General features: G+C 51.7%; 1 protein-coding gene across 1 annotated transcript; it reads right to left on the bottom strand.

The window, feature by feature from the left end:
• Window positions 1-33,525: 33,525 nt before the first annotated feature.
• On the bottom strand, window positions 33,526-82,010 carry LOC147096489 (uncharacterized). The gene is made up of 8 exons (XM_085974131.1): window positions 81,942-82,010; window positions 68,701-68,773; window positions 61,190-61,313; window positions 59,490-59,611; window positions 54,579-54,736; window positions 43,112-43,297; window positions 38,487-38,672; window positions 33,526-34,652 (listed from the first exon to the last, which is right to left on the bottom strand). Exons 1-8 carry the CDS (start codon window positions 82,001-82,003, stop codon window positions 34,601-34,603), a joined length of 963 nt encoding a protein of 320 aa, XP_085830257.1. The 5' UTR covers window positions 82,004-82,010; the 3' UTR covers window positions 33,526-34,600.
• Window positions 82,011-144,179: the final 62,169 nt, after the last annotated feature.

Raw genomic sequence — 144,179 nt, forward strand, 5'->3', positions numbered from 1 at the left:
TCCTCCTTTCCTGCCTCTCTCGGCCTCTTTTATTTCCAACTCATTGTTTTACTTCCCTGCCAGAACAGAACTTACATCCTCTTAGGCCTCTTAAGGTTTCCACATCCGACTATTTTATCAACTTAGAAAAAGCTTACAACTGAGATTATTGTCTTTATTACACCATTCAGTGAAACTGCCAGTGATGTCCGTTTAACTCTTTCCCCACTGCAGGGGTCTTGATAGAATAGCTGGAGAGAAACTGTTCCCATTGGCGGAAAGGTCAAGAACCAGAGTGCACAGATTTAAGGTGATTGGAAAAACGTTTCTACGCAGCGAGTGGTTAGGATCTGGAATGCACTGCCTGAAAGGGTGGTGGAGGGAGATTCAATTGTGGCTTTTAAAAGGGAGTTGGATAAATACTTGAAGGAAAAAAATTGCACGGCTACAGGGAAAGGGTGGGAGAGTGGGACTAGCTGAAGTGCTCTTGCAGAGAGACAGCACGGGCTCGACGGGCCGAATGGCCTCCTTCTGTGCTGTAACCATTCTATGATTCTATGATAAGGAGCATCTTAAAGGAGGGGAGAGCGGCGGAGAGGTTTAGTGAGGAAATTCCAGAGCTTAGAGCCCAGGCAGCTGAAGGCACGGCTGCCAATGGTGCAGCGACGAAGATCAGGAATGTGCAAGAGGAGTGCAGAGATCTCGGAGGGCTGGAGGAGGTTAGAGATAGGGAGGGGCGAGGCCGCGGAAGGATTTTTACACAAGGATGAAGATTTAAAAATCGAGGTGTTGCTGCACTGGGAGCAGCGGTAGGTCAGTGAGCACAGGGGTGATGTGTTAACAGAACTTGGTGCGATTTATGATACGGGCTGCCCTCCTGCCATCTGGGAGACGCTACAGATGCATTCGCACCCGAACGACCAGATTTAGGAACAGCTTCTTTCCCAGGGCTGTCATCCTACTGAACTCCACAAATAAACTCTAAAGCCTGCACATCTGCCAATGCACTTTATTATGTTTATGTTTATGTTAATGTATTACAAGCCAAATGTATGTTGAATGTATAAATGTCTTAATCTAAATGTACACTCTTGGGAGCCGCAAGCCTACATTTCGTTGTACTGCACTTGTGCACTAACAATGACAATAAAAGTTGATTTGATTTGATTTGATTTGATGGAGGGTGGAAGATTGGAGGCTGGCCAGGAGGTAGGGGCACCGAGATCTTGGAGGGTTTTAGGGCAGGAGGAGGCCACAGAGGTGGGGAGGGGCGAGGCCATGGGATTTGAAAACAAGGGTGAGAATTTTTAAATGGGTAAAGGAGAATTGTTGGGCACACATCTGTATGGCAACTTGGATAGATTCCCATTGTATCTTACAATTAATTCCTTCCACTCACCGTATCCCCTTGGTTAGCCCATTGTTCCAGGCATAGAGTGCACTAAATCCCCGGACATGCCCTCCAAAAACGCATAATCTGTAAAAAGGAAGTCAATGATTGTAATAAATCTGAGTGACCATAATTAAGAGAAGCTCCACGTGAGTGCTTCTGATGATTTCAATGAGATAATGGCCCAGAAATTCGGGTCGGGAGCTTCCCGCGGGTGTAAGCCTCCGACCTGCACTTACCTAGCGCGCCAGCCATTGAGCTGTGGGCCCGCGTGTGATTCCAATCCTGGGCCTCCTCCAACTGCCGGCGCGCAGTGCTTGCGTATCCCAGGGGCGCAGTTAGTTCGATGCGTCCCCTGGGATCATGTGGGCCATGGGGAGCCAATCGGAGCAGAGAATGCTTCATTCATAAGTATGACAGGAAGGGCTGTCAAACTTATAAATACTATGAGCCCCAAAACATCACTAAATCTTCAAATAAATTTTAAAAAAACATCACATTTTTAAAATAAACTATATATTACATGAAATAACTATTTTAAACAATAATTTAAATTTTTGACTTTTTTTTTCTAACAGGGCTAAAAATAAGCTTACCTTTCTTTAAAGTATTTAAAAATAATAAACCTGTGGAAAAAATGTTTTAATTTTAATTAATTCACCACTTACCTTGTGAAAAGCAGGCCTTGCGACTGCTTTTTACATGTCTAACTTCTGGAGACTTACCCTCCCGGGAAAACCTGCAAAAAAAACGTAAGTTCGATGCGTACGCACTGCCTCTCCGGCGCACGCGTTCGACCTCTTAACCCCTCCTTTCAGGGGAACGGAAGTGCCGGTTTCCCGCGCATGCGCAGTGCATGCAGGAAACCGGCAGGGGGATGGGATACAGAGGGGAGCTGAAATAGGGGGTGATGTGCTGCCAATTATAGAGAAAAAAACAAGTCAGCTTGGTAGACAGGGCAAATATACAAGGGCAAGGCTGGATGGCATCTATTTTAATGCAAGGAGTCTTGCAAATAAGGTGGATGAACTGAAGGTGTTGATAAACACATGGGAGTATGATATTGTTGCTATCACGGAGACGTGGTTGAGGGAGGGGCAAGACCGGCAGCTCAATATTCCAGGGTACAGAATCTTCAGGCGAGACAGAGGGGGAGGTATAAGAGGAGGGGGTGTCGCAATATTAATTAAGGAGTCAATTACTGCAGTAAGGAGGGATGACATATTAGCAGGTTCCTCTAATGAGGCCATATGGGTGGAGCTTAAAAACAAAAAGGGGGCAAGCACTTTGCTGGGAGTGTACTATAGGCCTCCAAACAGCCAGGGGGAGATAGAGGAACAGATATGTAGGCAAATCTCAGAGAAATGTGCAAATAATAGGGTAATAATAATGGGGGATTTCAACTTCCCCAATATTAACTGGGATAGTCAGAGTGTGAAAGGCACAGAGGGTGTAGAATTCTTAAAGTGCATCCAGGAGAGCTTTTTGAGCCAGCATGTAGAAGGTCCTACAAGAGAGGGGGCGGTACTGGACCTAATTCTAGGGAATGTGGCCGGCCAAGTGGAAGAAGTGCTAGTAGGTGAGCACTTTGGTGACAGTGACCATAATATGGTGAGATTTAAGGTGGTCATGGAAAAGGACAGGGATGGGCCGGAAATAAAGGTTCTAAATTGGGGGAAGGCCGATTTTAATAGGATAAGGCAGGATCTGGCCAAAATGGACTGGGATCAGCTACTTGTAGGAAAATCCGCATCGGAGCAATGGGAGGCTTTCAGAAGGGAGATTGAGATCATACAATGGCAACATGTTCCCGTGAAGGTCAAGGGTGGTTCCAAAAACCACAGGGAACCTTGGATGTCAGGGGATATACGAGAATGGATTAGAAAAAAAAGGAGGGCTTTTGGCAGATACAAAAGGCTAAAGACGGAGGAAGCCCTAGAGGAGTACAAAAAGTGCAGGGGGATACTTAAAAAAGAAATTAGGAGATCAAGGAGGGGCCATGAAATAACACTGGCAAGCAAAATAAAGGAAAATCCTAAGATGTTTTATAAGTATATTAAGGGTAAGAGGATAACTAGGGAAAAAATAGGGCCCATTAGGGACAAAAGTGGCAATCTGTGTGTGGAGCCAGAAGATGTAGGAGGGGTTCTAAATGAATTTTTTGCATCTGTTTTCACTATGGAGAGGGACGATGTAGACATAGAAATAGGGCGGGGGGACTGTGATATGCTCGAACATATTAACATCGAGAGGGAGGAGGTATTGGCGGTTTTAGCAGGCCTAAAAATGGATAAATCCCCAGGCCCGGACGAAATGTATCCCAGGCTGCTGTGTGGGGCAAAGGAAGAGATTGCGGGGGCTCTAACACATATATTCAGAACCTCTCTGGCCACAGGGGATGTGCCAGAGGACTGGAGAACCGCTAATGTAGTACCATTATTCAAGAAGGGGAGTAGGGAAAAACCGGGGAACTACAGGCCAGTGAGCCTAACATCAGTGGTAGGAAAATTATTGGAAAAAATTCTGAGGGACAAAATTAGTCTCCACTTGGAGAGGCAAGGATTGATCAGGGATAGTCAACATGGCTTTGTCAAGGGAAGATCATGTCTGACTAATTTGATTGAATTTTTTGAGGGGGTGACTAGGTGTGTGGATGAGGGTAACGCAGTGGATGTGGTATACATGGATTTCAGTAAGGCCTTCGATTAAGTCCCGCACAGGAGACTGGTCAAGAAGGTAAGAGCCCATGGAATCCAGGGTGCCTTGGCACATTGGATACAAAACTGGCTTAGTGGCAGAAGGCAGAGGGTGATGGTCGAAGGTTGTTTTTGTGACTGGAAGCCTGTGGCCAGTGGGGTACCACAGGGATCGGTGCTGGGTCCCTTGCTGTTTGTGGTCTACATTAATGACTTGGATATGAATGTAAAAGGTATGATCAGTAAGTTCGCGGATGATACAAAAATTGGTAGGGTGGTAAATAGCGAGGAGGGTAGTCTCAGTCTGCAGGACGATATAGATGGGTTGGTCAGATGGGCGGAACAGTGGCAAATGGAATTTAACCCGGAAAAGTGCGAGGTGATGCACTTTGGGGGGACTAACAAGGCAAGGGAATACACAATGAATGGTAAGACCCTAGGCAAGACAGAGGGTCAGAGGGATCTGGGTGTGCAAGTACACAGATCCCTGAAGGCGGCGGAACAGGTGGATAAGGTGGTAAAAAAGGCATATGGGATACTTGCCTTCATTAGCTGAGGCATAGAATATAAGAGCAAGGAGGTTATGATGGAGCTGTATAAAACACTGGTTAGGCCACAGCTGGAATACTGTGTGCAGTTCTGGTCGCCACACTACAGGAAGGATGTGATCGCGTTGGAGAGGGTGCAGAGGAGGTTCACCAGGATGTTACCAGGGCTGGAGCGCTTCAGCTATGAAGAGAGACTGGGCAGATTGGGTTTGTTTTCCTTGGAGCAGAGGAGGCTGAGGGGGGACATAATTGAGGTGTACAAAATTATGAGGGGCATAGATAGGATGGATACTAAGGAGCTTTTTCCCTTAGTAGAAGGGTCAATAACTAGGGGGCATAGATTCAAGGTAAAGGGCGGGAGGTTTAGAGGGGATTTGAGGAAAAACTTTTTCACCCAGAGGGTGGTTGGAATCTGGATCTCACTGCCTGAAAGGGTGGTAGAGGCAGGAACCCTCACAACATTCAAGAAGCATTTGGATGAGCACTTGAAATGCCATAGCATACAAGGCTACGGACCAAATGCTGGAATATGGGATTAGATTAGACAGGGCTTGATGGCCGGCACGGACACGATGGGCCAAAGGGCCTCTATCCGTGCTGTATAACTCTATGACTCTATGACCACCCCTTAACTCCTGCTAGGTTGCCTTGTTGAGGAGCCAGAAACTCTGCTCACATGTGGTCCAGCGAAGTGAGAGAGAGAGAGACTCACCTGTGGTCCCAGGAAGTAAAGAGAGAGATAGCTTCTCAGCCGCTATCTTATATATCTGGTGAGCCCCCCCCCCTCCCCCCTGCTGTTCTGCCTGTCTGGGAAATTCACGCCCAAAAAGTTCCAATTCACAAGGGAAAAGCTGTGATTGGCTAACTCAAAGTGGTTGGACTGGGTTAGAGTCTGCACTGAGGGGCCGAAATGTTCCCGCCCACTTCCGGAGTTCACCTGGGCTAAAACAAAAGAGAAATGCAACAGCCCTATAGTCCAATACCGGTATCGGGAGCAGCAATAGCAGTGAATAGAATCTAACAGTAATTAAGAACCAATATCGTTTATCGTCATCTATTTTTATTTTTATTTTAATAGCTTTGGCTGAAAGTGGCCCACACCAAGGTCCACCTGAAAAAATGTGTTACACGCTCCCTGAATTTCACTGATCTCAGTGTTACACGGTCCGTGAATCTCACTGATCTCAGCGTTACCCGGTCCATGAATCTCACTGATCTCAGTGTTACACGGTGCGTGGATCTCACTGATCTCAGTGTTACCCAGTCCCTGAATCTCACTGATCTCAGTGTTAGCCGGTCCATGAATCTCACTGATCTCAGTGTTACCCAGTCCCTGAATCTCACTGATCTCAGTGTTACACGGTGCGTGGATCTCACTGATCTCAGTGTTACCCAGTCCCTGAATCTCACTGATCTCAGTGTTACCTAGTCCATGAATCTCACTGATATCAGTGTTACCCAATCCCTGAATCTCACTGATCTCAGTGTTACCCAGTCCATGAATCTCACTGATCTCAGTGTTACCCACTGCCTGAATCTCACTGATCTCAGTGTTACCCAGTCCCTGAATCTCACTGATCTCAGTGTTACCCTGTCCCTGAATCTCACTGATCTCAGTGTTACACAGTCTCCGAATCTCACTGATCTCAGTGTTACCCAGTCCCTGAATCTCACTGATCTCAGTGTTACCCACTCCCTGAATCTCACTGATCTCAGTGTTAAGCACTCCTTGAATCTCACTGATCTCAGTGTTACCCACCTTGAATCTCACTGATCTCAGTGCTACCCAGTCCTTGAATCTCACTGATCTCAGTGTTACCCACCTTGAATCTCACTGATCTCAGTGTTACCCAGTCCCTGAATCTCACTGATCTCAGTGTTACCCAGTCCCTGAATCTCACTGATCTCAGTGTTACCCAGTGCCTGAATCTCTCTGATCTCAGTGTTACCCTGTCCCTGAATCTCACTGATCTCAGTGTTACCCTGTCCCTGAATCTCACTGATCTCAGTGTTACCCACCTTGAATCTCACTGATCTCAGTGTTACCCAGTCCCTGAATCTCACTGATCTCAGTGTTACCCTGTCCCTGAATCTCACTGATCTCAGTGTTACCCACTCCCTGAATCTCACTGATCTCAGTGTTAAGCACTCCTTGAATCTCACTGATCTCAGTGTTACCCACCTTGAATCTCACTGATCTCAGTGTTAACCACTCCTTGAATCTCACTGATCTCAGTGTTACACAGTCTCTGAATCTCAGTGTTACCCACTCCCTGAATCTCACTGATCTCAGTGTTACCCACCTTGAATCTCACTGATCTCAGTGTTACCCAGTCCTTGAATCTCACTGATCTCAGTGTTACCCAGTCCCTGAATCTCACTGATCTCAGTGTTACCCTGTCCCTGAATCTCACTGATCTCAATGTTACGCAGTCCCTGAATCTCACTGATCTCAGTGTTACCCACCTTGAATCTCACTGATCTCAGTGTTACCCAGTCCCTGAATCTCACTGATCTCAGTGTTACCCAGTGCCTGAATCTCTCTGATCTCAGTGTTACCCTGTCCCTGAATCTCACTGATCTCAGTGTTACCCTGTCCCTGAGTCTCACTGATCTCAGTGTTACCCTGTCCCTGAATCTCACTGATCTCAGTGTTACCCGGTCCCTGAATCTCACTGATCTCAGTGTTACCCGGTCCCTGAATCTCACTGATCTCAGTGTTACCCTGTCCCTGAATCTCACTGATCTCAGTGTTACCTGGTCCCTGAATCTCACTGATCTCAGTGTTACCCGGTCCCTGAATCTCACTGATCTCAGTGTTACCCTGTCCCTGAATCTCACTGATCTCAGTGTTACCCGGTCCCTGAATCTCACTGATCTCAGTGTTACACAGTCTCTGAATCTCACTGATCTCAGTGTTACCCACTCCCTGAATCTCACTGATCTCAGTGCTAACCACTCCTTGAATCTCACTGATCTCAGTGATACCCACCTTGAATCTCACTGATCTCAGTGCTACCCAGTCCTTGAATCTCACTGATCTCAGTGTTACCCAGTCCCTGAATCTCACTGATCTCAGTGTTACCCAGTGCCTGAATCTCTCTGATCTCAGTGTTACCCTGTCCCTGAATCTCACTGATCTCAGTGTTACCCTGTCCCTGAATCTCACTGATCTCAGTGTTACGTGGTCCCTGAATCTCACTGATCTCAGTGTTATCCGCTCCCTGAATCTCACTGATCTCAGTGTTACCCAGTCCCTGAATCTCACTGATCACAGTGTTACCCTGTCCCTGAATCTCACTGATGTCAGTGTTACCCAGCCTCTGAATCTCACTGATCTCAGTGTTACCCTGTCCCTGAATCTCACTGATCTCAGTGTTACCCGGTCCCTGAATCTCACTGATCTCATTGTTACCCAGTCCCTGAATCTCACTGATCTCAGTGTTACCCAGTGCCTGAATCGCTCTGATCTCAGTGTTACCCTGTCCCTGAATCTCACTGATCTCAGTGTTACCCGGTCCCTGAATCTCACTGATCTCAGTGTTACCAGGTCCCTGAATCTCACTGATCTCAGTGTTACCCAGTCCCTGAATCTCACTGATCACAGCGTTACCCTGTCCCTGAATCTCACTGATGTCAATGTTACCCAGTCTCTGAATCTCACTGATCTCAGTGTTACCCAGTGCCTGAATCTCACTGATCTCAGTGTTACCCACTGCCTGAATCTCACTGATCTCAGTGTTACCCAGTCTCTGAATCTCACTGATCTCAGTGTTACCCAGTCCCTGAATCTCACTGATCTCAGTGTTACCCACTCCCTGAATCTCACTGATCTCAGTGTTAACCACTCCTTGAATCTCACTGATCTCAGTGTTACCCACCTTGAATATCACTGATCTCAGTGCTACCCAGTCCTTGAATCTCACTGATCTCAGTGTTACCCAGTCCCTGAATCTCACTGATCTCAGTGTTACCCTGTCCCTGAATCTCACTGATCTCAGTGTTACCCGGTCCCTGAATCTCACTGATCTCAGTGTTACCCTGTCCCTGAATCTCACTGATCTCAGTGTTACCCGGTCCCTGAATCTCACTGATCTCAGTGTTACCCACGCCCTGAATCTCACTGATCTCAGTGTTAACCACTCCTTGAATCTCACTGATCTCAGTGTTACCCACCTTGAATCTCACTGATCTCAGTGCTACCCAGTCCTTGAATCTCACTGATCTCAGTGTTACCCAGTCCCTGAATCTCACTGATCTCAGTGTTACCCTGTCCCTGAATCTCACTGATCTCAGTGTTACCCGGTCCCTGAATCTCACTGATCTCAGTGTTACCCTGTCCCTGAATCTCACTGATCTCAGTGTTACCCGGTCCCTGAATCTCACTGATCTCAGTGTTACCCACTCCCTGAATCTCACTGATCTCAGTGTTAACCACTCCTTGAATCTCACTGATCTCAGTGTTACCCACCTTGAATCTCACTGATCTCAGTGCTACCGAGTCCTTGAATCTCACTGATCTCAGTGTTACCCAGTCCCTGAATGTCACTGATCTCAGTGTTACCCAGTGCCTGAATCTCTCTGATCTCAGTGTTACCCTGTCCCTGAATGTCACTGATCTCAGTGTTACCCTGTCCCTGAATCTCACTGATCTCAGTGTTACCCGGTCCCTGAATCTCACTGATCTCAGTGTTACCCTGTCCCTGAATCTCACTGATCTCAGTGTTACCCGGTCCCTGAATCTCACTGATCTCAGTGTTACCCACTCCCTGAATCTCACTGATCTCAGTGTTACCCTGTCCCTGAATCTCACTGATCTCCGTGTTACCCGGTCCCTGAATCTGACTGATCTCAGTGTTACCTGGTCCCTGAATCTCACTGATCTCCGTGTTATCCACTCCCTTAATCTCACTGATGTCAGTGTTACCCAGCCTCTGAATCTCACTGATGTCAGTGTTACCCAGTCTCTGAATCGCACTGATGTCAGTGTTACCCTGTCCCTGAATCTCACTGATCTCAGTGTTACCCGGTCCCTGAATATCACTGATCTCAGTGTTACCCAGTCACTGAATCTCACTGATCTCAGTGTTACCCAGTGCCTGAATCGCTCTGATCTCAGTGTTACCCTGCCCCTGAATCTCAGTGATCTCAGTGTTACCCGGTCCCTGAATCTCAGTGATCTCAGTGTTACCCGGTCCCTGAATCTCACTGATCTCAGTGTTATCCAATCCCTCAATCTCACTGATCGCAGTGTTACCCAGTCACTGAATTTCACTGATCTCAGTGTTACCCAGTCCCTGAATCTCACTGATCTCAGTGTTACCCAGTCCCTGAATCTCACTGATCTCAGTGTTACCCAGTCCCTGAATCTCACTGATCTCAGTGTTACCCAGTCCCTGAATCTCACTGATCTCAGTGTTACCCAGTCCCTGAATCTCACTGATCTCAGTGTTACCCAGTCACTGCATCTCACTGATCTCACTGATCTCAGTGTTACACACTCCCTGAATCTCACTGATCTCAGTGTTAACCATTCCTTGAATCTCACTGATCTCAGTGTTACCCAGTCATTGAATCTCACTGATCTCAGTGTTACCCAGTCCTTGAATCTCACTGATCTCAGTGTTACCCAGTCCCTGAATCTCACCGATCTCAGTGTTACCCAGTGCCTGAATCTCTCTGATCTCAGTGTTACCCAGTCCTTGAATCTCACTGATCTCAGTGTTACACAGTCTCTGAATCTCACTGATCTCAGTGTTACCCAGTCCCTGAATCTCACTGATCACAGCGTTACCCTGTCCCTGAATCTCACTGATGTCAATGTTACCCAGTCTCTGAATCTCACTGATCTCAGTGTTACCCAGTGCCTGAATCTCACTGATCTCCGTGTTACCCACTGCCTGAATCTCACTGATCTCAGTGTTACCCAGTGCCTGAATCTCACTGATCTCAGTATTACAAAGTCTCTGAATCTCACTGATCTCAGTGTTACCCAGTCCCTGAATCTCACTGATCACAGCGTTACCCTGTCCCTGAATTTCACTGATGTCAGTGTTACCCAGTCTCTGAATCTCACTGATCTCAGTGTTACCCACTCCCTGAATCTCACTGATCTCAGTGTTACCCACTCCCTGAATCTCACTGATCTCAGTGTTAACCACTCCTTGAATCTCACTGATCTCAGTGTTACCCAGTCCCTGAATCTCACTGATCTCCGTGTTACCCAGTGCCTGAATCGCTCTGATCTCAGTGTTACCCTGTCCCTGAATCTCACTGATCTCAGTGTTACCCGGTCCCTGAATCTCACTGATCTCAGTGTTACCCGGTCCCTGAATCTCACTGATCTCAGTGTTAACCGGTCCCTGAATCTCACTGATCTCAGTGTTACCCGATCCCTGAATCTCACTGATCTCAGTGTTACCCGGTCCCTGAATCTCACTGATCTCAGTGTTACCCAATCCCTCAATCTCACTGATCGCAGTGTTACCCAGTCGCTGAATTTCACTGATCTCAGTGTTACCCAGTCCCTGAATCTCACTTATCTCAGTGTTACCTAGTCACTGCATCTCACTGATCTCAGCGTTACCCAGTCCCTGAATTTCACTGATCTCAGTGTTACCCAGTCCCTGAATCTCACTGATCTCAGTGTTACCCAGTCCCTGAATCTCACTGATCTCAGTGTTACCCAGTCACTGCATCTCACTGATCTCAGTGTTACGCACTCCCTGAATCTCACTGATCTCAGTGTTAACCATTCCTTGAATCTCACTGATCTCAGTGTTACCCAGTCATTGAATCTCACTGATCTCAGTGTTACCCGGTCCCTGATTTTCACTGATCTCAGTGTTATCCGGTCCCTGAATCTCACTGATCTCAGTGTTACACAGTCTCTGAATCTCACTGATCTCAGTGTTACCCAGTCCCTGAATCTCACTTATCTCAGTTTTACCTAGTCACTGCATCTCACTGATCTCAGCGATACCCAGTCCCTGAATTTCACTGATCTCAGTGTTACCCAGTCCCTGAATCTCACTGATCTCAGTGTTACCCAGTCCCTGAATCTCACTGATCTCAGTGTTACCCAGTCACTGCATCTCACTGATCTCAGTGTTACGCACTCCCTGAATCTCACTGATCTCAGTGTTAACCATTCCTTGAATCTCACTGATCTCAGTGTTACCCAGTCATTGAATCTCACTGATCTCAGTGTTACCCGGTCCCTGATTTTCACTGATCTCAGTGTTATCCGGTCCCTGAATCTCACTGATCTCAGTGTTACACAGTCTCTGAATCTCACTGATCTCAGTGTTACCCAGTCCCTGAATCTCACTGATCTCAGTGTTACCCAGTCACTGCATCTCAATGATCTCAGTGTTACCCACTCCCTGAATCTCACTGATCTCAGTGTTAACCATTTCTTGAATCTCACTGATCTCAGTGTTACCCAGTCCTTGAATCTCACTGATCTCAGTGTTACCCAGTCCTTGAATCTCACTGATCTCAGTGTTACCCAGTCACTGCATCTCACTGATCTCAGTGTTACCCAGTCCCTGAATCTCACTGATCTCAGTGTTACCCAGTCACTGCATCTCAATGATCTCAGTGTTACCCACTCCCTGAATCTCACTGATCTCAGTGTTAACCATTTCTTGAATCTCACTGATCTCAGTGTTACCCAGTCCTTGAATCTCACTGATCTCAGTGTTACCCAGTCCTTGAATCTCACTGATCTCAGTGTTACCCAGTCCCTGAATCTCACTGATCTCAGTGTTACCCAGTGCCTGAATCTCTCTGATCTCAGTGTTACCCGGTCCCTGATTTTCACTGATCTCATTGTTACAGTCTCTGAATCTCACTGATCTAAGTGTTACCCAGTCCCTGAATCTCACTGATCTCAGTGTTACCCAGTCACTGTGATGTGCCTTCAATAACCACAAAACTAGAAGTTATAGACTTTAACAAGTTGGCTTTTAATCACTAAGATCAGAGCTAACATCTCAACACACTGACTGGCTCACAGGAATGAGTCATACAGATCCTGGGATCTTTAAGTAACAGAAGTCAGGGGCGGAGCCAAGAGCCAAGACCTGGAACCTTCCAGGTTAGTCAGGGAAGAGGAAGTGAAACTATACACTGTGTGGGGGAGGGTAATTTACATGAGTGCAAAACAAATACAGGCAAGACAAATAGATTTCATTACATTCACCCCTTCTTTAGATTTAGTCCATCGGGGTGATGTTTCTTAAAAGTTGGTATAAGTGAGTCTGTCAGGAGGTTTTGCGGTTTTCAGTGATCGGCGCAAAGCCGGTTGGGGTGCCTCTAGCGGAGTGGATTCTGGTTCCTCCGCTGTCCGGGCCTCCGCAGTGTCTTCCAGGTTATCTGCAGTGTCCTCCAGGTTAAAGTTGGGTATTGATACCTCTGGGCGTCCTGTCTCTTTTTGGTGTAGGTCTTCCTCGGGTAGTCTCTCATCGTTCTCTCCGCTCCCCGAGGGAGCGAGGTCTTTTATGGAAACAGTGTCCTCTCGCCCGTCAGAGTATTCGATATAGGCGTACTGAGGGTTTGCATGGAGGAGCTGTACCTTTTCCACAAGGGGGTCCGTTTTATGGCCTCTCACGTGCTTCCGCAATAGTACTGTCCCCGGAGACGTCAGCCACGCGGGTAGAGATATGCCCGAGGTGGATTTCCAGGGGAAAACAAACATCTTTTCGTGAGGGGTAGCGTTAGTGGCAGTACATAACAGAGACCTTCTGGAGTGGAGCACGTCTGGGAGGACTTCCTGCCAGCGGGAGGTCGGAAGGCCTTTTGACTTTAAGGCTAACGTGACAGCCTTCCAAACAGCAGCATTCTCCCTTTCCACTTGCCCATTACCCCGGGGGTTGTAGCTAGTGGTTCTGCTAGTGGCTATCCCCTTCGAGAGCAAGAACTGGCGCAGCTCGTCACTCATGAATGACGTCCCCCTATCGCTGTGTATGTAGTTCGGCATGCCAAACATGCAGAATAGATTACAGAGACACTTGATGACCGTGGCACTGGTCATGTCTGGGCAGGGAATGGCGAAGGGGAAGCGGGAATATTCATCAATGATATTGAGGAAGTATACGTTACGGTCGGCAGAGGGAAGGGGTCCCTTGAAGTCCAGACTTAGGCGCTCGAATGGCCGTGTGGCTTTGATAAGGTGTGCACGGTCAGGCCTGTAGAAACGAGGCTTGCATTCCGTACAGGTGCGGCAGGCTCTGGTCATTGTCCTGACCTCCTCGATGGAGTGGGGCAGATTGCGGGACTTTATAAAATGGTATAGTCGGGTGACCCCTGGGTGACAGAGGTCGTTGTGGAGACCCTGTAATTTGTCCGTATGAATGCTGGCACACATTCCCCGCGATAGGGCGTCTGGGGGTTCATTAAGGGCTCCCGGCCTGTACATAATATCATAGTCGAACGTGGATAGTTCAATCCTCCACCTGAGTATTTTGTCATTCTTGATTTTCCCATTTGTTTGTTATTAAACATGAAAGCCACCGACCGCTGGTCGGTGAGCAGGGTGAAACGTTTGCCGGCTAGGTAGTGTCTCCAGTGCCGCACTGCCTCCACTATAGTCTGTGCCTCCTTCTCGACAGAAGAGTGCCTGATTTCAGGTCCCTGAAGGGTTCGGGAGAAGAAGGCCACAGGTCTCCCAGCCTGATTGAGGGTCGCAGCTAAGGCAAAGTCTGACGCATCGCTTTCAACTTGAAAGGGAATGCTTTCGTCCACTGCACACAGTGCAGCCCTTTCAATGTCCTGTTTGATACTGGTGAAAGCCTCCCGAGCTTCAGCTGATAGTGGGAAGGACGTCGATTTAATGAGGGGTCGGGCCTTATCAGAGTAATTGGGCACCCATTGGGCATAATACGAAAAAAATCCCAGGCACCTTTTTAAAGCTTTGGGATTGTGTGGCAGGGGCAGTTCCTTTAGGGGGCGTAATCGGTCAGGGTCCGGTCCAATTACCCCATCTTCCATCACACAGCCGAGGATACAGAGACGGGTTGTGTTGAAGACACATTTGTCTTCGTTGTAGGTTAGATTCAGTTTTAGGGCAGTTTTTAAAAATCTCGCAAGATTTAGATCGTGGTCTTGCTGGTTGTGCCCGCAGATAGTGACATTGTCCAGATAGGGGTAGGTAGCTTGTAGTTTATTCTCGTCAACCATGCGGTCCATCTCATGTTGGAAGACCGAGACCCCATTTGTTACCCTGAAGGGCACTCTGAGAAAATGGTAGAGGTGTGGCGACACGCCACCACTGGACATAATCCGCTCACGGCGGCACGGACAGTTTAAGCAGACGCCCCCAGCCGGGGGCCCTTTCCTCCAGCAACTTGTTTCCCACAGGGACAGGCTGCCGGGAGCACTTCCAGTCTGGGAAGTATTTAAGTGGATGCGCGGGCTTTTCCAGTTCCTCTTTGCCATGAGGTAGAATAAAAGCAGTTGTGTTTTACTAGCTCTGGTCTTGACTCCCACGTTTGCCGCGGTATCTCAACACTGGTGACCCCGACGCTGAGGACGAATCCTAAGCTAGCATGGCCGATACAAACGCAGTGACGGTTAAATTACCGGACTTTTGGGAGAACCTGGCCGAAGCCTGGTTCGTTCAAGCTGAGTCCAGATTCCGGCTGAAAAACATTACAGTCGACGCCATAAAGTACGACTACCTCATCTCCTCGCTCACCTACGCTACAGTCCCCAAGGTTTGGGCAGCGCTGCAGGATCCACCACCGGATGGCAAGTACGAACATCTGAAGGCTGCGCTCCTTAAAAAAATTCAAACGTCCTCTTACCAGCGCCACTGCCAACCCCTGGACCTCCCCGGCCTTGGTGACGCTTCACCATCAGACCTGCTTTCCCACATGCTGTCCCTCTTGGACGACAAAAACCCCGGCGCCCTCTTTCGCACGCTTTTCATTCGGCAGCTCCCCGCCAGCATCCGCCCGCTCATTGTGGAGTCTGGCTCCACGGACCTGAATGATATAGCCGAAAAGGCCGACTGGCTGCTCTCTGCACAGTCCGCTCGCGACGTCGCGCCCGACCTCATGGCAACGACCACGCGGTCTTCCCGGCCCACTAGGCCCAACCGCCCTACCACTCCGGGTCACTGCTACTACCACACCCATTTTGGCACTAGGGCCCAACGCTGCACGCCACCGTGTACCTTCAAACCCCCCCCCCGCACCAGCCCCCGCGATGGCCATGGGGCAAAAGGGGCCTCTACTGTACGTCACTGACGACAGAACTAACCGCCGATTTCTGTGCGACACAGGGGCCCAGCACAGCATCACCCCCGCCTCCGCCCTCGAAATCCAACGCGGCACACGGGGTATCACGCTGGCCGCAGCCAATGGCTCTGACATCAACACTATGGCCCCCATCCCCGGCGCCTTTACCCCGGCCCGTTCGGCCGGCCTGACGACCTACTGCCTCGCCAGAGCCACGGACGACTACTCGGCACTCCTAGCCGAGTTTCCTGCCCTCACTAACCCGACCTTTTCGGCCAAAGCCGCCAAACACGGTGTGGAGCACTATACCCCCACCACCGGCCCCCCAGTTTCTGCCCACGCCCGCAGACTCAACCCGGCCAAGCTGGAAATCGCGCGGGCCGAGTTCACCACCATGGAACAACTCGGCATCATCCGCCGCTCCAGCAGCCCTTGGGCCTCGCCCCTCCACATCGCCCCCAAGCCCGGCGGAGGCTGGCGCCCTTGCGGGGACTACCGCCGCCTTAACGACGCCACCACCCCCGACCGATACCCGGTGCCACACATCCAGGGCTTCTCGGCCCGACTGGCCGGACGAACCGTCTTTTCCAAAGTCGACCTGGTGCGCGGTTACCACCAAGTCCCCGTACACCCCGCGGACATCCCCAAAACGGCTGTCAGCACCCCATTCGGCCTGTTCGAGTTCCTGAGGATGCCCTTCGGCCTCAAGAATGCAGCCCAGGCTTTCCAGCGCCTGATGGACTCAGTCCTCCGGGACCTGAACTTCCTATTCGTCTATCTAGACGACATTCTCGTGGCCAGCTCCTCCAAACAGGAACACCTCGAACACCTTCGCATCCTGTTCGGGCGCCTAGCCCAACACGGGCTCATCCTCAGCCCGGCGAAGTGCCAATTCAGCCTAACCGAGATCAATTTTCTCGGTCACCACATCACCCCTGCTGGGGCCGTCCCCCTGCCCAACAAGGTGCAGGCCGTCCAGCAATTCCCCCGCCCCACAACCATCAAGGGCCTCCAGGAGTTCCTCGGGATGGTGAACTTCTACAACAGGTTCATTCCCAGAGCTGCAGCCCTCATGAAGCCCCTATACGACTCCCTCCGAGGTAAATCCGGCAAGATGGACGTAGCCTGGACCACTGACACGTCAGCCGCCTTCAACGCCACCAAAAACGCGCTCGCCGGCGCCACTCTGCTCGCGCACCCGAGGGCCGATGCCCGGGTCGCGCTCACCACCGACGCCTCCGACCACGCAGTCGGGGCCGTGTTCGAGCAGCCTTCTACAGCCGCCAACTGCGCCCCCCGGAGGTCAAATACTCCACTTTCGACCGTGAGCTTCTCGCGCTCCATCTGTCGGTCCGCCATTTCAGGTTCCTCCTGGAAGGCCGCCCCTTCACCGCGTACGTGGACCACAGGCCGCTCACATACGTGATGGCCAAGCACACCGAACCCTGGTCCGCTCGGCAGCAACGCCAGCTCGCGGCCGTGTCCGAGTTTACTACGGACATCCAGCACGTCTCCGGTAGAGACAACGTTGTCGCCGACTGCCTTTCCCGTCCCACCATCTGCGCGAATCACCTCGCGGTCGAATACGCGCAACTAGCAGCGGCCCAGCTCACGGACCCAGACCTCCTCTCGGCGGCTACCAGCCTGCCAGGGCTACGCCTAGTCAAGGTCGCGCACGGGCCCGAAGCCACGGCAGTCACTTGCGACGTCTCACTCGGCCAACCCAGGCCGGTCATCCCTGAAACCTGGCGCCGCCGCATCTTCGACGCGCTCCACGGGCTCTCCGACCCGAGTTCCCGCGCATCCGTCAAACTCCTCTCCCAGCGCTTTGTCTGGCGCGGCCTCAGCAGAGATGTTCGGACTTGGGCCACCTCCTGCCTCGCCTGCCAACGGGCTAAGGTACAGCTGCACACAAAAGCACCCCTGGGAGACTTCGAGGTACCCAGCCGCCGCTTCGACCACGTACACGTCGACATCGTCGGTCCCCTGCCGCCATCGCAAGGCCAAACATACCTCCTCACGATGGTCGACCGCTACACACGCTGGCCTGAGGCAGTGCCGCTGACCTCCACCACCACAGCTGACATCGCCAGGGCGTTCATTAACACCTGGGTTGCGAGGTTCGGCGTACCGGCCGACATAACCTCCGACAGAGGCGCCCAGTTCACCTCCGAACTCTGGACAGCCACAGCACGCAACCTCGGGGTGACGCTCCACCGAACCACGGCGTACCACCCGCAGGCCAACGGGCTTTGTGAACGCTTCCACAGGTCACTCAAGGCCTCACTCCGCGCCGGCCTGCAGGACAGTACCTGGACTGACCGCCTGCCGTGGGTGCTACTAGGCCTACGCACCGCGGTCAAGGAAGACCTCCAGTCCTCGGCAGCGGAGTTAGTCTGCGGACAACCGCTGCGCGTCCCAGGCGAATTCCTTCTGGAGGCTACCACGCCTTGGTCGGCCGAACAGCAGCGGCTCAACTCTTTCTCTTCCGCTCAGCAGTTCGCCCCACTTCCGGTCAACCGACACGGCGAACTCGCACCTCACGTCCCGCCAAATTTACAGCAGGCGCGCTTCGTCTTCGTGCGACACGACGCGCACCGCGGGCCCCTGCGACCCCCGTACGACAGACCGTACGAGGTACTACAAACCGGGGACAAGGTCTTCAAGCTACGACTCGGCGACAGGGTCGACACAGTCTCCATCGACCGGCTCAAACCAGCACACACAGAACCAGGGGAACAGGTCCCCGTGGCCCGGCCTCCAACTAGAGGCCGTCCCGCCAGCAAGCCAGCACAGCCGGTGGCGAACCGCCCGGCCCCACCAACTAGACCGGCGACCACTCAGAGCCGCTGCGGCAGAACCATCAGACCACCGTCATGACTCGTCCACTCCTCCTAAGCGGATTCTGGGGGGAGCTCTGTGGCGACACGCCACCACTGGACATAATCCGCTCACGGCGGCACGGACAGTTTAAGCAGACGCCCCCAGCCGGGGGCCCTTTCCTCCAGCAACTTGTTTCCCGCAGGGACAGGCTGCCGGGAGCACTTCCTGTCTGGGAAGTATTTAAGTGGATGCGCGGGCTTTTCCAGTTCCTCTTTGCCATGAGGTAGAATAAAAGCAGTTGTGTTTTACTAGCTCTGGTCTCGACTCCCACGTTTGCCGCGGTATCTCAACAGAGGCATCCGTTCGCCTCAAAGGCGGTGTATGGGCGGTCCTCCGTTCTAATGGGGAGCTGGTGATACGCGGATTTGAGGTCGATAGTCGAGAAGACTCGGTATTGCGCAATCTGGTTGACCATTTCTGATATGCGGGGTAAAGGGTAGGCGTCCAGCTGGGTATAAATATTAACAGTCTGGCTGTAGTCAATTACCATCCATTTCTTTTCGTTATTTTTAACTATGACTACTTGGGCACGCCACGGACTGGTACTGCATTCAATAATGCCTTCCCGCAGGAGTCTGTCCACTTCCGCCTTGATAAAGTGTCCGTCTTCCAGACTGTACCATCTACTTTTGGTCGCTATGGGCCTACAGTTCAGAGCGAGATTAGCGAATAAAGAGGGCGGGCTGATTTTTAAGGTTGATAGGCCACAGACTGTGAGTGGCGACTGGGACCCGCCATATGCTAGCGTGACACTTTCGTGGTGGCACTGGAAGTCCAGGCCCAAGATTACATTAACACAGAGTTCTGGCATCACAAGGAGTTTAAAATCCTTGTAGTCCGTGCCTTTTACAGTCAGTGTTACCACACAGTAGCCCAAAATGTCCGAAGTGTGGGGCTTAGCAGCCATAGCAATTCTGCTCCGTGTAGGGGTTACCGTTAATGAGTGCCGCCGTACCAGGCTAGGGTGGATAAAACTCTCGGTACTCCCACAGTCAATTAAACATTTCGTTAAATTCTCGTTTACCTGTATGTCCATCATAGATTTTGTCAACAGGTGTGGCCTGGATTGATCCACCGTAAAATTGATGTGCCTTCAATAACCACAAAACTAGAAGTTATAGACTTTAACAAGTTGGCTTTTAATCACTAAGATCAGAGCTAACATCTCAACACACTGACTGGCTCACAGGAATGAGTCATACAGATCCTGGGATCTTTAAGTAAGAGAAGTCAGGGGCGGAGCCAAGAGCCAAGAGCCAAGTGCGAAGAGCGAATACAGGCAAGACAAACAGGTTTCATTACACACTGCATCTCACTGATCTCAGTGTTACCCACTCCCTGAATCTCACTGATCTCAGTGTTAACCATTCCTTGAATCTCACTGATCTCAGTGTTACCCAGTCCTTGAATCTCACTGATCTCAGTGTTACCCAGTCCTTGAATCTCACTGATCTCAGTGTTACCCAGTCCCTGAATCTCACTGATCTCAGTGTTACCCAGTGCCTGAATCTCTCTGATCTCAGTGTTACCCAGTCCTTGAATCTCACTGATCTCAGTGTTACCCTGCCCCTGAATCTCACTGATCTCAGTGTTACCCTGTCCCTGAATCTCACTGATCTCAGTGTTACCCGGTCCCTGATTTTCACTGATCTCAGTGTTATCCGGTCCCTGAATCTCACTGATCTCAGTGTTACACAGTCTCTGAATCTCACTAATCTCAGTGTTACCCAGTCCCTGAATCTCACTGATCTCAGTGTTACCCAGTCCCTGATTCTCACTGATCTCAGTGTTACCCAGTCCCTGAATCTCACTGATCTCAGTGTTACCCAGTCCTTGAATCTCACTGATCTCAGTGTTACCCAGTCCTTGAATCTCACTGATCTCAGTGTTACCCAGTCCCTGAATCTCACTGATCTCAGTGTTACCCAGTGCCTGAATCTCTCTGATCTCAGTGTTACCCAGTCCTTGAATCTCACTGATCTCAGTGTTACCCTGCCCCTGAATCTCACTGATCTCAGTGTTACCCTGTCCCTGAATCTCACTGATCTCAGTGTTACCCGGTCCCTGATTTTCACTGATCTCAGTGTTATCCGGTCCCTGAATCTCACTGATCTCAGTGTTACACAGTCTCTGAATCTCACTAATCTCAGTGTTACCCAGTCCCTGAATCTCACTGATCTCAGTGTTACCCAGTCCCTGATTCTCACTGATCTCAGTGTTACCCAGTCCCTGAATCTCACTGATCTCAGTGTTACCCGGTTCCTGAATCTCACTGATCTCGGTGTTACCCAATCCCTCAATCTCACTGATCTCAGTGTTACCCAGTCCCTGAATCTCACTGATCACAGTGTTACCCTGTCCCTGAATCTCACTGATGTCAGTGTTACCCAGTCTCTGAATCTCACTGATCTCAGTGTTACCTACTCCCTGAATCTCACTGATCTCAGTGTTACACTGTCCCTGATTCTCACTGATCTCAGTGTTACCCAGTCCCTGAATCTCACTGATCTCAGTGTTACCCAGTCCCTGAATCTCACTGATCTCAGTGTTACCCAATCCCTCAATCTCACTGATCGCAGTGTTACCCAGTCCCTGAATTTCACTGATCTCTGTGTTATGCAGTCCCTGAATTTCACTGATCTCAGTGTTACCCAGTCCCTGAATCTCACTGGTCTCAGTGTTACCCAGTCCCTGAATTCTACTGATCTCAGTGTTACCCAGTCCCTGAATCTCACTGATCTCAGTGTTACCCAATCCCTCAATCTCACTGATCGCAGTGTTACCCAGTCCCTGAATTTCACTGATCTCTGTGTTATGCAGTCCCTGAATTTCACTGATCTCAGTGTTACCCAGTCCCTGAATCTCACTGATCTCAGTGTTACCCAGTCCCTGAATTCTACTGATCTCAGTGTTACCCAGTCCCTGAATCTCACTGATCTCAGTTTTACCGAGCCCCTGAATCTCACTGATCTCAGTATTACCCAGTCCCTGAATCTCACTGATCTCAGTATTACCCAGTCCCTGAATCTCACTGATCTCAGTGTTACCCAGTTCCTGAATTTCACTGATCTCAGTGTTACCCAGTCCCTGCATCTCACTGAGTAGCGCTGCGCCACCGCCGATGACGTCATCAGCGTGCGCAGTGCCCCGCTACTGCCCCGATACCAGCCCGACCGCCATATTGAGTAGCGGCCGCCTCTTCCGTAGCGGCCGCAAACAACCTTCAGAGACCGGGGCCGTACTGCAGCCTTAGTGGGGCGAGTTAAGGTGGAGGTGCGGCCGGCCGCTTTTTCGGCGGCCGCCTGCCCGCACATCCTTCCCCGGCCTCCTCCACCCCCCCCCCCCGCGGCATTGCCGGCTGTTTTCCGGGAGCCCGGCACTTCTCCGTGGTGCCGGGCTCATTTGCCGGCACTAGCGAGCGGCGATCTCGCTGTTGCAGGCACCTCCCCCTTAAGAGAGGGAGGAAGGCCTGCAGTACCGCAGCCTGCCGCTCCGCAGCGGGTGGCGCTGCGGCAACTAGCGCGCCGAAATTCAGTTTCAGCGCCCCAAGCGGGGGCGGCCACACCCTTGAACAGCGGCCGTCTTTGACTTGGGGTGCTGAAACTGAATATCCGACGGGTGCGACTGGCTCCGCGCCCAGCGGTAACTTCTGGGCGCAAGCGAGCTGGCGGGGCCTAACTGATTTTCCAGCCCATAGAGTTATACAGCACAGAAAGAGGCCCTTCGGCCCATCGCGTCCGCGCCGGCCATCAGGCCCTGTCTAATCTAATCCCATTTTCCAGCATTTGGTCCGTAGCCTTGTATGCTATGGCATTTCAAGTGCTCATCCAAATGCTTCTTGAATGTTGTGAGGGTTCCTGCCTCTACCACCCTTTCAGGCGGTGAGTTCCAGATTCCAACCACCCTCTGGGTGAAAAAGTTTTTCCTCAAATCCCCTCTAAACCTCCTGCCCCTTACCTTGAAACTATGCCCCCTTGTAATTGACCCCTCTACTAAGGGGAAAAGTTCCTTTCTATCCACCCTATCTATGCCCCTCATAATTTTGTATACCTCAATCAAGTCCCCCCTCCGCCTTCTCTGCTCCAAGGAAAACAACCCCAGCCTGTCCAGTTTTTCTTCATAGCTGAAGCGCTCCAGCCCAGGTAACATCCTGGTAAATCTCCTCTGCACCCTCTCCAAAGCAATCACATCCTTCCTATAGTGTGGCGACCAGAACTGCACACAGTACTCCAGCTGTGGCCTTACCAGCGTTTTGTACAGCTCCATCATAACCTCCCTGCTCTTATATTCTATGCCTCGGCTAATGAAGGTAAGTATCCCATATGCCTTTTTAACCACCTTATCCACCTGTTCTGCTGCCTTCAGGGATCTATGTACATGCACACCAAGGTCCCTCTGATCCTCTGTCTTTCCTAGGGTCTTACCATTCATTGTGTATTCCCTTGCCTTGTTAGTCCGTCCAAAATGCATCCTTTACTTATACTGATTTCTTTAAGTTCCTCATTCTCTCTAGACCCTTGGTCCCCCATTATTTCCGAAATGTTTTTTGTGCCTTCTGCTGTGAAGACAGATACAAAGTATTTGTTTACTGTCTCTGTCATTTCCTTATTGCCCATTATAATTTCTCCTGTCTCTGCCTCTAATAAATGGTTAGTTCTCAGACTGGCAATCAGTAACTAGTGGTGTTCCGCAGGGGTCAGTGCTGGGTCCCCAACTCTTTACAATCTATATTAACGATTTGGAGGAGGGGACCGAGTGTAACATATCAAAGTTTGCAGATGATACAAAGATGGGACGGAAAGTAGTGAGTGAGGAGGACATAAAAAACCTGCAAAGGGACATAGACAGGCTAAGTAAGTGGGCAGAGATTTGGCAGATGGAATACAATACTGGAAAGTGTGAGGTTATGCACTTTGGCAGGAAAAACCATAGAGCAAGTTATTATCTTAATGGCAAGAAACTGGAAAGTTCTGTAGTACAAAGGGATCTGGGGGTCCTGGTGCACGAAACTCAAAAAGTTAGTATGCAGGTGCAGCAAGTGATCAAGAAGGCCAATGGAATGTTGGCTTTTATTGCTAGGGGGATAGAATATAAAAACAGGGAGGTATTGCTGCAGTTGTACAAGGTATTGGTGAGACCGCACCTGGAATACTGCATACAGTTTTGGTGTCCATACTTAAGAAAAGACATACTTGCTCTCGAGTCAGTACAAAGAAGGTTCACTCGGTTAATCCCGGGGATGAGGGGGTGGTCATATGAGGAGAGGTTGAGTAGATTGGGACTCTACTCATTGGAGTTCAGAAGAATGAGAGGCGATCTTATTGAAACATATAAGATTGTGAAGGGGCTTGATCGGGTGGATGCGGTGAGGATGTTCCCAATGATGGGTGAAACTAGAACTAGGGGGCATAATCTTAGAATAAGGGGCTGCTCTTTCAAAACTGAGATGAGGAGAAACTTCTTCACTCAGAGGGTGGTAGGTTTGTGGAATTTGCTGCCCCAGAAAGCTGTGGAAGCTACATCATTAAATAAATTTAAAACAGAAATAGATAGTTTCCTAGAAGCAAAGGGAATTAAGGGTTACGGGGAGCGGGCAGGAAATTGAACATGAGTCTAGGTTCGGAATGGTCATGGCCCTGTGGGTAGTGGAGCGGGCCCAGGGGCCGTGTAGCCTGGTTCTGCTCCTACTTCTTGTGTTAGATTTCAGGAGATGGTTTTATTCCTGTTCCTGGCTGGGGTGGAGATCGCCTTTACAGAAGGTAAGTACTGTAGAAAATATAGGGACAGAGTGATCTCCTGGACGAGTTTCGATCGCCTAGATGGGTCGGAGAGGAATTTCCCAGATTTTTTTCTCCCAAATTGGCCATTGGGTTTTTTATCTGGTTTTTCGCCTCTCCCGGGAGATCACATGGGTTCGGGTGGGATGGAGAGTGATAGAAGATTTAAGGTTAGGATCAGATCAGCCATGATCTTATTGAGTGGTGGAGGAGGCTCGAGGGGCCGATTGGCCGACTCCTGCTCCTATTTCTTATGTTCTTATGTAATAGGCCCACATTTACCTTCACTAATCTCTTCCTATTTACATACCTATAGAAACGTTTACAATATGTTTTTAATTTCTCTTGCTAATTTACTCTAATATTCTTTTTTCTCTTATCATGCCAATTTCTTGGTCCTCCTTAGTTGAATTCTAAAATCCTCCCAATCCTTAGGCATACTACTCTTTTTTGCAACACTATAAGCCTCTGCCTTTGATCTAATACTATCTTTAACTTCTCTTTTTACCCACGGTTGGACCATTTTTCCTGTGGGATTTTTGTGCCTTAAAGGATTGTACATTTGTTGTAAATGATGTATTAATTCTTTAAATGCTAGCCAATGCTTGTCTAATGCTGTGATGAAATATGTCATTCATCAGACTCTGTATTTAACTACATATATTGTATTGCCTGCTCCTGTGTTTTCACCTTGTATTGTATATAGTGCACCGCCCCCTTTCTCCCCATTGGGTGTGTCGGCTCCGCCCATACCTGGCCCTACTTAAGACAAGCCCAGGCTTGTCTTGCAGCAGAACACCAGAATGCTAGGTGAAGCTAGGTGAAGACACAGGCATCTTTCTTTGCTAATAAAAGCCTTGTTTTATCCAGTTAACTTTGAGCCTCGAAGTTATTGAGGCGCATCAATTTTATTAGCAAACTTTCAACGATGGATCAACTTTTGAAACCGGAACGCTTGGATTTGGACCCGCATGCTCCGGATGCATCGGCACGGTTTGGACACTGGTTCCAGTGCTTGGAATTTTTTATGGCCAACTCCGAAGCCGTCACAGCCTCTAAAGCCACCGGAGATGTGAAACTCGGGATCCTGCAGAACCGGGTAAGCCACCGGGTTTTTCCACTCATCCAAGATGCCGCCACCTACCTGGATGCCTGCAACATTCTAAAGGCCCACTATCAGCGGCCTACCAACGAGGTGTACGCCAGGCATCTGCTTGCTACCTGCACACAGCGACCCGGAGAGTCGCTAGAGGACTTTCTAGTCACCCTAAAAGTGCTTGGCAAAGACTGCAAATGCAAAGACGTGAAAGCCACGGTATACACAGACGAGCTTATTCGGGATGCCTTTATCGCAGGCCTTAGCTCTAATTACATCCGGCAGAGACTGCTAGAGAAAATGGGCCTAGATCTGACACAGGCTGTGGACACAGCGCGATCGCTGGATGTGGCTCAGTAGAACTCTGACTCCTACTCTTCAGGCCGCGCGGCCCACGCCGCCTCGTACGCACCAAGGGCACCGCCATGTTGGAAGACATCTTCCCCGCCCGGTAGCCCAACACCGTCGGGGCCCTGCTCTCCCCCCAGAAGCCCTACGACCGCCGCGATGCATCGGGGCCCCAAATGCTACTTCTGCGGGCAGCCGAAGCACACCAGGAACCTATGCCCGGCGAAAGGCACCACCTGCTATAAGTGCGGTAAGAAGGGGCACTTTGGGAAGGTGTGCAGAGGGAACCCCACAGGCAAACCCGCCACCGCCGCGTGCGCGCCGTGGGAGCGGCTATCTTGGACGCCATCTTGTCCGACCTCGTGGGGTCCGCCATCTCACGAGCAGACATCGTGGACGCCATCTTACCCGGCCTCGTGTGGCCCACCATCTTGTCCCAATCAGGGCCCTACAGTGGCGTCGATCACAGTGGACCAGTCCAGACCGCACCCACTATCCAAATCGATGGTGGACATCGAGGTAAACGGGTGCAAGGTTAAATGTTTAATTGACAGCGGGAGCACGGAGAGCTTCATTCACCCTGACCTGGTACAACGACTCTCTCTAACTATAGTCCCTACTCAGGGCACGATCTCTATGGCCGACAAAACCCAGATATCGACTATTGCGGGTTACTGCGCGGTACGATTGTCCGTTAAAGGCACTGTATATAATCATTTTAAACTGTTAATTATGAAGGATTTATGTGTGAGCGTGATCTTGGGCCTGGATTTTCAGTGCCACCACCAAAGCATCACGCTCAATTTTGGTGGGACCCAGCCGCCCTTCACGGTGTGCGGTCTGCCTACCCTGAAGGTAAAGCCGCCTTCGCTATTCGCGAACCTCACCCCTAACTGCCGGCCAATAGCGACCAAAAGCAGGAGGTACAGCTGGGAGGACAGGCGGTTTATCGCGACCGAGGTAGACAGGCTCCTGAGGGAGCGCATTATTGAACGCAGCAACAGCCCGTGGCGCGCCCAAGTGGTGGTGGTGAGGGGTAGCGAGAAGAAGTGGATGGTGATTGACTATAGTCAAACAGTCAACATCTATACCCAACTAGACGCCTACCCGCTACCCCGCATATCCGAGATGGTGAACCAAATCGCCCAATACCAGGTGTTCTCCACTATCGACCTCAAGTCAGCGTACCACCAGCTCCCTATCAGACCAGAGGACCATTCGTACACCGCCTTCGAGGCAAACGGACGCCTCTACCAGTTCCTCAGAGTCCCCTTTGGGGTGACGAATGGGGTCTCGGTCTTTCAGAGGGAGATGGACCGCATGGTCGATGACCACCACTTGCAGGCAACCTTCCCCTATCTCGACAATGTCACCATCTGCGGCCACAACCAACAGGACCACGACTCAAACCTCGCGAGGTTTCTGAAAACCGCACAAAAACTCAACCTCACTTACAACGAGGACAAGTGCGTTTTCAACATTGCATACTAGGCAGCGTGGTGGAGAATGGGGAAATCGGACCAGACCCCGACCGATTGTGCCCCCTACGGGAGCTGCCCCTGCCCAACACACCCAAAGCCCTGAAAAGGTGCCTGGGGTTATTCTCGTATTATGCCCAATGGGTCCCTAACTACTCCGATAAAGCCCGCCCCCTCTTGAAAGCATCCTCTTTTCCGCTCTCTGCTGAGGCCCATGCCGCCTTCAAAAGCATTAAGCAGGATATTGAGCGGGCCACGCTACAGGCAGTGGACGAGAACACTCCCTTTCAAGTGGAAAGTGATGCGTCTGACTTTGCCTTGGCGGCCACCCTCAACCAGGCGGGGCGGCCCGTAGCTTTCTTCTCGAGGACCCTCCAGGGGCCCGAGATCAGACACTCCTCCGTGGAAAAGGAGGCCCAAGCCATCGTGGAGGCAGTGCGCCACTGGCGGCACTACCTAGCCGGCAAACGCTTCACCCTACTTACCGACCAGCGGTCGGTAGCGTTTATGTTCAATAATAAACAGAGGGGGAAGATTAAAAATGATAAGATTCTTAGGTGGCGGATCGAGCTCTCCACCTTCGAGTACGACATCATATACCGGCCGGGGGCCCTTAACGAATCCCCCGACGCCCTCTCACGAGGGATGTGTGCCAACGCCACCGGGGATCGGCTACAGACCCTCCACAACGACCTCTGCCACCCAGGGGTCACACGGCTGTTCCATTTCATAAAGTCCCGCAACTTACCCTACTCGGTTGAGGAAGTCCGGTCTCTGACCAGGAACTGCCGCACTTGCGCCGAGTGCAAGCCTCGGTTCTACCGCCCTGATAGAGCCCACCTAATCAAAGCTACACGGCCCTTTGAGCGGCTTAGCTTAGATTTCAAGGGCCCCCTCCCGTCCGTCGACCGCAATGTTTACTTCCTGAACATTGTGGACTAATACTCCCGTTTCCCATTCGCCTTCCCCTGCCCAGACATGACCAGCGCCATGGTCATTAAATGCCTCAACAGCCTGTTCTGCCTGTTCGGTATGCCAAGCTATATCCACACGGATAGGGGGGCGTCCTTCATGAGTGAAGAGCTACGCCAGTACATGCTGTCCAAGGGGATTGCCACGAGCCGTACCACCAGCTACAACCCCCAGGGTAACGGTCAGGTGGAGCGAGAGAACGGGACAGTATGGAGGGCAGTCACTCTAACTCTAAGGACCAAGGGCCTCCCTATCTCCCGCTGGCAGGAAGTCCTCCCAGATGTGCTCCACTCAATATGGTCGCTATTGTGTACCGCCACTAATGCCACACCTCATGAGCTAATGTTTGTGTTTCCCCGGAAATCCACCTCAGGCGTATCCATACCGTCATGGCTCTCCACCCCAGGTCCGGTACTTTTGCGGAAGCATGTGAGGGGCCACAAGACGGACCCTCTCATGGAGCCAGTGCACCTGCTCCACGCCAACCCACAATATGCGTATGTCCGGCACGCCGACGGACGGGAGGACACTGTGTCCATAAAAGACCTCGCCCCAGCCGGTAACAACAGCAACAACGACAACGACTACAACAACAACGGCAACAACGACAACAACCACAACAACTATTACCCGCCCACTCCACCCACTATTCTTTTATCACCCCCGGAAGAACACCAGCCAACGGTACCCCCACCACCTATTCCTTCAACAACCCCGGTGGCGCCCCCGGCAGAGACCCAGGAGGTCACCTGGGACACCCAGCCGGCACCCGCGGCACCGCAACCATTACGTCGGTCACAGAGGACTATCACACCCCCGGACAGACTAAATCTGTAGAAGGGGTGAATGTGATGAAATATGTCATTCATCAGACTCTGTATTTAACTACACATATTGTATTGCCTGCTCCTGTGTTTGTATTGCCTGCTCCTGTGTTTTCACCTTGTATTGTATATAGTGCACCGCCCCCTTTCTCCCCATTGGGTGTGTCGGCTCCGCCCATACCTGGCCCTACTTAAGACAAGCCCAGGCTTGTCTTGCAGCAGAACGCTAGGTGAAGCTAGGTGAAGACACAGGCATCTTTCTTTGCTAATAAAAGCCTTGTTTTATCCAGTTAACTTTGAGCCTTGAAGTTATTGAGGCGCATCAAATGTCATACCTTTTAATGTAGTTTCCCAATATACCTTAGCCAACTCGACCCTCATACCTACATAGTTTGCTTTGTTTAGATTTAAATCCCTAGTTTCGGACTTAACTAAATCACTTTCAAACTCAATGTAAAATTTTATCATATTATGGTCACTCTTCCTTAAGGGCCCCTTTACTACAAGGTTATTAATTAACCCTTTCTCATTGCACAATATTAGATCTAAAATAGCCTGTTCCCTAGTTGGTTCCTCAACATACTGATCTAGAAAATTATCTTGTATACATTCCATGAATTCGTCCTCCACACTATTACTGCAAATTTGGTTTGCCCAGTCTATATGTAGACTAAAGTCCTCCATAATGACTGTATTTACCCTTGTTATATGCACCTCTAATTTCCTGATTTATACTCTGCCCTACAGTACAACTAATGTTTGGGGGCCTATAAACAACTCCCACCAATGTTTTCTGCCCCTTGCTGTTTCTTAGCTCCACCCAAACTGATTCTACTTCTTGATTTTCGGAACTAAGATCCTTTCTCTCTGCAGTATTCTCTGACTATATATGCTGTGTCTATATGCATCTCTCCACTTCACCTGACGAAGGAGCAGCGCTCCGAAAGCTTGTGATTTCAATAAAGCTGTTGGACTATAACCTGGTGTTGTGTGACTTCTTACATTTCTAAAAGTTAAGTATCCTGGAATATTTAGTTCCCAACCTTGGTCACTTTACAACTACATCTCCGTAATGGCTATTAGATCAAACCTGCTAATTTCTATCTGCGCTATTAATTAATCTATCTTGTTGTGAATGCTTCGCGCATTCAGATATAGTGCCTTTAGCTTTGACTTTTTTTCTATTTTTCCCTGATGTCACCTGTCACTGATGCCCTTTGTTACGCTCTCTGTCCCTTCCTGACCCACTCTGCTTATTTTTACTGAAACCTCTACTCTTCTCTAGAGCCTTGACATTTCTCTCGCTGCTTTTAAATTTACTCTTTCCTGAATCCTCCCACCCCCCTCACCCCTTCATTATTTTAAAGCCCTGTCTACTGCCCTAGTTATTCGATTTGTCAGGACACTGGTCCCAGCCTGGTTTAAGTGGAGCCCATCCCAATGGAACAGCTCCCTTTTTCCTCAGTACTGGTGCCAGTGCCCCATGAACTGAAACCCCTTCCTCCCACACCACTCTTTGAGCCACGCTTTTAAACCTCGAATCTGATTGTCCCTATGCCAATTTGCGCATGGCTCAGGTAACAATCCAGAGATTATTACCTTTGAGGTTCTGCTTTTTAATTTGAATCCTAGCTCCTCAAACTCCCTCAGCAGAACCTCATTCCTGGTTCTACCTATGTCGTTGGTTCCTACGTGAACCAGGACAACTGGATCCTCCCCCTCCCACTCCAAGCTCTTCTCCAGCTGCGAGGAGATATCCTTAACCCTGGCACCGGGCAGGCAACACAGCCTTCGGTACTCCCTGTCGTGGCTGCAGAGAACAGTATCTATCCCCTGTTGTGTATGTACCTTTAAGAGAGAACTGCTTTTATACTGTAGTACCGGCAGTGACCACACCTGTATATAAAGCCGTAGCAGGCTTCTGTACTTTCAGTTCCAGCATACCCTCTGTTCAGTAAACACCTCTTATTACCGTTCTCCTGCAGTCCATGTGTTATTGATACGCGGACACTACATCCCCCTAACTATACTGTTCACTAACACTACCACATTCCTTTTTTCTTCCCCCCAACTTGAATGGCCTACTGTATCATGGCGCCATGGTCAGTTTGCTTATCCTCCATGCAGTCCTTGTTTTCATCCATACAGGTAGCAAGTACCTGGTACCTGTTGGGCAAGGTCCAGGGCTAAGGCTCCTCCATCACTGCATCCTGGGTCCCCATACCTTCCTGACTTGCGGTCACACCCTCCTGTCCCTGACCATTGATGAACTCTAAAGTACTACTTAACCTAAGGGGTGTGACTGCCTCCTGGAACAAAGTGTCCAGGTAACTCTGCCCCTCCCTGATGCATTGCAATGTCTGCACCTCATACTCCAGCTCAACATCTCTGAGCTGAAGTTACTTGAGCTGCAGGCACTTACCACAGATGTGGTTGCTCAGGATCTCGTTGGTCTCTACTCGGAGAAGCAAGCGCTCTACTTGGAGCTCTGACACGGCAAGAGAGTCCCAGATGGGCAGAGAAATCGCTTCAAGGACACCCTCAAAGCCTCCTTGAAAAAGTGTATCATCCCCACCGACACCTGGGAATCCCTGACCCAAGACTGCACAAAGTGGAGGAGAAGCATCCGGGAAGGCGCCAAACATCGAGTCTCTTCGCCGAGAGCAAGCGCAAGCAGCGCAAGGACCGCACGTCAACCCAAGCACCCCACCCACCCGCCCCTTTAACCACCGTCTGCCCCACCAGTGACAGAGACTGTAGGTCCTGCATTGGACTCATCAGTCACCTGAGAACTCATTTTTAATGTGGAAGCAAGTCATCCTCGGTTCCGAGGGACTGCCTAAGAAGAAGACTTCCTGCTCTCCGTGACTTACCTTTATCGGATTCTCCCTTTCGTTAGTTTCACTGCCTGCTCTTCTTAAACTCTTTTTTATATTAGTTAGCAAGTATTCTGAATTATGTATTAGTAGATTAAATACTTAAAAAAAAGTGCTCCCACTCTTTTTAAACCGCCGCTCACTGCTTCTTTCCAGTTCCTCGGCTTTACATCTCGCAGCGACACAGCCAGCACTGCAGAGAATGTCCTCTGCTCCGAACAACTCCACTTCTCAAAGTGCTGCTAGTTAACTATAAATATCAAATCGCGAGGTTATATAAAAACAAGGTCAGAATGTATGATGTTAAAATGTAAGGCTGACCTCTGCCTGCGAGCACTGATCTAATGATCCCCCCGCGCTCGAACATTGTTTCACCTGAACGCTACTCTTGGCTGTAATGATCAATAACATGTCATTCTGGAGTGGTACACTAGATGGAGCCGTAGAGCTGTATATTTAGTTGTATGTGTTTAAGACTACGCTACCCACGATGCACTAGGCTACCCAGAAGGCAGTAGTCAAGATGGAAGCCTGCACACAGAAGCACACATGCTGAATCTCTGCAGATGCTGTACCTAGAGAACGTGTACTGAATAAATGTCTAGCTAGAAGCTAGCTGTTCATGATAAGAATGTCTAGTTATTAATGAACATAAATGGTACCAGGATTGGTGAAGATCTGCTGAAAATTGTGAAAAGCGACATGGAGAATTTGAGGCCACCGGAGTTTTTGAATCTCACGGAAAATGTCGACTACAATTGGCGGACTTTCAAACAACAATTCGAACTCTACATTGCTGCCATCGGATTCGGTACGAAGCCAGACACAAAAAAAAACTATATTGAAAATGTATTGACTGTTGTGAAAATGTTTATGTTTATAGAGCACTAACAAAAGTGTTACTGATATCGTCTTTATCGTTTCTCTTGAAAGTTGATTGATATTGATTTTGTTAACCTCAAAGAAAGGGGGATGTAATGATCAATAACATGTCATTCTGGAGTGGTACACTAGATGGAGCCGTAGAGCTGTATAGAGCTGTATATTTAGTTGTATGTGTTTAAGACTACACTACCCACGATGCACTAGGCTACCCAGAAGGCAGTAGTCAAGATGGAAGCCTGCACACAGAAGCACACATGCGGAATCTCTACAGATGCTGTACCTAGAGAACGTGTACTGAATAAATGTCTAGCTAGAAGCTAGCTGTTCATAATAAGAATGTCTAGTTATTAATGAACATAACATTGGCCTTGTCTCGTTGTGTGGATCACCGTGGGACATCGACCTGTGCAGTTGTAAAGGAACCTGCTACGTTTGCAAAGTTGGGTTATATATTTCAGTTTGAACTGCCAATACCAAAGGCAGTGGATATTTAACAAGACACAGAGATCACAGTTTCAAATGCTGTAAATTTTATTGCAGAATTGCGGATTGGAACGTTACAGAATTGAAGCGCAGTTGCTGCAGTTTGTGCGGTGCATGTACTGGATCTTGTGAAAGGGCCTCACTGTGAAATCAGTCCGAATGTGTCCGTCCCATCAACAACAAAGCCCAGAATGGAATGGGAACACTCCTGACTCTGAGTGCCTTGTACGGCAACAACAGTGCTTACAATACAAGAGCCCTTCTACATCAATACAGATACAAGGAATATATGTTAGGATGATGGGATCCAATAGCACTGACCTACTTAAAGATTGTTTGGCAACATCAAAATATCTGATGACTATTCTGTCAAATATTAGTCCATGAATTGAAAACTTGTTGGATTACTCTTCAAACTGGGCTATGGACTCTTAATAGCTGAGACGAGGTGGTGCCATGTGAAACAAGACCTTAAACGAGATGACTAAAGCAGGAGCCAAATATTCCAAGAGAATGGCAGGCATCAAAGAGTTGAATTATTGTGTGAAGTTGTATATCGAGCTTCTGATCACAGTACATGGGACGAGGGATGAAGCCAGCCCATCACAAGAACATCGCTCTTTGACGTACGTTTTGCTCCTTGAAATCCCGAGCAGCCAGGAAGATCGTCAGTGAGGAGATTGGTCTTCCCGGTGACGCACAATTCCACAAGCAACAGGGGCCTTGAATTCTGGGTACACTGGGATCCATCTGGTACCATTATCCACGGCCTCCAGTGTCAGCTGGAGAATCGCTATCGGGTTTGGTGTGGGAAGCGGGTTTCTGGTTCATGGGTTCACTGGCGGTCCTGTCACTGTGACGCTCTGGGATTAGTTGATTACAACGAGCCGATCTCAGACAAGCTGGCAGACCCCGTCAGCAGAATAGTCCAGTGATTAATTGACATTAATCATTGGAATGACTGCGGTTAAAGGGACATTCCGCTTGGCTCTGTGTAAGTAGTGCCAGTGTTGAGAGCGTGTGTCAGTAGCAGAGGCAGAGAGAGCGGCGTGTAAAATTAACCAAAGCTGAAGCTTCTTCCGAATGGCCTCGGTGCACCATTCGTCTTCCCTTCCTCCCGCCTCACGAGATGGGATAGTTTGGACTTCCAGTAGCAATGAACCAGATCTCGGCCCTGAAATTTAAATCAAAGAAGTATCAGGCAAAAGAACCAGAGAGGAAATGAAGAGAGATGTTGTTTACGCAGCGAGTTGTTGTGATCTGGAACACACTGTCTGAAAGGACGGTGGAAGCAGATTCAATAGTAACTTTCTAAAGGCAATTGGATAAATACATAAAGGGGAAATATTTGCAGGGCCATGGGGAAAGGACAGGGGAGTAGGACTAATTGGAGAGCTCTTTCAAAGAAATTTAACACAGAAAAGTGTGAAGTGATTTTGGTAGAAAGAGTGAGGAGAGGCAATATAAACTGAAGTGTACAATCCTAAAGGGTGTGTAAGAACAGAGAGACCTGGGGGTATATGTGCATAAATCGTTGAAGGTGGCAGGGCAGGTTGAGAAAATGGTTAAAAAAGCTTACGGGATCCTGGGCTTCATAAATAGAGGAATAGAGTCCAAAAGCAAGGGAGTTATGATGAACCTGTATAAAACACTGGTTCGGCCTCAACTGGAGTATTGTGTCCAATTCTGGGCACCGCACTTTAGGAAGGATGTGAAGGTCTTAGAGAGGGTGCAGAAAAGATTTACAAGAATGATTCCAGGGATGAGGGACTTCAGTTACGTGGATAGACTGGAGAAGCTGGGGTTGTTCTCCTTGGAGCAGAGAAGTTTGAGAGGAGATTTGATAGAGGTGTTCAAAATCATGAGGGGTCTGGACAGAGTAGATAGAGAGAAACTGTTCCCATTGGCGGAAGGGTCGAGAACCAGAGGACACAGATTTAAGGTGATTGGCAGAGGAACCAAAGGCGACATGAGGAAAAACTTTTTTACGCAGCGAGTGGTTAGGATCTGGAATGCGCTGCCTGAAAGGGTGGTGGAGGCAGACTCAATCGCGGCTTTCAAAAGGGAGTTGGATAAGTACCTGGAAGAAATTTTTTTGCAGTGTGGGGTGAGTGAGCTGTGGTGCTCTTGTGAGGAGCCGGCACGGGCTCGATGGGCCGAATGGCCTTCTTCCGTGCTGTAACCATTTTATGATTCTATTCTATGATTTTATGGTAAGGGCCAGCACAAGCACGATGGGCTGAATGACCTCCTTCAGTGTTGTCTCATGCCAAGATATGAACTGTTTGCCCATCTCTCCAGCATTGTACTCATTTCGCTCGCTATACGTCTATAGCTATCTCAGTGAGCACTCTTGCCTGGAATCCATGTATTGATGTAGACTGATGGAGAAACCGAGTCTCATCGTCCTGTCCAGGTGGACAATGAGCTACATTTCATTTTAGAGCCCTGCTGATCTTCTCTTATCTGACCAGTCTCTGGGTCTCCACTCTCAAATCTCTCCATGAACCTTCACATTTCAGAATTGAAACTGACTCGGAAATTCCCCCAAAATAATCTGCCCAACTCTCCCTAATTGGAGAGTAATCAAGATTCGGGTCTCTTTTAGTGAACCCCAATTACTATGCTGCTAATTGTGTGAACATGTACCTTTAATTGTGTGCATCTCAGTGTGTTAATGTGTGCGTTAGTGCACGTATGCTTGTGTTGGGAGGCTAGGGAATAAGCGTTGGTGGAGCCATCATAGTCCACCTCAATTCTGCCTTCAGTCTACATCCACAGACAACCCCCTGCAGCAACTTGCTGGGCAGCAACTAGGGACTGCGTTTATTTGCACCCACAAGTGGGTTGGACCAGATTTCTGATTGGTCCCCTTGGGGGACAAGACGCACCCAACAGTTTGTCTGGAACGTGTAATTTGATCCAGTCATTGTCACAGGCAGGCTGCTCCAGTGCAGCCATGACAGTGGCATCTACCAGTTAATGTGGTCAGCTAGAAAAGCAAGATAACTCTCACAGGGCCACGTACGGCCTGCCCTGTCGACCTCCTCCCAATCATCAGTTGAGTTATATGTCACTAAATGGTGGGAATGCTCAGATATGAATGTAGGAGGTATGATCAGTAAGTTCGCAGATGACACGAAAATTGGAGTGGTAAATAGCGAGGAGGGAAGCCTCAGGCTACAGGACGATATAGATGGGTTGGTTAGATGGGCAGAACAGTGGCAAATGGAATTTATCCCTGAAAAGTGTGAGGTGATGCATTTTGGGAGGACTAACAAGGCAAGGGAATACACAATGAATGGTAGGACCCTAGGAAGGACAGAGGATCAGAGGGACATTGGTGTGCATGTACATAGATTCCTGAAGGCAGCAGGACAGGTAGATAAGGTAGTTAAAAAGGCATATGGGATTCTTGCCTTCATTAGCCAAGGCATAGAATATAAGAGCAGGGAGGTTCGGATGGAGCACGTGGCACTGGGAGTAATCCTGAGATTACTACTTTTGAGGTCCTGCTTTTTAATTTATTTCCTAGCTCCCTATATTCTGCTTGCAGGACCTCGTCCCTCTTTCTACCTATGTCGTTGGTACCGATATGGACTACGACCTCTGGCTGTTCGCCCTCCCCCTTCAGAATGTCCTGCAGCCACTCAGTGACATTCTTGAACCTGGCACCAGGGAGGCAACATACCATCCTGGAGTCACATCTGCGGCCACAGAAACATCTATCTGTTCCCCTTACGATAGAATCCCCCATCACTATTGCTCTCCCCCTCTTTTTCTGCCCCTCCTGTGCAGCTGAGCCACTCGTAGTGCCACGGACTTGGCTCTTGCTGCTCTCCCCTGAGAAACTATCTCCCCCAGCAGTATCCAAAACAGAATATCTGTTGGAGAGGGAGATGGACCCAGGGGACTCCTGCACTACTTTCCTAGTTCTTTTACTCTGTCTGGCGGCCACCCACTCCCTTTCTGCCTGTGCACTCTTTACCTGCGGTGTGACCACCTTGTTAAACGTGCTATCCACAAAGATCTCAGCCTCACAGATGCTCCACAGTGACTCCAGCTGCAGCTCCAGCTCTGAAACACGGATTTCGAGTAGCTGCAGCTAGAGACACTTCCTGCACACGTGCCCAGAACAGAGAGAAACAAAGCTGGAAGTGCAAGTTAGAAAAGTAGTCAGCAAAACTAATAGGGAGCAGAAACAAAGGCCAACTGTAAAGAGGGTCAAAGTGCAGAAAAATATTAAACAGGCAAAGTTGAAGGCACTTTATCGAAATGCAAGTAGCATTCGCGACAAGATCCCCTCTCCTCTCCCCCTCCGATCACCTCTCCTCTCCCCCTCCGATCACCTCTCCTCTCCCCCTCCGATCCCCTCTCCTCTCCCCCCTCCGATCCCTCTCCTCTCCCCCTCCGATCACCTCTCCTCTCCCCCTCCGATCCCCTCATCCTCTCCCCCCTCTGATCCCCTCTCGCCCCCTCCCCCTCCGATCACCTCTCCTCTCCCCCTCCGATCCCCTCTCCTCTCCCCGTCCGATCCCCTCTCCTCTCGCCCTCCGATCCCCTCTCCTCACCCCCCTCCGATCCCCTCTCCTCACCCCCCTCCGATCCCCTCTCCTCTCCTACCTCTGATCCCCTCTCCTCACCCCCCCTCCGATCTACTCTCCACCTACCCCACACCCCGATCAATTCTCCCCAACCACCACCGCCCCCCCTGCCCATCACCAGCACCCTTGTTCACTTCATGGACACTGAGGCTGTATGCACCGCCTGCACCATCACCCCAGCTGCGATTGGCACAGCCAGGGATCCAAGCTGGGATCTGGGTGGCTCCGTCCTGCACCAGGTGGCGCATTGACTGATGGAGCCAGTGGGGCCTCTTCATGCTCTCCTTTGCTCTTGGAGCAGCGCTGTGGGGCGGAGAAGCTTTTCTCTCTCACCATCACCCCGTTACCTCCAGTCCCTCAGGATGGTGAACCACCCATTATTGCAGAGCCCTTATTTCACTTACCGCTCCTTGTCGCTGTTCCTGATATTTTCTAATTGCAGAGACATGATCTTTGGTACATCTACACCAAAAGGATCGTCATCTTTCCCGTCATCATCACCTTTTTTTTTCTCGCCTGATTTCGAGTCTGATTCTTTGCTCTCAGACCGTCTGGCCCTGTTCCCAACTGCAGATCCGAGCCTTGCGTTCCTGTTCCGTATTGTGAAGACAGATAAAGAATTAGGAGCCTCTCCTGGGGAGGAGAAGGATGCGCAGAAACGGGGCACAAAGCGCCGCACGTGGAATCCATCTGCCTATCGGAGTCCAGATCTGATCTAGATTCTGTGGACTGGCGGGGCCTGACACACAGCTGGCGGGGCGGGGAAACGGCGGGCGTAGTTCCAGCAATTCCCCATTCATTTCACCATCCCCCCGCCAACTGTGTGTGAGTCTCCCACTGCCAGCGTCTGGCTCTCACACGATCAAAGCCGTCGCCTTCACAAACCTCATACAGTTTGGCTAATTACAACATTCCCAGTGTCCTGGCCTGTAGCCCAATGTCCTGGATGCGTATCTGGCACACATCCCCCGTCATCTCCCCCTTCCGATCCCCTCTCCCCACTCCGATCCCCTCTCCTCACCCCTCTGATCCCCTCTCCTCTCCCCCCTCCGATCCCCCTCCTCTCCCCCCTCTGATCCCGTTTCCTCTCCCCCCTCCGAACCCCTCTCCTCTCCCCCCCGATCCCCTCTCCTCTCGCCCTCCGATCCCCTCTCCTCTCCCCCCTCCGATCCCCTCTCCTCTCCCCCCTCCGATCCCCTCTCCTCTCACCCTCCGATCCACTCGCCTCTCCCCCCTCCGATCCCCTCTCCTCTCCCCCTCCGATCCCCTCTCCTCTCCCCCTCCGATCCCCTCTCCTCTCCCCCTCCGATCCCCTCTCCTCTCCCCCCTCCGATCCCCTCTCCTCTCCCCCTCCGATCCCCTCTCCTCTCGCCCTCCGATCCCCTCTCCTCTCCCCCTCCGATCCCCTCTCCTCTTCCCCCTCCGGTCCCCTCTCCTCTCCCCACTCCGATCCCCTCTCCCCTCCCCCCTTCGCTCCCCTCTCCCCTCCACCCTCCGATCCCCTCCACCCTCCGATCCCCTCTCCTCTCGCCCCCTCCGAACCCCTCTCCTCTCGCCCTCCGATACCCTCTCCCATCCCCCCTCCGATCCCCTCTCCACTCGCCCTCCGATCCCCTCTCCTCTCCCCCCTCCAATCCCCTGTCCTCTCCCCCCTCCGATCCCCTCTCCTCTCTCCCTCCAATCCCTTCTCCTCTCCCCCCTCCGATCCCCTCTCCTCTCCCCCCTCCGATCCCCTCTCCTCTCTCCCTCCGATCCCCTGTCCTCTCCCCCTCCGATCCCCTCTCCTCTCCCTCCTCCGATCCCCTCTCCTCTCGCCCTCCGATCCCCTCTCCTCTCCCTCCTCCGATCCCCTCTCCTCTCGCCCTCCGATCCCCTCTCCTCTCGCCCTCCGAGCCCCTCTCCTCTCGCCCTCCGATCTCCTCTCCTCTCCCCCTTCCGACCCCCTCTCCCTCCTCCGATCCCCTCTCCTCTCGCCCTCCGATCCCCTCTCCTCTCCCTCCTCCGATCCCCTCTCCTCTCGCCCTCCGATCCCCTCTCCTCTCCCTCCTCCGATCCCCTCTCCTCTCGCCCTCCGATCCCCTCTCCTCTCGCCCTCCGAGCCCCTCTCCTCTCGCCCTCCGATCTCCTCTCCTCTCCCCCTTCCGACCCCCTCTCCCCCCTCCGATCCCCTCTCATCTCCCCCTCCGATCCCCTCTCCTCTCCCCCCTCCGATCCCCTCTCCTCTCGCCCTCCGATCCCCTCTCCTCTCGCCCTCCGATCTCCTCTCCTCTCCCCCTTCCGACCCTCTCTCCCCCCTCTGATCCCCTCTCATCTCGCCCTCCGATCTCCTCTCCTCTCCCCCCTCCGATCCCCTCTCCTCTCCCCCTCCGATCCCCTCTCCTCTCCCCCTCCGATCCCCTCTCCTCTCCCCCCTCCGATCCCCTCTCCTCTCGCCCTCCGATCCCCTCTCCTCTCCCCCTCCGATCCCCTCTCCTCTCCCCCTCCGATCCCCTCTCCTCTCGCCTTCCGGCCCTCCGATCTCCTCTCCTCTCCCCCTTCCGACCCCCTCTCCCCCCTCCGATCCCCTCTCATCTCCCCCTCCGATCCCCTCTCCTCTCCCCCCTCCGATCCCCTCTCCTCTCGCCCTCCGATCCCCTCTCCTCTCTCCCTCTGATCCCCTCTCCTCTCGCCCTCCGATCCCCTCTCCTCTCGCCCTCCGATCCCCTCTCCTCTCTCCCTCCGATCCCCTCTACTCTCGCCCTCCGATCCCCTCTCCTCTCCCCCTTCGATCCCCTCTCCTCTCCCCCCTCCGATCCCCTCTCCTCTCGCCCTCCGATCCCCTCTCCTCTCTCCCTCCGATCCCCTCTCCTCTCGCCCTCCGATCCCCTCTCCTCTCGCCCTCTGATCCCCTCTCCTCTCGCCCTCCGATCCCCTCTCCTCTCGCCCTCCGATCCCCTCTACTCTCCCCCCTCCGATCCCCTCTCCTCTCCCCCTCCGATCACCTCTCCTCTCGCCCTCCGATCCCCTCTCCTCTCCCCCCTCCGATCCCCTCTCCTCTCGCCCTCCGATCCCCTCTCCTCTTCCCCCTCCGATCCCCTCTCCTCTCCCCCCTCCGATCCCCTCTCCTCTCCCCCCTCCGATCCCCTCTCCTCTTCCCCTCCGATCCCCTCTCCTCTTCCCCTCCGATCCCCTCTCCTCTCGCCCTCCGATCCCCTCTCCTCTTCCCCTCTGATCCCCTCTCCTCTTCCCCCTCCGATCCCCTCTCCTCTTCCCCCTCCGATCCCATCTCCTTCCTCCCTCCGATCCCCTCTCCTCTCGCCCTCCGATCCCCTCTCCTCTCCACCCTCCAATCCCCTCTCCTCTCGCCCTCCGATCCCCTCTCCTCTCGCCCTCCGATCCCCTCTCCTCTTCCCCCTCCGATCCCCTCTCCTCTTCCCCCTCCAATCCCCTCTCCCCTCCACCCTCCGATCCCCTCTCCTCTCTCCCTCCAATCCCCTCTCCTCTCGCCCTCCGATCCCCTCTCCTCTCTCCCTCCGATCCCCTCTCCTCTCCCCACTCCAATCCCCTCCCCCCTCCCCCCTCTGCTCCCCTCTCCACCCTCCGATCCCCTCTCCTCTCTCCCTCCGATCCCCTCTCCCCTCCACCCTCCGATCCCCTCTCCCCTCCACCCTCCGATCCCCTCTCCTCTCGCCCTCCGATCCCCTCTCCTCTCCCCACTCCAATCCCCTCACCCCTCCCCCCTCCGCTCCCCTCTCCCCTCCACCCTCCGATCCCCTCTCCTCTCTCCCTCCGATCCCCTCTCCCCTCCACCCTCCGATCCCCTCTCCTCTCTCCCTCCGATCCCCTCTCCTCTCCCCCTCCGATCCCCTCTCATCTCCCCCTCCGATCCCCTCTCCTCTCGCCCTCCGATCCCCTCTCCTCTCCCCCCTCCGATCCCCTCTCCTCTCGCCCTCCGATCCCCTCTCCTCTCTCCTTCCGATCCCCTCTCCTCTCCCCCCTCCGATCCCCTCTCCTCTCCCCCCTCCGAACCCCTCTCCTCTAGCCCTCCGATCCCCTCTCCTCTCCCCCCTCCGATCCCCTCTCCTCTCGCCCTCCGATCCCCTCTCCTCTCTCCTTCCGATCCCCTCTCCTCTCCCCCCTCCGATCCCCTCTCCTCTCGCCCTCCGATCTCCTCTCCTCTCGCCCTCCGATCCCCTCTCCTCTCCCCCCTCCGATCCCCTCTCCTCTCGCCCTCCGATCCCCTCTCCTCTCTCCCCTCCGATCCCCTCTCCTCTCGCCCTCCGATCCCCTCTCCTCTCGCCCTCCGATCCCCTCTCCTCTCGCCCTCCGATCCCCTCTCCTCTCGCCCTCCGATCCCCTCTCCTCTCGCCCTCCGATCCCCTCTCCTCTCGCCCTCCGATCCCCTCTCCTCTCCCCACTCCGATCCCCTCTCCCCTCCACCCTCCAATCCCCTCTCCCCTCCACCCTCCGATCCCCTCTCCTCTCGCCCTCCGATCCCCTCTCCTCTCCCCCTCCGATCTCCTCTCCTCTTCCCCCTCCGATCCCCTCTCCTCTCCCCACTCCGATCCCCTCTCCCCTCCCCCCTTCACTCCCCTCTCCCCTCCACCCTCCGATCCCCTCTCCCCTCCACCCTCCGATCCCCTCTCCTCTCACCCTCCGATCCCCTCTCCTCTCCTACCTCTGATCCCCTCTCCTCACCCCCCTCCGATCTACTCTCCCCCCGATCAATTCTCCCCAACCACCACCCCCCCCCCTGCCCATCACCAGCACCCTTGTTCACTCATGGACACTGAGGCTGTATGCACCGCCTGCACCATCACCCCAGCTGCGATTGGCACAGCCCAGGGATCCAAGCTGGGATCTGGGTGGCTCCGTCCTGCACCAGGTGGCGCATTGACTGATGGAGCCAGTGGGGCCTCTTCATGCTCTCCTTTGCTCTTGGAGCAGCGCTGTGGGGCGGAGAAGCTTTTCTCTCTCACCATCACCCCGTTACCTCCAGTCCCTCAGGATGGTGAACCACCCATTATTGCAGAGCCCTTATTTCACTTACCGCTCCTTGTCGCTGTTCCTGATATTTTCTAATTGCAGAGACATGATCTTTGGTACATCTACACCAAAAGGATCGTCATCTTTCCCGTCATCATCACCTTTTTTTTTCTCGCCTGATTTCGAGTCTGATTCTTTGCTCTCAGACCGTCTGGCCCTGTTCCCAACTGCAGATCCGAGCCTTGCGTTCCTGTTCCGTATTGTGAAGACAGATAAAGAATTAGGAGCCTCTCCTGGGTAGGAGAAGGATGCTCAGAAACGGGGCACAAAGCGCCGCACGTGGAATCCATCTGCCTATCGGAGTCCAGATCTGATCTAGATTCTGTGGACTGGCGGGGCCTGACACACAGCTGGCGGGGCGGGGAAACGGCGGGCGTAGTTCCAGCAATTCCCCATTCATTTCACCATCCCCCCGCCAACTGTGTGTGAGTCTCCCACTGCCAGCGTCCGGCTCTCACACGATCAAAGCCGTCGCCTTCACAAACCTCATACAGTTTGGCTAATTACAACATTCCCAGTGTCCCGGCCTGTAGCCCAATGTCCTGGATGCGTATCTGGCACACATCCCCCGTCATCTCCCCCTTCCGATCCCCTCTCCCCACTCCGATCCCCTCTCCGCACCCCTCTGATCCCCTCTCCTCTCCCCCCTCCGATCCCCCTCCTCTCCCCCCTCTGATCCCGTTTCCTCTCCCCCCTCCGAACCCCTCTCCTCTCCCCCCCCGATCCCCTCTCCTCTCGCCCTCCGATCCCCTCTCCTCTCCCCCCTCCGATCCCCTCTCCTCTCCCCCCTCCGATCCCCTCTCCTCTCACCCTCCGATCCACTCGCCTCTCCCCCCTCCGATCCCCTCTCCTCTCCCCCTCCGATCCCCTCTCCTCTCCCCCCTCCGATCCCCTCTCCTCTCCCCCTCCGATCCCCTCTCCTTTCGCCCTCCGATCCCCTCTCCTCTCTCCCTCCGATCCCCTCTCCTCTCCCCCTCCGATCCCCTCTCCCCTCCCCCCTCCGATCCCCTCTCCTCTCCCCCCTCCGATCCCCTCTCCTCTCGCCCTCCGATCCCCTCTCCTCTCCCCCTCCGATCCCCTCTCCTTTCGCCCTCCGATCCCCTCTCCCCTCCCCCCTCCGATCCCCTCTCCTCTCCCCCCTCCGATCCCCTCTCCTCTCCCCTCTCCGAGCCCCTCTCCTCTCCCTCTCCGATCCCCTCTCCTCTCCCCCCTCCGATCCCCTCTCCTCTCCCCCCTCCGATCCCCTCTCCTCTCCCACCCTCAATCCCCTCTCCTCTCCCCCTCCGATCCCCTCTTCTTCCCCCTCCGATCCCCTCTCCTCTCCCCCTCCGATCCCCTCTCCTCTCCCCCTTCCGATCCCCTCTCCTCTCCCCCCTCCCCCCTCCGATCCCCTCTCCTCTCCCCCCTCCGATCCCCTCTCCTCTCCCCCCTCCGATACCCTCTCCTCTCCCCCCTCCGATCCCCTCTCCTCTCCCCCCTCCGATCCCCTCTCCTCTCCCCCTCCGATCCCCTCTCCTCTCCCCCCTCCGATCCCCTCTCCTCTCCCCCTCCTCTCCCCCTCCGATCCCCTCTCCGATCCCCTCTCCTCTCCCCCCTCCGATCCCCTCTCCTCTCCCCCTCCGATCCCCTCTCCGATCCCCTCTCCTCTCCCTCTCTTCCACCTCCAATCCTCTCCTCTCCCCGCTCCGATCCCCTCTCGTATCCCCTCTCCTCTCCCCCCTCCGATCCCCTCTCCTCTTCCCCTCCGATCCCCTCTCCGATCCCCTCTCCTCTCCCTCTCTTCCACCTCCAATCCTCTCCTCTCCCCGCTCCGATCCCCTCTCGTATCCCCTCTCCTCTCCCCTCTCCGATCCCCTCTCCTCTCCCCCCTCCGATCCCCTCTCCTCTCCCCCCTCCGATCCCCTCTCCTCTCCCCTCTCCGATCCCCTCTCCTCTCCCCCCTCCGATCCCCTCTCCTCTCCCCCTCCGATCCCCTCTCCTCTCGCCCTCCGATCCCCTCTCCTCTCCCCCTCCGATCCCCTCTCCTCTCCCCCTCCTCTCCCCTCTCCTCTCCCCCCTCCGATCCCCTCTCCTCTCCCCCCCCGATCCCCTCTCCTCTCCCCCCCCGATCCCCTCTCCTCTCCCCCCTCCGATCCCCTCTCCTCTCGCCCTCCGATCCCCTCTCCTCTCGCCCTCCGATCCCCTCTCCTCTCCCCCTCCGATCCCCTCTCCTCTCCCCCCTCCGATCCCCTCTCCTCTCCCCCCTCCGATCCCCTCTCCTCTCCCCCCTCCGATCCCCTCTCCTCTCCCCCCTCCGATCCCCTCTCCTCTCCCCTCTCCTCTCCCCTCTCCTCTCCCCCCTCCGATTCCCTCTCCTCTCTCTCTCTTCCACCTCCAATCCTCTCCTCTCCCCTCTCCGATCCCCTCTCCTCTCCCCCTCCGATCCCCTCTCCGATCCCCTCTCCTCTCCCCCCTCCGATCCCCTCTCCTCTCCCCCCTCCGATCCCCTCTCCTCTCCCCTCTCCCCCTCCGATCCCCTCTCCTCTCCCCCCTCCCCCTCCGTTCCCCTCTCCTCTCCCCCCTCCGCCTCCGTTCCCCTCTCCTCTCCCCCCTCTGATCACCTCTCCAATCCCCTCTCCTCTCCCCCCTCCGATCCCCTCTCCTCTCCCCCCTCCGATCCCCTCTCCTCTCCCCTCTCCTCTCCCCTCTCCTCTCCCCCTCCGATCCCCTCTCCTCTCCCACTCCCCTCTCCCCCCTCCGATCCCCTCTCCTCTCCCCCCTCCGATCCCCTCTCCAAGCCCCTCTCCGATCCCCTCTCCTCTCCCCTCTCCGATCCCCTCTTCTTCCCCCTCCGATCCCCTCTCCTCTCCCCCTCCGATCCCCTCTTCTCTCGCCCTCCGATCCCCTCTCCTCTCCCCTCTCCGATCCCCTCTCCTCTCCCCCTCCGATCCCCTCTCCTCTCCCTCTCCGATCCCCTCTCCTCTCCCCCCTCCGATCCCCTCTCCTCTCCGATCCCCTCTCCTCTCCCCCCCCCCTCCGATCCCCTCTCCTCTCCCCCTCCGATCCCCTCTCCTCTCCCCCTCCGATCCCCTCTCCTCTCCCCCTCCGATCCCCTCTCCTCTCCCCCTCCGATCCCCTCTCCTCTCCCCCCTCCGATCCCCTCTCCTCTCCCCCCTCCGATCCCCTCTCCTCTCCCCCCTCCGATCCCCTCTCCTCTCCCCCCTCCGATCCCCTCTCCTCTCCCCCTCCGATCCCCTCTCCTCTCCCCTCTCCGATCCCCTCTCCAAGCCCCTCTCCTCTCCCACCCTCAATCCCCTCTCCTCTCCCCCCCTCAATCCCCTCTCCCACCCTCAATCCCCTCTCCCACCCTCAATCCCCTCTCCTCTCCCCCCCTCAATCCCCTCTCCTCTCCCCCTCCGATCCCCTCTTCTTCCCCCTCCGATCCCCTCTCCTCTCCCCCTCCGATCCCCTCTCCTCTCCCCTCTCCGATCCCCTCTCCTCTCCCCCTCCGATCCCCTCTCCTCTCCCTTCTCCGATCCCCTCTCCGATCCCCCCTCAATCCCCTCTCCTCTCCCTGCTCCCCTCTCCGATCCCCCCTCAATCCCCTCTCCTCTCCCTGCTCCGATCCCCTCTCCTCCTCCACCTCCGATCCCCTCTCCTCTCCCCGCTCCAATCCCTTCTCCTTCCCTCCTCCGATCCCTTCTCATAGAGTCATAGATTCATAGAGTCATAACAGCACAAAAGGAGGCCATTCGGCCCATCGAGTCCGTGCCAGCTCTCTGTAGAGCAATCCAGTCAGTCCCACTCCCTCGCTCTATCTCCGTAGCCCTGCAAGTTTATTTCCCTCAAGTGCCTATCCAGTCTCCCCTTGAAAACATTGAGTGTCTCCGCTTCCACCACTTCCGTCAGCAGCGAGTTCCAGGTCCTCACCACTCGCTGCGTAAAAAAGTATTTCCTCACATCGCCCCCTGTATCTCTTGCCCAAAACCTTAAATCTGTGCCCCCTAGTCCTTGTACCATCAACTAGTGGGAACAGTCTTTCCCCGTCTAGCCTATCCAAACCCGTCATAATCTTGTACACCTCTATCACATCACCCCTCAACCTCCTTTGCTCTAATGAAAACAAATCCAGTTTCTCCAACCTGTCCTTGTAGCTAAGATCCCCCATCCCCGGAACCATTCTGGTAAATCTCCTCTGCACCCTCTCAAGGGCCTTCACATCCTTCCTAAAGTGTGGTGACCAGAACTGGACACAATGTTCCAGTTGTGGCCTAACCAGCACTTTATAAAGGTTCAGCATAACTTCTCAACTTTTGTACTCAATACCTCTATTTATGAAGCCCAAGATCCCATATGCTTTGCTAACCACTCTCTCAATATGTCCCACCACCTTCAGGAACCTATGCACATTAACTCCCAGGTCCCTCTGTCCCTGCACACTCTTTAAAACTGTGCCATTAAGTGTATATTGCCTCTCCCTGTTCCTTCTGCCAAAATGCATCACCTTACACTTCTCTATATTAAATTCCATCTGCCACTTGTCTGCCCATTCTGCTAGCCTTTCTATGTCCTGTTGCAGCTGATTGATATCATCATCACTGTTTGCCACACCCCCAAGTTTGTGGCAAATTTAGAAATTCTACTCTGTTTTCCAATATCCAGGTCATTTATATATATCAAAACAAGCAGTGGCCCCAGCACTGACCCTTGGGGAACACCACTGGCTACCATCCTCCAGCCTGAAAAACAGCCATTTACCACAACTCGCTGTTTTCTGTCCTTAAGCCAATTCCTTATCCAAACTGCCACTGACCCACCTATTCCATGAGCCTCAATTTTGTTAACCAGCCTTCTATGTGGTACTTTGTCAAATGCCTTCTGAAAATCCATGTAAACAACATCCATTGCATTCCCTTCATCAATCCTTCCTGTTACTTCATCAAAAAATTCAATTAGATTAGTCAAACATGATCTGCCCTTTACAAATCCATGTTGGCTCTCCTTAATTAGCTTAAACCACTCCAAATGCTCGTTAATGTTTTCCTTGATTATTGTTTCTAAAACTTTACCCATCACTGATGTTAAACTGACCGGCCTGTAGTTACTAGGATTGTCCTTACACCCTTTCTTGAACAATGGTGCCACATTTGCCACTTTTCAATCCTCAGGCACCTCTCCCGCATCTAGGGAAGATTGGAAAATTATGGCAAGCCCTTCCGCTATCTCCTCCCCCAATTCCCTTAGCAACCTGGGATGCAAGCCATCTGGACCAGGCGACTTGTCCACTCTAAGCATACCCAGCTTTACTAATACATCATGTCCATCAATTTTCACCCCTTCCATTGCTTCTATATTTTCCACTTCTACCGATATTTTGTCAACATCCACCTCCTTAGTAAACACCGATACAAAGTACTCATTGAGTATTCTAGCTTTGCCCTGCGCCACCAAGCATATCTCACCTTCTTTGTCTCTAATAGGCCCCATCCCGCCTCTTACTACGCGCTTACTGTTTACATGCCAGTCGAAGATTTTTGGGTTCCCTTTTATCTTAAACGCCATTCTACTCTCATATACTCTGCCAATCTTATTTTCATCTTCACATCCCCGCTCAACTTATTGTATTTGGTCTGGTTCTCCCTTGAAGAATTCACCTGACATGCATCATACACCCTCTTTTTTTGTTTCATCATCTTCTCTAGCTCCCTCGTCATCGAAGGAGCCCTTGCTTTGGTTCCCCTTACCCTTCCCCCTTGAACATTAAGTGCCCAGTCCTCACCGTTTTTAAGCCACGTTTCCATTATTGCCACAACATTGTATTGCCACACAGCTAATTGTGCTTTATTCACCACACTTTGTGCATTTATATACATGCATTCTAAACCCATTTTTGAATTTTTCATAGTCCTTCTTAGTCAGCTCCTATCTAATATGTTACTACTACTGCCTCTAGTACTATCTTCTCCAGTACCATCCAACACACTCACTCTTATATGCACCGTATTCCACTTATCTACTCCTACATGCTGGTGCCCAAGTTAGTTTAAACTCTCCCCAACAGCACTAACAAACCACCCCACGAGAATATTGGTCCCGGTTCTGTTGAAATGTAACCCGTCCGGCTTGCAGAGGTCCCACCTTCCCCAGAAATGGTCCCAATGCCTCAGGAATCTAAAGCCCTCCCTCATGCACCATCTCCCCAGCCATGCATTCATCTGCTCTATCCTCCTATTCCTGTGCTCACTAGCACGTGGCACCAGGAGTAATCCAGAGATTACTACCTTTGAGGTCCTGCTTTTTAACCTCTCTCCTAGCTCCCTGAATTCTGCCTGCAGGACCTCATCCCGCTTTCTGCCATATCGTCGGTACCGCTATGGACAACGACCTCTGGCTGTTCACCCTCCCCCCTCAGAGTGTCCTGCAGTCGCTCAGTGACAACCTTGACCGAGGCACTAGGGAGGCAACATACCATCCTGGAGTCACGTCTACAGCCGCAGAAATGCCTGTCTGCTCCCCAGCTATCGAACCCCCTACCACTTTTACTCTTCCACTCTTTTTCCTCCCCCCCCTGTGTAGCTGAGCCACCCATGGTGCCGTAGACTTTACATAGAAACATAGAAGACAGGAGCAGGAGTAGGCCATTCGGCCCCTCGAGCCTGCTCCGCCATTTAATGAGATCATGGCTGATCATCCAAATGCAGTACCCTGTCCCTGCTTTCTCCCCATAAACCTTTATCCCTTTAGCCTTAAGAAATATATCCAACTCCTTCTTGAATATATTTAATGAATTGGCCTCAACTGCCTTTTGTGGTAGAGAATTCCACAGGTTCACCATTCTCTGGGTGAAGAAATTCCTCCTCATCTCTGTCCTAAATGTCCTACCCCTTATCTTTAGACTGTGACCCCTGGTTCTGGACTCCCCGGCCATCAGGAACATCCTTCCTGCATCTAGTCTGTCTAGTCCTGTTAGAATTTTCTAAGTTTCAATGAGATCCCCTCTCATTCTTCTAAACTCCAGTGAATATAAGCCCAATCGACCCAATCTCTCCTCATACGTCATTCCTGCCATCCCAGGTATCAGTCTGGTGAATCTTCGCTGCACTCTCTCCATGGCAAGAACATCCTTCCTCAGATAAGGCGACCAAAACTGCACACAATACTCAAGGTGTGGTCTCACCAAGGCCCTGTACAACTGCAGCAAGACATCCTTGCTCCTGTACTCGAACCCTCTCGCTATGAAGACCAACATACCATTTGCCTTCTTAACCGCCTGCTGCACCTGCATGCTTACCTTCAGCGACTGGTGCACAAGGACACCCAGGTCTCGTTGCACTTCCCCTTCTCCCAATCTATTGCCGTTCAGATAATAATCTGCCTTCCTGTTTTTGACACCAAAGCGGATAACCTCGCATTTATCCACATTATACTGCATCTGCCATGCTTCTGCCCAATCACCCAACCTGTCCAAATCATACTGGAGTTTCTCGGCATCCTCCTCACAGCACACACGCCCACCCAGCTTTGTGTCGTCTGCAAACTTGGAGATATTGGCCCAGGAATTCGGGTCCCAACGCGTGAGTACGGACGGAGTACCCACGCGTGGACCTGATGGAAGTGCCGGTTTCTTGCATGCACTACGCCTGCGCGGGAAACCGGCATTTCCGATCCTCTGAACGAAGGGGTTCAGAGGTCGAATGCGTGCACGCAGGAGTCTGCGCGTGTGCGTTGAACTTCCGTTTTTTTTACAGTTTTGCCCGTGCATGAAGGCCTCCACTTTTTACACTTTAAAAAAGCAGACGTAAGGACTTCATTTTAAAAGGTAAGTGGTCAATTAATTAAAATTAGAACATTTTTTCCACAGGTTTATTATTTTTAAATACTTTACAGTATGGTAAGTGTATTTTTAGCTCTGATTTTTTATAAAATTATTTTTTTCAAAAATTTAAATTATTGTTTAAAATGGTTATTTAATGTTATTTATAGTTGATTTAAATAGTGTGATTTTTTTGGAAATTTCTTTTAAGGTTATGTACTGTTTTGGGCACCCGGAGTTTTCATGAGTTTGACAGGTCTTATGTCTAACTCATGAATGGACTTTTGCATCCTCCGATTGGTTGCCCAGTGCTCACGTGATCCCAGCCGACGCATCGAACTAACTATGCCGCTGGATCACGCAAGCACAGCGCGCCGGGAGCTGGAGCGGGCCACAGACCGGAAATCCACGCAGGCCCAGGCCTCAACTGTCGGCGCGCAGGTCGGGGGGTAGGTCGGGGGCTTGCACCCGCGGGAAGCCCCCGACCCGAATTTCTGGGCCATTACATCTAGTTCCCCCGTCTAGATCATTAATATATATTGTGAAAATAGCTGGGGTCCTAGCACCGATCCCTGTGGTACCCCACTAGTCGCTGCCTGCCACTCAGAAAAAGACCCGTTTATTCCAACTCTTTGCTTCCTATCTGCCAACCAGTTCTCTATCCAAATCATTACCTTACTCCCAATCCCATGTGCTTTAACTTTACATGCTAATCTCTTAGGTGGGACCTTATCGAAATCCTTCTGAAAATCCAAATACACCACATCCACTGGTTCTCCCTTATCTATTCTACCAGTTACATCCTCAAAAAATTCCAGTAGATTAGTCAAGCACGATTTACCTTTTGTAAATCCATGTTGACTTTGTCCGATCCTGTCACTGTTTTCCAAGTGCTCAGCTATTACATCTTTTATAATGGACTCTAGCATTTTCCCCACTACCGATGTCAGGCTTACCGGTCTATAATTCCCCGTTTTCTCTCTACCACCTTTTTTATATACTGGGGTTACATTAGCTACCCTCCAATCTGCCCCTTGGTATTTCTCAGCTCTACCTATACAGATTCCACATCATCAGAGCTAATATCCTTCCTTACTATTGTGTTAATCTCCTCTTTAACCAGCAATGCTACCCCACCTCCTTTTCCTTTCTGCCTGTCCTTCCTGAATATTGAATACCCCTGGATGTTGAATTCCCAGCCTTGGTCACCCTGGAGCCATGTCTCCGTAATCCCAATTATATCATATCCATTTACATCTATTTGCGCAGCTAATTCATCCACCTTATTACGAATGCTCCTCACATTAAGACACAAAGCCTTCAGGCTTGTTTTTTTAACATTCTTAGTCCTTTTAGAATTATTATTTACTGTGGCCATGTTTGATTTACACACTTGATTTCTCTGCCTTCTACTTTTGCTTTTCTCCTTCCTGCCTTTTGCTTCTATCCTTGCTTCCCTTTCCTCTGTCTCCCTGCACAGGTTCCCAATCCCCTGCCATTTTAGTTTAAACCCTCCCCAACAGCACTAGCAAACACTCCCCCTAGAACATCGGACCCGGTCCTGCCCAGGTGCAAACCGTCCAGTTTGTACTCGTCCCACCTCCCCCAGAACTGGTTCCAATGTCCCAGGAATTTGAATCCCTCCCCCTTGCACCATTCCTCTAGCCACGTATTTATCTGAAATATCCTTTTATTTCTACTCTGACTAGCACGTGGCACTGGTAGCAATCCTGAGATTACTACCTTTGAGGTCCTATATTTTAATTTACCTCCTAACTCCCTATATTCAGCTTTTAGGACCTTATCTAATTTTTTACCTATATCGTTGATACCTATATGCACCATGACAGCTGGCTGTTCACCCTCCCCCTCCAGAATGCCCTGCAGCCGCTCCGAGACATCCTTGACTCTTGCACCAGGGAGGCAACATACCATCCTGGAGTCTCGTTTGCGGCTGCAGAAATGCCTATCTATTCCGCTTACAATAGAATCCCCTATCACTATAGCTCTCTCACTCTTTTTCCTCCCGTCCTGTGCAGCAGAAACTCCCACTGCACTCTGGCTGCACTCCCCAGAGGAACCATCGCTGTCACCAATACTCAGAACAGAATACTGGTTGGAGAGCATGGTGCACTCTGGGGACTCCTGCACTACCTGCCTGGTCCTCCTCTTCTGTCGGGCGGTCACCCATTCCCTCCCTGCCTGCACACTCTTAAGCAGCGGGGTGACCACTTCTAGAAACGTGCTATCCACGTAACTCTCAGCCTCATGGATGCACCACAGTGACTCCAGCCGCCGCTCAAGCTCCGAAACCCGGAGCTCGAGTTGCTGTAGCTGGCGACACTTCCTGCACATGTGGTCATCTAGGCTACGTGAAGCATCCAAGACATCCCAAATGGCACAGGATGTGCGCTCCACGGGACTGAGCTGCCCTGCCATGCCTCTATTTAATAGACTAAGAACTAACCCAGCAGAAATAAACTTAAAACTCAACAAAAAGCACTCCCCAGCTACTCACCAATCAGCTCTTTCCTTCTATTTAATTGGCTATTAACTAACTTAGCAGAAATAAACTTATAAACTTAAAAAAATACACTCACCAGCTACTCACCAATCAGCTCCTTCCCTTGTGCCGATGTCACTTTTTTTACACTGACGTCACTTTTTCAAAAACTGCCTTTGTTGAGTTGCTGCCGCTCCTTTTAATTGCTCCGCTGTCGCTGTGCTCCCTCCAGGTCCGCTCCTTCTGGTCTCAGGCTCCTGCCGCTCGGGACTGCTCCTTTTAACTGCTCTGCTCTCGCTGTGCTGCCTCCAGGTCCACTCCTTCCAGTCTCAGGCCTCCCTCTCCATTCCCCCTCTGATCCCCTCTCCTTCCCCCCTCCAATCCCCTCTCCTTCCCCCCTCCGATCTCCTCTCGTTCCCCTCTCCGATCCCCTTTCTGCCAGGTATCTGGGACACCACACCTGCACATCTCCTCAGCCGGAGCATATCGTGCTTGTCGGTGTGGGGCTAAGAGAAACGTAGGACTCTGTGTGATGCAGTGAATTAGCAATGGCCTCTGACCATTGGCACCGGAGACTACTGGCACCAATGTCTGCTCTGTGCGCTGGCTGTAAGGGGCCAAAGTGAACTTAATTGATCCAGTTTCTAGGGTGCTGGGGCCAACAGTGCAACCCAGCCTCTAACGCAGCACGAACAGACACTAAACCTACCCAGAGAAGCCACAGGATGGCTCATGGGAGAATTGGGGAGAGTGCTAAACTGAGGCCATTGGGGCACAGGCGGAGAGAGCTTCCTGCACTGTCTAACCATGTCCTGCCTGCCCTGTCAGTGCTCAATGCTGTCACTAAGTGCCCAGATTGAAAAGACTCTCAGTCCCCAGCGCTAACACCCCTCACCTTGTAACCGGCACAAACTCCATCAAAAAAGTTATTTCAAAAAAATTGTATTAAGAAGTCCCGGTCAGAGAATCTGAATTTATTCCATCTAAGGGATGGTTTTGTGAGACCGTCTCCAATGCGCAGCCTCGCTCGATGCAAGTGGGGGTTGAATATTGGACCGTTTCGTCCCTACTGCCAGCGCTGGCATTGAGCTGGCAGAGAGCCTCACGATATCCGCCAAACACCCAGTGTGCAATTTATCTGCGCTTCCGCTAAATACCTGCCGGACTGTGTCCTACCTCTTGCAGAAAGCTACATAGTAGATGTTGTCATTGTACTTGACATTGTCCCGTGTCAGGCTGTCACTCAAGGCCTTTGATTCCTTGCTACACCTCCTGGGGTTCCCCACGAAAGGCCTGACATACACATCCATCTGAGGGAAACGGGTTGTAAACACCTGTAGGAGATGGAAAAAGAGGGAAAATTGTGCCCTTTAGAAATAATTGTAATCACAAAATTAGATGTGGTGTGGAGATGCCGGAGTTGGACTGGGGTGGACAAATGTAAGAAGTCACACAACACCAGGTTATAGTCCAACAGCTTTATTTGAAGCCACAAGCTTTCGGAGCGCTGCTCCTTCGTCAGGTGAAGTGGAGAGATGCATAAAGACACAGCTTATATAGTCAGAGAATAATGTCAGATGTTTACAGGTAATCTTTCTAACTGCCATTTATCACACCTCGGCAGAGAGATAATCACAGCAATCAATGGTGTGAATGGTGTCCAAACAGGTCAGTCAGGAAAACATTACATCAAAGAACAATGAGGTGGGGTCACAAGGGGTCAAATGTTGCAGATGCTGGGGTCTGTGTGAAAAACAAAAAAAACCAGACAAAAACATTTTTTTTTTTTTTTGCTGGGAATCACAGCATGTCCGGCCGCATCTGTGTAGAGAGAACAAGGCAACGACGACTCGAGTCTGGATGACCCTACGTCAGGTGGGGTTACATGTAGCGTGACATGAACCCAAGATCCCGGTTCAGGCCATCCTCATGGGTGCGGAACTTGGCTATCAGTTTCTGCTCGACGATTTTACGTTGTTGTGTGTCCCGAAGGCCGCCTTGGAGAATGCTTACCCGAAGATCGGAGGCTGAATGTCCTTGACTGCTGAAGTGTTCCCCGACTGGGAGGGAACACTCGTGCCTGGCGATTGTTGACATTTGACCCCTTGTGACCCCACCTCATTGTTCTTTGATGTAATGTTTTCCTGACTGACCTGTTTGGACACCATTCACACCTTTGATTGTTGTGATTATCTCTCTGCCGAGGTGTGATAAATGGCAGTTAGAAAGATTACCTGTAAACATCTGACATTATTCTCTGACTATATAAGCTGTGTCTTTATGCATCTCTCCACTTCACCTGACGAAGGAGCAGCGCTCCGAAAGCTTGTGACTTCAAATAAAGCTGTTGGACTATAACCTGGTGTTGTGTGACTTCTTACAAAATTAGATGTGTCTGAGCCCATTGGGAGAGACATGCCAATATTTCAGCAACTCTCTTCCCCAGTTTTACCTGTATCGTAATAACATCGATATTCTACAATGTCAGTCAAATAAATTGTTCAACCATAATTTCAAATGAGCCCATGTTGATTTAAGGAAAGAATTTTCAGGGCTATGGGGAAAGAGCTGGGGGGAGTGGGATTAATCGGATAGTTCTACCAAAGCCCCGGCACAGGCACGATGGGCCGAATAGCCTCCTTCTGCGCTGTATCATTCTATGAAGGTGGCAGGGCAAGTTAAGAAGGCTGTTAAAAAAGCATACAAGATCCTTGGCTTTTTGAATAGAGGCATCGAGTACATAAAACAAAGGAATTTATGCTGAACCTTTTCAAATTACTGGTTAGGCCTCAGCTACAGTTTAAGTGTTCAATTCTAGGCCCCGCACTTTAGGAAGGATGTCAAGGCCTTGGAGAGGGTGCCGAGGAGATTTAGTAAAATGGTACCAGGGATGAGGGGCTTCAGTTATGTGGAGAGATTAGAGAAGCCACGATTGTTCTCCTTAGAGCAGAGAAGGCTAAGGGGAGATTTAATAGAGGTGTTCAAAATTTTGAGGGGTTTAGCTAGAGTAGATCGGGGGAAACAGTTTCCAGTGACAGGAGGGTCAGTAACCAGAGGACACAGATTTAAGGTAATTGGCAAAAGAACCAGAGGGGAGATGAGGAGAATTTTTCCTATTCAGCGAGTTGTTGTGATTTGGAAGGCGCTGCCTGAAAGGGTGGCGGAAGCAGATTCAATAATCAAAAGGGAATTTTATCAATACCTGAAGGGAAAAGTGGAAAAGTGCAGGGCTATAGGGAAAGAGCAGGGGAGTGGGACTAATTGGAGAGGTCTTCCGGCCGGCACAGGCACAATGGGCTGAATGGCCTCCTTCTGCGCTGTAAGATTCTATGATTCTAACTATAAATAAATCCTCAGTAATTCGGTGAGATACTGCGCTTCATGCAATGCGCCAGTTATATTTGCACATTGGGTGTCGGGCTGGCGTGATCTTTAACCCCACACCACCAGCCCCAAGTCAACAGACCACTTTGAGGCCTTGACGTTACTGCTTCAGAGAGACACCCTGACGTCCCACTGAATCGGCGACAGGAATGGGCCCCCTCACTTTCTAGTCAGCTGTCCTCACTGGTTAGCTGGAGCCCAGTCAGCACGGGTTCTGTGCACCAGTTTAAACACACCTGTGTACAGCCCAGCCTTCCCAATTGGAGAGAGGTGTGAGCGGGCGCTATAGCTACACTGCCCGCTCGTACCAGCCTCAGGAATGTCCCCACCGCTGTGCTGCCTGCTGCAGTATAACTGGGAGTCTCGGGCCCCACCCGGCGCTCGCACTTTGGATTCCCTGAGGCTCTGGGTTTGCTGCTCACGGACACCTTTCCACTGGCACACAGGAGCAGCATTGCTCATAGCAAACAACTTGTATTTATATAGCACCGTTAACGTAGTAAAATGTCTCAAGGCGTTTCACAGGAGCGATTATACAACCAATATTTGACACTGAGCCACATAAGGAGCTATTATGGCAGGCGACCAAAAGCTTGTTCAAAGAGGTAGGTTTTAAGGAGCGTGGTAAAGGCGGAGAGAGAGGTAGGGAGGTTTCGGGAGGGAACTCCAGAGCTTAGGGCCTAGGCAGCTGATGGCACAGCCACCAATGGTGGAGCGATTAAAATCAGGGATGCGCAAAAGGCCAGAATTAGAGGAGCGCAGAGCTCTCAGAGGGTTGTAGGACTGGAGGAGATTACAGAGATAGGGAGGGGCGAGGCCGTGGAGGGATTTGAAAACAAGGTTGAGAATTTTAAAATCTAGGTGTTGCTTAACCAGGAGCCAATGTAGGTCAGCGAACACAGGGGTGATGTACACCAGGCTGTGCACTGGTGGGCTGACGGTCCCACAGAGTGCTGAACTCATCCCTGAAGCAGCACAGACTGTCCTGCAGCCAACAGAGGGTTGGCTCTGCAGTGGGGAAAGAGTTAAACTGACATCGCTGGCAGTTTCACTGAATGGTGTAATAAAGACCATCTTTTTCCAAGTTGCTGAATTGGCAGTGGAGATAACATAGCCGGACATGGAACCATAAGAGGCCCAAGAGGATGTAAGTTCAGTTCTGGCAGGAAAGTAAAACAATGAGTTGGAAGTAAAAGAGATTAGCGTGTAAAGTTAAGGCACATGGGATTGGGGGCAAGGTATTGACTTGGATAGAGAACTGGTTGGCAGACAGAAAGCAAAGAGTTGGAATAAACGGGTCGTTTTCCGAGTGGCAGGCAGTGACTTGTGGGGTACCGCAGGGATCGGTCCTAGGACCCCAGCTATTCACAATATATATTAATGATCTAGACAAGGGAACTAGATGTAATATCTCCAAGTTTGCAGACAACACAAAGCTGGGTGGGCGTGTGTGCTGTGAGGAGGATGCCGAGAAACTCCAGGATGATTTGGACAGGTTGGGTGATTGGGCAAAAGTATGGCAGATGCAATATAACGTGGATAAATTTGAGGTTATCCACTTTGGTGGCAAAAACAGGAAGGCAGATTATTATCTGAATGGCAATAGATTGGGAGAAGGGGAAGTGCAACGAGACCTGGGTGTCCTTGTGCACCAGTCGCTGAAGGTAACCTCGCATTTATCCACATTATACTGCATCTGCCCAATCATCCAACCTGTCCGAATCATACTGGAGTTTCTCTGCATCCTCCTCACAGCACACACGCCCACCCAGCTTTGCGTCATCTGCAAACTTGGAGATATTACATCTAGTTTCCTCGTCTAGATCATTTATATATATTGTGAATAGCTGGGGTCCTAGCACCAATCCCTGCGGTACCCCACTAGTCACTGCCTGCCACTCGGAAAAAGACCCGTTTATTCCAACTCTTTGCTTCCAGTCTGCCAACCAGTTCTCTATCCAAGACAGTACCTTACCCCCAATCCCATGTGCTTTAACTTTGCACACTAATCTCTTATGCGGGTTTTATCGAAAGCCTTCTGAAAGTCCAAATACACCACATCCACTGGTTCTCCCTTATCTATTCTACCAGTTACATCCTCAAAAAATTCCAGTAGATTAGTCAAGCATGTAAATCCATGTTGACTTTGTCCGATCCTGTCACTCTTTTCCAAGTGCTCTGCTATTACATCTTTTATAATGGACTCTAGCATTTTCCCCACTACCGATGTCAGGCTTACCGGTCTATAATTCCCCGTTTTCTCTCTACCACCTTTTTTAAATAGTGGGGTAACATTAGCTATCCTTCAATTCATGGGAACTGTTCCAGAGTCTATAGAATTTTGGAAGATGACCAGCAATGCATCTACTATTTCTAGGGCCACTTCCTTAAGTACCCTAGGATGTAGATTATCAGGCCCTGGGGATTTATCGGCCTTCAATCCCGTCAGTTTCCCTAACACCATTTTCCTGCAAATACTGATTTCATTCAATTCCTCCCTCTCAGGAGTGAAGTAACCGCTCTCGCTCTGGGTACTGTGCTGGTAGATGACTTGACAATGAGTCAAGCAGCACCTCTGAACTGATGTGTACCAAAAACCAACAGCAGTGATTATTTGACTAATGCTCTCTGGGCCGTAGCCTCAATAGTTTGGGCGATAGATACAGGCCAACGTCACATGATAGGAATGGGACTGGTACTTACCCTCATGTCATTGGGTGTTGGAGGGTTTGCCTGGTATTCTGACGGAAGCAGCAAGTATACATTAACCATCCTTTCCTTAGTGTTCGAGGTGAGAAATTGTGCAGTCGGCTTAAACACTACACCTGAAGGAAAGGAAATCAGAGCTGGATCAACAGGAAGATTCAGTGTGTCGCTATTGCATCGTGTCACTGAAGGCAGCATGTGGGAATCCAATGCACAGCAATCCTTAGGCAGCTATATGGGAGCACTTTAACGCTATCAGTCTGTGGTGTCACATGGTGCGGTCAACCTGTCCTGCATGTCACATGGTGCGATCAATCTGTCCTGTATGTCACATGTTGGGATATCACCTTCCTGTATGTCACATGGTGGGATATCACCCTCCTGTATGTCACATGGTGGGATATCACCCTCCTGTACATCACATGGTGCGATCAATCTGTCCTATATGTCACATAGTGTGATATCACCCTCCTGTATGTTAAATGGTGTGATATCACCCTCCTGTATATCACATGGCGTCTCAAGGTAGAACACAGATTATCACCCCCAAAAGGCTGGAGTGTTGGTTTCTTCCTGTGCTCTACCCATGAAGAATAATTCGCAAACAAATCCACGCCAGACACGAGAGGGGGAATTTTAACCCGCGCAGCCCAGTGGGAATGGGGAGAGGGCACAGTTGAAATAGCCGTGCAGAGTCTTGCTGCCCCTTTCTCGCTGGATTCCCACCCCTCGCCCTCTTCACTGGGCCCCTTTCTCTCAGGATTCTCTCAGCTGTCGGAAAATTCATGGACCCTTGATGCTCGGTTGATTATAATTTGCAAGCCCAGAGCCCAGGTATTTGGGGGGCTAGATAAACACAGGAGGGTGAAAGGAATAGAAGGAGGTGTTGATGGGGTGGGCGGAGGCTGATGTGGAGCACAAACACTGACATGGGCTGGTTGGGCCAAATGGCCTGTTTCTGTGCTGTAACCTCTATGAAATTCTATATCATTTTCTGATGCACTCACCCAGCAGAGGAGCCGCCTCACTGGGAGCTCAGTTTTAAGATTTTACCCTAAAATACCGTGAAGAAAATATGGCACGAGTGCCCCCTCAGGGGACCAGTGGGTGGGTGCATTGTTATTGTGCTGCTGGAGCCACTCGGACCAGGACAGCCCAGGTCCTTTCCCTTGACGATGCTGTGGTAGCTATTCTCAGGCAGGGTCGTGCTTACAGATCCTAAAATCATTGGGATAGGAAGAGGGAAACCCAGCCAGGGTTCCTGCTCCTGACCGCTGTCCAGTGCCTCCCGCTGAAAGATGAGATCATGTTGGTTTGTGCTGGATTGGTGTAGCAAAGCGCCAGCACAGCCACAGATGGGCCGAATGGCCTCCTACCGGGCTGTAAAGTTCTACTGCTCTTCTATGGTTCGGCTGCGATGGCCCTGATAGTTGAATAGCTTTCAGTAACACCCTCGCGGCTAGGCTCATGTCTGACTAATGAGAGCTGTAGAGAGCCTCTGATATCCATGGAGCTGTAGCCCAATATTGTGATGCAGATATTTTCAAAGCGTCGATATGAATCTTGCAACGAATATTAATAACAGTAATGAAGAGTGCTCCCCTGATGTGCCATGAGGTAATGCCACTGCCTGTTACAACAGCGCTCAATAGCCTGCAGGAGAGGATGGGAGGTATCTCTGCACCCCTCTCGCCTACCTGCTGAGTTCGCTCCTTGGGTGTACTGAAAGAGGCGCTTTATTCCCGGCCTCAATTTGACATTTCCAAGATCATTTTGTGTGAGGCGAGTTCCAATCCAGACCAATTCGTTGTAACGACGGACCTGTTCATAGGGCGAGGGGAGGGAACGCAAATTAGCAAGCAGTGAGATTAGAATGGTAGGGAACCTGTCTGAGCAGTTATAGTCTCCCACACCTGCAAATGGTCTAGGATGCAGGGTCAGCTCAATAAAAGCTGTCTCACAGGTATCAAGAGTGAGGAAGGAAAGAGTCCGGAATATTAAAGCATGGATGTAGCACTGCAGTTCCACAGAGCAGCGGTTAAACTGTGTTGGGAATATTGGCCCAGAAATTCGGGTCGGGGGCTTCCCGCGGGTGTAAGCCCCCGACCTGCACTTACCTAGCGCGCCGGCCGTTGAGCTGTGGGCCCGCGTGGAATTGCGATCCTGGGCCTCCTCCAACTGCCGGCGCGCAGTGCTTGCGTATCCCAGGGGCGCAGTTAGTTCGATGCGTCCCCTGGGATCACCTGGGCCATGGAGAACTAATGGTAGCAGGGAATGCTTCATTCATAAGTTTGACAGGAAGACCTGTCAAACCTATAAATACAATAAGCCCCAAAACATCACTAAATCTTCAAATAAATTTTTAAAAAATCACATTTTTAAAATAAACTATAAATTACATGAAATAACTATTTTAAACAATAATTTAAATTTTTGAAAACAATAATTTTAATTTCTAACGGGGCTAAAAATAAACTTACCTTTCTTTAAAGTATTTAAAAATAATAAACCTGTGGAAAATATGTTTTAATTTTAATTAATTCACCACTTACCTTATAAAAAGCAGGCCTTGCGACTGCTTTTTAAATGTCTAACTTCTGGAGACTTACCTTCCCGGGAAAACCTGCAAAAAAAACCTAAGTTCGACGCGCACGCGCTGCCTCTCCCGCGCACGCGTTCGACCTCTGAACCCCTTCTTTCAGGGGAACGGAAGTTCCGGTTTCCCGCGCATGCGCAGTGCATGCAGGAAACCGGCACTTCCATTGGGCTTACGGGTGAGTACCCCGTGCGTACTCACCCGTGGAGACCCGAATTTCTGGGCCATTGTGTTCCACTCAGTCTGCTCCAAGTTAGCTTGGGAAAAGTTCATGGATAATTCACCAGTCGGATGAAAGTGCGGAGCTGTGATGAGAGTCGGTGTAAACCTGGGGTATATTCCCTGGAGATGAGGAGGGTAAAGGGGGAGATCTGATTGAGGCCTTTGAATAATGAGGGAATTAACAGGGTAGATAGGGAAGGATCCTCCCGTCTAGGAGGGGAGCCCAGAACAAGGGAAGAGAATCTATGGCCCCGATTTTAACCCGACTCACCCGGTGGTAATGGGGCGGGTTCGGGTCGGACACCAGGGGCAGGATTTTCATTGGACCGTGGAGGCGGGATTGGAGGCGTGTGGGGGGTTAAAATCTCGAAATCGGGGGCACAAACCCATCCTGCCCCCAACCCGCCTCCATGCCAGTTTCAAAGGAGGCGGATACCCGACCTGTGCTGGGAGCCGCCTCCCTGAGGCGGGAAGGGGATTAGTGCCAATTAACTGCCTGTTAACAGGTAGTTAACAGGCAGTTTTTAGCCTAATCCCTATTTTTACTGCTGAAGTGTGGGATTCCCGACGGCTCCAAACCACGCCAAGTTAGCGAGGCGGACCGTCGGGCTGACGGGCTTGGAGGGGTCGAGATGTCCGGTGTTCAGGTGAGTGATGGGTGCATGAGTGCAGAGGTAAGTGTGTTTGGTGTGTGTAAAGTGTTTAAAGAAGTTTTACTTACCTTTACTTACCTTTACAGCCTTCCTTCCTTCAGGTCTCGGAGCCCCTCATCTCACCGGCACAGAAAGCAGAATGGCCGCGAGCTGTCAAAAATTGCAGCATTCAGCTTTCTGTTCTGGAGAGATCTCTAAATCAGCCTGAGAGGAAGGAATTAACTTAGTGTACAGATTGTCAGTGTTTGACAGCTTCAAAGAGCTGTGAAACGCTGATACTTCATCTGTCAAAAGCTCTCGACAGATGAAATGTCAATCTGTGACGTCACCTGTTGCCGGGTGGCCCTTAATTGGCCTGCTGAGCCCACTGGGCGGGTTCAACAAGGTCAATCAAGTGAAAGTCACGTGGATTGGCCACAAATCGATGGAGGCGGGACTACAGCCCCAAAAGTTGTAGTCCCGCCTCCTACACGCCTCCTCAATCAAAATCCAGCCCATCATGTTTACACCCCGCCCCAATGTACGCGCGATCGATTGGAACTGAGTGTGAAATCAGTCGGGCTGTTAGCTGGCTTACAATCGAGGTTTAAGCTGAGCCACAGCTGACACTGCCTCCTGTTTCAGGAGAGTGATGCCTGGGACAGCTCCCCCAGAATGGGCAGCCAGGAAAATGGATGGAACCATGGGGATAAGATCCAGGCAACACAGGTTTAAAAACGACACGGAAATGTCACAGTCCCGTGCAGTGAAAATGAAGCTAACTTGTGCAGACACATTGGCCCAGAAATTCGGGTCCCAACACGTGGGTACGCGCGGGGTACTCACGCGTAGGCCCAACGAAAGTGCCGGTTTCTTGCATGCACTGCGCATGTGCGGGAAACCGGCACTTCCGTTCCCCTGAAAGAAGGGGTTCAGAAGTCAAACGCGTGCGCCGGAGAGGCTGCGCGTGCGCATCGAACTTAGTTTTTTTTCCAGGTTTCTCCGGGAGGGTAAGTCTCCAGAAGTTAGACATGTAAAAGTAGGCGTAAGGCCTGCTTTTAACAAGGTAAGTGGTGAATTAATTAAAATTAAAACATTTTTTCCACAGGTTTATTATTTTTAAATACTTTAAAGAAAGGTAAGTTTATTTTTAGCCCCATTAGAAAATGTAATTAATTTTTTCAAAAATTTAAATTATTGTTTAAAATAGTTATTTCATGTAATTTATAGTTTATTTTAAAAATGTGATTTAAAAAAAAAATTATTTGAGGTTTTAGCAATGTTTTGGGGCTTATAGTATTTATAAGTTTGACAGCTCTTCCTGTGAAACTTATGAATGAAGCATTCCCTGCTACCATTGGCTGCCCATGGCCCACGTGATCCCAGGGGACGCATCGAACTAACTGCGCCCCTGGGATACGCAAGCACTGCGCGCCGGCAGTTGGAGCAGGCCCAGGATCGGAATCCCACGCGGGCCCACAGCTCAACGGCCGGCGCGCTCGGTAAGTGCAGGTCGGAGGCTTGCACCCGCGGGAAGCCCCCGACCCGAATTTCTGGGCCAATGATAGAAAATTAAAACAGCTCTTCGCCCCGATCTCTGACACAGTTGTGGCCGGTGAGACTCTCGCTTTTAAGAGTCAGACCTAACTGCAGGTACAGCAAGCAATTAGGAAGGCAAATGGCATGTTGGCCTTTATTGCAAGGGGTTTGCCATACAAGAGTGAGGAAGTCGTGCTGCAATTGTACAGGGCTTTGGTGAGACCACACCTGGAGTACTGTGCACAGTTTTGGTCTCCTTACCTAAGGAAGGACATACTTCTCATTTCTGAGAAGTGCAAAAACTAAAGGGCAGTAATAGTAGGGGATTTCAACTACCCCAATATTAACGGATAAAATTAGTGTGAAAGGTATAGAGGGTGCAGAATTACTAAAATGCATCCAGGAGAACTTTTTTAGCCAGTATGTAGCAAGCCCAACAAGGGAGGGGGCGGTTCTGGACTTAGTTTTAGGGAATGAAGCTGGGCAGGTAGAAGGCATATGAGTGGGGGAGCATTTTGGTGCTAGTGACCATAATTCTGTTAGATTCAAAGGCCTAGAAATTGGGTTTTGGCTTAGCCAGGGCTTTAGCGCCGGAAGTTAGTGCCGGCGCTAAGTCCCCCTGCGCGCGCCAAAAATTCAGCAGGGCCGCGCCCAAACGGCTGCCGGCGCTACTGAAGGGTCTTTGCGGCGGTAAATCGGCGCTAACTGCCGTTTCGCGCCGCAATTCCGGCGCTGCGGCACCCGATGCGGTGCGGCAGGCTCGGGAAGTGCAGGCCTCCTCCTTCCGTTAAGGAGGAGCTGCCTGCACCCGGCCGCGGCCCGCGCAAATCTGTCTAAAAATGAGCCCGGCACCTCGGACAAGTGCCGGGCTTGCATCTGTTCCGGGGGGTGGGGGGGGAGAAGTCCGGGGAGGGAGCTGCGGGCAGGCGGCCGGCGGGAAAGCGGCCGGCCGCCGCGGGGCCTTTAATGCGCCGGCGCAAACTCATGCAAGACTCTGTTGCCAGAGTCTTAGTTGCGGCTGCCACGGGCGAGGCGGCCGCAACTGAATTTCGGCGCTAGGGCCCGTCGGCATGGCAACCGGGACGCTGTGCACACCGATGACGTCATCGGTGCCAGCGCAGCGCTACCACTGCAACGCCGATTTAGGGCCCCAGGGAATTTTTAAACTGGCCATAACTCTGGCGCTAGTCCCTCTAGCGCCTCAAAAGCGGCGCTAAGGCAACTGAATTTCTAGGCCAAAGTAGTTTATGGAAAAGGACAAGGATAGACCAGGAATAAACATTCTAAATTGGGGAAAAGCAAATTTTGCTAAGCTCAGAGGGGATTTAGCCATAGTGGACTGGAAACAGCTACTTGAAGGTAAATCAGTGTCAGAGCAGTGGGAGGCATTCAAGGAGGAGATCTGGAGGGTTCAGACCAAATATGTGCCCTTAAAGAAATAAGGTGGGACTAACAAATCTAGAGCCCCCTGGATGTCTAGGGACATACAGGGTAGGATAAAGAAAAAATGGGAGGCGTATGACAGATATCGAGGGCTAAATACTGCAGAATCTTTAGAGGAGTACAGAAAGTGCAGGGGGGCAATTAAAAATGATATTAGGAAAGCAAAGAGAGAGCATGAAAAATTCTTGGCAAGTAAAATCAAGGAAACCCCAAAGATGTTTTATAAATATATTAAGAGTAAGAGGATAACTAAAGAAAGGGTAGGTCCTATTAGAGATCATGAGGGTAATGTGTGTGTGGAGGCGGGAGACGTCGGTAGGGTTCTTCATGAATACTTTGCGTCTGTTTTCACAAAGGAGAGGGACAAAGCAGACATTGCTATCAGGGAGGAGTGTGAAATATTAGATGAAATAAACATAGTGAGAGAGGAAGTATTAAGGGGTTTAGCAGCTTTAAAAGTGGATAAATCCCCAGGCCCAGATGAAATGTATCCCAGGCTGTTAAGCGAAGCAAGAGAGGAAATAGCAGAGGCCCTGACCATCATTTTCCAATCCTCTCTGGCTTCAGGTGTGGTGCTGGAGGACTGCTAATGTGGTACCCTTGTTTAAAAAGGGAGAAAGGGATAGACCGAGTAATTACAGGCCAGTCAGCCTAACCTCGGTGGTGGGAAAATTATTGGAAAGTATTCTGAAGGACAGGATAAATCTTCATTTAGAAAGACACGGATTAATACAGGATAGTCAGCACGGATTTATTAAGGGAAGGTCGTGTCTGACAAACTTGGTTGAATTTTTTGAGGAGTTAAAAGGAGGGTAGATGAGGGTAGTGCGTTTGATGTAGTGTATATGGACTTTAGCAAATCTTTTGATAAGGTTCCACATGGCAGACTGGTCACAAAGTTAAAAGCCCAAGGGATCCAGGGCAAAGTGTCAAGTTGGATTCAAAACTGGCTCGGAGGCAGGAAGCAGAGGGTAATGGTTGATGGGTGTTTTTGTGACTGGAAGGCTGTTTCCAGTGGGGTTCCGCAGGGCTCAGTACTAGGTCCCTTGCTTTTTGTGGTATATATCAATTATCTAGACTTGAATATAGGGGGTATGATTAAGAAGTTTGCAGATGATAAAATCGGCTGTGTGGTTGATACTGAAGAAGGAAGCTGTAGACTGCAGGAAGATGTAGACTGCAGGAAGATATCAATAAATTGGTCAGGTGGGCAGAACAGTGGCAAATGGAATTTAATCCAGAGAAGTGTGAGGTAATGCATTTGGGGAGGGCTAACAAGGAAAGGGAATACACATTAAATGGTAGGACACTGAGTAGTGTAGAGGAACAGAGGGACCTTGGAGTGCATGTCCACAGATCCCTGAAGGTAGCAGGCCAGGTAGATAAGGTGATTAAGAAGACATACGGAATGCTTGCCTTTATTAGCCGTGGCATAGAATACAGGAGTAGGGGGGTTATGCTTCAACTGTATAAAACACTGGTTAGGCCACAGCTAGAGTACTGTGTGCAGTTCTGGTCACCACATTACAGGAAAGATGTGATTGCACTAGAGAGGGTACAGAGGAGATTTACAAGGATGTTCCTGGGAGTGGAGAATCTTAGCTATGAGGAAAGACTGGATAGGCTGGGTCTGTTTTCCTTGGAACAGAGGAGGCTGAGGGGAGACCTTATTGAGGTGTATAAAATTATGAGGGGCCTAGATAAAGTGGGTCGAAAGGACCTATTTCCCTTAGCAGAGGGGTCAAAAGCCAGGGGGCACAGATTTAAAGTAATTGGTGGAAGGTTTAGAGGGGATTTGAGGGGAAATGTCTTCACCCAGAGGGTTGTGGGGGTCTGGAACTCACTGCCTGAAAGGGTGGTAGAGGCAGGAACCCTAACCACATTTAAAAAGTACTTGGATGTGCGCTTGGGATGCTCTAACCTGCAGGGCTACGGACCAAGAGCTGGAAAGTGGGATTAGGCTGGATAGCTCTTTGTTGGCCGGCGCGGACACGATGGGCCGAAATGGCCTCCTTCCGTGCTGTAACTTTCGATGATTCTATGATTCTATACTTGCCTCAGAGTGGGTGCAACAAAGGTTCACTGGAATGGAATACTTACTTCCCGATCACTCCCACAATAAGCTGTGGGAGCTCACAGAGACATGTCACTATTCTCCAGCGCCATGTTCAGAAAAAGTCAATTCAATGGCATCCAATGGCAGTGGAGTTTAGAAGAATGAGAGGTGATCTGATTGAAATGTATAAAATACTGAGGGGGCTTGACAGGGTAGATGCTGAGAGGTTGTTTCCCCAGGCTGGGGAGTCTAGAACTAGGGGGGGCATAGTCTCAGGATAAGGGATCGGCCATTTAGAACTGAGATGAGGAGGAATTTCTTCACTTAAAGGGTTGTGAATCTTTGGAATTCTCTTCTCCAGAGGGCTGTGGATGCTCATTCATTCTTGAGTATATTTAGGAATGATTTCAATAGTATTTTGGGCGCTAAGGGAATCAAGGGATATGGGGATCAGGCAGGAACTGGAGTTGATGTAGAAGTTCTGCCATGTTCTTATTGAATGGGGGAGCAGGCTTGAGGGGCCGTAATGGCCTACTCCTGCTCCTATTTCTTATGTTCTAATACTGCACTGGTTTAGTCTCGAGCATAAAAGTCACCCCAGCCGGTGGGACGTAGTTTAGGTTTACGCTGTGAATTGTGCAGATCGCTGCAAAGAACGAGGAAGGAGAGGGAAACACAAACTTAAAAGGAGGGACATAAGATGTTTCAGGGTTCCATTACCTGATAATCGGTAGCGTTACACAGAACATCAAACTTCAAGCATTCTCGGGTTTCAATAACGGAGACTCTTCCGCTGCGTAGAAATATTAGTGGAATAAATTAACAGCTCAATATAGTCAGAAATCTATAATACATTGCACATTTTTCACATCCTGTAAATGGCACATTTATATCCTCATTATTATATCTCTCTGATACACTGTAATCTCGGATATACCATAAGGAGCTATAATCCTCACTCTCAGACTGAACACCAACATTGTAACTCCCTGATACACTGTAATCTCGGATATACCAGGGAGAGGGGCCCATTTATTAGTGACAGCACTCAGGCATGGCACTGGGGGAGTGGCACTGGTCGAGGGGCAGCACTGGGGAGTGGATCTGGGAGAGGGGCAGCACTGGGGGAGTGGACCTGGGAGAGGGGCCACACTGGGGAGTGGCACTGGGAGAGGGGCAGCACTGGGGGAGTAGCACTGCACTGGGAGTTGCACAGGGAGAGGGGCATCACTGGAGAATGGCACTGGGAGAGGGGCAGCACTGGGGGAGTAGCGCTGCACTGGGAGTTGCACAGGGAGAGGGGCATCACTGGAGAGAGGCACTGGGAGAGTGGCAGCGTTCAGGAGAGTGGCAGCATTCGAGAGAGGCACAGCACTGGGGAGTGGCACCGAGAAGGGGCAGCACTGGGGGAGTGGCACTGGGAGAGGGGCATCACTGGAGAGTGGCACTGGGAGAGGGGTAGCATTTGGGAGAGGGGCAGCACTAGGGGAGTGGCACTGGGAGAGGGGCAGCAATGGGGAGTAGCACTGAGAAAGGGCAGCATTGGGGGAGTGGCACTGGGAGTTGGCAGCACTAGCAGAGTGGCACTGGCAGAGGGCAGCATTTGGGAGAGGCACTGAGAAGGGGCAGCACTGGGGGAGTGGCACTAGGAGAAGGACAGCACTGGAGACTGGCACTGGGAGAGGAGCAGCACTAGGGGAGTAGCACTGAGAAAGGGCAGCATTGGGGGAGTGGCACTGAGAAGGGGCAGCACTGGGGAGTGGCACTGGAAGATGGGCATCACTGGGGAGTGGCACTGGGGGATGGGCATCACTGGAGAGTGGCACTGGCAGGGGGCAGCATTTGGGAGAGGCACTGAGAAGGGGCAGCACTGGGAGAGTGGCACTGGGAGGGGGCAGCACTGGGGAGTGGAACTGGGAGAGGGGCTGCACTGGGCAGTGGCACTGGGAGAGGGTCAGCAATGGAGACTGGCACTGGGAGAGAAGCAGCACTGGGGGAGCAGCACTGTACTGGGCAGTGGCACTGGAGAGTGGCACTGGGAGAGTGGCAGCATTTGGGAGAGGCACTGGGAAAGTGACAGCACTAGGGGAGTAGCTCAGGAGAGGGGCAGCAATGGACATTCGGGAGAGGCACTGAGAGATGGGCATCATGGGGGAGTGGCACTGGGAGAGGGGCATCAGTGGAGAATGGCACTGGGAGAGGGGCAGCACTGGGGGAGTAGCACTGCACTGGGAGTTGCACAGGGAGAGGGGCACCACTGGAGAGAGGCGCTGGGAGAGTGGCAGCGTTTGGGAGAGTGGCAGCATTCGAGAGAGGCACAGCACTGGGGAGTGGCACCGAGAAGGGGCAGCACTGGGGGAGTGGCACCGAGAAGGGGCAGCACTGGGGGAGTGGCACTGGGAGAGGGGCATCACTGGGGAGTGGCACTGGGAGAGGGGTAGCATTTGGGAGAGGCACTGAGAAGGGGCAGCACTGGGGGAGTGGCACTAGGAGAAGGACAGCACTGGAGACTGGCACTGGGAGAGGGGCAGCACTAGGGGAGTAGCACTGAGAAAGGGCAGCATTGGGGGAGTGGCACTGAGAAGGGGCAGCACTGGGGAGTGGCACTGGAAGATGGGCATCACTGGGGAGTGGCACTGGGGGATGGGCATCACTGGAGAGTGGCACTGGCAGAGGGCAGCATTTGGGAGAGGCACTGAGAAGGGGCAGCACTGGGAGAGTGGCACTGGGAGAGGGGCAGCACTGGGAGAGTGGCACTGGGAGAGGGGCAGCAGTTGTGAGTGGCACTGGGAGAGGGGCAGCACTTGGGAGTGGCACTGGGGAGGGGCCGCACTGGGGGACTGGCACTGCACTGGAAGAGGGCCAGCACTCGGGTGTGGCACGGGGAGAGGGGCAGCACTGGGGGAGTAGCACTGCACTGGGAGGTGCATTGGGAGGTGGCATCACTGGGGAATGACACTGGGAGGGGGCAGCACTGGGGAGTGGAACTGGGAGAGGGGCTGCACTGGGGATTGGCACTGGGAGAGAAGCAGCACTGGGGGAGCAGCACTGTACTGGGCAGTGGCACTGGAGAGTGGCACTGGGAGAGTGGCAGCATTTGGGAGAGGCACTGGGAAAGCGACAGCACTAGGGGAGTGGCTCAGGAGAGGGGCAGCAATGGACATTCGGGAGAGACACTGAGAGATGGGCATCATAGGGGAGTGGCACTGGGAGAGGGGCATCACTGGAGAATGGCACTGGGAGAGGGGCAGCACTGGGGGAGTGGCTCAGGAGAGGGGCAGCAATGGACATTCGGGAGAGGCACTGAGAGATGGGCATCATAGGGGAGTGGCACTGGGAGAGGGCAGCATTTGGGAGAGGCACTGGGAAAGGGGCAGCACTGGGGGCATTGCACTGGGAGAGGGTCAGCACTGGGGGAGTTGCACTGGGAGAGGGGCAGCAATAGGAGAGCATCACCGGTCGAGTGGCAGCACTGGGGAGTGGCACTGGGAAAGGGGCTGCACTGCAGGATTTGTACTGGGAGAGGGGCAGCACTGGGGCGTGGCACTGGTAAATCGGCAACATTGGGGTGTGGCACTGGGAGAGGGGCAACACTGGGGAGTGGCACTGGGAGAGGGGCTGCACTAGGTGATTGGCACTGGGAGAGGGGCAGCACTGGGGAATTTGCACTGGGAGAGAGGCAGCTCAACTGAATTGGCACTGGCAAGGGGCAGCACTGGGAAATTGGCACTGGCAGAGGGGCAGTACTGCGGTGTGGCACTGGGAGAGGGGCAGCAGTAGGGGATAGGCACTGGGAGATGGGCAGCATTTGGGAGAGGCACTGCAAGTGTGGCAACACTGGAGAGAGGCACTGGGAGAGCAGCAGCATGGGAGAGTTTGACTGGGAGAGGGGCAGCACTGGGAGTGGCACAGGGACAGGGCCTGCACTGAGGAATTGGCAGTGGGAGAGGGGCAGCACTGAGAGAGTGGCAGCACTGGGAGAGTGGCAGCACTGGGGAGTTGCACTGGGAGAGGGGCAGCATTCGGGAGAGGCACCTGGAAAGGGGCAGCACTGGGGAGTGGCACTGGGAGAGTGGCAGCACTGGGGAGTGGCACTGGGAGAGTGGCAGCACTGGGGAGTGGCACTGGGAGAGTGGCAGCACTGGGGAATTGGCATTGGGAGAGTGGCAACACTGGGGAATTGGCACTGGAGAGGGACAGCACTGGGGAATTGGCATTGGCAGAGGGGCAGCACCATGGAGTGGCACTGGGAGAGGGGCAGCACTGTGGAGTGGCACTGGGAGAGTGGCAGCACTGGGGATTGGCACTAGGATAAGGGCAGCACTGTGGATTTGCACTGGGAGAGGGGCAGCACTGGGAAATTGGCACTAGGAGAGGGGCAGCACAAGGGAGAGGCACTGGAGACGGGCAACGCTGCAGAGCGGCACTGGGAGAGGGGCAGCACTGGGGAATTTGCACTGGGAGAGGGGCAGCACTGGGGAATTGGCACTGGAGAGGGACTGCACTGGGGAATTGGCACTGGAGAGGGGCAGCACTGAGGAATTTGCACTGGCAGAGGGGCAGTAATGTGGAGTGGCACTGGGAGAGGGGCTGCACTGTAGGATTGGTACTGGGAGAGCGGCAGCACTGGGGAGTGGCACTGGGAGAGGGGCAGCACTGGGGAATTGGCACTGGGAGAGGGGCAGTACTTGGGAATTGGCACTGGGAGAGGGGCAGCACTGGAGAGTGGCACTGGGAGAGCAGAAGCACTGGGAGAGTGGAAGCAGGGGGGAGTGGCATTGGGAGAGGGGCAGCACTGGGGGAGTGGTACTGGGATAGGGGCAGCACTGTGGATTTGCACTGGGAGAGGCAGCATTCAGGAGAGGCACTGGGATAAGGGCAGCACTGGGGAATTTGTACTGGCAGAGGGGCAGCAGTATGGGATTGGCACTGTGAGAGAGGCAGCACTGGGGAGTGGCACTGGGAGAGGTGCAGCACTAGGGGATTGGCACTGGGAGAGGGGCAGCACTGGGTGTGTGGCACTCGGGAGAGGCACTGGGATGGGGCAGCACTGGGGAGTGGCACTGGGAGAGGGGCAGCACTTGGGGAGTGGCACTGGCAGAGGGGCAGCACATGGGGAGTGGCACAGGGAGAGGGGCAGCACTTGGGGAGTGGCACTGGGAGAGGGGCAGCACTTGGGGAGTGGCACTGGCAGAGGGACAGCACTTGGGGAGTGGCACAGGGAGAGGGGCAGCACTAGGGGAGTGGCACTGGGAGAGGGGCTGCACTGGGAAGTGGCACTGGCAGAGGGGCAGCACGTAGGGAGTGGCACTGGGAGAGGGGCAGCACTGGCGGAGTGGCACTGGCAGAGAGGCAGCACTGGGGAGTGACACTGGGAGAGGGGCAGCACGAGGGGAGTGGCACTGGGAGGGGGGCAGCACCGGGGAGTGGCACTGGGAGGGGGCAGCACTGCAGGATTGGTACTGGGAGAGTGGCAGCACTGGGGATTGGCACTGGGAGAGTGGCAGCACTGGGGAGTGGCACTGGGAGAGCGGCAGCACTGGGAAGTGGAACTGGGAGAGGGGCAGCACTTGGGCAGTGGCACTGGGAGAGGGGCAGCACTGGGAAGTGGAACTGGCAGAGGGGCAGCACTGTGGAGTGGCACTGGGAGAGGGGCAGCACTTGGGGAGTGGCACTGGTAGAGGGGCAGCACTGGGGAGTGGCACTGGGAGCGGGGCAGCACTGGGGAGTGACAATGGGAGAGGGGCAGCACTAGGGGAGTGGCACTGGGAGAGGGGCAGCACTGTGGAGTGGCACTGGGAGAGGGGCAGCACTGGGGGAGTGGCACTGGGAGAGTGGCAGCACTGGGGATTGGCACTGGGAGAGGGGCAGCACTTGGGGAGTGGCACTGGTAGAGGGGCAGCACTGGGGAGTGGCACTGGGAGCGGGGCAGCACTGGGGAGTGACAATGGGAGAGGGGCAGCACTAGGGGAGTGGCACTGGGAGAGGGGCAGCACTGTGGAGTGGCACTGGGAGAGGGGCAGCACTGGGGAGTGGCACTGGGAGAGTGGCAGCACTGGGGATTGGCACTGGGAGAGGGGCAGCACTGCAGGATTGGTACTGGGAGAGTGGCAGCACTGGGGAGTGGCACTGAGAGAGCGGAAGCAGGGGGAATGGCACTGGGAGAGTGGCAGCACTGGGGAATTTGCACTGGGAGAGGGGCAGCACTGGGGAATTTGCACTGGCAGAGGGGCAGCACTGGGGAATTTGCACTGGGAGAAGGTCAGCAATGGGGGATTGGCTCTGGGAGAGGCACAGCACTAGAGAGTGGCACTGGGAGAGGGGCAGCACTGGGGAGTGGCACTGGTGGAGTGGCAGCACTGGGGATTGGCACTGGGAGAGGCACAGCACTAGAGAGTGGCACTGGGAGAGGGGCAGCACTGGGGAGTGGCACTGGGAGAGGGGCAGCACTAGGGGTGTGGCACTGGGAGAGAGGCAGCACTGGGGAGTGACACTGGCAGAGGGGCAGCACTGGGGAGTGGCACTGGGAGCGGGGCAGCACTGGGGAGTGACAATGGGAGAGGGGCAGCACTAGGGGAGTGGCACTGGGAGAGGGGCAGCACTGGGGATTAGCACTGGGAGAGGGGCAGCACTCGGGGAATGGCACTGGGAGAGGGGCAGCACTGGGGGAGTGGCACTGAGAGAGTGGCAGCACTGGGGATTGGCACTGGGAGAGGGGGAGCACTGCATGATTGGTACTGGGAGAGTGGCAGCACTGGGGAGTGGCACTGGGAGAGTGGCAGCACTGGGGATTGGCACTGGGAGAGGGGCAGCACTGCAGGATTGGTACTGGGAGAGTGGCAGCACTGGGGAGTGGCACTGGGAGAGCGGAAGCAGGGGGAATGGCACTGGGAGAGTGGCAGCACTGGGGAATTTGCACTGGGAGAGGGGCAGCACTGGGAAATTTGCACTGGCAGAGGGGCAGCACTGGGGAATTTGCACTGGGAGAGGGTCAGCAATGGGGGATTGGCTCTGGGAGAGGCACAGCACTAGAGAGTGGCACTGGGAGAGGGGCAGCACTGGGGAGTGGCACTGGTGGAGTGGCAGCACTGGGGATTGGCACTGGGAGAGGCACAGCACTAGAGAGTGGCACTGGGAGAGGGGCAGCACTGGGGAGTGGCACTGGGAGAGGGGCAGCACTAGGGGTGTGGCACTGGGAGAGAGGCAGCACTGGGGAGTGACACTGGCAGAGGGGCAGCACTGGGGAGTGGCACTGGGAGCGGGGCAGCACTGGGGAGTGACAATGGGAGAGGGGCAGCACTAGGGGAGTGGCACTGGGAGAGGGGCAGCACTGGGGATTAGCACTGGGAGAGGGGCAGCACTCGGGGAATGGCACTGGGAGAGGGGCAGCACTGGGGGAGTGGCACTGAGAGAGTGGCAGCACTGGGGATTGGCACTGGGAGAGGGGGAGCACTGCATGATTGGTACTGGGAGAGTGGCAGCACTGGGGAGTGGCACTGGGAGAGTGGCAGCACTGGGGATTGGCACTGGGAGAGGGGCAGCACTGCAGGATTGGTACTGGGAGAGTGGCAGCACTGGGGAGTGGCACTGGGAGAGCGGAAGCAGGGGGAATGGCACTGGGAGAGTGGCAGCACTGGGGAATTTGCACTGGGAGAGGGGCAGCACTGGGAAATTTGCACTGGCAGAGGGGCAGCACTGGGGAATTTGCACTGGGAGAGGGTCAGCAATGGGGGATTGGCTCTGGGAGAGGGGCAGCACTGAGGAGTGGCACAGGGAGAGGGGCAGCACTGGGGAGTGGCACTGGGGGTGGGGCAACACTAGGGAGTGGCACTGGTGGAGTGGCAGCACTGGGGATTGGCACTGGGAGAGGCGCAGCACTAGAGAGTGGCACTGGGAGAGGGGCAGCACTGGGGAGTGGCACTGGGAGAGGGGCAGCACTAGGGGTGTGGCACTGGGAGAGAGGCAGCACTGGGGAGTGACACTGGCAGAGGGGCAGCACTGGGGAGTGGCACTGGGAGCGGGGCAGCACTGGGGAGTGACAATGGGAGAGGGGCAGCACTAGGGGAGTGGCACTGGGAGAGAGGCAGCACTGGGGAGTGACACTGGCAGAGGGGCAGCACTGGGGAGTGGCACTGGGAGCGGGGCAGCACTGGGGAGTGACAATGGGAGAGGGGCAGCACTAGGGGAGTGGCACTGGGAGAGGGGCAGCACTGGGGATTAGCACTGGGAGAGGGGCAGCACTCGGGGAATGGCACTGGGAGAGGGGCAGCACTGGGGGAGTGGCACTGGGAGAGTGGCAGCACTGGGGATTGGCACTGGGAGAGGGGCAGCACTGCAGGATTGGTACTGGGAGAGTGGCAGCACTGGGGAGTGGCACTGGGAGAGCGGAAGCAGGGGGAGTAGCACTGGGAGAGTGGCAGCACTGGGGAATTTGCACTGGGAGAGGGGCAGCACTGGGGAATTTGCACTGGCAGAGGGGCAGCACTGGGGAATTTGCATTGGGAGAGGGTCAGCAGTGGGGGATTGGCTCTGGGAGAGGGGCAGCACTGAGGAGTGGCACTGGGAGAGGGGCAGCACTGGGGAGTGGCACTGGGGGAGGGGCAACACTAGGGAGTGGCACTGGGAGAGTGGCAGCACTGGGGATTGGCACTGGGAGAGGGGCAGCACTAGGGGAGTGGCACTGGGAGAGAGGCAGCACTGGGGAGTGACACTGGCAGAGGGGCAGCACTCGGGGAGTGGCACTGGGAGAGGGGCAGCAGTGGGGAATTTGCACTGGGAGAGGGGCAGCACTGGGGAATTGGCACTGGAGAGGGGCAGCACTGGGGAATTGGCACTGGAGAGGGGCAGCACTGGGGAATTTGCACTGGCAGAGGGGCAGCATTGTGGAGTGGCACTGGGAGAAGGGCACCACTGGGGAATTGGCACTGGCAGAGGGGCAGCACTGTGGAGTGGCACTGGGAGAGGAGCAGCACTGGGGACTGGCACTGGGAGAGCAGCAGCACTGGGGAGTGGCACTGGGAGAGGAGCAGCACTTGGGAATCGGCACTGGGAGAGGAGCAGCACTGGGGAGTGGTGCTGGGCGAGGGGCAGAACTAGGGGATTGGCACTGGGAGAGGGGCAGCACTGGGGGAGTGGCACTGGGAGAGTGGCAGCACTGGGGATTGGCACTGGGAGAGGGGCAGCACTGCAGGATTGGTACTGGGAGAGTGGCAGCACTGGGGAGTGGCATTGGGAGAGCGGAAGCAGGGAGAGTGGCACTGGGACAGTGGCAGCACTGGGGAATTTGCACTGGGAGAGGGGCAGCACTGGGAAATTTGCACTGGCAGAGGGGCAGCACTGGGGAATTTGCACTGGGAGAGGGTCAGCAGTGGGGGATTGGCTCTGGGAGAGGGGCAGCACTGAGGAGTGGCACTGGGAGAGGGGCAGCACTGGGGAGTGGCACTGGGAGAGGGGCAGCACTGGGGGATTGGCAGTGGGAGAGGGGCAGCACTAGGGAGTGGCACTGGGAGAGGGGCAGCACTAGGGAGTGGCACTGGGAGAGGGGCAGCACTGGGGGATTGGCACTGGGAGAGGGGCAGCACTGGGAAGTGACACTGGCAGAGGGGTAGCACTGGGGAGTGGCACTGGGAAAGGGGCAGCACTGGGGAGTGACACTGGGAAAGGGGCAGCACTGGGGAGTGACACTGGCAGAGGGGCAGCACTCGGGGAGTGGCACTGGCAGAGGGGCAGCACTGGGGAATTGGCACTGGGAGAAGGGCACCACTGGGGAATTGGCACTGGCAGAGGGGCAGCACTGTGGAGTGGCAGAACTAGGGGATTGGCACTGGGAGAGGGGTTGCACTGGGAAGTGGCACTGGGAGAGGGGCTGCACTGGGGGACAGCACTGGGAGAGCGGCACCACTGGGGACTGGCACTTGGAGAGCGGCAGCACTGGGGGATTGGCACTGGGAGAGGGGCAGCACTAGGGAGTGGCTCTGGGAGAGGGGCAGCACTGGGGGATTGGCACTGGGAGAGGGGCAGCACTGGGAAGTGACACTGGCAGAGGGGTAGCACTGGGGAGTGGCACTGGGAAAGGGGCAGCACTGGGGAGTGACACTGGCAGAGGGGCAGCACTCGGGGAGTGGCACTGGCAGAGGGGCAGCACTGGGGAATTTGCACTGGCAGAGGGGCAGCACTGGGGAATTGGTACTGGAGAGGGGCAGCACTGGGGAATTGGCACTGGGAGAAGGGCACCACTGGGGAATTGGCATTGGCAGAGGGGCAGCACTGTGGAGTGGCAGAACTAGGGGATTGGCACTGGGAGAGGGGTTGCACTGGGAAGTGGCACTGGGAGAGGGGCTGCACTGGGGGACAGCACTGGGAGAGCGGCACCACTGGGGACTGGCACTTGGAGAGCGGCTGCACTGGGGAGTGGCACTGGGAGAGGGGCTGAACCAGGGAATTGGCACTAGGAGAGGAGCAGCACTTGGGAATTGGCACTGGTAGAGGGGCAGCACGGGGGAGTGGGGCTGGGAGAGGGGCAGCATTCGGGAGAGGCACTGGGAGAGGGGCAGCACTGGGGAGTGGCACTGGCAGAGGGGCAGCACTCGGGGGGTGGCACAGGGAGAGGGGCAGCACTTGGGGAGTGGCACAGGGAGAGCAGCAGCACTGGGGAGTGACACTGGCAGAGGGGCAGCACTCGGGGAGTGGCACTGGGAGTGGGGCTGAACTAGTGGATTGGCACTGGGAGAGGGTCAGCACTGGGGTATTGGTACTGGGAGAGGGTCAGCACTGGGGTATTGATACTGGAATAGCGACAGCACTAGGGGAGTATCACTGGGAGAGGGGCATCATTCGGGAGTGTCACTGGGGGAGGGGCAGCACTGGGGAGTGGCACTGGGAGAGGGCAGCACTGGGGGAGGGGCAGCACTGGGGAGTGGCACTGGGAGAGGGGCAGCACTGGGGAGTGGCACTGGGAGAGGGGCAGCGTTCGGGAGAGTGGCAGCATTCGAGAGAGGCACAGCACTGGGGAGTGGCACTGAGTAGGGGCAGCACTGGGGGAGTGGTACTGGGAGAGGAGCAGCACTTGGGAGAGGCACTGGGAAAGTGGCAGCGTTCGGGAGAGGCACTGGGAGAGGGGCAGCACTGGAGACTGGTACTGGGAGAGGAGCAGCACTGGGGGAGTGGCACTGGGAGAGTGGCAGCGTTCAGAAGAGGGGCAGCACTAGGGGAGTGGCTCGGGAGAGGGCCAGCACTGGGGAGTGGCACCGAGAAGGGGCAGCACTGGGGGAGTGGCTCTGGGAGAGGAGCAGTACTTGGGAATCGGCACTGGGAGAGGGGCAGCACTGGGGAGTGGTGCTGGGCGAGGGGCAGAACTAGGGGATTGGCACTGGGAGAGGGCCAGCACTGGTTTATTGGTACTGGAATACCGACAGTACTAGGGGAGTATCACTGGGAGAGGGGCATGATTCGGGAGTGTCACTGGGAGAGGGATAGCACTGGGGAGTGACAATGGGAGAGGGGCAGCACTAGGGGAGTGGCACTGGGAGAGGGGCAGCACTGGGGATTGGCACTGGGAGAGGGGCAGCACTCGAGGAATGGCACTGGAAGAGGGGCAGCACTGGGGGAGTGGCACTGGGAGAGTGGCAGCACTGGGGATTGGCACTGGGAGAGGGGCAGCACTGCAGGATTGGTACTGGGAGAGTGGCAGCACTGGGGAGTGGCATTGGGAGAGCGGAAGCAGGGGGAGTGGCACTGGGAAAGTGGCAGCACTGGGGAATTTGCACTGGGAGAGGGGCAGCACTGGGAAATTTGCACTGGCAGAGGGGCAGCACTGGGGAATTTGCACTGGGAGAGGGTCAGCAGTGGGGGATTGGCTCTGGGAGAGGGGCAGCACTGAGGAGTGGCACTGGGAGAGGGGCAGCACTGGGGAGTGGCACTGGGAGAGGGGCAGCACTAGGGAGTGGCACTGGGAGAGGGGCAGCACTAGGGAGTGGCACTGGGAGAGGGGCAGCACTGGGGGATTGGCACTGGGAGAGGGGCAGCATTGGGAAGTGAAAGTGGCAGAGGGGTAGCACTGGGGAGTGGCACTGGGAAAGGGGCAGCACTGGGGAGTGACACTGGCAGAGGGGCAGCACTCGGGGAGTGGCACTGGCAGAGGGGCAGCACTGGGGAATTTGCACTGGGAGAGGGGCAGCACTGGGGAATTGGCACTGGAGAGGGGCAGCACTGGGGAATTGGCACTGGGAGAAGGGCACCACTGGGGAATTGGCATTGGCAGAGGGGCAGCACTGTGGAGTGGCAGAACTAGGGGATTGGCACTGGGAGAGGGGTTGCACTGGGAAGTGGCACTGGGAGAGGGGCTGCACTGGGGGACAGCACTGGGAGAGCGGCACCACTGGGGACTGGCACTTGGAGAGCGGCTGCACTGGGGAGTGGCACTGGGAGAGGGGCTGAACCAGGGAATTGGCACTAGGAGAGGAGCAGCACTTGGGAATTGGCACTGGTAGAGGGGCAGCATGGGGGAGTGGGGCTGGGAGAGGGGCAGCATTCGGGAGAGGCACTGGGAGAGGGGCAGCACTGGGGAGTGGCACTGGCAGAGGGGCAGCACTCGGGGGGTGGCACAGGGAGAGGGGCAGCACTTGGGGAGTGGCACAGGGAGAGCAGCAGCACTGGGGCATGACACTGGCAGAGGGGCAGCACTCGGGGAGTGGCACTGGGAGTGGGGCTGAACTAGTGGATTGGCACTGGGAGAGGGTCAGCACTGGGGTATTGGTACTGGGAGAGGGTCAGCACTGGGGTATTGATACTGGAATAGCGACAGCACTAGGGGAGTATCACTGGGAGAGGGGCATCATTCGGGAGTGTCACTGGGGGAGGGGCAGCACTGGGGAGTGGCACTGGGAGAGGGCAGCACTGGGGGAGGGGCAGCACTGGGGAGTGGCACTGGGAGAGGGGCAGCATTGGGGAGTGGCACTGGGAGAGGGGCAGCGTTCGGGAGAGTGGCAGCATTCGAGAGAGGCACAGCACTGGGGAGTGGCACTGAGTAGGGGCAGCACTGGGGGAGTGGTACTGGGAGAGGAGCAGCACTTGGGAGAGGCACTGGGAAAGTGGCAGCGTTCGGGAGAGGCACTGGGAGAGGGGCAGCACTGGAGACTGGTACTGGGAGAGGAGCAGCACTGGGGAGTGGCACTGGGAGAGTGGCAGCGTTCAGAAGAGGGGCAGCACTAGGGGAGTGGCTCGGGAGAGGGCCAGCACTGGGGAGTGGCGCTGGGAGAGTGGCAGCACTGGGGAGTGGCGCTGGGAGAGTGGCAGCACTGGGGAGTGGCGCTGGGAGATGGACAGCTCTGGGGAATGGCATTGGGAGAGTGGCAGCACTGGGGGATGGCACTGGGCGGGGGGCAGCACTAGGGGATTGGCACTGGGAGGGGGCAGCACTGGGGCGTGGCACTGGGAGGGGGCAGCACTAGGGGATTGGCACTGGGAGAGGGGCAGCACTGGCACTGGGCAATCACTGGTTGATGTGCAGCTGCACTGAGCTGCTGGGGCCATGGGGAAGGGTTTTCTTCCCTTTTGAGTAGCTGTAAATTGGGTGTGTTGCCTCTCTCCTGAAGTCGGGTGTCTTGTGTACACCCCATTCTACCCCTTGACTACAGCCCTAGCAACACCAGTGAATGTGTCAGCAGCAACTGAGCAATGTCATCTCAGCACCCAACTCTGCTCTACAGCAAGTTGGTGCTATTGCAGGACTGCTGATGTGGGACAGGATCTGCTGGATTAGGCTAGGAATAGCAACTCCCAAAACTCAAAGTGGCAGCAATCTTTATAAAGAAAAATACTTGCTATTGATTCTGGTTCCAGAATAGAGATTGGAAGGTTAGGCATTGATTGGCACAGAAAAGACAGTTCCCTGACCCACCACCCAGATGGAGGGGAATCCAACCGCTGCAAAGACCAGACTATGGAATAAAAACACTTCCTACCTGCGGGACAAAGCTCCCTCAAAAACTAATGAGGCAGTCACCAGAAGCACAGCGAGAAACATGGTTACCCTGTAAAAAACAGTGTTAGAGTCATTCAATGGGCACAGGGTGGTCACTGGGCACAGGGTCAATCACTGGGCACAGGGTCATTGGCCACAAGGTCACATGGCACAGGGTCAGTCATTGGTCACAGGGTCATTGGGCACAGGGTCACTGGGCACAGGGTCTGTCACAGGGCGCAGGGTCAGTCATTGGGCACAGGGTCAGTCATTGGGCACAGGGTCAGTCATTGGGCACAGGGTCAGTCACTGGGCACAGGGTCAATGGGCACAGGGTCAGTCACTGGGCACAGGGTCAATGGGCACAGGGTCAGTCACAGGGCACAGGGTCAGTCATTGGGCACAGGGTCAGTCATTGGGCACAAGGTCAGTCACTGGGCAGAGGGTCAGTCACTGGGCACAGGGTCAGTCACTGGGCACAGGGTCATTGGGCACAGGATCACTGGGCACAGGCTCATTGGGCACAGGGTCAGTCATTGGGCACAGGGTCAATGGGCACAGGATCACTGGGCACAGGGTCATTGGGCACAGGGTCAGTCACTGGGCACAGGGTCAGTCACTGGGCACAGGGTCATTGGGCACAGGATCACTGGGCACAGGGTCATTGGGCACAGGGTCAGTCATTGGGCACAGGGTCACTGGGCACAGGGCCATTGGGCACAGGGTCAGTCATTGGGCACAGGGTCAGTCACTGTGCACAGGGTCAGTCACTGGGCACAGGGTCAGTCATTGGGCACAGGGTCAGTCATTGGGCACAGGGTCAGTCATTGGGCACAGGGTCACTGGGCACAGGGTCAGTCACTGGGCACAGGGTCACTGGGCACAGGCTCAGTCACTGGGCACAGGGTCAGTCATTGGGCACAGGGTCACTGGGCACAGGGTCAGTCATTGGGCACAGGGTCAGTCATTGGGCACAGGGTCAATGGGCACAGGGTCATTGGGCACAGGGTCAGTCATTGGGCACAGGGTCAGTCACTGGGCACAGGGTCATTGGGCAGAGGGTCAGTCACTGGGCACAGGGTCATTGGGCACAGGGTCATTGGGCACATGGTCATTGGGCACAGGGTCAGTCACTGGGCCATGGGTCAGTCACTGGGCACAGGGTCAGTCATTGGGCACAGGGTCAGTCACTGGGCACAGGGTCATTGGGCAGAGGGTCAGTCACTGGGCACAGGGTCATTGGGCACAGGGTCATTGGGCACATGGTCATTGGGCACAGGGTCAGTCACTGGGCCATGGGTCAGTCACTGGGCACAGGGTCAGTCATTGGGCACAGGGTCATTGGGCACAGGGTCATTGGGCACAGGGTCATTGGGCACAGGGTCAGTCACTGGGCACAGGGTCAGTCATTGGGCACAGGGTCAGTCATTGGGCACAAGGTCAGTCATTGGGCACAGGGTCAGTCATTGGGCACAGGGTCAGTGATTGGGCACAGGGTCAGTCACTGGGCACAGGGTCAGTCATTGGGCACAGGGTCAATGGGCACAGGGTCAGTCATTGGGCAAAGGGTCAGTCACTAGGCACAGGGTCAGTCACTGTGCACAGGGTCAGTCACTGGGCACAGGGTCAGTCACTGTGCACAGGGTCAGTCACTGGGCACAGGGTCAGTCACTGGGCACAGGGTCAGTCATTGGCACAGGGTCAGTCATTGGGCACAGGGCCAGTCATTGGGCACAGGGTCAGTCATTGGGCACAAGGTCAGTCACTGGGCAGAGGGTCAGTCACTGGGCACAGGGTCAGTCACTGGGCACAGGGTCATTGGGCACAGGATCACCGGGCACAGGGTCATTGGGCACAGGGTCAGTCATTGGGCACAGGGTCAGTCACTGGGCACAGGGTCAATGGGCACAGGATCACTGGGCACAGTGTCATTGGGCACAGGGTCAGTCACTGGGCACAGGGTCAGTCACTGGGCACAGGGTCATTGGGCACAGGATCACTGGGCACAGGGTCATTGGGCACAGGGTCAGTCATTGGGCACAGGGTCACTGGGCACAGGATCACTGGGCACAGGGCCATTGGGCACAGGGTCAGTCATTGGGCACAGGTTCAGTCACTGTGCACAGGGTCAGTCACTGGGCACAGGGTCAGTCATTGGGCACAGGGTCAGTCATTGGGCACAGGGTCAGTCATTGGGCACAGGGTCACTGGGCACAGGGTCAGTCACTGGGCACAGGGTCACTGGGCACAGGGTCAGTGACTGGGCACAGGGTCAGTCATTGGGCACAGGGTCACTGGGCACAGGATCAGTCATTGGGCACAGGGTCAGTCATTGGGCACAGGGTCAATGGGCACAGGGTCACTGGGCACAGGGTCATTGGGCACAGGGTCAGTCATTGGGCACAGGGTCAGTCACTGGGCACAGGGTCATTGGGCAGAGGGTCAGTCACTGGGCACAGGGTCATTGGGCACAGGGTCATTGGGCACATGGTCATTGGGCACAGGGTCTGTCACTGGGCCATGGGTCAGTCACTGGGCACAGGGTCAGTCATTGGGCACAGGGTCAGTCACTGGGCACAGGGTCATTGGGCAGAGGGTCAGTCACTGGGCACAGGGTCATTGGGCACAGGGTCATTGGGCACATGGTCATTGGGCACAGGGTCAGTCACTGGGCCATGGGTCAGTCACTGGGCACAGGGTCAGTCATTGGGCACAGGGTCATTGGGCACAGGGTCATTGGGCACAGGGTCATTGGGCACAGGGTCAGTCACTGGGCACAGGGTCAGTCACTGGGCACAGGGTCAGTCATTGGGCACAGGGTAAGTCATTGGGCACAGGGTCAGTCATTGGGCACAAGGTCAGTCATTGGGCACAGGGTCAGTCATTGGGCACAGGGTCAGTCATTGGGCACAGGGTCAGTCATTGGGCACAGGGTCAGTCATTGGGCACAGGGTCACTGGGCACAAGGTCAGTCATTGGGCACAGGGTCAGTCACTGGGCACAGGGTCAGTCATTGGGCACAGGGTCAATGGGCACAGGGTCAGTCATTGGGCAAAGGGTCAGTCACTAGGCACAGGGTCAGTCACTGTGCACAGGGTCAGTCACTGGGCACAGGGTCAGTCACTGTGCACAGGGTCAGTCACTGGGCACAGGGTCAGTCACTGGGCACAGGGTCAGTCATTGGCACAGGGTCAGTCATTGGGCACAGGGCCAGTCATTGGGCACAGGGTAAGTCATTGGGCACAGGGTCAGTCACTGGGCACAGGGTCAGTCACTGGGCACAGGATCAGTCATTGGGCACAGGGTCAGTCATTGGGCACAGGGTCAGTCACTGGGCACAGGGTCAGTCACTGGGCACAGGGTCACTCATTGGGCACAGGGCCAGTCATTGGGCACAGGGTAAGTCATTGGGCACAGGGTCAGTCACTGTGCACAGGGTCAGTCATTGGGCACAGGGCCAGTCACTGTGCACAGGGTCAGTCATTGGGCACAGGGTCAGTCATTGGGCACAGGGTCAGTCATTGGGCACAGGGTCAGTCATTGGGCACAGGGTCAGTCATTGGGCACAGGGTCAATGGGCACAGGGTCAGTCATTGGGCACAGGGTCACTGGGCACAGGGTCATTGGGCAGAGGGTCAGTCATTGGGCACAGGGTCAGTCACTGTGCACAGGGTCGGTCATTGGGCACAGGGTCAGTCATTGGGCACAGGGTCAGTCATTGGGCACAGGGTCAGTCACTGTGCACAGGGTCAGTCATTGGGCACAGGGTCAGTCATTGGGCACAGGGTCAGTCATTGGGCACAGGGTCAGTCATTGGGCACAGGGTCAGTCACTGTGCACAGGGTCAGTCATTGGGCACAGGGTCAGTCATTGGGCACAGGGTCAGTCATTGGGCACAGGGTCAGTCATTGGGCACAGGGCCAGTCATTGGGCACAGGGTCAGTCATTGGGCACAGGGTCAGTCATTGGGCACAGGGTCAGTCATTGGGCACAGGGTCAGTCATTGGGCACAGGGTCAGTCATTGGGCACAGGGTCAGTCATTGGGCACAGGGTCAGTCATTGGGCACAGGGTCAGTCATTGGGCACAGGGTCAGTCACTGTGCACAGGATCAGTCATTGGGCACAGGGTCAGTCACTGTGCACAGGGTCAGTCATTGGGCACAGGGTCAGTCATTGGGCACAGGGTCAGTCACTGTGCACAGGGTCAGTCATTGGGCACAGGGTCAGTCATTGGGCACAGGGTCAGTCATTGGGCACAGGGTCAGTCACTGTGCACAGGGTCAGTCATTGGGCACAGGATCAGTCATTGGGCACAGGGTCAGTCATTGGGCACAGGGTCAGTCATTGGGCACAGGGTCAGTCATTGGGCACAGGGTCAGTCATTGGGCACAGGGTCAGTCATTGGGCACAGGGTCAGTCATTGGGCGCAGGGTCAGTCACTGTGCACAGGGTCAGTCATTGGGCACAGGGTCAGTCATTGGGCACAGGGTCAGTCATTGGGCACAGGTTCAGTCATTGGGCACAGGGTCAGTCACTGTGCACAGGGTCAGTCATTGGGCACAGGGTCAGTCATTGGGCACAGGGTCAGTCATTGGGCACAGGGTCAGTCATTGGGCACAGGGTCAGTCACTGTGCACAGGGTCAGTCATTGGGCACAGGGTCAGTCATTGGGCACAGGGTCAGTCATTGGGCACAGGGTCAGTCATTGGGCACAGGGTCAGTCATTGGGCACAGGGTCAGTCACTGTGCACAGGATCAGTCATTGGGCACAGGGTCAGTCACTGTGCACAGGGTCAGTCATTGGGCACAGGGTCAGTCATTGGGCACAGGGTCAGTCACTGTGCACAGGGTCAGTCACTGTGCACAGGGTCAGTCATTGGGCACAGGGTCAGTCATTGGGCACAGGGTCAGTCATTGGGCACAGGGTCAGTCACTGTGCACAGGATCAGTCATTGGGCACAGGGTCAGTCACTGTGCACAGGGTCAGTCATTGGGCACAGGGTCAGTCATTGGGCACAGGGTCAGTCATTGGGCACAGGGTCAGTCACTGTGCACAGGGTCAGTCATTGGGCACAGGGTCAGTCATTGGGCACAGGGTCAGTCATTGGGCACAGGGTCAGTCACTGTGCACAGGGTCAGTCATTGGGCACAGGGTCAGTCATTGGGCACAGGGTCAGTCATTGGGCACAGGGTCAGTCATTGGGCACAGGGTCAGTCATTGGGCACAGGGTCTGTCATTGGACACAGGGTCAGTCATTGGGCACAGGGTCAGTCACTGTGCACAGGGTCAGTCATTGGGCACAGGGTCAGTCATTGGGCACAGGGTCAGTCACTGTGCACAGGGTCAGTCACTGTGCACAGGGTCAGTCATTGGGCACAGGGTCAGTCATTGGGCACAGGGTCAGTCATTGGGCACAGGGTCAGTCACTGTGCACAGGATCAGTCATTGGGCACAGGGTCAGTCACTGTGCACAGGGTCAGTCATTGGGCACAGGGTCAGTCATTGGGCACAGGGTCAGTCATTGGGCACAGGGTCAGTCACTGTGCACAGGGTCAGTCATTGGGCACAGGGTCAGTCATTGGGCACAGGGTCAGTCATTGGGCACAGGGTCAGTCACTGTGCACAGGGTCAGTCATTGGGCACAGGGTCAGTCATTGGGCACAGGGTCAGTCATTGGGCACAGGGTCAGTCATTGGGCACAGGGTCAGTCATTGGGCACAGGGTCAGTCATTGGGCACAGGGTCAGTCATTGGGCACAGGGTCTGTCATTGGGCACAGGGTCAGTCACTGTGCACAGGGTCAGTCACTGGGCACAGGGTCAGTCACTGGGCACAGGGTCAGGCATTGGGTGCAGGGTCAGTCATTGGGCATAGGGTCATGGGACACAGGGTCACAGGGCACAGGGTCAGGGACACAGGTTCTAAACAGAACAAATAAGACACAGAATGCGAGGGAGACAGAGAGAGAAAGATAGGTAGAGGCAGACAGAGACAGAGAGGAAGAGAGATAGAGAGAGGGAGACAGAGAGAGAGTCAGAGATACAGAGAGAGAGAGAGAGCAGGACAGAGGGTCAGAGATACAGGGTCTGAGGTTCCACTTGTCACAGGGTGTAAAATTGCTGTTGGGATTGGTTGCTCATTAAGAAACCACCTGATTCTCCCTTCTGTTGACATCAAAGGGAAATACATTGAGGCAATTCTACAATGAGGAGCTGATCCATAACTGCAGTTTTACACACTGTGACAAGTTGTAAATTCACCCAATACAAAGAGTCAGAACGAGACAGAGAGAGAGACAGAAAGGCAAGAGGCAGAGAGATACAGAGAGCGAGACAGTGTTAGAGGGAGATAGAGAGAGAGCCAGAGAGAGAGAGTGTTGTGTATGTACCTTTAAGGGAATAACTGGTCTCAGACTGCAGTACCGGCAGTGACCACCCCTGTATAAATGGCCCTAGCAGGCTTCTGTAGTTTCAGTTTCCAGGTTGTCTCCATTCAATAAAGACTTGTTATAATCAACTCCTGCAGTCCGTGTCTCAATTATACACGGACATAATACTGGCGACGAGTAAGAAAAGAACTTACCTGCAACTCGGCAGCACCTCAGAAGACGTTATTGAAGGTCAAAGCCAGAAGAAAGAAAAAAAATCGAAAGAAACTCGAGAAACGGGCGTCGACCGTGGGCAACCACCCTCCAAATCATCGAATTGAAAAGTGCAGGAGAGACTGTCGAGAGCCAGGCTTGGTTCTCCAGTCTGTGGTTTCCCAGCTAATCGGGCTGGTGGCAGGTAGTGCACTGATCCTTCCTGGGCTGCGGCGGGCTAGAGCTCGATCGGGTGGCTCTGCAATGGGGCCGGGCAGCGAGTCGGGAAGCAAAGAGAGAGAGAGAGGGTGGAGCACACAGGGCGCGGCCGGTGCTTCGAAGCCGGGCAGCGTTCGGACCTAAGAAGAGGGAGGGAAGTGTCCCAGAGGGTCCGCTCCACGACGGGAACGGTTCTTCAATTAACGGAGCAAATATTGAAGCGCGATAGAAAAATAAAAATACCGCGGAGAGCGGCATTGGCAGCAGCGATCGGGAAGGCGTGAAGACCATAGGGCGTCGCCATTACAGGATAGTAAAATAAATATAATCGCCAGCAACAGTGTTGGCAGCAGCGGCGGGAAAGCGCGGGAGGCGCCATCTTAACTCGGCGGGGTAGAAGGAAAAGCGCGGGAGGCGCCGTTTTGATCCATCGGGGACGAAGGCAAAGTGCGGGAGGCGCCATCTTAGATTTTCAAGATGCCAAAGACTGGCGATATCACTGCCTTCGATAATGCAATAGAAGACTGGACCACGTATGTGGAAAGAGTCGAGGTATATTGCGAGGCAAATGAAGTAGCCGATGAGAAAAAGGCATCGGTATTGCTAAATTTAATGGGCGCAAGAACGTACGGCCTATTGCGGGACCTGATTACTCCAGCCAAACCGAAGGCGGAGAGTTTTAACGAAATTGTTGCTATCCTACAGGAACACCTAAATCCTACACTGCTGCTGATAGCAGAAAGATTTAAATTCCACAGGAGAAATCAGCATAAAAATGAGAGCAATGCTGATTACCTTACGGAACTACGCAAGCTATCAAAGCACTGCCAGTTCGGAGCAGGACTGGCAGATACCTTACGGGACAAATTTGTCTGTGGACTCCTGAGTGAAGGAACCCAGAAGAGGTTACTCTCAGAGAAAGAGCTGACGCTAGATAAGGCTATCAGCGTGGCAGTATCGTACAAAGCAGCAGCAAGGGGAGCTGCGGAAATACAACAAAAGCCACAGGAATACGGCACCCACGAAATGTCACGGGGATTTGCAAAATGTTATCGCTGCGGCAGAACAAACCATGACCAGAAGGACTGCTGGTCCAAGGACAAAATATGCAGGCAATGCGGAAAGATGGGACACATTGCACGAGTTTGCAGGTCTGGGAAGAAGACCAACGACAACAAAAAGGCTACTAAGGAACCGTACAGGAAAGTACAAAAGATGACGGACAGTAGTTCCGAAGACCAGATGAGCGATAGTGAATCTGGGAACAAGAGACTAAGCTGTCTCAAACTTCACAACGTAATCGCAAAAGAGGATCACCGAACCATTTGGGTCACCCTCACGATAGCAGGGTCCCAAGTCAAAATGGAATTGGATACAGGATCAGCTCTCACCATCATGAATCGACGAGACTACGAGCAGCTATTCTCACACATACCCTTGAGAGAGACATCCATTGTCTTGAGGACGTATACGGGGCAAAAAGTATACCCCAGAGGAAAAATAAGGGTGCCTGTCGAATACAACGGCAAGAAAATACGGAAATTGTATCTCTACATTCTGCAAGATGGTGGACCACCGTTATTGGGACATGAATGGATCAGAAAGATAAGTTTAGATTGGCACTCCATTCAGGCACTGACGGTGGCTGGTAAAAAGGATGACGACGTCACTCCTGGATGATTGTCAACAATCTTAGCTGACGCCAAAGAGGTATTTCAACAAGAACTGGGCACTCTTAAAGGCGTAACCGCCTCGATAAAAATAGAGGAGAATGCAATTCCCAAGTTTTTCAAAGCAAGACCGGTACCATATGCAATTCGCCCAGCCGTCGAGGCAGAGCTGGAGAATCTGGAGAATGCAGGCGTGTTATCTAAGGTAGACTGGAGCGAGTGGGCGACACCCATCATTCCTGTCATGAAGAAAACGTTAAACAATAAGTCTGAGGAGCCAAGGAAGGTTCGCATCTGTGGGGACTTCAAGGTGACGGTGAAGCCAGTCCTTCACACAGTACAATATCCTCTTCCAAGGATAGAAGATATCTTCGCCTCACTATCTGGAGGGAAGCGTTTTACAAAAATTGACCTAGCAGAAGCATATTTGCAGATGGAGGTTGAAGAATCCTCTAGGAAGTATCTCACGATAAACACTCACAAAGGTCTTTACCAGTATCATCGACTGGTATTCGGAGTAGCATCAGCTCCGGCGATATGGCAAAGAGCGATGGAACAAGTCCTGCAAGGGATTCCGGGGACTCAGTGTTACTTGGACGACATCCTAGTGACAGGTGAAGATGACAGTGAACACCTTGCCAACCTAGAGCAGGTGCTCACTAGACTACGTGAACATGGGCTACGAGCCAATCGCCCCAAGTGCGAGTTTTTTAAGAAACAGATATCGTATTGTGGCCACGCGATTGATGAAGAGGTGTTGCATAAGTCCCCTGACAAAATTGAAGCGGCAGTTAAGGCTCCAGCGCCTGAAAATGTGTCGCAACTGAGGTCATTCCTCGGATTGGTGAATTACTACCATAAGTTTTTGCCGAATTTGTCCACAATTCTGCATCCACTGAACGCCCTACTACGAACGGGTGTAGCATGGAAATGGAGCGATGAATGTAAGCGAGCCTTTCAGAAGAGTAAGGACCTAATCACTTCAAGAGAAGTATTGGCTCACTACAACCCATCACTACCGATAAGACTGGTGTGTGATGCGTCTCCCTACGGCATTGGAGCGGTACTGTCACATAAATTCCTTGATGGTTCAGAGAGGCCGATAGCTTTTGCGTCACGCTCGTTAACTTCAGCTGAGCGTAACTACGCCCAGATTGACAGAGAGGCCCTCAGCCTGGTGTAGGGGGTGAAGAAGTTCAATCACTACCTGCACGGTCAGAAATTTACTCTACTAACTGATCATCAACCTCTCGTCTCCATTTTCAACCCTCAGAAGGGCGTACCGATAATGACGGCACAACGGCTACAGAGGTGGTCCCTTTTCCTAGGGGCACACCAATATGACATCGAGTACAAAGGAACTAAACAGCATGGGAATGCTGATGGATTGTCGCGCCTACCGTTGCCGACGGTGGAAGAAGAACTGGCAGTGGATCCAGTGGAGTTATTCCACTCGACTATAGTCGAATGTCTCCCTGTGACGAATGCAAACATAGAAAAGGAAACACGAAATGACCCGACACTCTCCTGGGTCTATGATTTAACGGTGAAGGGATGGCCAGCACATGGCGAACCACTGCTGCCAGCATTCTCGCCGAGAAGAGAACAGCTGTCAGTGTGCAGAGGAACCTTGATGTGTGGATCCAGAGTAGTAATTCCACCCAAATTGAAGGATAGAGTGCTCAATGAGCTTCATGAGGGTCATCCGGGAGGGGTAAAAATGAAGAACTTAGCCAGAGCATTTGTGTGGTGGCCGGGAATCGATAGAGAAATCGAAGAGATGACCAAGAGCTGTACAGGATGCCAGAAGGTCCAAAACGCCCCACCACAAGCCCCTCTACATCCATGGGAGTGGCCCTCATCTCCATGGCAAAGGGTGCACATTGATTTTGCTGGTCCCTTTATGGACTCGATGTTTTTAATTGCGGTGGATGCACATTCAAAGTGGCCAGAGGTAATAAAAATGCCCTCAACCACCACAGAAAAAACTATCACAGTCTTACGAACCATATTCGCCAGGAATGGGCTGCCTGAACAGATTTGCTCTGACAATGGACCACAGTTTATGTCTGAAGAGTTCCGGAGGTTCTTAAAGAACAATGGTGTTAAGCATTACACATCCGCCCCATATCATCCAGCCACTAATGGATTGGCCGAGAGGTTTGTTCAAACATTCAAGAAGGCTATCAAGGCAATGTGTAATGAAGATATACCCCTACAACACAAGGTGGATAACTTCTTGTTTGCCTACCGGAATGCGACACATGCGGTTACCAACCAAACTCCAGCCATGATGTTCTTCAATCGAAGACTACGATGCCACTTGGATTTGGTTAAGCCAAACATCAGAAGAGATGTGGAGAACAGGCAGTTTCAGAATATGAATGAAAGGCCGACCAGGAGTTTTAAGATAGGTCAACCAGTTTTGGCCCGGGACTACCGCACAGAGAAATGGCAGCCAGGAACGATCTGTACACGGCAAGGACCTCTAATGTATACCGTGGACATTGGAGAGAGCACTGTAAGACGCCATGCTGACCAGATTCTAGAGTCACTGGAAAACATCAACTCCACACCACGATCTGATACACCTGGCGATGAAACCGAAGTACCAATTGCATCTACCACAGAATCGGTGACATTGGAAGCAGACGAACTAAACAATGACATTGATCCCGACTCAACCTTGCCAGAAGAACCTGATATCCCAAAGAGGCGTTATCCAGACAGAATCAGGAAGCCTCCTCAAAGACTGAACTTATAATTGCTTAACTTCAACCAATGTATCTAACAACCGTAATTGTAATTGTAATTAGTTATTATTCAGTTGTTAAATGAATGTTATGTACTGTTTATCTAAAAGGGGAGGAATTGTTGTGTATGTACCTTTAAGGGAATAACTGGTCTCAGACTGCAGTACCGGCAGTGACCACCCCTGTATAAAAGGCCCTAGCAGGCTTCTGTAGTTTCAGTTTCCAGGTTGTCTCCATTCAGTAAAGACTTGTTATAATCAACTCCTGCAGTCCGTGTCTCAATTATACATGGACATAATAGAGAGTGTTAGATCCGGGTATCTTAATGTTGTGTCCTTCAATAATCAGACAAAGACTGCAGGGAACGATCAACAGGTGTTTACTGAATGAGGTTCAAACTGCAACTGACTGTACAGAGCACTACTCAGGGTTTATATACAGGTGTGGTCACTGCCGGTACTACAGGATACAGGAGCTGTAAAAAGTAGTTCTCCCCTTAAAGGTACATACACTACAATTCCTCCCCTTTTAGAGTACCATAACACTCATTTAACAATTAACACTTTTAACATGCAACATTAACTGGAAATAGTCTATTTATAAATTCAGTCTTTGGGGAGGCTTCCTGATTCTTTCTGGATAACGCCTTTCCCGAGTGTCTCGCTCTTGGTGTGGAGGCGATTCTAACACCCTGTTGTCAGTTGATTCATCAGCTTCCAATGCTATTGTTTCTGAGGTAGATGCGACCTGTACATCGGGTTCCTCACCAGGTACGTATGGCCGAGACATGGGGTTGACTCGTTCCTGTGACTCTAGGATCTGGTCAGCATGGCGTCTCACAATGTTCTCTCCAACATCCACGGTGTACATTAGTGGCCCCTGCCGTGTGCATATCGTTCCTGGTTGCCATTTCTCTGTTCGGTAGTCACGGGCCAAGACTGGTTGCCCTACATTGAAGCTCCTTGTCGGCTTCTCATTGATGTGCTGGAATTGCTTATTCTCAACATCTCTTCGTACATTTGGTCTGAGCAAATCCAGACGAGATCTCAACCTTCGGTTAAAGAACATCATGGCCGGGGCCTGGTTGGTGACTGCATGTGTCGCATTTCTGTAGGCTAACAGGAAATTGTCCACCTTATGCTGCAGTGGAATGTCGTCATCGCACATGGCCTTTACTGCTTTTTTAAAGGTTTGTACGAACCTCTCAGCCAATCCATTTGTGGCTGGATGATACGGGGCGGATATGTAATGCCTTACCCCATTCCTTTTCATAAATCTTCGAAACTCTTCGGACACAAACTGTGGTCCATTATCAGAGCAAATCTGCTCTGGCAAGCCGTTCCTGGCAAAAATGGTCCGTAGGACTGCAATAGTTTTCTCCGTGGTGGTGGAGGACATTTTGATCACCTCAGGCCATTTCGAGTGTGCACCCACGGCTATTAAAAACATTGAGTCCATGAATGGACCAGCAAAATCAATATGCACCCGTTACCATGGAGATGAGGGCCACTCCCATGGGTGTAGCGGGGCATGTGGTGGTGCATTTTGGACCTTCTGGCATCCTGAGCAGCTCTTGGTCAGGTCCTCAGTTTGCTGATCGACCCCCAGCCACCACACATAAGCCCTAGCAAGGCTTTTCATTTTCACCCCTCCCAGATGACCTTCGTGAAGCTCATTGAGCACTCTATCCCTTAACTTGGGTGGAATTACCACTCGGGATCCACACATCAAGGTCCCCTGGCATACTGACAGCTGTTCTCTTCTGGATGAGAATGCTAGCAACAGTGAGTCACCATGTGCTGGCCATCCCTTCACCGTCAAATCATATACCCGAGACAGTGTCGGGTCATTTCGGGTCTCCTTCTCTACACCAGCGTTAGTTACTGGCAAGCATTCAATTATAGTCGAATGAAATATTTCGACAGGATCCACTGCTGGTGCTTCCTCCGCAGTAGGCAGTGGCAGGCGTGATAGCCCATCAGCGTTTCCATGCTGTTTCGTGCCCTTATACTCGATATCATATTGGTGCGCCCCTAGAAAAAGGGACCATCTTTGTAGCCGTTGCGCAGTCATCACCGGAACGCCCTTCTTTGGATTAAAGATGGAGACAATTGGTTGGTGGTCAGTCAGCAAGGTGAACTTCTGCCCGTGCAGATAGTGATTGAACTTTTTCACTCCCCACACTAGGCTGAGGGCCTCCCTGTCAATCTGGGCGTAGTTACGCTCGGCTGAGGTTAGTGACCGAGATGCAAAGGCTACTGGCCTCTCCGAGCCGTCCGGGAATTTGTGCGACAGCACCGCTCCAATGCCATAGGGTGATGCATCACACGCCAACCGAATTGGCAGTGCTGGGTTGAAATGAGCCAACACCTCTTTTGATGTGATCAATGCTTTGCTCTTCTGGAAAGCTCGTTTACATTCGTTACTCCACTTCCATGGTACCCCCGTTTGCAGTAGGGTGTTCAGTGGGTGTAGTACGGTAGACAAATTTGGCAAGAAGTTATGGTAGTAGTTTACCAGCCCGAGGAACGACCTCAGTTGTGACACATTTTCTGGTGCTGGAGCCTTGACTACTGCCTCAATCTTTTCAGGGGACTTATGTAACCCCTCTTTATCAATAACGTGGCCACAATACGAGACCTGCTCCTGGAAAAACTTGCATTTGTGGCGATTAGCTCGGAGCCCATATTCCTTCAATCTAGTGAGCACCTGCTCCAGGTTGGCGAGGTGATCACTGTCATTTTCGCCCGTGACCAGGATGTCGTCCAAATAACACTGGGTCCCTGGAATCCCTTGCAGGACTTGTTCCATTGCCCTTTGCCAAATAGCCGGAGCTGATGCTACCCCGAACACCAGCCAGTTGTATTGGTAGAGACCTTTATGAGTGTTGATCGTGAGGTACTGTTTCGAGGCTTCTTCTACCTCCATTTGCAGGTACGCCTGGGCCAGATCAATCTTAGTGAAGCGTTTCCCTCCAGATAGCGAGGCGAAAATATCTTCAATCCGCGGAAGCGGACATTGTACAGTGTGAAGGACTGGGTTCACTGTCACCTTAAAGTCCCCACAGATGCGAACCTTCTTTGGTTCCCCAGGCGTATTACTCAACGACCTCTTCATTACAGGAACAATGGGTGTAGCCCACTCGCTCCAGTCCACTTTGGACAGTACTCCTGAACGTTCCAAACCTTCCAGCTCTGCTTCGACGGCTGGGCGGATCGCATAAGGTACCGGTCTGGCCTTAAAAAACTTTGGGCTTGCATTTTCCTCTATTTTGATCGTCGCTGTTATGCCTTTTAGTGTTCCGAGTCCCTGCTGGAACACTTCTTGTGCGTCAGTTAGCATTTTTGACAGTTGTCCAGGTGTGACGTCGTCATCCTTTTTGGCATCTACAGTCAGTGCTTCTTTGGAATGCCAATCTAGCTGTATCTTCCGGATCCATTCACGTCCTAGTAGTGGTGGTCCTCCATCTGGCAATACATATAGGTCCATTTTTGGTGTTTCCTTGCCGTTATATATAACGTTCACCCTTATTTTTCCTTTGGGGTAGACTTTTTGCCCCGTGTACATCTTCAAGACAATCTCCGTATCTCTCAAGGGTATATGTGAGAATAGCCGCTTGTAGTCCCTTCGGTTTATGACTGTTAGGACTGATCCTGTGTCCAATTCCATTTTCACTTGGACTCCTGCTATCTTGAGCGTGACCCAGATAGTTTGGTGATCCTCCGTTTTGATAACATTATGTAGTTTCAGACAACCCAGCTCCTTACTTCCGGAGTCTGTATCACTCTTCTGTTCGTCTGAACTACTCTCCGTCACCTTATGTACCTTCTTGTACTTCTCCTGTGGAGATTTCTTGCTGCTGGTTTTCTTTCCCGACCTGCAGACTCTTGCTATGTGTCCTACTTTTCCACACTGTCTGCACACTTTGTCCTTGAACCAGCAATCATTATGGTCGTGTGTTGTTCTGCCGCAGCGATAGCACTTCACTGTTCCGTATGACATTTCATTTGTGCCATATTCTTGCAGTCTCCGTTGTATCTCTGCAGTGCCCCGTGCGGCTGCTTCGTGTGATACTGCAATGCTGAAAGCCTTGTCCAGCATAAGATCCTTTTCTGATAGAAGCCGTTTCTGGGTTCCTTCACTTTGAAGCCCACACACAAACTTGTCCCTTAAAGTATCTGCTAGTCCCGTTCCAAACTGGCAGTGTTTCGATAGCTTGCGCAGATCCGTTAAATACTCAGCATTACTTTCATCTTTATGCTGGTTCCTTTTGTGAAACTTAAATCTTTCTGCTATCAGCAGCGGTGTGGGGTTTAAGTGGTCCTGTAGGATTGACACTATGTTTTCAAAACCCTTTTCTACTGGCTTCTCTGGGGTTACTAGGTTTCGTAGTAAGCCATACGTTTTTGCACCCATTGAATTCAACAATACCAGCGCTTTCTTGTCATCTGGCACTTCATTCGCCTTGCAGTATACTTTTATGCGTTCGACATATGTCGTCCAATCTTCGACTTCATTGTCGAACGCTGTGATACTGCCACTCTTCGGCATTTTTGGGTGTGGTTAGACTGGCTTAAAATGGCGTCTCCCGCGCTTTCCTTTCTTCCCCGCTGCGGCTTAAAATGGCGTCTCCTGCGCTGCTGCCAACGCCGCTCTCGGCGGTCCTCCTGGCAAATGGCGACGCCCTGTGGGCCTCGCGCGCTGCTCCTGCGCTGCTGCCAATGCCGTTCTCTGCGGTCCTCATGGCAATGGCAGCGCCTCCTGTTTTCCTGCGCGCCCCTCTCCCCCGTTGACGCTGCTCGGCCCCTGAACACCGGCTGCGCTCTGCTCTCTCTCACCTCTCTTCCCCGTTGACGCCGCTCGGTCCCGAACACCGGCTGCGCTCTGCTCTCTCTCGTTGACGCTGCTCGGCCCTTGAACACCGGCTGCGCCCCGTGTTCTCTGCCCTCTCTCTCTCCCCCGTCGACGCTGCTTGGCCCTTTCTGTGCCGCTCGGTCGGCTCTAGCCGCCGCTGTCCGGGAAGGGTCTGCACAGTACCTGTTGCCAGCCTGTTTCGCTGGACCACCGTGGCTGGAAGGCCAAGCCTGGCTCTCGACAGCCTCCCCTGCGATGCCCATGCTTCTGGACTCGACCTCCTTCAACTGTTCTCCAGGAGCGAACCCCTGGGAGGTGATGCAGAGTTGCAGGTAGGTTCGAATCTTCTCGTCGCCAATGTTAGATCCGGGTATCTTAATGTTGTGTCCTTCAATAATCAGACAAAGACTGCAGGGAACGATCAACAGGTGTTTACTGAATGAGGTTCAAACTGCAACTGACTGTACAGAGCACTACTCAGGGTTTATATACAGGTGTGGCCACTGCCGGTACTACAGGATACAGGAGCTGTAAAAAGTAGTTCTCCCCCTTCAAGGTACAAGAGACAGAGAGGGAGAGAGCCAAAGAGAGGCAGAGAGAGAGAGATAGAGAGAGAGAGTGATAGAGAGAGAGAGATAGAGAGAGGTAGAGAGGGAGACAGAGAGGGAGACAGTGTGAGAGAGAGAGACAGAGATGGAGAGAGCCAAAGAGAGGCAGAGAGAGATATATATAGAGAGAGAGAGAGATACAGAGAGAGAGACAGAGAGAGAGAGAGCCAGAGAGAAACAGAGAGAGTGAGAGTAGGAGAGAGATACAGAGAGACAGAGAGGGAGACAGTGTGAGAGAGAGACAGAGAGGGAGAGAGCCAGAGAGATACACAGTGAGAGAGACAGAGAGATAGAGAGAGAGAGATACAGAGAGGGAGACAGTGTGAGAGAGAGACAGAGAGGGAGAGAGCCAGAGAGATACACAGTGAGAGAGACAGAGAGATACAGAGAGAGAGATACAGAGAGGGAGACAGTGTGCGAGAGAGACAGAGAGAGAGAGAAATAGAGAGAGAAAGAGACACAGAGAGAGAGGGAGACAGTGAGAGAGAGACAGACAGAGAGAGTGAGCCAGAGAGAGAGAGAGACACACAGAGAGGGAGACAGTGAAAGAGACAGACAAAGAGAAGGAGCCAGAGAGAGATACAGAGAGGGAGACAGTGAGAGAGAGAGAGCCAGAGAGAGAGCCAGAGAGAGAGACAGAGAGAGAGACAGAGAGGGAGAGAGCCAGAGAGAAACAGAGAGAGTGAGAGTGGGAGAGAGATACAGAGAGACAGAGAGGGAGACAGTGTGAGAGAGAGACAGAGAGGGAGAGAGCCAGAGAGATACACAGTGAGAGAGACAGAGAGATAGAGAGAGAGAGATACAGAGAGGGAGACAGTGTGAGAGAGAGAACAGAGAGGGAGTGAGCCAGAGAGATACACAGTGAGAGAGACAGAGAGATACAGAGAGAGAGATACAGAGAGGGAGACAGTGTGCGAGAGAGACAGAGAGAGAGAGAAATAGAGAGAGAAAGAGACACAGAGAGAGAGGGAGACAGTGAGAGAGAGACAGACAGAGCGAGGGAGCCAGAGAGAGAGAGAGAGACACAGAGAGGGAGACAGTGAAAGAGGCAGACAAAGAGAAGGAGCCAGAGAGAGATACAGAGAGGGAGACAGTGAGAGAGAGAGAGCCAGAGAGAGAGATAGAGAGAAAGGCAAAAGCGAGAGAGATACAGATCATGGCATATCATTGATACCTGCGGTACACGTTCACTGCCGCCTCTAACTCCTTTACACTGGGACTGCAGTTATACTGCAGGTACCGCTCTCAAGTGATTACAGTACCCGTTCACTGCCGGCTCTAACGCCTTTACATTGGGACTGCAGTTGTACTACAGGTACCGCTCTCAGGTGATTACAGTACCCCTTCACTGCCGGCTCTAACGCCTTTACACTGGGACTGTAGTTATACTGCAGGTACCGCTCTCAAGTGATTACAGTACCCGTTCACTGCCAGCTCTAACGCCTTTACATTGGGACTGCAGTTGTACTGCAGGTACCGTTCTCAGGTGATTACAGTACCCCTTCACTGCCGGCTCTAACACCTTTACACTGGGACTGCAGTTATACTGCAGGTACCGCTCTCAAGTGATTACAGTACCCGTTCACTGCCGGCTCTAACGCCTTTACATTGGGACTGCAGTTGTACTACAGGTACCGCTCTCAGGTGATTACAGTACCCCTTCACTGCCGGCTCTAACGCCTTTACACTGGGACTGTAGTTATACTGCAGGTACCGCTCTCAAGTGATTACAGTACCCGTTCACTGCCAGCTCTAACGCCTTTACATTGGGACTGCAGTTGTACTGCAGGTACCGTTCTCAGGTGATTACAGTACCCCTTCACTGCCGGCTCTAACACCTTTACACTGGGACTGCAGTTATACTGCAGGTACCGCTCTCAAGTGATTACAGTACCCGTTCACTGCCGGCTCTAACGCCTTTACATTGGGACTGCAGTTGTACTGCAGGTACCGTTCTCAGGTGATTACAGTACCCCTTCACTGCCGGCTCTAACGCCTTTACATTGGGACTGCAGTTATACTGCAGGTACCGTTCTCAGGTGATTACAGTACCCCTTCACTGCTGGCTCTAACGCCTTTACATTGGGACTGCAGTTGTACTACAGGTACCGTTCTCAGGTGATTACAGTACCCCTTCACTGCCGGCTCTAACACCTTTACACTGGGACTGCAGTTATACTGCAGGTACCAATCTTGTGGAGTCCTCCAGCCCTTCGCAAGCTGGAGTTATACTCCATGCAGTGCTCAGCCCGAGAGATGTGAGGGAGCATTCCCAATGGGATCTCACTTTTCTACTGTCTGGAAACAGAGTGGGATCAGAGTCTGGAGTTATACTGCCACTTGGTAGTAGCGATGTAGAATTGGCAGTATAACTACAACCCAAGGTGCTTTCTTAACAGGCAGCAGTATCTAAAACATGTTTAGCATGTTCACCTGGCACCTTCCCGTGCAAGCACAGGAGATGCAACACATGCCCTTTCACCTCCTCCCTTCCCACTGTCCAGGGCCCCAAACACCCCTTCCAGGTGGAAAAGCGATTTACTTGTACTTCTTGCAATTTAATATACTGTATTCGCTGCTCACGATGCGGTCTCCTCTACATTGGGGAGACCAGACACAGATTGGGCGACCGCTTTGCGGAACACCTCCGTTCAGTCTGTAAGGGTGAACCTGAGCTTCCGGTCGCCTGTCACTTTAATTCTCCGCTCCACTCCCACTCTGATCCCTCTGTCCTCGGCTTATTACACGGTTCCAATGAAGCTCAACGTAAGCTCGAGGAACAGCACCTCATCTTTCGATTGGGCACTTTACAGCCTGACGGACTCAACATCGAGTTCAACAACTTCAGATAATTATTCCTGCCCCCATTTTTCATGCTGTATGATTTTGCCATTCCCATTTGCAACATTTTCACAGTATATTCTTTCAATTCTTTCCTCCCCTTCCACCCCCCTCCCCCCCCGCCCGCAACCCCCCCCCCCCCTCTGCAGCTGCTTAATATCTGTTACATCTCCAGCTTTTTCCAGTTCTGATGAAGGGTCCCAGACCTGAAACGTTAACTCTGTTTTTCTCTCCACGGATGCTGCCTGACCTGCTGAGTATTTCCAGCATTTTCTGTTGTTATTTTAGCAGAAAGAGACTGATTTAGGGACTATCTGTATATTACTATCCTTTTTCAGAAGCGTCTCATTTTCCTCATTCCAAAACTAAATTAAAAATGAAAACTAATAGATTGTCATTAAAAAAATCTATGCGCAAAGTATACATGGATCATTAGCTCACTGCTCTCAGACATTCTGCACTCTCCTGAAAACCCTGACAATGAGGGTTGGTCCCTTAACTCTGGACTGTGCACCAGTTAAGAAGTAACAGCGGTGCCTTTAAAGATTGAAAGAGAGATTAAAGGGAGCGATACAGTCTTACCTTTATGGTCAATCGCTGTGCGACACTTGTGTCTGTCTGGAGACTATATATAGGGAGCTGTTAATCTGCACACACAGGCATCACAAGAAAAGCAGCTGAAAAATTTCTAATGGCCCTAACCTCAAGAATTGTGTCATGTTCCTGAGACATCCTTTGATCCCACTCAACCACTCCCTATTAAGAGCAACGCCTCTTTTAGTTTGCACGGCACTGAAATGCAGCAAAACCACCACCAACTTTGTCTCCTGCTCGCTTCCCTTGGCCGGTGCAGCCTCAGTGTGCACCACTCATCTTCCTGCCCGCCTCACGGAATGGGACAGTTTGGACACCCAGTAGCATAGAGTCATAGGCCTAGAAATTCGGTACAGCCACATTTGGGGCGCTAGTCATGGCGATGCGCAAAGTTGAGTGCCAGGTGCAATTTAGCGCCACCTAGCACGGTATTGGGTTGCAGCGCCCCTAAAGGTGATTGCGGCGCTAAATCGGGCACTGCACGCTACTCTTAAGGCGCTAACCCGGCGGCACAACCCAATTTCGCTGCGGCGGGGCACTGCGAGGGTGCTGTCAATAATCACTTTCCCTCAGACACACTGGCGCCGGCCAGCTCTTAAAGGGGCAGGTCAATTGGCATCACCACACACACTCACTGCCTTGTAGGCCTTCAAAGCGGTGGGAGCCTACCTGTGGCGCACCAGCCTAGCAAGACATGGAAAGGGTGAGGCAGAGGGCGGAACGCCTCACTGATGGGGCATTGGATGCTTTGGTTGGCGCAGTGGAATCAAGGCCAAGGAAGGTGGTCGGAATGTGATTTATGTTTTGGACAGTCTCCCGGGTGTGAGAGGCAGTTATGTGTCAGTCTATTAGTTTCGCTTTCTGTTGCCATAGCTTTCTCATGTTTGAAGGAACCACATTTTGTGTAATGAAACACTTTCTTCATTTACAATGGCCATGCCTGCTATTTACATGCATCTTGCCCTTCACAGGCTTGGGGGTATCAGACCGGTTCCATTCCTCTTCTTGGAATGGCAGCAAGCATTCCGTGAGAGGGGCCTAGAAGCTACTTCTGATCAGCCTCTGAAGCGCAGCCTGAGAAGAGCCACTCGCGTAGAAGTTCAGGCCAGCAGGCATCTTCTCAGCCACCGACAGAGATGTCCTGCACCTTATCTGAGGCTGCAGATCTGGCTGCAGCAGCTGGCACAGCTCAGTCACCACCTCCTTTCTAAATCGCAGCCTTCTGACACACTGCTCCTCCGGCATGTTCATGTAGGAAAACTGCTGTCGGAAAACCCTGCCAGCGTAAGGTCTGCTGTGGCGACGTCTGTTGGCCCTCCTCCGTCTGGCAATGCCCGCCCCCCTCTCCCAGCATCTCAGTGCCCTTTCCAGATGATTCAGCAGCAGGACGTTCCCCTCCAATGCAGCCCCCATAATAACTGTCCATAGGAAGGTTCCCCGTTGTCAAGACTCACCAACAGCAAGGTGATGGTCAGAAGGCTGAAGATCGTCTGCCTGCGCTGGCTCAGTGGTCAAATGGCTCTCAGTGTGCAGCTCAGCAACTCTTTGTAGCTCTCGAGGAAGTTGTGCTCCAAAAATGGCTGCCGCTTTTAAACCACACCAGTCCCCTTTAAATAACGCTCCTCCAGCCCGAGAGCGACTTGGTAAGGCCCAGGTAAGCTGTCACTATTAGCGCCAGGCGCTACGGAGGGGAGCGCCACTGAATTTCCGGTCCAGGGCGCCCAAAAGGCGTTGCACACTCAAATGACATCATAATCAGCCTGCGCCCATGAGCGGGCGCTAAGATTTACCGCCGGCGCTAAATGCATGCTCAATATGGGGCGAGGCGCTAGGCGCCTTGCGCCTTTCCAGAAATTGGCTAGCGCCCCACTTCTCGGCCTTTTTAGGCGTTAATCGGTGGCGCTAACAACCGAATTTCTCCCCCATAGAGTTATACAGCACAGAAAGAGGCCCTTCGGCCCATCGTGTCCGCACTGGCCATCAAGCCCTGTCTATTCTAATCCCATTTTCCAGCACTTGGCCCGTAGCCTTGTATGCTATGGTGTTTCAAGTGCTCATCTAAATGCTTCTTGAATGTTGTGAGGGTTCCTGCCTCTACCACCCTTTCAGGCAGTGAGTTCCAGATTCCAACCACCGTCTGGGTGAAAAAGTTTTTCCTCAGATCCCCTCTAAACCTCCTGCCCCTTATCTTGAAACTATGTCCCCTGGTTATTGACCTCTCTACGAAGGGGAAAAGTTCCTTTCTATCTACCCTATCTATGCCCCTCATAATTTTGTACACCTCAATCAGGTCCCCCCTCAGCCTTCTCTGCTCTAAGGAAAACAACCCCAGCCTGTCCAGTCTCTCTTCATGGCTGAAGCGCTCCAGCCCAGGTAACATCCTGGTAAATCTCCTCTGCACCCTCTCCAATGCAATCACATCCCTTCTATAGTGTGGTGACCAGAACTGCACACAGTATTCCAGCTGTGGCCTAACTAGCGTTTTGTACAGCTCCATCATAACCTCCCTGCTCTTATATTCTATGCCTCAGCTATGAAGGCAAGTATCCCATATACCTTCTTAACCACCTTATCTACCTGTCCTGCTGCCTTCAGGGATATATGTACATGCACACCAAGGTCTCTCTGATCCTCTGTCCTTCCTAGGGTCCTACCATTCATTGTGTATTCCCTTGCCTTGTTAGTCCTCCCAAAATGCATCACCTCACACTTTTCAGGGTTAAATTCCATTTGCCACTGTTCTGTCCATCTGACCAACCCGTCTATATCGTCCTGTAGCCTGAGGCTTCCCTCCTCGCTATTTACCACTCCACCAATTTTTGTGTCATCTGTGAACTTACTGATCATACCTCCTACATTCATATCTAAATCATTAATGTACACTACAAACAGCAAAGAGCCCAGCACCGATCCCTGCGGTACACCACTGGACACAGGCTTCCAGTCACAAAAACAACCTTCGACCATCACCCTCTGCCTCCTGCCACTAAGCCAATTTTGGAACCAATGTGCCAAATTGCCCTGGATCCCATGAGCTCTTACCTTCTTGCTCTGTCTCCCATGCGGGACTTTGTGACAATGAACCAGATCTCGACACTGAAATTTAAATCAAAGAAGTGTCAGGCAAAAAACACAGAGAGGAAATGAGGAGAAATGTTTTTTGCGCAACGGGTTGTTGTGATCTGGAACACTGCCTGAAAGGATGGTGGAGGCAGGTTCAGTAATAACTTTCTAAAGGGAACTGGATAGACAGATGTTGCCTGGGCTGAGGAATTTTAGCTACGAGGAAAGATTAGATCGGCTGGCGTTGTTTTCTTTGGAACAGAGGAGGCTGAGGGGAGACCTAAATGACGTGTATAAAATTATGAGGGGCCCAGATAGAGTCGATAGGAAGGATCTATTTCCCCGAGCAGAGAGGTCAATAACCAGGGGGCATAGATTTAAAGTAATTGGTCGGAAGTTTAGAGGGGATTTGAGGAGAAATGTTTTCACCCAGAGGGTGGTGAAGGTCTGGAACTCACTGCCTGAAAGGGTGGGAGAGGCAGAGACCCTCATCACATTTAAAAAGTGCTTGGATATGCCCTTGAAGTGCTGTAACCAACAGGGCTACGGACCAAGTGCTGGGAAGTGGGATTAGGCTGGGTAGCTCTTTGTCGGCTGGTGCGGACAAGATGGGCCGAATGGCCTCCTTCTGTGCCGTATCACCCCGTGATATAGCTCCACAAGCACCTGTCCTTCTCCACACACCTTCCAACCTGACAACGTGTGACGACCTCAGCCAACTACCCCAAGATGGAGACACCTTTGCTGGGGATCCAGGCGGTGTTTTTGATCCTTAGAAGCCGTGGGTTATCGCACAGACCCGCAATCTATTCTGTTATGAGGCCAACAGATTAAACTAATGAAACTCAGCGAGTGCACTCTGAAAGTGGCTAGTTCTCATTGCAAGGAGCCTCTGGCAGCTCATCGCGTCAGATCCTTGGACGTAAGGCCCAGGTAATCTTTCCTCAGTGCCCGAGCAATAGAGGTTCGCTCACTTGGCCTGCACTGGCGAGGGGCCAATCAACCACGGTCGTCCAGCAGCTCACTGTGGAACTGCACACATGTGGAGCCCCAGTAAAGAAAGGTTCTGACCGGTGTGGTCGTGCTGCACATTGCTGTCGAATAGCCTGAAGGCAGCCTGCGCAAATGATCCTCCTCAGGCTATATGTAGCGTCAGACATTGGGAGGCCCAACATAACTCACTGCACGGAAAATTGTGAGCTAGGGATGGTCAATAAATGCTGCCTTCCTGGTGTCACCCATATCCCAAGAACAAACTAAACACACAACTTAAGAGATACCCAGAAATTCGGGTCTCCACGGGTGAGTACGCGCTGGGTACTCACGCGTAGGCCCAATGGAAGTGCCCGTTTCCTGCATGCACTGCGCATGCGCGGGAAACCGGGATTTCAGTTCCCCTGAAAGAAGGGGTTCACAGGTCGAACGTGTGCGCGGGAGAGGCTGCGCGTGCGCATCGAACTTACATTTTTTTTCCAGGTTTTCCCAGGAGGGTAAGTCTCCAGAAGTTAGACATGTAAAAAGCAGTCGCAAGGCCTGCTTTTTTAAGTGGTGAATTAATTAAAATTAAAACATTTTTTCCACAGGTTTATTAATTTTAAATACTTTAAAGAAAGGTTAGTTTATTTTTAGCCCCATTAGAAACTGTAATTAATTTTTTCAAAAATTTAAATTATTGTTTATACTGTAATAGTTATTTTATGTAATTTATAGTTATTTTAAAAATGTGATTTAAAAAAAAATTGATTTGAAGTTTAAGTGATGTTTTGGGGCTGAATTGTATTCATAGATTTGACAGGCCTTCCTGTCAAATCTATGAATACAGATTCCCTGCTACCATTGGCTAGCCATGGCCCACGTGATCCCAGGGGACGCTTCGAACTAACTGCGCCCCTGGGATACGCAAGCACTGCGTGCCGGCAGTTGGAGCAGGCCCAGGATCGAAATCCCACGCGGGCCCACAGCTCAACGGCTGGCGCGCAAGGTAAGTGCAGGTCGGGGGCTTGCACCCGCGGGAAGCCTCCGACCTGAATTTCTGGGCCATGGTAGAAATCAGGTGTTGGGTGTGAGCAGAGGGTGATTGGGAATGTGCGTGATCCCTAATAGGATTATCTGCTCCAATCCTGAATATCTTCCCAGCCCAGCCCACCAGAGTGCAATGGGTTAGTGGTGAGAGACATTACGTAGGATTACATGGGATATATACAGCACCGCAACAGAAGGCTCACCACTAGCTTCTCAAGGGCAACTAGGGATGGCAATAAATGCTGGCCTTGCCAGCAATGCACACATCCCAGGAACGAATAAAAAAACCAGGCCATTCAACCCATGCCAGCGTTTATGTTACACTTGAGCCTCCTACATAGAAACATAGAAACTAGGAGCAGGAGTAGGCCATTCGGCCCTTCGAGCCTGCTCCGCCATTCAACGAGATCATGGCTGATCATCCAAACCTTAGCACCCGGTCCCTACACCGACAGCCATCCCACCCAAGCCCTATCCCCGTAACCCCGTAACCCCACGTATTTAATCCCCTCCTAACACTAAGGGCCAATTTTTTTATCATGGCCAATCAACCTAACCCGCACATCTTTGGACTGTGGGAGGAAACCGGAGCACCCGGAGGAAACCCACGCAAACACGGGGAGAATGTGCAAACTCCACACAGACAGTCACCCGAGGCCGGACTCGAACCCGGGTCCCTGGCGCTGTGAGGCAACAGTGCTAACCACTTTCCTCATCTAACTTTATCAGCAGAACCCTCTATTCCCTTTTCCCTCCTGTGTTTATCTAGCTTCCCCTTAAATGCATCTATACTATTCGCCTCAACCACTCTTCTGAATTCCCTATTGGATTTCTTGCTGACTATCTTATATTGAGGGCCTCTAGTTTTGCTCTTCCCCACAAGTGGAAACACTCTCTCGGGGGGGTGAAATTGGGTGCCAAATGACTTTGCGACCGGGCACGACGCTGAAATCAACTCCCAGCGCATTCGGCGGGAGATTTGCGGCAGCGCTACGGCGTTGCATCCTGATCTCCTTCGCCGTAGCGCATCGCCCCGGACCCGAAATTGACTCTCGCCCCCCCCCGCAGCAGCGCCGGTCGAAAACACCGACAGCTGCAGGAGGCGTGCGTCGGGCGGGCGGCCGCTTCGGGCGGGGGGGGGGGGCGATGATTAAAGGCGAGGTGGCCGAGCTAAGTGGGGAAAAAAAAACTTACCTTTCCTGTTCTAGTTTATTTCGCGGGTTCCTGCCCGCGATCAATCAGCTTGGCGCACTGCTCGAGTGCTGGGCTGATTGCCTTGGTGGCTCCAGGTAGGTATTTTTTAAATTGCAGAGCCTTTAAGGGGGGGAAGGAGCCTTTGAACTCGGCAGCGTGGCACGGCCCAGTGTGCAGCACTGCTAAAGTCTCCATCCCCGCTCTCTGACATTAGCGCCCTAAGACGGAAGTGGAGTGCTTGATTTAGCACTCCATTTCCCTCTTGGGGCGCTGAAACCCAATTCCCCAGTCGCTGCCGCTATTTACCGTCAGATGCTAAAGTTTGTGCCCAGGCGATGTTAACGCCCCATAATGGTTGATACCGAATTTTTCCCCCTTTCTGTCTCCTCTATCAAAACCTTTCATAATTTTAAAGACCTCTATGAGGTAACCCCTCAGCCTTCTTTTTTTTCAAGAGAAGAGAGACCCAGCCTGTTCATGCTTTCCTGATATGTATACCCTCGCATTTCTGGTATCACCCTTGTAAATCTTCTCTGCACCCTCTCCAGCGCCTCTATATGCTTTCTATAATATGGCGACCAGACTTGTACACAGTACTCCAAGTGTGGTCTAACCAAGATTCAATACAAGTTTAGCAATAACTTCACTACTTTTCAATTCTATCCCTCTAGAAAGAAACCTTAGTGCTTGGTTTGCAGTTTTATGGCCTTGTTAACCTGTGTCGTTACTTTTACCCCATTTAGATTCTTATTTTCCAAGTAATATGTGACCTCCTTAGTTATCTTACCAAAATGTAATACCTCACATTTATCTGTGTTGAAATTCATTTTCCAATTATATGCCCATTCTGCGGGTTAATTAAGCAATTGGCAACTTGAGCAACACTAATGTAACAATGCAATCTTGAATTAATTGCCACATTGCGCGATCGAATTCCCAATTAACCGCCTAAATCCAAATTCAGCTGTGGATCTCTTAGGAGTGGATTTCTATTTCAAGTTCAACTTATTTATTGATCCCCAGTGTCAAGGTTCAGCCGCATTCAGCCGGATCAGGGGACGGTCATCAAGCCATTGGATGGGGAAAAGATAATCTTACTGGATTGGTGGGTGAGGACTCTTATTAATGTCTGATACAAAAATAATTTAATTTATAGTCCACTTGATACATGAGCAAATGAACAGGTAAAACTGCTCACATCTGCATTAAAAAATTCAGTCTGTCTCTGTGTGGGTAAAAGTTAATGTTCAGGGTACGAGTCCTACACCCAAACTGAAAACGGAATCATATTCAAGGATTTAACGAGCGCTCCCACATCTAAGTAGCAAAGCTCAAGGGTTCAAGTCCCTCTCTAGCGCAAAGCCTAGGCTGAAATTCACCGTGCTGCACTGTCGGAGGGCCAATACTGAGGGAGGGCTGCACTGCCGGAAGGGCAGTAACGAGGGAGCGCTGCGCTGTCAGAGGGCCGGTACTGAGGGAGCGCTGCACTGTCGGAGGGCCAGTACTGAGGGAGCGCTGTACTGTCGGAGGGCCGGTACTGAGGGAGCGCTGCACTGTCGGCGGGGCAGTACTGAGGAAGCGCTGCACTGTCGGAAGGGCAGTAATGAGCGAGTGCTGCACTGTCGGAGGGCCAGTACTGAGGGAACGCTGCACTGTCGGAGGGGCAGTACTGCGGGAGCGCTGCACTGTCAGAGGGGCAGTACTGAGGGAGCGCTGCACTGTCAGAGGGGCGGTACTGAGGGAGCGCTGCACTGTCGGAGGGGCGGTACTGAGGGAGCACTGCACTGTCGGAGGGCCAGTACTGAGGAAGCGTTGCACTGCTGAAGGGGCAGTACTGCGGGAGCGCTGCACTGTCGGAGGTGCGGTACTGCGGGAGCGCTGCACTGTCGGAGGGGTGGAACTGAGGGTGCGCTGCAATGTCAGAGGGCCAGTACTGAGGGAGCGCTGCACGGTCGGAGGGACAGTACTGAGGAAGCGCTGCACTGTCGGAGGGGCAGTACTGAGAGAGCGCCGCACTGTCGGAGGGGCAGCACTGAGGGAGCGCTGCACTGTCGGAGGGGTGGTACCGAGGGAGCGCTGTACCGTCGGAGGGGCAGTACTGCAGGAGCGCTGCACTGTCAGAGGGGCGGTACTGAGGGAGCGCTGCACTGTCGGAGGGGCGGTACTGAGGGAGCGCTGCACTGTTGGAGGGCCAGTACTGAGGGAGCGTTGCACTGCTGAAGGGGCAGTACTGCGGGAGCGCTGCACTGTCGGAGGTGTGGTACTGCGGGAGCGCTGCACTGTCGGATGGGCGGAACTGAGGGTGCGCTGCAATGTCAGAGGGGCAGTACTGAGGGAGCACTGCACTGTCGGAGAGGCAGTACTGAGGGAGCGCTGCACTGTCGGAGGGGCAGTACTGAGCGAGCGCTGCACTTTCGGAGGGTCAGTACTGAGGGAGTGCCGCACTGTCGGAGGGGCAGTACTGAGGGAGGGCTGCACTGTCAGAGGGGCAATACTGATGGAGCACTGCATTGTCAGGGGGGCAGTACTGAGGGAGGGCTGTACAGTCGGAGGGGCAGTACTGATGGTGCACTCCACTGTCAGAGGGGCAATACTGATGGAGAACTGCATTGTCAGAGGGGCAGTACTGAGGGAGGGCTGCACTGTCGGAGGGGCATTACTGAGGTATTGCTGCACTGTTGGAGGGTCAGTACTGAGGGAGTGCTGCACTGTCGGAGGGGCAGTACTGAAGGAGAGCAGCACTGTCGGAGGGGCAGTACTGAAGGAGGGCAGCACCTTCAGAGAGGCAGTACTGAAGAGGGGCAGCACTGTCGAGGGGGCAATACTGAAGGAGGGCAGCACTGTCAGAGGGGCAGTACTGAGGGAGCCTGCTGCACTGTCGGAGAGGCTGTACTGAGGGAGCCCACTGCGCTGTCGGGGAGCTGTACTGAGGGAGCTGTAAAGTCTGTGGGTTATAAGGTGAATTAATACACAGACTACAAGAGTAACTTTAACAGGATTTTACTATTCGAAGGTCAGGGCGAATCTGCCCAATAAATCCTTACACAGCACTTATATACCGGTGTGGTCACTCCCGGTATTACAGTATACAGCAGCCAAGATAAAGTAGTGCAACACCTAAAATAGTTCTCTTAAAGGTGGACGGTTACATACAATAGTTCTCTTAAAGGTAGAACGGTTACATACACTACAATCCTCCCTTTTTAGCTTACAACATACTTATTCCCCATTAAACATAACATATATCCAACTTCATGTAAAAACAGTTCACAGATGTAGTCTCTGCGGAAACAGTTCACAGATTCAGTCTCTGCGGGAAACAGTTCACAGATTCAGTCTCTGCGGAAAACAGTTCACAGATTCAGTCTCGGTGTAGTCGGTTCACGTTGCTGGAGTGACTCATCCAATAGTCCTTCACTGGACTTAACAGCTTGAACTTCCGTCACTTCTGAACCAGCATTGTTGACTTCTAAAAGCTTGAGTACCTTGGGAAGTTTTTCTACTTCCAAACTGATTTGGCTCCGTACGGAGAGACCACGTGCGTGACCTGGTAGAGGTGATAATGGTTCAGATGGTCATCATCTTCTGCTTCGTCTTTTCCTTTTCTGCTTCTTGGAGACTCTCTGGGCTCCACTGTCAGCTGCCAGCTGCATGCACCGTTCCTCCTTCTCGTCCTCCTTTTTCCATAGTAGCGCCACCATCTCCCGATGTTCCTTAGACTTTAGGTGATTCTTCATGGTTTCTGCACTTTGGGAGTTTTCATCACAAGCTGGGCAGAGCAGGTCATCGTAATATTTGGTGTCGTCCAACAGGCCATGGTAATATTCGGTGTCGTCCTGAGCTAGGCCAGCAAGAGGGTCTTCTATTTCCTCCATACCCAGCTGGACGTTAGCCAGCTTTTGTTCCAAATCCAGACATCTTTCCTGAAGAGACTTCTTCATGCGTTCAGTTTCATCCAGCTTTTTCTGGGCTTCCTGCAAGTCTTTTACTAATGACCTCATTCGTGATTTCAATACTTCAACTTCATTGGGAGATTGATTGATTGTATTATTCAATCCCTCTACTGGAGCAGCTGTTTCAGCATTCTGTTGTTCAACATTGACGTGAATCAGCGTACTTTTGGCATCCAAGGTTTGCTCTGCTGCCATCTTCTCAGTCTGTGTTGCAACCTCAGCTATTCCAATAACTTTTGGGAGCTCCAAACCCCTCTCCTTTGAAGATTTAGACTCATGTCCAAATTGTTCCCATTTCAGTGTCTTGTCCCTCAGCATATAAAGGAGTTGGCTGACCGTTGACTCTTCTGATCTCATCCGTTTCCCAGTAGCTGCAGGGCTGTTTATAATCTTGCCCTGGGGCTCCTTTGCTGTTTCTACTTCGCCATCATCCGCAGCCTCCACCATTCGAATTTCCACAAATGAATCGTCCGGTGATGCTGCACCCAACTTCAGTAGGAGCTCGGAATTCATGGCAACCAACTCAGCCTTTTCTGCCTGCAATCTGCTAACAAGCGCCTTCAGTTGCTGAACATCTTGCTCCACCAGATTAGAGCACGCACCTTCAGAAACCGAATCAGCTTTGATTCGTTTGGCCTCCTTGCGCAGACGGTTTGTGTGCTCCTGCTCCCTTTTCTCCCTCAGCTGTTTCTGTTGTCTTTCCAGATTCTCCCACTCTGTGTCAAAGAACGTTTTCATTGCTTTTATCTCTTGCTCGAGACGGCAACTCAATTGTTCTAATTGCTGTTGTAATTTGAAATGGAGTTGAGTTCGAGCCCGGTGTTCCTCAGACTTGTGCATGTCTGTAAACTGGACAGACTCAGAATTCTCTGCCAAACTATGTTGTTGTTGTTCAGTGGAATTCTGTTCTGAAACTTTGTTCTCCTTTGAAGCATTAGTATTTATGCACTCCTTCGTTTTTCCAACCTTAGTCAGCAAGTCCATTTTAGACTTGTCTTTCGCACCTGGGCTGGTCCTGTCGTCATCCGTTTCAGAGTCTGAGCTGATTGTCTTCACCGAGTTCTCACTCGTTATTGCTTTTAGGTAGTGCCATTCCATGTTTATTTCCCTGATCCACTCCCATCCCAGAAGTGGTGGACCTCCCTCAGGTAGTACATATAAGTCCATTCCTTGGTGTTCTTTGCCCCTGTCTCTCACCTTGACTTGTATCTTTCCCATGGGGTATACTTTATGCCCCGTGTATGTCTGCAATACGATCTTGGTATCTCTCAAGGGTATATGTGAGAATAGCCAGTTGTAATCCCTTCGATTTATGACTGATAGGGCTGATCCTGTGTCCAATTCCATTTTCACTTGGACTCCGGCTACTTTTAGTGTGACCCAGATAGTTTGTAGGTCAGCTTCCTTACTCACATTGTAAATTCTCAGACTACCCAGTTCCTGGCCGTTCGGGTCTGAATCCGAATTCTGTTCATCTGAACTCTTCTCAGCCACCTTGTGTACCTTGCTGTACTTTTCCTGCGGTGACTTTTTTCTGTTGTTGGTCTTCTTTCCTGACCGGCATACTTTAGCTATGTGACCAAGCTTGCCACATTTTCTACATTCCTGGTTTTTAAACCAGCATTGGTTCTGGTCATGTGTTGTCTTCCCACAACGATAACATTTTGTTGTACCTGAAGTCATTTGATCCACGCTGAGTACCGCTGCCTTCAGCTGCATTTCCACAGTGCCTCTCGCGGCTGCTTCGTGTGATGCTGCAATAAGGACAGCCTTGTCAAGTGTAAGATCGTTCTCTTCGAGCAGTCGCTTTTGTGTTCCTTCCTTCGACAACCCGCACACGAACTTGTCTCTCAATGCCTTTGTCAGATTTTCCCCAAACTGGCAGTATTTCGCTAGTCTATGCAGTTCGACCAAGTATTCCGCGTTGCTTCCCTCTTTCCGTTGCGTTCTCGCATAAAATTTGAATCGTTCCGCCAACATCAGCGGTGTGGGGTTCAAATGATCCTTCAGGACAGCAACAATATCAGCGAAAGTCTGATCCGCCGGTTTAGCTGGTGATAGAAGATGCTTCAATAGTCCGTATGTCTTCGCCCCCATTGCGTTTAATAAGGTGAGAGCTTTATCATCATCTGCTATTTTATTGGCCTCACAATATATCTCGATGCGTTCTACGTACGTGGCCCAATCTTCCACCTCGGAATCGAAGTTGTTGATGTTACCATGCTTAGGCATCTTCACTATCTTTTTGAGAAACCACAACGAATTTGTTCGTTACTTTTTTTTTCCAAAAATGGCGGTTTCCCGCGCTTGTCTTCTTCCCCGCCCACTTTCAAAATGGCGGTTTCCCGCTTCTGTCTTCTCCCCCGCCTACTGGCGGCTTCCCGCGTTTCTTCCCCTGGCGGGAGGGGTAAGCTTTCCTTCGGGCGACGACCGCTGGCTTTCGGAGTTCGCAGCCTGCGCGCCGGCTTCAGTGCGTTCCTTGTTCCCTTTTCTCGGCCGGCAACCGGCGCTGGGGACAACCCGTTGGCGGCGAACAGTTCCAGCCGCTGGGCGGAATCTCGCTCGGTCTCCCTCGCTCGGTCCCGTTCCCCCTTCACTCGGGCTCTGTCTCTCCCTCAGCGGCTTCCAATCGCGCCTCCCAGCCCTCTCGCAGTCCGGTCCTTTCCTCCCCCGGCTGCGGCTGAGTTCTCTGCGGTTTTATTTATTTTTATATCTTCCCGCGCCTTACGATCCCGGTCGCAGCGCCTCGTGGCCTCGGTAGCTGCCCGGCCTTTTTCGCCGGTCGCGGTCTAGCTGTCTCACGACGCTGTTGCGTCTCCCAGCCCGCTTGTAGCCCGGTCTCTCACACCGGCTGCGTTCCCGCTTGTAGCCCGGTCTCTCACACCGGCTGCGTTCCCGCTTGTACTGCAGCTTCCGTGCCCTACGCTGCCCCAGTCTCAGCGCCTCTGGGCCCGACTTCTGTCCGGCTCCTTTCCCCCGACCGTGGTCGAGTTCACCGCCCTTATCCTCCGTTTCTTTTTATTTTCCCCCTACTCACAGTCAACGTGGCCGACTTGCTTCTCTTGGCTGATCGGCTCACTCACCGCCGTGGCAGAAGGGACAATAACAGCCTGTCGCTGATGGAAGGCTTCGTGTCTGAATCCTTCCTTCTTCCTTGCTCTGCAGACTCGAGTCTTCTCTCAGCAGAACGACGAGGGCGGGTGCCTCTTCTCGACGCTCGTTAACTGCTTCGGGTGTGTCGCTGCCGCAGGGTAAGGTCGAACCCGTCGCCACTGTAAAGTCTGTGGGTTATATGCTGAATTAATACACAGACTACAAGAGTAACTTTAACAGGACTTTACTATTCGAAGGTCAGGGCGAATCTGCCCAATAAATCCTTACACAGCACTTATATACCGGTGTGGTCACTCCCGGTATTACAGTATACAGCAGCTAAGATAAAGTAGTGCAACACCTAAAATAGTTCTCTTAAAGGTGGACAGTTACATACAATAGTTCTCTTAAAGGTAGAACGGTTACATACACTACAGGAGCGCTGCACTGTCAGAGGGGCAGTCCTGAGGGAGCGCCGCACTGTTGAAGAGGCTGTACTGAGGGATAACTGCACTGTCGGAGGGGCAGTACTGAAGGAGGGCAACAGCTTCGGAGGGGTAGTACTTATGGAGGGCAGCACTGTCGGAGGGGCCATACTAAGGGAGTGCTGTACTGTCAGAGGGGGCAGTACTGAGGGAGCGCTGCACTGTCGGAGGAGCAGTACTGAGGGAGCCTGCTGCACTGTTGGCGGGGCAGTACTGAGGGAGTACTGCATTGTTGGAGGGGCAGTACTGAGCAAGTGCTGCACTGTCGGGGGGCTGTACTGAGGGAGCGCTGCACTGTCGGAGGTGCAGTACTGAGGGAGTGCTGCACTGTCGGAGGGGCAATAAGGAGGGAGCACTGCACTATCGGAGGTGCAGTACTGAGGGAGCGCTGCACTGTCAGAGGGGCAGTACTGAGGGAGTGCTGCATTGTTGGAGGGGCAGTACTGAGGGAGTGCTGCGCTGTCAGTAGGCTTTACTGAGAGAGTGCTGCACTGTTAGAAGAGCAATGCCTAGGGAGCGCTGCACTGTAGAAGCATCAGTGCTGAGGGAGCGTACTGATGTGCGCCGCACTGTCGGAGGGGCAGTACAGTGGGAGCACTGCACTGTCAGGGGCAGTACTGAGGGAGTGCCGCACTGTCAGAGGAGCAGGACTGAGGGAGCGCTGCACTGTCGGAAGGGCAGTACTGAGTGAGCGCTGCACTCTCAGAGGGGAATACTGAGGGAGTGCTGCACTGTCGGAGGGGCAGTACTGAGGGAGCACTGCACTTTCGGAGGGGCAGTACTGAGGGAGCACTGGACTATCGGATGATAATGGGCCAGAAATTCGTGACCAAATGCGTGAGTACGGTCGGGGTACTCACGCATCTGGCCGTTGGAAATGCCGGCGTTCAGCATGCACAGCGCATGCGGGGAACACCGGCATTTCCAGTCCTCGGAACGAAGGGGTTCATAGGCACAGCGCGTGCGACTGCACAGGCAGCGCTTGCGCAGTGAACTTCGTAGATTTCATTCATGGATTCAGTGAGGGTAAGTCCTTACAAGTTACACTTGAAAAAAGCAGGTGTAAAGTTGTTCCAAGGCTGTGGAGGAAGATATATTTTATCGTGGAGCTTCTGAAAGGCAATATTTTTGTTTGGGAAAGGGAGGGAAGTTATTTTAAGAAATTTTAAGTAAGTTTTAAAGTTTAAATTTTTTTTTTTAAACGGGTTTTCAGAATGGTAGGTAGAAGGAGCATTGTGGCTGTGTGAATGGAATGTGAAAATGAGTGTTCTAAAATGAGTAATGTAACATTTCCAACACTTTTAAGAAAGAAACTTTTCATCAGTAATAAGTAATTATGTATGTATGTCTGCATATATTCCTTTACGTATATGTATGTATGTTTTATATTCCTTTACTTATGTGTATGAATGTATGTTTTTAATTATGATTTTCCAATAAGTTACTTTCTCTGAAAGTCATAATTAAATAATACATTCATACACATAAGTAAAGGAATATATACATAACACGCAAAGGAATATATACAGACATACATACTTTCAGAAGCTCCACGATAAGAAATATCTTCCTCCGCAGCCTCTGGAGCAACTGTACCCATGCTTTTTTCATGTGTAAGTTGTAAGGACTTGACCTCACTGAAAGCATGAATGAAAGCGGCGAATTTTACTGCGCACGCGTTCTGCCTCTGAACCCCTTCGTTCAGAGGACAGGAAATGCCGGTTTTCCCCGCATGCGCTGTGCATGCTGAAAACCGGCATTTCCTCCGGCCAGACGCGTAAGTACCCCCGACCGTACTCGCGCATTTGGAAGGGAATTACTGGGCCAACATTTTACATGTCAATAAAATGAAAAATTTAACAATTGCACGATTTGCCCCCTCGCATCTGCGACTGAGGGTCCAAGGAGGTGCATTGCGCAAGAGGTCATCGTCGTACATATCCTCACACTGTTCCCTTTCGGGAACTGTATGAAGTGGTGGAAGGATTTATGGCCGTGATTAACGCTCATTCCGTGACCGTAACCATCTTTGAACCAGCCATTAGGGTGGTTAGTCCTATGGCGTGAGGGTTTTACGGGCTCCCACAACCCATCTGAGGGGGGGGGGCCACCCACACCCATGGACGCAAGTATCCCGCTGGATGTCCACCCAGAATTTATAGTTGGAGCTCCGACTCCACTTGCCGGGACTGTCTGGAGTGGGGTTCGAAACCCTACTCCTTCTGGCCCAGCGGCGGGGATGCTTACTGCTACGCAAAAGGCCCACTCCGCACAAAAGGTGACACCCATACGTTTCCTGCGCCTTTTCCCTCCCCGTGACTGGAGCCCTATGCTGCCACTTGAAAGACCAAGCTATCATCTGCCCTTTTTGCGGCGCCTTTGACTTCTCATTACCAATGATGAGCAGGCGCTGCGCCTCCACCTCCTTGAGGAGATTGCTGAGGTCATCATCAGTTCAATTGTGAGTTCTTTTAATGCTGTGAATTGTGCTCATTCCAGCCATTTCACGTTGCTAATCGGATTGGGCCTTTGGCATAGCGGTAGGATCCCCGCCGCTGGGCCAGATCAGCGTAGGGTTTTGAACCCCGCTCCAGACAGTCCTGGCAAGTGGAGTCGGAGCTCCGGCTCTAAATTCTGGGTTGACATCCAGTGGGATATTTGCGTCCATGGGTGTGGGTGGCCCCCCCTCCTTGTATAGCTTGTGGGAGCCCATAAAACCCTCCCGCCATAGGACTAACCGCCCTAATGGCTGGTTCAAAGATGGTTACGGTCACGGAATGAGCATTAATCATGGCCATAAATCCTTCCACCACTTCATACAGTTCCCCAAAGGGAACAGTGTGAAGACACGTATGACGATGACATTGCTAAATAAATAAATGGAATTAAAAAAATTCTTTTAGGGCTTTTAAAAGTCTTTAAATTGCTTTAATTCTGTTTAAAACTACTTCAGATTCTTCAAAATAATGTAAACATTTTTTAAAGTTTATAAAAGTTACCAAAATCTTCAAAAAACTTCCAAAAACCTATTTAAACTGCTGCTTTGCATGTAAAAATGCTTAGCAGCTTGGCAGAAACATTGGGGGCGTGTCCTGTGAAACTGAGACCTCAAGGGGCGTGTCTCAGTTGCACAGCGCGCTACAGGCTTCGCGCTGGCTGCACTCCTGGGCGGCGTGACGTCATACGCTGCCCGGGATTCTTCTTTTTGAAACACGAATTCCAGGCGTCCCTGGAGGTGATCGGCAGGCGCGTCGGGTAAGTGCAAATCGGGACCTTGCACGCGCGGCAAGCCCCGTTCACGAATTTCTGGCCCAATACTGAGGGAGCGCTGCACTGTCGGAGGGACAGTACTGAGGGAGCACTGCACTGTCGGAGGGGCAGTACTGAGGGATTGCTGCACTCTCAGAGGGGAATACTGAGGGACCGCCGCACTGTCGGAGGGGCAGTACTGAGGGAGCGCTGCACTTTCGGAGAGGCAGTACTGAGGGAGCACTGGACTATCGGATGATAATACTGAGAGAGCGCCGCACTGTCGAAGTTGCCATCTTTCAGATGTGACGTTAAACCGAGCAAGAGCAACCGAAAAAGAGCAAGGGAGATCTCCCCAGTGTCCACGTCAATATTTATTCCTCAACTAACACCAAAAAACAGATTATCTGGTCATTATCACATTGCTGTGTGTGGGAGCTAGCTGTGCACAAAATTGGCTGCCATGTTTCATAGAAACATAGAAGATAGGAGCAGCAGTAGGCCATTCAGCCCCTTGAGCCTGCTCCGCCATTCAATGAGATCATGGCTGATCATCCAAATTCAGTACCCTGTCCCTGCCTTCTCCCCATATCCCTTGATCCCTTTAGCCTCAAGAAATATATCCAACTCCTTCTTGAATATATTTAATGAATTGGCCTCCACTGCCTTCTGTGGTAGAGAATTCCATAGGTTCACCACTCTCTGGGTGAAGAAATTCCTCCTCATCTCTGTCCTAAATGGCTTACCCCTTATCCTTAGACTGTGACCCCTGGTTCTGGACTCCCCGACCATCGGGAACATCCTTCCTGCATCTAGTCTGTCCAGTCCTGTCAGAATTTTATAAGTTTCAATGAGATCCCCTCTCATTCTTCTAAACTCCAGCGAATATAAGCCCAATCGACCCAATCTCTCCTCATACGTCATTCCTGCCATCCCAGGTATCAGCCTGGTGAATCTTTGCTGAACTCCTTCCATGGCAAGAACATCCTTCCTCAGATAAGGCGACCAAAACTGCACACAATACTCAAGATGTGGTCTCACCAAGGCCCTGTACAACTGCAGCAAGACATCCTTGTTTCTGTACTCAAACCCTCTCGCTATGAAGGCCAACATACCATTTGCCTTCTTAACCGCCTGCTGCATCTGCATGCTTACCTTCAGCGACTGGTACACAAGGACACCCAGGTCTCGTTGCACTTCCCTTTCTCCCAATCTATTGCCATTCAGATAATAATCTGCCTTCCTGTTTTTGACACCAAAGTGGATAACCTCGCATTTATCCATGTTATATTGCATCTGCCATGCTTCTGCCCAATCACCCAACCTGTCCAAATCATCCTGGAGTTTCTCGGCATCCTCCTCACAGCACACACGCCCACCCAGCTTTGTGTCGTCTGCAAACCTGGAGACATTACATCTAGTTCCCTTGTCTAGATCATTAATATATATTGTGAATATCTGGGGTCCAAGGTCCGATCCCTGCGGTACCCCACTAGTCACTGCCTGCCACTCGGAAAAAGACCCGTTAATTCCTACTCTCTGCTTTCTGTCTGCCAACCAGTTCTCTATCCAAGTCAATACCTTGCCCCCAATCCCATGTGTCTTAACTTTACACGCTAATCTCTTATGCGGGACCTTATCGAAGGCCTTCTGAAAGTCCAAATACACCACATCCACTGGTTCTCCCTTATCTATTTTATCAGTTACATCCTCAAAAAATTCCAGTAGATTAGTCAAGCATGATTTACCTTTTGTAAATCCATGTTGACTTTGTTTCCTACATTACAACAGGGACTACACTTCAAAGACCGTACTTCATTGGCTGTAGAGTGCTTTGAGACATCCTGAGACTGTGAAAGGCGCTGTAGCAATGCAAGTTTTTCTTTCTAAGGTTGAAGCAAAGGGAGCGAAGAGTGAATTGGCAGATAGTCCAATCAGGGAGAGGGAGTTAAGGGAGGGAGTCAGTGATCAGGAGCGGGGAGGCCGAGAGAGAGAGCGCGGTCTTTGTGTAGATGGGACAGTATCTGCGATGGGCAGGATTGTGAGGGTAGGCGCGAGGGGCTGAATGGCCTACTCCTGTTCCTGTGATAGGAAAGCTGGTATCTCAGAGGAGAGGGGATAAGGGCAATTTAGTTACAGGCTGAAATCTACAATGATAAGGAGTTGCTTAGTGCAGGGATGAATCACAGAATCACAGAAACCCCACAGTGCAGATAGAGGCCATTTCGGCCCATCGAGCCTGCACCGACACATATCCCACCCTATCCCTGTAACCCCACGTATTTAGTCCCCCTAACACTAAGGGTCAATTTATCATAGCCAATCAACCTAACCCGCACATCTTTGGACTGTGGGAGGAAACCGGAGCACCCGGAGTAAACCCACGCAAACACGGGGAGAATGTGCAAACTCCACACAGACAGTCGCCCGAGGTTATAGTCCAACAGCTTTATTTGAAATCACAAGCTTTCGGAGCGCTGCTCCTTCTTCAGGTGAAGTGGAGAGATGCATAAAGACACAACTTATATAGTCAGAGAACACTGCCAGATGATTACAGGTAATCTTTCTAACTGCCATTTATCACACCTCGGCAGAGAGACAATCACAGCAATCAAAGGTGTGAATGGTGTCCAAACAGGTTAGTCAGGAAAACATTACATCAAAGAACAATGAGGTGGGGTCACAAGGGGTCAAATGTTGCAGATGCTGGGGTCTGTATGAAAAACAAAAAACAGACAAAAAAACATTTTTTTTGCTGAAAATCACAGCGGGTCCGGCCGCATCTGTGTAGAGTAAACAAGCCAATGACGACTCGAGTCTGGGTGGGGTTACATGTAGCGTGACATGAACCCAAGATCCCGGTTGAGGCTGTCCTCATGAGTGCGGAACTTGGCTATCAGTTTCTGCTCGACGATTTTGCGTTGTCGTGTGTCTCGAAGGCCGCCTTGGAGAATGCTTACCCGAAGATCGGAGGCTGAATGTCCTTGACTGCTTGTGATTTCAAATAAAGCTGTTGGACTATAACCTGGTGTTGTGTGACTTCTTACATTTGTCCACCCCAGTCCAACTCCGGCATCTCCACACCATTAGTGCAGGGAAGGGAAGAAGTCTTGGTGGGGAGATTGGGAGAGCAGTACATTTTTCTTTATTTGTTGTCAGGAAGCTGGCAAGGCCAGCGATCATTGCCCATCCCTGGTTGCCCCTTGAGAAGGTGATGGTGGGCCTTCTTGAACCGCTGCAGTCCGTGTGGTGAGCTGATAGGGAGGGAGTTCCAAAAAATTGACCCAAGTACGATGAAGGAATGGCCGGTATACGTCCAAGATAGGTGGGAAAGCAAATTGTGTGGAGGTAGCAAAGAATCTCCAAAGGGATATAGATAGGCTCAGTGAGTGGGCAAAAATCGGGCAGATGGAATATAATGTGGGAAAATGCGAGGTTATCCACTTTGGTAGGAAAATAAAAAAGCAAATTATTATTTAAATGGGGAGAGATTACAAAATGCTGAGGTACAGACGGATCTGGGGGCCCTCGTACATGAATCACAAAAAGTTAGCATGCCGGTACAGCAGGTACAGGAAACTTTGGTTTATCCGGAGGTTGTATGTCCGGAAACCTCGATCTAACAGCAGAAATCAGCAGCCATTTTGGTTAGGTTTTTTTTCTTCTCCTAGCATTTTTTTTAACAGTCAGGCTCTGGAAAGCGTCTCTGTAGCTTAGCAACAGCTTCAGAGACGCTTCCAAGGTACGGGCCGAGTGTTTACAAGCTGTTGCTAAGCAACAGCGTTTGTTGTCAGATACGGAAACCTCCGTATCCTTCAACATTAGCGCTGGTCTATCCGGAAGTTTTGATAGATCGGCAGCAGCTCGGTCCCGTCGGTGCCGGATATCGCGAAGTTTCCTGTAATTAGGAAGGCAAATGGAGTGTTGGCCTTTATTGCAAAGGGAATGGAGAATAAAAGTAGGGAAGTCCTGTTACAACTGTACAGGGCCTTGGTGAGACCACACCTGGAGTACTGCGTACAGTTTTGGTCTCCTTATTTAAGGAAGGATATACTTGCATTGGAGGCAGTTCAGAGAAGGTTCACGAGGTTGATTCCGGAGATGAAGGGGTTGTCTTATGAGGAAAGGTTGAGCAGGTTGGGCCTATACTCATTGGAGTTTAGAAGAACGAGAGGGGATCTTATTGAAACATGTAAGATTCTGAAGGGGCTTGACAGGGTAGATGCAGAGAGGATGTTTCCCCTCGTGGGGAAATCTAGAATTAGGGGGCATAATTTCAGAATAAGGGGCACCCATTTAAAACGGAAATGAGGAGGAATTTCTTCCCTCAGAGGGTCGTGAATCTTTGGAATTCTCTTCCCCAGAGAGCTGTGGAGGCTGAGTCATTGAATATATTTAAGGTGGAGATAGACAGATTTTTGAATGGTAAGGGAGTCGAGGGTTATGGGGAGCGGGCAGGGAAGTGGAGCTGAGGCCAAGATCAGATCAGCCATGATCTTATTGAATGGCGGAGCAGGCTCGAGGGGCCGAATGACCTACTCCTGCTCCTACGTCTTATGTTCTTGTGTAAGTCAGGATGGGGTGCGACCTGGCGGTGGTGGTGTTGCCATGCGCCTGCTGCCCTTGTCTTTCTCAGTATTAGAGGTCGCAGGGGAGGGAGGTGCTGTCGACGTGATCATGGCGAGTTGCTGCAATGCGTCCCGTAGATTGTGCTCAATGCAGCCACGGTGTGCTGATGGTGGAGGGGGTGAGAAGTTTGACAGGAAGAGCTGTCAAAACTTAGAAATACTACGGGCCCCAAAACATCACTAAAATTTCAAATACATTTTTTTTTAAATCACATTTTTTAACTAAACTATAAATTACATGAAATAACTATTTTAAACATTAATTTACATTTTTGAACAAAATTATTTTATTTTCTAACGGGGCTAAAAATAAACTTACCTTGCTTTAAAGTATTTAAATATAATAAACCTGTGGAAAAAATGTTTTAATTTTAATTAATTCACCACTTACCTTGTAAAAAGCAGGCCTTACGCCTGCTTATTATATGTGTAAATTCTGGAGACTTACCCTCCCGGGAAAACCTATAAAATTAAACGTAAGTTCGAGGCGCACACGCTGCCTCTCCTGCGCACGCGTTTGAACTCTGAACCCCTTCTTTCAGGGGAACGGAAGTGCCGGTTTCCCGTGCATGCGCAGTGCATGCAGGAAACCGGCACTTCCATTGGGCTTACGGGTGAGTACCCCATGCGTACTCACCCGTGGAGACCCGAATTTCTGGGCCATTAAGTCCGGTGGCCGGGACTCTAATCCGACGAAGATGGTGAGGATTTTGAGTGGGTGGGGTGAAGGAGATGTTACGCAGAGGAGCAGCGGGGAACGGTCAAGGTGGGGTTTTCCGATAAGTCACCGCCATGGCGGTTAGGACGGGGCAAGCGGTGGAGCATGTGTAGAGGAAGAGAGGCTACGGTGAACGGGGAGAGTCGCCACCCGTAGGTCAGGTTTCTGACAGCAGCAGGACCACAATAGGTTAGTCTAAGATGGAGTTGTGGATGAAGAGGTCCTTGTTTGTGAGAGGGCAGGGCGGTAACCGATGAGTCTCTGGCGGGGTTGGGGTCGGGGCAATGGAAAAGGTGATGTGGCAGAGGCTGGCGAGGTCAAACCGCTCCCCCCCCTCCTCCCTGGGTAAGATGGCCACCAGGAGCAGGTGGCGAGTTGCTGCCCAGTGAGAGCCAGCTGCGTGTGGCACGGTGCTTGTGGTAGGGTATACCGAGGGAAGCCGTGGCTTCGCTCAGGAGGCATTTGAGAATAATTTACATAGAAACATAGAAACATAGAAGATAGGAGCAGGAGTAGGCCATTCGGCCCCTTGAGCCTGCTCCGCCATTCAATGAGATCATGGCTGATCATCCAAATTCAGTACCCTGTCCCTACCTTCTCCCCATATCCCTTGATCCCTTTAGCCTTAAGAAATATATCTAACTCCTTCTTGAATATATTTAATGAATTGGCCTCCACTGCCTTCTGTGATAGAGAATTCCACAGGTTCACCACTCTCTGGGTGAAGAAATTCCTCCTCATCTCAGTCCTAAATGGCTTACCCCTTATCCTTAGACTTCAAGTCAAATGCCCTGAAAATGTATCTCAGCCCCTTGATTTGCCTTTGTTGAAGATAACTTGTTGACTGGGAACTTGCAACAAGCTGTCAACAATCACGCCCACATAGTTTCCACCTTCGTTAATGGCCGTATTCAGTCTTTAAAAGTTGTTTATGATTACAGGAGATTACAGAAACTCAACAGGTCTGGATATGTCCAGATATGCAGGATTGGCTCACAGTTTCCAGGCAGTGGGTCTTTATGGGTGTTAAAATATTCTATCTATGTCATGAATGCTGCATTAATTGCCTCATTACATGACCAATCTTTTGATTGATGTGAGCACAGAGATATGAATCATGAGCTTGCCCACATAACCATTAGTTTTATTTCCTTATTTCTCCTCTTGCAGGTTTCTCCCGTCACCCCTCCTGTCAGTGCCATGTGTGGCATGGCATTCTTTGCCTGTATGGCCATTCGCTCCGCCTCACCCTGGATAGTTAAGTCTTGTAGTGTTACGGTCACAGTCCAACCCAATCATATCTGCCCCTGATTTCTAACAGCAGTAAGGAGCAGTAGCCTCCTCCTGCTGGCTGCTCCACATCCCAGGTTACACAGACCTCCGTGGAAATTACAATGCGGAAACAGGTCACTGTTGACCTGGTTTCTGCTCCAATCATAAAGGCCGGAATTTTCTGGGATCCGTGCGGGCGCGATCGGAGGCGGGTCGGGTGGAAAATTTGAAAAAATTCGGAGTGGGTCGGGAACCCGCCGTCATCCCGCCCTCACGTGCCTTTCCCTCGGGCACGTTTGCCGGTGCGGCAACGACCCGACCGGCAGAGGCAGGCGATCTAATTGAAATCATTATAAGCTTGTTGTCAGACACTTTAAGAGTCTTTTACCCCCTATATTTCAAATTTCCCTGCATGGCCACAGGATTCACGCACTCGGGAACCACGTCTGTCAACCTGAGGCGGGAGTTGCGTGGCTGTGCTCCAGCTGATTACTTGACAGCATCAAATGTACTATAAAAGCTCTGACCTCACAGCTGATCACTTTCCTCAGGCAGGAGCTATTGCTGACTGCATTGCCAGCACAGATTTAACTTTCTGCAGGCTGCAGGTATTTCCAGCAAAGTCTCCATCCAGTGGCACCTCATTGCAAGAACCTCTCTCACCGCTGACAGATTGCTTCTGTCAACTCTACTTGGCCTGCCATCTATTCCATCTGCATGGGTACCATTTTTACTGACTCACCTTGGTCCTCAGAATCTGACCACGATGAGCCCCAACACCACCAGCAGCAGGCACACCAGCAGCACCGACAACACCACCATCCTTCTCCGCAACCACCTGATACTGCACAAGACAGAGGGCATCAGCACCCAAGCACATTGCTACCCAGGGATGGCCTCAGCATGGCCAGAGTTACTTAACGTTATGCTGTACACCCATATAGCTGCCACATGATGCATCAGGTTGGCACCACCCCACAGCAACACCATATACCAGCCCCACAATGACCAAGCCATTCACCATTGATGGAGGTACCGTTATGTCTCACCATTCACTGCAACTCACTAAGCCACTTCCAAAGGTGCACACCAATTTCTCCAAGACTGGAAAGTGGTGAAAACAAAGATTTTTATGGTTGAGATCACATTAACGGAAACTTGACATTAACGTCGAATAAAATACCCAAGTGTCTGCGCTTGTGAATCTACTTGTGTGTCATCTTTCTCTTATGTGTGCTTCTACGTGGCGCTACCCCTGTGGTCTCAGCAGAGATAGAGGCAGCCTGTTCACTTCCCTGCTGCGACTGCTTAGGCATTCTTGGCGGACGTCCTCTGGGTTTTGGAGCCCCTGATGACCCCACCTGCGACTGTGCAAGGGAAGACTCGGCCATCGCTGTCCGAGACGGCATCTGGGGCTCCGACTGAGGGGGTGGCAACGGGGGAGAAGTGCAAGAGCTTTGAGAGGGGCCCCCACTTCCATGTCCCCTCTCACCATCATCCCTCTCATGGGCCACCCGCACTTCCCTGCTAGCAAGGAGCTGGCGAGCACCTTACTGCACATCAGTGGGGCCATGAGGACCAACATCTATACTGACATCCCTCCTAGAGAAATCGATGAGCCTCTGCCATTATTCTCCATAGATAGCATTGTAAGAATTCGCAATAATTTACAGTTCTGAAGATCAATTATTTTTGATTAAAGAATCCCTGGGCGTTGTGCTTTTAAATTTCCAGGGATAAAAATGGCTGTCACCACATGGCCAAAGACAAAGGACAATGCTTTGTTTACAAAGCAATTGAATGCTATTAGCATTTGTTTGTATATCGAGTGGATACATCTAAACTGCAGAAGAGACTTTTGTACCTTGAATGGGAAGCGTTTAAGAATTGAATAGGTTTGAAATCACCCAGCACTGGACAATAAGGCTGTTGCATTCTCTTGTTTCAGCCCAGGGAGCTCCAGAAGACACATTAACCCAGTCTAACCACTTTGAGTTAGCCAATCACAGCTTTCTCTTGTGCATTGGACCCTTTGGGTGGGGAATTTTGCACACAGCCCTTGCAGGGCAGGACGGCAGGACCTGACCAGGTATAAAGATAGCTGCTGAGAAGCTATCTCTCTCTCTTACTTCGCTGGACCACAGGTGAGCAGGGTGTTCTGACTCCTCAACAAGGCAGCCTAGCAGGAGTTTGGGGTGGTGATTTGAGGGTAATTGCTAAGATTGCTTAAATAACATTGTAGTCATTTTATCCCTCGTTTTCGCCGTCTGCAACCCCGTTATATAGTTTTACTGTAATTACTGTGTTCGTGTGGTATAGTTTATTCTTTTGATTGTAGTTTATTTAGGTAATAAAACTTGATTTTTTTCTCTCATCCAAACCACTTGTTCCATTTTAATATCATTAATTATAAGTTCCTCCACTCAGAACTAAAGGAGGGGTAGCGATTCGGAACCGCTGTTTGTAAATTGGTTTTATTGGAATTGGCCTGGGTGCAGGCAAAGGCTGCAAGACCAGGAAAATTACTTTAAACCAGTTTAAAGAAGCCCTCAACCCTTACAGCATGTGGTCATGTGAGTGGCACATCAGCTGCTCCATGCAGGTGGCCATCCTTTCCCTGCAAGAGCCTACAGTTGGCATCGCCTGCGACACGGGCGGGGCTCTTGTTGGAGATGGACTCTTCCATTCTCTGAACACTTGCAGACATCGTGGTCGCAAAACCTGTCACAGCCTCCTGCGCCTCCAGGATTGCCCTCTTTCTGGATGGCCCCCGAGGCTCAGCGTCTGCATGCAGCTGAGCAGAGCTAGGAGCGTCCTGCGCCCTCCAAAGTCTATACTGACTGCTGCCCCTCTGCCTCCACCATCTGCTCTTGCTCACTTGTGAGTTGTGAGACACCAGGTGACAACACTTCTCTAGTTCGCGTGGGACCCACCGAGGTGTGCGTATCTGCGCTGGTGCTAGGTCCGCTTATGTCTGGTGACGGTACGCCCTCAGAGGCTGGAGGCTCCTCAAATTCCTCTTCCTCTTGTACTGTGGGGTGGGCAGGGCTCTTGATGGACCTCTGGGAGATTAAAGAGATGAGTTAGATATGCCATATGAAGAATGGGTACACATACCATTATGCACATGATAACCATGCAGTGGCTGATGACATCAGTCCCCATATGAGTGACTGATTTATGCCATATAGCTGTTTTTTTTAATTTTTTTTTTTATTCATTGATGGGATGTGGGCGTCGCTGGCTAGGCCTGCATTTAGTGCCCATCCCTAATTGCCCTTGAGAAGATGGTGGTGAGCCGCCTTCTTGAACCGCTGCAGTCCATATGGTGTAGGTACACCCACAATGCGGTTAGGAAGGGAGTTCCAGGATTTTGGCCCAGCGACAGTGAAGGAACGGTGATACAGGTCCAAGTCAGGATGGTGTGTGGCTTGGAGGGGAACTTGTAGGTGGTGATGTTCCCATGCGTCTGCTGCCCTTGTCCTTCTAAGTGGTAGAGGTCGCGGGTTTGGAAGGTGCTGTTGAAGGAGCTTTGGCGAGTTGCTGCAGTGCATCTTGTAGATGGTACACACTGCAGCCACAGTGCGCCGGTGGTGGAGGGAGTGAATGTTGAAGGTGGTGGATAGAGTGCCAATCAAGCGGGCTGCTTTATCCTGAATGGTGTCGAGCTTCTTGAGTGTTGTTGGAGCTGCACTCATCCAGGCAAGTGGAGAGTATTCCATCACACTCCTGACTTGTGCCTTGTAGATGGTGGAAAGGCTTTGGGGAGTCAGGAGGTGAGACACTCGCCACAGAATTCCCAGCCTCTGGCCTGCTCTTGTAGCCACAGTATTTATATGGCTGGTCCAGTTCAGTTTCTGATCAATGGTGACCCCCAGGATGTTGATAGTGGGGGATTCAGCGATGGTAATGCCATTGAATGTCAAGGGGAGATGGTTAGAGTCTCGCTTGTTGGAGATGGTCATTGCCTGACACTTGTGTGGTGCAAATGTTACTTGCCACTTGTCAGCCCAAGTCTGAATGTTGTCCAGGTCTTGCTGCATATGGACACGGACTGCGTCAGTATCTGACGAGTCTCGAATGGTGCTGAACAGTGTGCAATCATCAGCGAACATCCCCACTTCTGACCTTATGATGGAGGGAAGGTCATTGATGAAACAGCTGAAGATGGTTGGGCCTAGGACACTGCCCTGAGGAACCCCTGCAGTGATGTCATGTGATTGAGATGAATGACCTCCAACAACCACAGCCAACTTCCTTTGTGCTAGGTATGATTCCAACCAATGGAGAGTTTTCCCCTTGATTCCCATTGACTTCAGTTTTGCTAGGGCTCCTTGATGCCACACTCGATCACATGCTGCCTTGATGTCAAGGGCAGTCACTCTCACCTCACCTCTTGAGTTCAGCTCTTTTGTCCATGTTTGGACCAAGGCTGTAATGAGGTCAGGAGCTGAGTGGCCCTGGCGGAACCCAAACTGGGCGTCAGTTAGCAGGTTATTGCTGAGTAAGTGCCGCTTGATAGCACTGTCGATGACACCTTCCATCACTTTGCTGATGATTGAGAGTAGACTGATGGGACGGTAATTGGCCGGGTCGGATTTGTCCTGCTTTTTGTAGACAGGACATACTTGGGCAATTTTCCACAATGTTGAGATGTAATTCTGTCACCAGTTTGCTGAGATGTCCCCCTCTCTCCGTCTCCCACCTCTAGCTGCTCGGTGAATCCTGATACTTCTAACGCAGCCTCCTCTGCTGTTGTGGGCTCTCTTTTCCTGCAAGGAAGGAAACAAGAGAAGGTTGAGTGAGACAGATGGAATGAGTGTAAGGAATGGATGGGTTACATGTTTAGAGGGAGACTATGATGGATTGGGGTGGCAATGTCAAGTGGCCTCCTTGTGTGTTGTTAGTTGGTATGATTGCACTAGGATGAGGGTGAGTGTGAGGGGTGGCTAGTGAGATGCGGATATGATAATGTAGATAGAGAGAGGGGGATGGGAGGACGTGCAAGCTATGTTGGTGTGAGTAATGATGTGCAGGAGTAGGGTTGGGAAGGCAGAGTGATAGGTGTTGCGTCTGTGTATAATAAGACACAGACTGCGGAGAACGGTACAACAGGTGTTTACTCACCGCGGCTCACACTGCAACTGCCTGTACAGATTACTACTCAGTGCTATATACAGGTGTGGTCACTGCCGGTACTGCAGTATACATGAGCTGTAAAACATAGTTCCCCCCTTAAAAGGTATATACATTACAATTCCTCCCCTTTTAGATTAACAGTACCATAACACTCATTTAACAATTAAATATCAAACTAATTACAGTTAACACTTTTAACATGCAACATTAGCTGAAAATAGTCTATTTATATATTCAGTCTTTGGGGAGGCTTCCTGATCCTTTCTGGATAGCGCCTTTCCTGAGTGTCTTGCTCTTGGTGCGGAGGCGATTCTGGCCCCCTGTCGTCGGTTGGTTCATCAGCTTCCGATGCTACTGTTTCTGGGGTAGATGCGACCTGTACGTCGGGTTCATCACCAGGTACGTATGGGCAAGGCATGGGGTTGACTTGTTCCTGTGACTCTAGGATCTGGTCAGCATGGCGTCTCACGATGCTCTCCCCAACGTCCACTGTGTACATTAGTGGCCCCTGCCGTGTGCATATCGTTCCTGGCTGCCATTTTTCTGTTCGGTAGTCGCGGGCCAAGACTGGTTGCCCTACATTGAAGCTCCTTGTTGGCTTCTCATGGATGTGCTGGAGTTGCTTACTCTCAACATCTCTTCGTACGTTTGGTCTGAGCAAATCCAGGCGAGATCTTAACCTTCGGTTAAAGAACATCATGGCTGGGGCCTGGTTGGTGACTGCATGGGTCGCATTCCGGTAGGCGAACATGAAATTGTCCACCTTGTGCTGCAGCGGAATGTTGTCATTTTACATAGCCTTTATTGCCTTCTTAAAGGTTTGTACGAACCTCTCAGCCAATCCATTTGTGGCTGGATGATACGGGGCGGATGTGTAATGCCTTACCCAATTCTTTTTCAAGAACATCCGGAACTCTTCGGACACAAACTGTGGTCCGTTGTCGGAGCAAATCTGTTCTGGCAAGCCATTCCTGGCAAAAATGGTCCGTAGGACTGCAATAGTTTTCTCCGTGGTGGTAGAGGACATTTTGATGACCTCAGGCCATTTCAAGTGCGCATCCACGGCTATTAAAAACATTGAGTCCATGAATGGACCAGCAAAATCAATATGCACCCATTGCCATGGAGATGAGGGCCACTCCCATGGGTGTAGAGGGGCCTGTGGTGGTGCATTTTGGACTTTCTGGCATCCTGAGCAGCTCTTGGTCAGGTCCTCGATTTGTTTATCGATTCCCGGCCACCACACATAAGCCCTGGCTAGGCTTTTCATTTTTACCCCTCCCAGATGACCCTCATGAAGCTCATTGAGCACTCTATCCCTTAACTTGGGTGGAATTACCACTCGGGATCCACACATCAAGGTCCCCCGGCACACTGACAGCTGTTCTCTCCTTGTCGAGAATGCTGACAACAGTGAGTCACCATGTGCTGGCCATCCCTTCACCGTCAAATCATATACCCGAGACAGTGTCGGGTCATTTCGGGTTTCCTTTTCGATACAAGCGTTAGTTACCGGTAGGTATTCAACTATAGTCGAATGGAATATTTCGACAGGATCCACTGCTGGTGCTTCCTCCGCAGTAGGCAGTGGCAGGCGTGATAGCCCATCAGCATTTCCATGCTGTTTCGTGCCCTTATATTCAATCTCACAGTGGTGCGCCCCTAGAAAAAGTGACCATCTTTGTAGTCGTTGCGCAGTCATCACCGGAACGCCCTTCTTCGGATTAAAAATGGAGACAAGAGGCTGGTGATCAGTCAGCAAGGTGAATTTCTGCCCGTGCAGATAGTGATTGAACTTTTTCACTCCCCACACTAGGCTGAGGGCCTCCCTGTCAATCTGGGCGTAGTTACGCTCGGCTGAGGTTAGTGATCGTGACGCAAAGGCTATTGGCCTCTCTGAGCCGTCCGAGAATTTGTGCGACAGCACCGCTCCAATGCCATAGGGTGACGCATCACATGCCAACCGAATTGGTAATGCTGGGTTGTAATGGGCCAATACCTCTTTCGATGTGATTAGTGTTTTGCTCTTCTGGAAAGCTCGTCTACATTCGTCACTCCACTTCCATGGCACCCCAGTTTGCAGTAGGGTGTTCAGTGGGTGTAGTATTGTAGACAAATTTGGCAAGAACTTATGGTAGTAGTTTACCAGCCCGAGGAACGACCTCAGTTGTGACACATTTTCCGGTGCTGGAGCCTTGACTACTGCCTCAATCTTCTCTGGGGACATATGTAACCCCTCTTTATCGATAACGTGGCCACAATACGAGATCTGTTTTCTAAAAAACTCGCATTTGGGGCGGTTAGCTCAGAGCCCATATTCCTGCAATCTAGTGAGCACCTGCTCCAGGTTGGCAAGGTGATCACTGTCATTTTCGCCCGTGACCAGGATGTCGTCCAAATAACACTGGGTCCCTGGGATCCCTTGCAGTACTTGTTCCATTGCCCTCTGCCAAATAGCCGGAGTTGATGCTACCGAATACCAGCCGGTTGTATTGGTAGAGACCTTTATGGGTGTTGATTGTGAGGTATTTCTTTGATGCTTCTTCTACCTCCATTTGCAGATACGCCTGTGCCAGATCAATCTTAGTGAAGCGTTTCCCTCCAGATAGCGAGGCGAAAATATCTTCAATCCGCGGAAGTGGATATTGTACGATGTGAAGGACCGGTTTCACTGTTACCTTAAAGACCCCACAGTTGCGAACCTTCTTTGGTTCCCCAGGCGTGCTGCTCAACGACTTTTTCATCACAGGGATGATGGGTGTAGCCCACTCGCTCCAGTCTACCTTGAACAGTACACCTGAACGTTCCAGACTCTCCAGCTCTGCTTCGACGGCTGGGCAGATCGCATAAGGTACCGGTCTGGCCTTAAAAAATTTTTGGGCTAGCGTTTCCTTCAATTTTAATCGTCGCTGTCATGCCTTTTAGTGTTCCGAGTCCTTGCTGGAACACTTCTTTCGCGTCAGTTAGGATCTTTGACAGTCGCCCAGGTGTGACGCCATCATCCTTTTTGTCAGCCACAGTCAGTGCCTGTATGGAATGCCAATCCAGTTGTATTTTCCGGATCCATTCACATCCCAGTAATGGTGGTCCTCCATCTTGCAATACATACAGGTCTAGTTTTGGTGTTTCCTTACCGTTATATATAACGGTCACCCTTATTTTTCCTTTGGGGTAGACTTTTTGCCCCGTGTACATCTTCAAAATAATTTTTGTGTCTCTCAAGGGTATGTGTGAGAATAGCCGCTCGTAGTCCCGTCGGTTTATGACTGTTAGGGCTGATCCGGTGTCCAATTCCATCTTTACCTGGACTCCTGCTATCTTGAGAGTGACCCAAATGGTTCGGTGATCCTCCATTGTAATCACATTATGTAGTTTCAGACAACTCAGTTCCCTGCTTTCGGAGTCGTTATCACTCTTTTGTTCGTCTGAACTATTCTCCGTTATCTTATGTACCTTCTTGTACTGTCCTTTGGTCGGTTTCTTATTGCTGGTTTTCTTTCCCGACCTGCAGACTCGTGCTATGTGTCCTACTTTTCCACACTGTCTGCACACTTTGTCTTTGAACCAGCAATCATTCTGGTCGTGTGTTGTTCTGCCGCAGCGATAGCACTTCTCTGTTCCATATGACATTTCGTTTGTGCCATATTCTTGCGGTCTCTGTTGTATCTCTGCAGCGCCCCGTGCTGCTGCTTCATATGATGCCGCAATGCTGAAAGCCTTTTCCAGCGTAAGGTCCTTTTCAGATAAAAGCCGTTTCTGGGTTCCTTCACTTTGAAGCCCACACACAAACTTGTCCCTTAAGGTATCTGCCAGTCCCGCTCCAAACTGGCAGTGTTTTGATAGTTTGCGCAGTTCTGTTAAATAATCAGCATTGCTTTCATCCTTATGCTGGTTCCGTTTGTGAAACTTGAATCTTTCTGCTATCAGCAGCGGTGTGGGGTTTAAATGTTCCTGTAGTATCGTTACTATGTCTTCAAAACTCTTTTCCATTGGCTTCGTTGGGGTTACTAGATTTCGTAATAAACCATACGTCTTTGCACCCATTAAATTTAACAATACCGACGCTTTCTTGTCATCTGACGCCTCATTTGCCTTGCAGTACACCTCTATTCGTTCGACATATGTAGTCCAATCTTCGACTTCATTGTCAAACGCGGTGATACTGCCACTCTTCGGCATTTTGGGTGTGGTTTAAAATGGCGTCTCCCAATGGCTTAAAATGGCGTCTCCCGTGCTTTCCTTCCTCCCCCACTGCTGCCAACGCCACTCCCGGCGGTTCTCGTGGCAATGGCGGCGCCCTGTAGGTTTTGCGCGCTTCTCCCCCGCTGCTGCCGACGCTGCTCCCGGCGGTCCTCGTGGCAATGGCGGCGCCTCGCGGGTTTCTGCACGTCTCTCTCTCCCTCTCTCCGACGCTGCTCGGCCCCTGAACACCGGCTGCGCCCTGTGCGCTCTGCCCTCTCTCTCTCTCCCCTGTCGACGCTGCTCGGCCCTTTGCTGTGCCGCTCGGTCGGGTTCTAGCCCACCACTGTCCGGGAAGGGTCTGCGCACTACCTGTTGCCAGCCCGTTTCGCTGGACCACCTCGACTGGAAAGCCAAGCCTGGCTCTCGACAGCCTCCCCCGCAATTCTCGAGTCTCTGCTGGATGACTGGGCGGTTGCCCGTGGTCAACGCCCGAGTCTCTGGCCTTGACCTCCAATCCACTGATCACCAGGAACGAATCCCCGGGAGGTGATGCAGAGTTGCAGGTAGGTTCAAACCTGCCTCGTCGCCAATGTTGCGTCCGTGTATAATAAGACACAGACTGCGGAGAACGGTACAACAGGTGTTTACTCAACGTGGCTCACACTGAAACTGATCTGTACAGATTACTGCTCAGTGCTATATACAGGTGTGGTCACTGCCGGTACTACAGTATACATGAGCTGTAAAAAGTAGTTCTCCCCCTTAAAGGTACATACATTACAACTTCACACTTTTCTGCATTAAATTTCATCTGCCATGTGTCTGTCCATTTCAGCAGCCTGTTTATGTCTTCTTGCAGTCTATCACTATCCTCCTCACTGTTGACTATCGTTCCAAGTTTTGTGTCATCTGCAAATTTTGAAATTGTGCCCTGTACTCCCAAGTCAAAGTCATTAATTTGTTTCAGGAAAAGCAGTGGTCCTAGTACCGACCCCTGGGGAACACCACTGTATACCTTCCTCCAGTCTGAAAAACAACCGTTCACCACTGCTCTTTGCTTCCTGTCACTTAACCAATTTCGTATCCATGTTGCCACTGTCCCTGTTATTCTATGGGCTTCAACTTTGCTGGCAAGCCTAGTATGTGGCACTTTATCAAACGCCTTTTGGAAGTCCATATTTTATTTATTCGTTCACGGGATGTGGGCGTCACCAGCAAGGCTGGCATTTATTGCCCATCCCTCATGTCTACCGGATCATTAGTCCAGGATTACTCTTCTTCTTAGGCAGTTCCTCGGAACCGAGGGTGACTTGCTTCCACATTAAAAATGAGTTCTCAGGTGACTGATGAGTCCAATGCGGGACCTACAGTCTCTGTCACAGGTGGGGCAGACGGTGGTTGAAGGGGCGGGTGGGTGGGGTGCTTGGGTTGACGTGTGCTCCTTGCCCTGCCTGCGCTTGACTTCCGCTTGCTCACGGCGAAGAGACTCGAGGTGTTCGGTGCCTTCCCGGATGATTCTCCTCCACTTTGTGCGGTCTTGGGCCAGGGATTCCCAGGTGTCGGTGGGGATGTTGCACTTTTTCAAGGAGGCTTTAAAGGTGTCCTTGAAGCGTTTCCTCTGTCCACCTGGGGCTCTCTTGCCGCGTCGGAGCTCCGAGTAGAGCGCTTGTTTTGGGAGTCTCATATCGGGCATGTGGACGATGTGACTTGTCCATCGGAGCTGATCGAGCATGGTCAAAGCTTCGATGCTGGCCTGAGCGAGAACACTGATGATGGTGTGCCTATCCTGCCAATGGATTTGCAGGATCTTGCGAAGGCAGCGTTGGTGGTACCTCTCCAGTGCTTTGAGGTGCCTGCTGTACATGGTCCATGTCTCTGAGGCATACAGCAGGGTGGGTATCACTACTGCTCTGTAGACCATGAGCTTGGTGCTGGGCTTGAGGTCCTGGTCTTAGAACATAAGAACATAAGAAATAGGAGCAGGAGTAGGCCAATCGGCCCCTCGAGCCTGCTCCACCATTCAATAAGATCATGGCTGATCTGATCCTAACCTCAAATCTTCTATCACTCTGCATCCACCCAAACCCATGTGATCTCCCGGGAGAGGCGAAAAACCAGATAAAGACCCAATGGCCAATTTGGGAGAAAAAAATCTGGGAAATTCCTCTCCGACCCATCTAGGCGATCGAAATTCTTCCAGGAGATCACTCTGTCCCTATATTTTCTACAGTACTTACCTTCTGTAAAGGCAATCTCCACCCCAGCCAGGAACAGGAATAAAACCATCTCCTGAAATCTAACAGAATTAGAACACAGTAGGAGCAGAACAAGGCTACACGGCCCCTGGGCCCGCTCCACTACCCACAGGGCCATGACCATTCCGAACCCAGACTCATGTCCAATTTCCTGCCCGCTCCCCATAACCCTTTATTCCCTTTACTTCTAGGAAACTATCTATTTCTGTTTTAAATTTATTTAATGATGTAGCTTCCACAGCTTTCTGGGGCAGCAAATTCCACAAACCTACCACCCTCTGAGTGAAGAAGTTTCTCCTCATCTCAGCTTTGAATGAGCAGCCCCTTATTTTAAGATTATGCCCCCTAGTTCTAGTTTCACCCATCATTGGGAACATCCTCACCGCATCCACCCGATCAAGCCCCTTCACAATCTTATATGTTTCAATAAGATCGCCTCTCATTCTGCTGAACTCCAATGAGTAGAGTCCCAATCTACTCAACCTCTCCTCATATGACCACCCCCTCATCCCCGGGATTAACCGAGTGAACCTTCTTTGTACTGACTCGAGAGCAAGTATGTCTTTTCTTAAGTATGGACACCAAAACTGTATGCAGTATTCCAGGTGCGGCCTCACCAATACCTTGTACAACTGCAGCAATACCTCCCTGTTTTTATATTCCAACCCCCTAGCAATAAAAGCCAACATTCCATTGGCCTTCTTAATCACTTGCTGCACCTGCATACTAACTTTTTGAGTTTCGTGCACCAGGACCCCCAGATCCCTTTGTACTACAGTACTTTCCAGTTTCTTGCCATTAAGATAATAACTTGCTCTATGATTTTTCCTGCCAAAGTGCATAACCTCACACTTTCCAGTATTGTATTCCATCTGCCAAATCTCTGCCCACTTACTTAGCCTGTCTATGTCCCTTTGCAGGTTTTTTATGTCCTCCTCACTCACTACTTTCCCTCCCATCTTAGTATCATCTGCAAACTTTGATATGTTACACTCGGTCCCCTCCTCCAAATCGTTAATATAGATTGTAAAGAGTTGGGGACCCAGCACTGACCCCTGCGGAACACCACTAGTTACTGGTTGCCAATCTGAGAACGAACCATTTATCCCAACTCTCTGCTTTCTGTTAGAGAGCCAATCCTCCACCCACGCCAGAATATTACCCCCAATCCCGTGATTTTTTATCTTGAGCAATAATCTTTTGTGTGGCACCTTGTCAAATGCCTTTTGGAAGTCTAAATACACTACGTCCACTGGTTCCCCTTTATCCACCCTGTATGTTACTTCCTCAAAAAACTCAAGCAAATTTGTTAAACATGACTTCCCCTTCATGAAACCATGCTGAGTTTGCCCTATTAAATTATGTTTATCCAAATGTCCCATTACTGTCTCCTTAATAATGGACTCTAACATTTTACCAACCACAGATGTTAGGCTAACAGGTCTATAGTTTCCAGCCTTCTGCCTACTACCCTTTTTAAATAATGGTGTTACATTAGCAGTTTTCCAATCTGCCGGGACCTTTGCTGAGTCCAGTGAGTTTTGGAAAATTATTACCAATGCATCCACAATCCCTACCGCTACTTCCCTCAAAACCCTGGGATGCAAGCCATCAGGTCCAGGGGATTTATCCGCCTTGAGTCCCATTATTTTACCAAGTACCACTTCCTTAGTGATTTTAATTGTATTTAGTTCCTCGCCCCCTAGAGCCCCCTGTTTGTCCAGTGTTGGGATATTCTTAGTGTCCTCTACTGTAAAGACTGATACAAAATAATTGTTCAGTGTTTTTGCCATCTCCATGTTTCCCACCATTAATTTCCCGGTCTCATCCTCTAAGGGACCAACATTTACTTTAGCCACCCTTTTTCTTTTTATATAACTATAGAAACTTTTACTGTCTGTTTTTATATTTTTTGCTAATTTACTTTCATAATCTATCTTCCCTTTCTTAATCAATCTTTTTGTTATTTTTTGCTGTCTTTTAAAGACTTCCCAATCTTCCATCCTCCCACTAGATTTGGCTACCTTATATGCCCTTGTTTTTAGTCGGATACTATCCTTAATTACTTTACTTAGCCACGGATGGCTATCTTTTCTTTTACACCCTTTTTTCCTCAGTGGAATATATTTTTTTTGGAAGTTGTAAAATAACTCCTTAAATGTACACCACTGGTCATGTACCGTCTTACCCTTTAATCTATTTTCCCAGTCCACTCTAATTAATTCCGCTCTCATACCTTCATAGTCTCCTTTATTCAAGCTCAGCACGCTTGTTTGAGATCCAACCTTCTCACCCTCTAATTGAATATGGAACTCAACCATGTTATGGTCACTCATTCCAAGGGGATCCTTTACTAGGACATTTTTAATTAATCCTGTCTCATTACACAGGACCAAATCTAAGGTTGCTTGCCCCCTGGTCGGTTCAGTTACATACTGCTCAAGAAACCCATCCCTAATACACTCAATGAACTCTTCCTCAAGGCTGCTCTGCCCAATTTGATTTGTCAAACACTCTCTTCCTCAGATGACTGAAGGCTGCACTGGCACACTGAAGGCGGTGTTGGACTTTGTCATCGACGTCTGCCCTTGTTGACAGCAGGCTCCCGAGGTATGGAAAGTGGTCCACGTTGTCCAAGGCCTTGTCATGGATTTTGATAATTGGGGAGCAGTACTGTGTGGCGGGGGCAGGTTGGTAGAGGACCTTTGTCTTACGGATGTTTAGTGTAAGGCCCATGCTCTTGTAAGCTATGGTGAAGGTGTTGACGATGGTTTGGAGTTCGACCTCCGAGTGCGCGCAGACGCAATCATGGTCTGCATACTGTAATTCGACGACAGAGGATGGGACGACTTTGGACCTGGACTGGAGGCGACGGAGGTTGAACAGTTTCCCGTTTGTTCTGTAAATTAGCTCCACTCCAGCGGGGAGCTTACCGAGGGTGAGATGGAGCATTGCAGCAAGGAAGATCGAGATTACTAGTCCAATGACATAACCACTATGCTACCGTACCCATATACACCACGTCAACCGCATTGCCATTGAGAAGATGGTGGCGAGCTGCCTTATACAATTGAGTGACTTGCTAGGCCATTTCAGAGGGCAGTTAAGAGTCAACCACATTGCTGTGGGTCTGGAGTCACATAGCGGCCAGACCAGGTAAGGACGGCAGATTTCCTTCCCTAAAGGACATTAGTGAACCAGATGGGTTTTTAAGACAGTCCGATGGTTTCATGGTCACCATTACTGATACTAGCTTTTTATTCCAGATTTATTTAATTAACTGAATTTAAATTCCTCAGCTGCCGTGGTGGGATTTGAACTTGTGTCTACCAGATCATTAGTCCAGGTCTACTGGATTACCAGTCCAATGACATAACCACGTCAACCGCATTGCCCTTTAAAAAGACTTGCATTTGCTCGTCCCCACAACAACCACTTGTGCGGAAGAGCATAAACTAGAGGTCGTCGATATAAGATAGTCACCAAGAAATCAAAGAGGGAATTCAGAAGGAACTTCTTTACTCTGAGAGTGGTGAGAATGTGGAACTCTCTACCACTGGTTGAGGCGAATATTATCGATGCATTTAAAGGGAAGCTAGATAAACATGTGAGGGAGAAGGGAATAGAGGGTTACGCTGAAAGAGTTAAATGAGGAAGGATGGGAGGAGACTCGAGTGGAGCATAAACGCCGGCATGGATTGGTTGGGCCAAATGGCCTGTTTCGGTGCCGTATATTCTGTGTAGTCGTATGTAATTAGAGTCATAGGGGGAGAAATTCGGTTGTTAGCGCCACCGATTAACGCCTAAAGAGGCCGAGAAGTGGGGCGCTAGCCAATTTCCGGGTGGGCGCAAGGCGCCTAGCGCCTCGCCCCATATTGAGCATGCATTTAGCGCCGGCGCTAAATCTTAGCGCCCGCTCATGGGCGCAGGCTGATTATGACGTCATTTGAGTGTGCAAAGCCTTTTGGGCGCCCCGGACTGGAAATTCAGTGGCGCCCCCCTCCATAGCGCCTGGCGCTAATAGTGACAGCTTACCTGGGCCTTACCAAGTCGCTCTCGGGCTGGAGGAGCGTTATTTAAAGGGGACTGGTGTGGTTTAAAAGCGGCAGCCATTTTTGGAGCACAACTTCCTCGAGAGCTACAAAGAGTTGCTGAGCTGCACACTGAGAGCCATTTGACCACTGAGCCAGCGCAGGCAGACGATCTTCAGCCTTCTGACCATCACCTTGCTGTTGGTGAGCCTTGACAACGGGGAACCTTCCTGTGGGCACTTATTATGGGGGCTGCATTGGAGGGGAAGGACCTGCTGCTGAATCATCTGGAAAGGGCACTGAGACGCTGGGAGAGGGGGGCGGGCATGGCCAGACGGAGGAGGGCCAACAGACATCGCCACAGCAGACTTTACACTGGCTGGGTTTTCCGACAGCAGCTTTCCTACATGAACATGCCGGAGGAGCAGTGTGTCAGAAGGCTGTGATTTAGAAAGGAGGTGGTGACTGAGCTGTGCCAGCTGCTTCAGCCAGATCTGCAGCCTCAGATAAGGTGCAGGACATCTCTGTCGGTGGCTGAGAAGATGCCTGCTGGCCTGAACTTCTACGCGAGCGGCTCTTCTCAGGCTGCGCGTCAGAGGCTGATCAGAAGTAGCTTCTAGGCCCCTCGCACGGAATGCTTGCTGCCATTCCAAGAACAGGAATGGAACCGGTCTGATACCCCCAAGCCTGTGAAGGGCAAGATGCATGTAAATAGCAGACATGGCCATTGTAAATGAAGAAAGTGTTTCATTACACAAAATGTGGTTCCTTCAAACATGAGAAAGCTATGGCAACAGAAAGCAAAACTAATAGACTGACACATAACTGCCTCTCACACCCGGGAGACTGTCCAAAACATAAATCACATTCCGACCATCTTCCTTGGCCTTGATTCCACTGTGCCAACCAAAGCATCCAATGCCCCATCAGTGAGGCATTCCGCCCTCTGCCTCACCCTTTCCATGTCTTGCTAGGCTGGTGCGCCACAGGTAGGCTCCCACCACTTTGAAGGCCTACAAGGCAGTGAGTGTGTCTGGTGATGCCAATTCACCTGCCCCTTTAAGTGCTGGCCGGCGCCAGTGTGTCTCAGGGAAAGTGATTATTGACAGCACCCTCGCTGTGCCCCGCCGCGGCAAAATTGGGTTGCGCTGCCGGGTTAGCGCCTTAAGAGTAGCGTGCAGCGCCTGATTTAGCGCCACAATCACCTTTAGGGGCGCTGCAACCCAATATCGCGCTAGGTGGTGCTAAATTGCGCCTGGCGCTAAACTTTGTGCATCGCCATGACTAGCGCCCCAAACGCAGCTATACCGAATTTCTAGGCCATAGAGTTATACAGCACAGAAAGAGGCCCTTCGGCCCATCGTGTCTGCGCCGGCCATCAAGCCCTGTCTAATCTAATCCCATTTTCCAGCACATGGTCCATAGCCTTGTATGCTATGGCATTTCAAGTGCTCATCTAAATGCTTCTTGAATGTTGTGAGGGTTCCTGCCTCTACCACCCTTTCAGGCAGTGAGTTCCAGATTCCAACCACCCTCTGGGTGAAATTTTTTTTCCTCAAATCCCCTCTAAACCTCCTCCCCCTTACCTTGAAAATATGCCCCCTGGTTATTGACCCCTCTACTAAGGGGAAAAGTTCCTTTCTATCTACCCTATCTATGCCCCTCATCATTTTGTACACCTCAATCAGGTCCCCTCTCAGCCTTCTCTGCTCCAAGGAAAACAACCCCAGCCTGTCCAGTCTCTCTTCATAGCTGAAGCGCTCCAGCCCAGGTAACATCCTGGTGAATCTCCTCTGCACCCTCTCCAATGCAATCACATCCCTCCTATAGTGTGGCGACCAGAACTGCACACAGTATTCCAGCTGTGGCCTAACTAGCATTTTGTACAGCTCCATCATAACCTCCCTGCTCTTATATGCTATGCCTCGGCTAATGAAGGCAAGTATCCCATATGCCTTCTTAACCACCTTATCTACCTGTCCTGCTGCCTTCAGGGATCTATGTACATGCACACCAAGGTCTCTCTGATCCTCTGTCCTTCCTAGGGTCCTACCATTCATTGTGTATTCCCTTGCCTTGTTAGTCCTCCCAAAATGCATCACCTCACACTTTTCAGGGTTAAATTCCATTTACCACTGTTATGCCCATCTGACCAACCCGTCTATATCATCCTGTAGCCTGAGGCTTCCCTCCTCGCTATTTACCACTCCACCAATTTTCGTGTCATCTGTGAACTTACTGATCATACCTCCTACATTCATATCTAAATCATTAATGTACACTAAAAACAGCAAGGGACCCAGCACCGATCCCTGTGGTACACCACTGGACACAGGCTTCCAGTCACAAAAACAACCTTCGACCATCACCCTCTGCCTCCTGCCACTAAGCCAATTTTGGATTCAATGAGCCAAATTGCCCTGGATCCCATGGGCTCTTACCTTCTTGACCAGTCTCCCATGCGGGACTTTGTCAAAAGCCTTACTGAAGTCCATGTAGACTACATCAACTGCACTACCCTCATCCACACACCTAGTCAACCCCTCGAAAAATTCAATCAAATTGGTTGGACATGATCTCCCCCTGACAAAGCCATGCTGACTATCCTTGATTAACCCTTGCCTCTCCAAGTGGAGACTAATTCTGTCCCTCAGAATTTTTTCCAATAATTTCCCCACCACTGATGTTAGGCTCACTGGCCTGTAATGCCCTGGTTTATCCCTACTACCCTTCTTGAATAATGGTACTACGTTAGCTGTCCTCCAGTCCTCTGGCACCTCCCCTGTGGCCAGAGAGGTTCTGAAAATTTGTGTCAGAGCCCCTGCAATCTCCTCC

Source organism: Somniosus microcephalus, unplaced genomic scaffold (genome assembly GCF_052327205.1).
Source record: "Somniosus microcephalus isolate GS21.2 unplaced genomic scaffold, FLI_Smic_1.0 unresolved_chr1, whole genome shotgun sequence".
Lineage (NCBI taxonomy): Eukaryota > Metazoa > Chordata > Chondrichthyes > Squaliformes > Somniosidae > Somniosus > Somniosus microcephalus.

Excerpts from the sequence above, each read along its gene's own strand:
- LOC147096489 (XM_085974131.1), bottom strand. The coding sequence starts at position 82,003 with ATGTTTCTCGCTGTGCTTCTGGTGACTGCCTCATTAGTTTTTGAGGGA. Across the intron at positions 61,314-68,700 it reads GTAACGCTACCGATTATCAG|GTCCGTCGTTACAACGAATT; the intron begins GTAATGGAACCC and ends CCCTATGAACAG. Across the intron at positions 38,673-43,111 it reads AGGAACAGCGACAAGGAGCG|GAACGCAAGGCTCGGATCTG; the intron begins GTAAGTGAAATA and ends AATACGGAACAG.